The 139,605-nt window shown below is 43.1% G+C and overlaps 2 protein-coding genes and 1 non-coding gene across 12 annotated transcripts; all 3 read right to left on the bottom strand.

Moving 5' to 3' along the window:
• Positions 1-33,847: 33,847 nt before the first annotated feature.
• On the bottom strand, positions 33,848-99,682 carry LOC111521552 (putative RNA-binding protein Luc7-like 2). 10 transcript variants are annotated; one of them, XM_026456379.1, is made up of 14 exons: positions 99,255-99,392; positions 96,123-96,399; positions 93,213-94,332; positions 87,952-88,028; positions 84,944-85,014; positions 83,263-83,357; positions 59,419-59,517; positions 55,655-55,765; positions 52,131-52,274; positions 50,325-50,501; positions 47,716-47,807; positions 45,133-45,162; positions 39,851-40,042; positions 34,133-35,425 (listed from the first exon to the last, which is right to left on the bottom strand). In XM_026456379.1, the coding sequence occupies exons 5-14, from the start codon at positions 84,999-85,001 to the stop codon at positions 35,248-35,250; spliced, it is 1,176 nt and encodes a 391-aa protein (XP_026312164.1). In that variant the 5' UTR covers positions 85,002-85,014; positions 87,952-88,028; positions 93,213-94,332; positions 96,123-96,399; positions 99,255-99,392; the 3' UTR covers positions 34,133-35,247. The 10 variants fall into 10 exon arrangements, with proteins under 10 accessions (XP_026312165.1, XP_026312170.1, XP_026312169.1 ...); XM_026456380.1 differs by lacking the exon at positions 99,255-99,392 and having other exon boundaries at positions 33,848-35,425; positions 93,213-94,335; positions 96,123-96,253; XM_026456381.1 differs by lacking the exon at positions 93,213-94,332.
• A 13,352-nt stretch (positions 99,683-113,034) lies between these two features.
• FMC1 (formation of mitochondrial complex V assembly factor 1 homolog) lies at positions 113,035-117,713 on the bottom strand. The gene is made up of 2 exons (XM_023184975.2): positions 117,318-117,713; positions 113,035-113,329 (listed from the first exon to the last, which is right to left on the bottom strand). The coding sequence occupies exons 1-2, from the start codon at positions 117,453-117,455 to the stop codon at positions 113,126-113,128; spliced, it is 342 nt and encodes a 113-aa protein (XP_023040743.2). The 5' UTR covers positions 117,456-117,713; the 3' UTR covers positions 113,035-113,125.
• A 364-nt stretch (positions 117,714-118,077) lies between these two features.
• TRNAR-CCU lies at positions 118,078-118,150 on the bottom strand. The gene has a single exon. It is a non-coding gene; the product is annotated as a tRNA-Arg (tRNA).
• Between the last annotated feature and the right edge of the window lie 21,455 nt (positions 118,151-139,605).

Here is a 139,605-nt window from a genome sequence, read left to right as displayed (position 1 = left end):
AGCAGCCATGCCTGGCCATGAATCTTTTATCACAATTTTTAAAAAAGAAATGTATGAAGGCATAGGAAATAATTTTCTATAATTTTGAGATGTAAAAGATGAGATTTTCAGTCCATTCTGCTCAGGATCACATTCCTTCTCCCCATATTAGTGGCAAAGTTGGAGAATCCACAGTTTAAGGAGGCCTCAGGATCTTTTGCACACAGCAGTCCTTTTAGCTACAAATTACTTAGTAGTTCCTGGAGTTTATTTATAACTCTGAACAACACCTTCCCCACACCACCATTTTTGCTAACAGTGAGATCAAGAGTCTCAACTGCAAGGAAAAGAAGAATGGAATGGAGTGGGTGGGTCTAGGCGGGGTTGGGGCTGGGGGAGGCCTTCAGCTCCTGTCACCAGGAGGCCCAGAGGGGAAGGGAGAGAGGCAGATGGCTTGGGGCTCTGACAGAAGGCCAGGGTCCTCTTGAGGTTGCTGTAAGCATTAGAGGGGCTCGTGCGTCGGAGGCAGGTCACAAGCTTTGCCCACCACACGTCAGAGGCAAGAGGACATGGGATGAGTATGTACTAGGTGGCCCTGGCTTTATGTTAGTATCTCAAGCCTCATCACAAGCATCCTCATTTTACAGAGGACCACACAGCGGCTCTGAAAGGTTGGGTAACTTGTCTAAGGTCACGTGGCTCACAAGTCATGGAGCCAGAATTTGCATATGGGGTAGCCTGGCCCCATCTCAGCCCTGGAGAGGCACTGAGCCCTGGTGTGCCTTCCCAAACAGGCAGCTGAGTGCTCCCAGGAAGACGGTGTTGGGCCGCTCAGCCCTCTGACTCCCACCTCAGAGCAGCTTGGGGCCCTCCCATCCTCTCTAGGGTTCCCCGCCCAGCCCCATCCTGGGCCCCAGTGTGTCCTCAAAGCACCAGCCAAGGAACAGCTGCCCAGTGTACCTTCTCTGTTCTGCCCACTCACCACTCTCCATTTTCCTGTGTGCTCTTTAGGATTCAAGAAGGGTAAGATTAGCGACCTTCAGCCTGGAAGTTGCCCCTGGTTTCTCTCTGGGCTGCTGACTGACTGGTACTAACCTTGAGGGGCAGAAGATGGGTTTTCCGTGACACTTCTGGGACACGCAGTGGCCTGATGGCCTGGGTTCACTGTGGCTCTTGCTGATTCTTGGCAGTGAGCATGGGGAGGCAGTTTCACTGAGCTGACCTACTGTGTGCTGGGCTATCATAGTGCGATGTTGAGTAAGACAAGCTCCTGGCCTGCACCAGGTTCACCATCTAATACAGGAGAGCGACAAGGAGGCAAGCCATTAGGAGGTAGCACATGAGTGCTGGCACGTACCAGCAGTCCCAGCTACTTTGGAGGCTGAGGTGGGAGCATCACTTGAGCCCAGGGATTCAAGGCCAGCTCGGACAACGTAGTGAGATCCTGTCTCTTAAAAAATAAAAAAGAGAGGCTGGGTGCAGTGGCTCATGCCTGTAATCCTAGCACTTTGGGAGGCCGAGGTGGGTGGATCATCTGAGGTCAGGAGTTCAAGACCATCCTGGTCAACATGGTGAATCCCCATCGCTACTAAAATGGGCATCACGGCAGGTGCCTGTAATCCCAGCTACTCAGGAGGCTGAGACGGGAGAATTCCTTGAACCTGGGAGACGGTGGTTGCAGTGAGCCAAGATTGTGGCACTGCACTCCAGCCTGGGCAGCTGAGCAAGACTCCGTCTCAAAAATAAAAATTAAAACAAATTAAAAAGAGGCAACTTTATTCTATGAAAGTTGTGGAAACCAAGGGGAGAGAGGAGCACCTAGTTCACCTTGGAGAGGGTCAGCCCAGTGTCCGTAAGAAAAGCAACCTTTAGCTCAGATCTGAAGGATGGAGGAGGTGGCAGCAACGGGACAATCATCACTCCAGTGCTTGCTTTCTGATTCCCAGGGCTTGTCTTTGTTGACCTACACCATTTTCTCAGGGAAGAAGAATTCAGCATACGCGAAATTCATCTACACTACTCTGCTCCTAACCTGCCTCAGCGTGAACATGTGCTTCTTGACATTGTTGTGAGCGATATGTACTTTCTAGTGTAGTCTTTTTTTTTTTTTACTTGGCATGATTTCATATTTACATTTTCCTGCATAATGACATTTTCTATACACTTGTCATTTTTAATAGCACTATAATTTTCCATCACGTCGACATCCTATAATTTACCTCATTATTTCTCAGTTGCTGAGCGTTTGGGGAGTTTCCGGTTTTTCTTCACAAATGGCACTGTGTTATCTTTAGATAAGTTCATTTTTCCCTTTACATTCTCGGATTTATTTCCTAGTGAAATCACCCATTGGAGCAGGAGCGGTGGTGCTGCTCTTGTTACATAGCGCCAAACGACATTTCACAAAGAACAAGCTGATGCAGGCTGTGCTGGCATCGCTGCCCCTCCACCACATCCCCACCCCTCCACCACATCCCCACCCTGGGACTTGAAATATTTAAACTTCTTTTTCCAAGTTAAAAAATCTTGGCCCGGTGCAGTGGCTCACACCACTAATTCTACACTTTGGGAGGCTGAAGTGGATGGATACTTGAGGCCAGGAACTCCAGACCAGCCTGGGCCAACATGGCAAAACCCGTCCCTACTAACAATATGAAAATTACCTGTGCCTGTAGTTCCAGCTTCTCAGTAGCCTGAGGCAGCAGAATCGCTTGAACCTGGGAGGCGGAGGCTGCAGTGAGCCAGGATCGTGCCACTGCACTCCAGCCGGGGTGACAGAGCAAGGCTCCGTCTCAATAAAAAGAAAAAAAAGAAAAAATCTTAAATATATACTTTAAAACATTGTCTCTTTTGCTTTAATTCATTGTTAAAAATAATGTGACACTGAGGGCAAATATTTAAAAGAAAAAAGTCTCTTCTAGTACCTCTCCAACATACTTTGGTTTTTGTTGTTCCTGCACGTCTGCATGCACTATTATTATTATTATTATTATTATTATTATTATTATTATTATTATTTTGAGATGGAGTTTCCTTCTTGTCAGCCCAGGCTGGAGTGCAGTGGCGCAATCTTGGCTTATTGCAACCTCTGCCTCCTGGGCTCAAGCGATTCTCCTGTTTCAGCCTCCCAAGTAGCTGGGATTATAGGCACCTGCCACTGTGCCCAGCTTTTTTTTTTTTTTTTTAAATAGAAACGGGGTGTCATTATGTTGGACAGGCTGGTCTCGAACTCCTGGCCTCAGGTAATCCACCAGCCTCGGCCTCCCAATGTGCTGGGGTTACAGGCATGAGCCACCGTGCCTGACCACCTCTCTAGCTTTCTGAGCTTCCTTGTTTCTTTGCCCATTCAACGCCCATTGAGCATCGCTTAGTAGTGTTTGGCGTTCACATCCCTTTGGCTGAGACAGGGTCACCCTCATTCTGGCCCCCAGCCCTGAGCACAGCGCCTGGCACCCAGCAGGCATCCAATCCAGCTTTCAAGGTGGTTTTGTTCTGCAAGCACTGGCTTGAGCGGATCCTTCTGGATTGGCCAGGTGGGACCCTGTGGAACCCATACACCCCAGGTGAGCCACGCCAGCGTCCAGAGGAGTGACCAGCTTACTTTTCTCCCTCAGGACTTCCTGGGCAGATACCCAGTCTCCAGGCACTCCTGGGTGGGGGCCTGGCGAGGCCCCCAGGGCTGGCACTGGATCGACGAGGCCCCTCTGCCGCCCCAGCTGTGAGTGACCATGGGCTTTTCTCCCTCCTCTGCTGTTCTGGATCCTCCATTTGTCCCAGGGTCCACCTCCTTGCTGCTCCCCTAACCTGGAATGCCACTCGGAAAGCAACCCACGTCCATGCTCGCGGCCTGGTGCCTGATTAGTCCCTGTCACTTCACTTCTTATTTGGGTTCCCAGCACGTTCACCCAAGCAGGGTTGTCACCCCGTTTTACAGATGCGGGTTCAGCTGCCCAGGGAGGTTTGGGGATTCATCCAGTGTCACGTGGCTGACCAGTGCGGTGACTCACTCAGTGCGCAGGCCGGTAGAGGTGACAGGCACACAGGCTAGAGGGTCTGTCTGGGAAGCGAGGCCCCGGCACCCTAAACACCTCTCCTCTTTCCCCTCCCACCCTTCCCCAGACTCCCTGAGGACGGCAAGGACAACCTGGATATCAACTGCGGAGCCCTGGAGGAAGGCACTCTGGTGGCTGCAAACTGCAGCACTCCAAGACCCTGGGTCTGTGCCAAGGGGACCCAGTGATCTGGGCTCTGCCTGTCCTCAGCCTGCCAGGCGGATGCAGCACCCCTACAGGGGAGGCCAGCTGAGAGCTTGGGCAGCCTCTTCCTGGACCCAGGCATCCAGGTCTCCCTGCTCTGTTCAACGGGGCACACACGAGCGAGTCTAGGAGCTGGACTTCAACCCAGGAAGATGCATCCGAGAAAGGAGATTTTCTGTGGCCTCAGGCCTGAGTGCCAATATTAGTCTCCAGCTTCTGTGGATGATTGGTTTGATGACATTGGGATGGTTGTTTAGCATTTCTGTGCCTTGGTTTCATTAAAATGACAATTTCTCCGTAGAGGAAAAAGACAGGGTTAGCAACCACAGCTGATTCCAATCTGGGTTCTCATTCCGACTCATGGAAATGAGTCTGCTGTTGTTCGGTGGCAGCGGGACTTGGCAGGGATAACGTCATTGCTGTGAATTCTGTTCCGGGCAGCTGGGCGTACGTCGGACACAGCCTACCGGCAGCCTCTGTGGAAAATTAACCAAGGACAAGGAGCGGTCAGCCCTGGGAGGAGGGGAGACAGAGGTTTTCCTTCCCCGCCCTGAGAGTTGGCAAAGGGTTGGCAGACAGGAAGGTTCTGGGTGGAGATCCCGCATGTGGGCTGGCCAGCCCCTGGCAAGCTGATGCCCAAGGGTGAGACAAGACAGAGAGGACAGGGCCACCTGTCAGGAGAAGCCAGAAGAGCACCCAGCTTGGTACGTGGACGCTGAGAAGTCTGGGTGAGAAAGGAAATCAGAGAAATGCGGGCAGGTTCCAGGCAGCTCTTCCACCCACAGCTGCACAGATGACCAGCCTGAAGATGTCTCTATGCTGGGGTGCGGTGAAGACCTTCAGGCTGGAGGAAGTGGCTGGCAGAGTTGTGTAGTCCCTTGAGTCCAGCTAGACCTCCAAACAGCAGGAGCCTGGGCCTGCGTCTTAGCTTGATGCTGAGCACGCACTCAACTGGCCCTTGCAAGCCAGCCTTCCCTCTAAAGTCAGACCACGCACCCAGATCCCTCCTAAACAGAAATCCTTATTGGTGTATTTGAGCCAGTAATGGGCTGTGTGGGAGAATGGGATGGAGAGTCCTAGATGGAAGAAATTTCTCACACTCTTTTTTTAAATTAGTATTATTATACTTTAAGTTCTGGGGTACATGTGCAGAACGTGCAGATTTGTTACATAGGCATATACGTACCATGGTGATTTGCTGCACCCGTTAACCTGTCATCTACATTAGAAATTTTTCCTAATGCTGTCCGTCCCCCAGCCCTGCACTTCTCACACTCTTGAGACGTAACAACAAAAAGGGAAATGGAGGCCAGGTGCGGTGGCTCACGCCTGTAATCCCAGCACTTTGGGAGGCTGAGGTGGATGAATCACAAGGCCAAGAGTTCGAGACCAGCCTGGCCAACATGGTGAAACCCCATCTCTACTAAAAACACAAAAAATTAGCTGGGCATGGTGGTGGGTGCCTCTAATCCCAGCTACTCAGAAGGCGGGGACAGGAAAATTGCTTGAACCCAGGAGGCAGAGGTTGCAGTGAGCCAAGATTGCGCCACTGCACTCCAGCCTGGGCAACAGTGCAAGACTCTGTCTCAAAAACAAAAAAAAGGGGGGGGAAATGGAAATTCCCTGGCTGGAGGTGAAATGGGTGGCTCGGATGGGGCAGACGCCAATCAAAATACATCCTGTGTGGGCAGGAAGCTGTGTATGTTACCGCTCCCACCCCCTGCCATGTGTTCCCAGGGTCTGTGCCTGGAGAAATGACACATCTGTAGGTTATGAGTATACAAAACCTTATCTAGCTTTCTCAGTACCTTTTAGAGAAGGGAAGTGTTGTACTTAAAGTCACCCAGCTAGAAAGTGCAAGGTCTAGAATGAAACCCACTTGCTGTCTGACTCCAAAGGCCACACTCTTTCTATCACAGCACACAGTAGAGGAATCTAGAAAGGTATTAGTAGCAGCCGAGTGGGAAGCCATCAGGTGCAGTGAGGGAGAAAGGAGGTACTAAGTTATTTCACACTTGTGATAATCCACACCCTCGGTTATCTGTTGCTTTATAACAATTTTTTTTTTTTTTTTTGAGACAGAGCCTTGCTCTGATGCCCAGGCTGGAGTGCAGTGTCATAATCTCAGCTCACTGCAACCTCTGCCTCCCGGGTTCAAGTGATTCTCCTGCCTCAACCTCCTGAGTAGCTGGGACTATAGGCATCCACCACCATGCCCAGCTAATTTTTGTATTTTTAGTAGAGATGGGGTTTCGCCAGGTTGGCCAGGCTGGTCTCAACTCCTGACCTCAGGTGATCTGCCCGCCTTGGCCTCCCGAAGTGCTGGGATTACAGGAGTGAGCCACAGTGCATGGCCTGCTTTATAACAAATTGTCCCCAAACCTAGCAACAACTATTTGCCCCAGATGACTATTTTCCTCCCCCTCATTCTGTGGATTGACCACAGTTCTGCTTTAGATGGTATTGGATGGAGCCCTGGAATGGCTGGAAAGTCCAAAATGGCCTCACTTGCTCAGCCAGCAATGTGGTGCAGGCTCCTAGCTGGGGGCCTTAGTTCTCCTGCACGTGCGGCTCTCCACGTGGCTGCTTGGGCTTCCTCATAGCATGGCAGATGGATTACAAGAAGGAGCATTCCCAAATAAAGGACAGCATATGCTGAATCTCTGGAGGGCCAGCATCAGAAGTCACCCAGTGTCACATGGGCCACATTTTATTGGTTACAGGGCCAGCCAGTTTGAAGGGGAAGAGAAATATGTCTTTATGCTGTATCCCGTGCTAGCCTTTGCTACCTGCTCTCCCAGCCCCAGTGCTCAGGGCAGCACTAGCAGAACCGAAGTACTTACGGAGTTAAAAACAGCAACATCCAAGAAAATCATTAACTTTTAAAACTGTCTCCCATTCCAGTAGGTATAGCTTTAAAAGTAATAATAAAAATAAAACTGATTGTGTCTGAAATATTTCACAATTTAAAAATGGCTTCGTAAACCTGTGGGACTTCTGAATTCATCAAAATAATTGTTAATATGGCTGGGCACAGTGGCTGACACCTGTAATCCCAGCACTTTGGGAGGCCAAGGTGGGCAGATCATGAGGTCAAGTGTTTGAGACCAGCCTGACCAACATGGTGAAACCCCATCTCTACTAAAAATACAAAAATTAGCCGGGCATGGTAGCGTGCGCCTGTAATCCCAGCTACTCAGGAGGCCAAGGCAGGAGAATCACTTGAACCCGGGAGGTGGAGGTTGCAGTGAGGCAAAATCACACCACTGCACTCCAGCCTAAGTGACGGAGTGAGTCTCCATTTCAAAAAAAAAAAAAAATTGTTAATAGAAAAAAGCCAAGAATAAGGATATAAAGAAAATATTTTTGTACAGGTGTATAATATTTGCGTTTTAAGCTAAGTGTTATTACAAAAACGTCAAAAAGTTAAAAAATTATGAAGTTACAGTAAGCTAAGATTTATTATTGAAAGAAAATTACTTTTCACAAATTTAGTATAGCCTAAGTGTGCAGTGTTTATAAAGTCTCCAACAGTGTGTAATGTCCTAAACCTTCACAGTCACTCCCTACTCACCCAGAACAACTTCCAGTCCTATAAGTACCCCATACAAGTGTACCGTTTTTAATTTTTTTTTTTTTTTTTTTTTTTTTGAGGTGGAGCCTCACTCTGTCCCCCAGGCTGGAGTGCAGTGGCACAATCTCCGCTCACTGCAACCTCCGCCTCCCAGGTTCAAGTGATTCGCCTGCCTCAGCCTCCGAGTAGCTGGAATTATAGACGCCTGCCAACATGCCGGGCTAATTTCTGTATTTTTAGTAGAGACAGGGTTTCACCATGTTGGCCAGGCTGGTCTTGAACTCCTGACCTCAGATGATCCACCCACCTCTGCCTCCCAAGGTGCTGGGATTACAGGCGTGAGTCACCACACCCAGCAATTTTTGTTTTTGCTTTTTTTTTTTTGAGATGGAGCCTTCCTTCTGTCGCCCAGTCTGGAAGGCAGTGATGCCATCTTGGCTCACTGCAACCTCCACCTCCTGGGTTCAAGCAATTCTCTGCCTCAGCTTCCCGAGTAGCTAGGATTACAGGTGCTCACCACCATGCCTGGATAATTTTTATATTTTTAGTAGAGATGGGGTTTCACCATCTTGACCAAGCTGGTCTTGAACTCCTGACCTTGTGATCCACTCGCCTCAGCCTCCCAAAGTGCTGGTATTACAGGCGTGAGCCACTGTGCCCAATTTTTTTTAATTTAGTTTTTAAACAGCGGCCATGCTAATCTCTGCATTGTTCCAATTTTAGTATGTGCGCTACTGAAGCAAGCACTATTTCTCTTTTATTAAAATTCATTTTATTTTATTTTATTTTATTTTATTTTACTTTATTATTTTTTTGAGAAGGAGTCTTGCTCTGTCACCCAGGCTGGAGTACAGTGGCGCAATCTCGGTTCACTGCAACCTCCGCCTCCCGGGTTCAAGCAATCCTCCTGCCTCAGCCTTGAGTAGCTGGGATTACAGGCGTGAGCCACTGTGCCCAGACTATTTCTCTTTTACACCATATTTTACTGTACTTTTTCTATGTTTAGATACACAAAACCATTGTGTTACAGCTGCCAACAGTATTCAGTGCAGTATATTGAAGTCAAAATTAAAATATAGAGATGAATCCCTAAATTTCTCATGTTATTTGGGATACCAGAATTGCAACTTCAGGCATACAAACAGACTGACTGGTCTTCAGTATGTCCAAAGAACAAAGAGGAGGTTTTATAAAAAGGAGAAATGTTGGCCAGGTGTGGTGGCTCACACCTGTAATCACAGGACTTTGGGAGGCAGAGGCAGGAGGATCGCTTGTGCCCAGGAGTTTGAGACCAGCCTGGACAACATGGTGAGACCCCATCTCTACAAAAAAATAAAAACCAAGCTGGGTGTGGTGGCCCCCAGCCTGTAGTCCAGCTGCTTGGAAGGCTGAAGATGGAGGATCGCTTGAGCCTAGGAGGTTGAGGCTGCAGTGAGCCATGATTGTACCCCTGCACTCCAGCCTGGGTAACAGAGCCAGACCTGTCTGTCTGACAAGAAGAGAAAGGAGAAATGCTATGCATTGTTTTTCCAGAAAGTCCATTAGCACTAGCAGAGTGTTGGGTAGCTGGCACACTCTGATCGGTAAGTGGCTTCAGTAGGTAAAACTAGATTTCGAGTGGTAGCAGGATGTTTCAGAAGCCATTAGGTAAAACTGGTTTCAGGTGAGAGGAGGCCGTTTTGGCCGCCAGGCTTGCAGAGAATTGCATTCTTGGAGCTGTGTTATGTGCTCTAAGTGCTTTTCCCCCTAGCTTCTCAACTGCTTTAATTGGGTCCGACAAGAATGACCCAATTCGAAAGGCCAGGCGCGATGGCTCACGCCTGTAGTCCCAACACTTTGGGAGGCCAAGGTGGGCAGATCACTTGAGGTCAGGAGTTCGAGACCAGCCTGGCCAACATGGTGAAACCCCCCCCCCCCCCCCCGCCCAAGTCTCTACTAAAAATACAAAAATTAGCAGGGTGCGGAGGTGGGCGGCTGTAATCCCAGCTACTTGGGAGGCTGAGGCACGAGAATGGCTTAAACCCAGGAGGTGAAGGCTGCAGTGAGCTGAGATCGTACCACTGCACTCCAGCCTGGGTGACAGAGCGAGACTCTGTCTCAAAAAAAAAAAAAGAATGACCCAAGTCATATAATCAACTTTCACAAGTAACATGCTGTACAGGTTTGTGGCCTAGGAGTAATAGGCCATACCATAGAGCCCAGGTGGGTAGAAGGCTCTACCCTATAGGTTTGTGTAATTAAATGATATTTGCACAATGATAAAATCGCCTAACAACAAATTTCTTAGACATTTCCCTGTTGTTAAGTGACACATGACTATGTAAAATGTATTTGATCTGAAGCTATCTCTTTCGAATGCTATTTTATTGGATTTTAATGTTATGCTGACTTCATTAAAAGAATAAGGACTTTCTGTCATCTAAGCTCTGGAGGAAACACCACTGATGTGTTTGGCAGGGTAGGCAAGGAAGTGCTCAGAGTCTACCAGGTCCTGTCAAAAGAACCGAGGACAAACCTGAAGAGGCTTTCACTGACCAAAGGCAGTTTTTTTTTTTTTTTTTTTTTGAGACAGAGTCTCTCTCTGTCACCCAGGCTGAAGTGCAGTGGCCGGATCTCAGCTCACTGCAAGCTCCGTCTCCCGGGTTTACGCCATTCTCCTGCCTCAGCCTCCCGAGTAGCTGGGACTACAGGCGCCCGCTACCTCGCCCGGCTAGTTTTTTGTATTTTTTTTAGTAGAGACGGGGTTTCACCGTGTTAGCCAGGATGGTCTCGATCTCCTGACCTCGTGATCCACCCGCCTCGGCCTCCCAAAGTGCTGGGATTACAGGCTTGAGCCACCGCGCCCAGCGGCAGTTGTCTTTTTAAATTAATTCATTTTTGCTTTAAAAAATCTTTTTTCTTAGGATTACTGTGATTAAATTAAGGGTCTTCAGATGACAGGAGCCTGGGTTACCCAGGTGTACCCAGTGTAATCACAAGCGTCCTTATAAAAGGGAGGCAGGCAGGTCAGAGGGCGCTGGAGGAGGAGACTGGATGTCAGAAGCCGGGTCGGAGCGGGAGGAGGGGGGACTCAAAGATGCTACAGTCTAGCTTTGAAGGAGGGGACCAGGAGCTATGGACTGCAGGAAGATTCCAGAAGCTGAAAAAGAGGCTGGGCGCAGTGGCTCACGCCTGTAATCCCAGCACTTTGGGAGGCCAAGGACAGCGGATCACTTGAGGTCAGGAATTCATAGACCAGCCTGGCCAACATGGCGAAGCTCCGTCACTATTAAAAATACAAAAAATTAGCCGGGCATGGTGGCAGTCACCTGTAATCCCTGCTACTCAAGAGGCTGAGGCACAAGAATCGCTTGAACCCAGGAGGTGGAGGTTGCAGTGAGCCAATATTGCGCCACTGCACTCCAGCCTGGGCAACAGAGGGAGACTCTGTCTCAAAAAAAAAAAAAAAAAGCCTGGAAAACTCAAAGAATGGATTCTCCCCTCAAGCCTCCAGGGGCAACGCGGCTCTGCCGACACCCTGATTTTGGCTCAGTCAGACTGCAGACTTCTGGCCTCCCCAGAGGTAAGGTACAAATTTTGCATTCTTTTGAGCCTCTAAGTTTGTAGCAACACTATCAACTGTATCACAACTTTAAAAGTATTTTAGACCGGCCATAGTGGCTCACACCTGTAATCCCAGCACTTTGGGAGGCCGAGGCAGGCGGATCACCTGAGGTCAGGAGTTCGAGACCAGCCTGGCTAACACGGAAACCTCATTTCTACTAAAAATACAAAACATTAGCTGGGTGTGGTGGTGCACGCCTGTAATCCCAGCTACTCAGGAGGCTGAGGCAGGAGAATTGCTTGAACCCTGGAGGCGGAGGTTGCAGTGAACCGAGATCGTGCCATTGCACTCCAGTTTGGGCAACAAGAGCCAAATTCCGTCTCAAAAAAAAAAAAAAACTTAAAGAGCAAAACTGTCTTAAAAAACATATATTAAGGGTCTTCAGATGAGAGGAGCCTGGGTTACCCAGGTGTACACAGTGTAATCACAAGCGTCCTTATAGGAGGGAGGCAGGCAGGTCAGAGGGCGCTGGAGGAGGAGGAGGAGACTGGATGTCAGAAGCCGGGGTCGGAGGAAGGACTCTATAGGCAGATTACCAAAGGGGTCCGTGAAACCAAAAAAGGTTAAAAACCCGTGATCCATCTGCCCCCTGTGATTTCACCCTGTCTCATGGCATTAAATACCATCAATAAGCTGATGACATCTGTAGGCTGTGCCGCTCTTCTGAATGTCAGATCTGGTCCCCTGCCGCCTGTCAGGCCTCATGTCCCGTCTTCCCTGGGCTCGCTCCCCTCCAGCTGTTTCTCAAGCCCGCCTGTCACTTCTCCTTCCCTCTTCATCTCCTTCCGTGGCTGAAAGCACTTGCTTGAAATCATCTGTGTGCTTGATTATGCGTAAGCTCCACGAGGACAGGATTTGTCTATGCATGAATCCAACCTTGGTGCTTAGAATGATGCCAGCCCAGCCTCACGCCTGTAATCCCAGCACTTTGGGAGGTCGAGGCAGGCGGATCACCTGAGGTCAGGGGTTCAAGACCAGCCTGGCCAACGTGGGGAAACCCCGTCTCTACTGAAAATACAAAACATTAGCCCAGCACAGTGGTGGGCACCTGTAATTCCAGCTACTCGGGAGGCTGAGGCAGGAGGATCACTTGAACATGGGAGGCAGAGATTGCAGTGAGCTGAGATCATACCACTGCACTCCAGCCTGGGTGAAAGAGTGAGAGACTCCAACTCAAAAAGAAAAAGAAAAAAGGAAATAGTGCCAGCCCATAGGAAATGCCTAATTCCCCTTAGTGGAAAAGAGGAAGGGATGAACCTTCCTGAATCTCTTTGTGTTTGGGTGAATCTCGTCTCTTATCCACAGTTTATGATGGTTTTGCTTCATTATTCAATCTAAGACTTCATAGGAAGATTAGTCCATTTTTATACTTATGGATAGAAGAAAATATGTTTGGTTTTAGCGCTGTCTGCATATTTATGTTCAAAATATCTCACTGTTTAATCTGTTTGCTCTGTAGGGTGTGTATCTTATAGTTTGGGAGTTTTGTGTCATTGTGCCAGTGACTATTTTTATGTTGCATTGGCTGCTCATGGTGCCATAACAATATACCATAGACTGGGTGCAAGGTAAACATAAACCACAGAAATGTATTTTCTTCCAGTTTTGGAAGCTGGAAGTCTGAGATCAGGGTGTCCACAGGGTCTGTTCCTGGTGAGGGCTCTCCTCTTGCCTTGCAGATGGCCACCCTCTCACTGTGTCCTCATGTGGCACAGAGAGAAGGAGCAAGCTCTTTAGTGTCTCTTATAAGGTCCCTAATTCCATTATAGGGGCTCCTCTTCTTGACCTCATCTAAACCAAGTTGCCGGCTGGGTGCGGTGGCTCACGCCTGTAATACCAGCACTTTGGGAGACCGAGGTGGGTGGATCACCTGAGTTCAAGAGTTCGAGACCAGCCTGGCCAACATGGTGAAACCCCATCTCTACTAAAAATACAAAAATTAGCCAGGCCTGGTGGTGGGCGCCTGTAATCCCAGTTACAGTTAATATTGAATGTCAACTTGATTGGATTGAAGGATGCAAAGTACTGTTCCTGGGTGTGTCTGTGAGGGTGTTGCTAAAGGAGATTAATGTTTGAGTCAGTGGACTGGGAGAGGCAGACCCACCCTCAGTATGGGTAGATACCCTCTAATCAGCCTCCAGCATGGCTAGGATAAAAGCAGGCAGAAGAAGTTGGAAACAGCAGACTTGCTGAAGCTCCTGGTCTTCATCTTTTTCCCGTGCTGGGTGCTTCCTGCACTTGAACATCAGACTCCAAGTTCTTCAGCTTTTGGACTCTTGGACTTACACCAGTGGTTTGCCAGAGGCTCTCAGGCTTTTGGCCACAGACTGAAGGCTGTACTGTCGGCTTCCCTACTTTTGAGGTTTTGGCACTTGGACTGAGCCACTACTGGCTTCCTTGCTCCTCTGTTTGCAGACAGCCTATCGTGGGACTTAACCTAGTGATAGTACAAGTCAATTCTCAGTAAACTCCCTCTCAGGCTGTGGCGGGCGTATCACAAGATTGGGAGTTTGAGACCAGCCTGTCCAACATGGTGAAACCCCGCCTCTACTAAAAATACAAACATTAGCCAGGCGTGGTGGCACACACCTGTAATCCCAGCTACTTGAGAGGCTGAGGCAGGAGAATCGTTTGAACCCGGGAGGTGGAGGTTGCAGTGAGCTGAGATCATGCCACTGCACTCCAGCCTGGGTGGCAGGGCGAGACTCCATCTCAAAAAATAAATAAACTCCCTCTCATCTATACATACATCCTCTAAACATCTAGTTCTGTCCCTCTAGAGAACCCTGACTAATACACTGGTCATACTGTTTCATTTTTTCCTAGGGCTTGGTATATACCTTATCAGTATGTTGATCCAAGTCATTTTATTTTTAGAAAGCCCTCTTGGCTTATTTTATTTCTTTAAATATCTTCCCTGGCCAGGTGCCAGTGGCTCACTCCTGTAATCCCAACACTTTGGGAGGCCAAGGCGGGTGGATCACTTGAGATCAGGAGTTTGAGACCAGCCTGGCCAACATGGTGAAACTCTGTCTCTACTAAAAATACAAAAATTAGCCCGGCATGGTGACATGCCTGTAGTCCCAGCTACTCAGGAAGTTAAGGCAGGAGAATCCCTTGAACCTGGGAGGCAGAGGTTGCAGTGAGCCAAGATCACACCACTGCACTCCAGCCTGGCAACAGAGCAAGACTTCACCTCAAAAAAAAAAAAAAAAAAAGGTTTTTTTCCTGTTCTATTATTTTTGTTTTTGCCTCCAGGAATATTAACTAAATGTATATAGTACTTCTTGGATCTTCATGTCTATCATTTTCTGTGTATTCATTTTAAACTTTTGTCTATTCTACTTTGTTCTTTACTATTTTTCTCAATCCCAATGTATTGGGTTTTTTCTTGCTCTTTTTATGATTTCAGGATTACTTCTTTTCAGTTGTGCTGCATCCACTGTACCTGCCTGTCTGTGATGGCTTTTGTTTTGTTTTGAGGTGGAGTCTCACTCTGTCACCCAGACTGGAGTATAGTGGCATGATATTGACTCACTGTGACTTTCGCCTCCTGGGCTCCCTCGATCCTCCTGCCTCAGCCTCCTCAGTATGTAACTACAGGTGTGTGTGCCACAATGCCTGGCTAATTTTTGTATTTTTTGTAGAGACAAAGTTTTGCCATGTTGCCCAGGCTGGTCTTGAACTTTGGAGCTCAACTGATCCGCCCACCATGGCCTCCCAAAGTGCTGGGATTGCAGGCATGAGCCATCACGCCCAGCTAAGTTTTGTATTTTTTGTAGACATGAGGTCTCACTCTGTAGCCCAGACTGGTCTTGAACTCTTGGACTCAAGCCATCCTCCCACCTCAGCCTCCCAAAGTGCTGGGACTACAGGTGTGAGCCACCGTGCTTGGCCTATCAGTCATCTTTGAATGAGGCAGCTCTAGACCACCAGATGTCAGGAGTTGAAGGGCCTGGGCTATGCTCTAGGAGAGCAGCATCCGCATGAGTGGATAACCTTCACTCCTCCTGTCCGCCGAGCTCATTGGATGCAGGCTCATGGTGGACGGCTGCTCCTCTCTGCCCAACCTCACCTGCAGATTCCTTCCTTCAAACAAGGCTGTCTGTGTGACTCCGCATTCAGCCTCACCTCCTGTGTTCACTCCAGCTCCCTGCCTGGGTCTGGGCAAGTCCCCACCTGAGCATCCTGTCATGCTTCACTCCCTGGCATGTCACTGACTTTGGAGAATTATGCTCAGATGGCTGCCTCCAGGACGCATCCCTCTCCTTGCACCCGTTTAACATTCAGGGCACTTGGCATCCCTTCCTCAGACTTTCGTGGCTGAGGGTTTCAGATGTCTCCCAGTTTTCTTAGTGCCAAGGTCTGGATTTCTGCTGCTTGTTCTCCTTGCTGCTTTGGGGTAGATTTGGAGAGAAGCAGCAGCATTCTGACATTTTTAAACAGGAAGTCTTCTGCTGTGTGCTGCAGCCTGTCTAAACAGCCAGCCTTGGTTCAGAGCGTGGCAGCCAGAGGAGAGGGATTCAATAGATGATCCCATCTATTGAATAGGGATTCAATAGATGAATCGAGAGATTCAATACACTCATTTTTGCTCTGTTGCCCAGGCTGGAGTGCAATGGCACGATCTTGACTCACTCCAACCTCCACCTCCCTGGGCTCAAGGGATCCTCCTGCCCCAGCCTCCCAAGTAGCTGGGACCACAGGTGTGCACCCCCATGCCCAGCTATTTTTATTTTTATTTTTTTTGAGACAGAGTCTCACTCTGTTGCCCGGGCTGGAGTGCAGTGGTGTGGTCTTGGCTCACTGCAAGCTCTGCCTCCTGGGTTCATGCCATTCTCCTGCCTCAGCCTCCCGAGTAGCTGGGAAAACAGGTGCCCACCACCATGCCCGGCTAATTTTTTGTACTTTTAGTAGAGACGGGGTTTAACCATGTTCGCCAGGATGGTCTCGATCTCCTGACCTCGTGATCCACCTGCCTGGGGCTCCCAAAGTGCTGGGATTGCAGGCATAAGCCACTGCGCCTGGCCTATTTTTTTTTTTTTTTTTTTAATACTTTAAGTTCTGGAGTACATGTGCACAACGTGCAGGTTTGTTACATAGGTTTATGTGTGCCATGTTGGTTTGTTGCACCCATCAACTCATCATTCACATTAGGTATTTCTCTTAATGCTGTCCCTCCCCCAGTCCCCTACCCCCCCGCTGACAGGCCCCAGTGTGTGATGTTCCCCTCCCTGTGTCCATGTGTTTTCATTGTTCAACTTCCATTTATGAGAACATGCGGTGTTTGGTTTTCTGTCCTTGTGTTAGTTTGCTGAGAATGGTGGTTTCCAGCTTCATCCATGTCCATGCAAAGGACATGAACTCATCCTTTTTTATGGCTGCATAGTATTCCATGGTGTATATGTGCCACATTTTCTTTATCCAGTCTATTACTGATGGACATTTGCATTGGTTCCAAGTCTGCTATTATGAATAGTGCCACAATAAACAAGAGTGTGCATGTGTCTTTATAGTAGCATGATTTATAATCCTTTGTGTATATACCCAGTAATGGGATTGACGCCTAGCTATTTTTTGTATTTTTTGGTAGAGACAGTGTTTTGCCATGATGACCTGGCTGGTCTTGAACCCCTGACCTCAGGTGATCTGCCCACCTTGGCCTCCCAAATTGCTGGGATTACAGGCATGGGCCACCATGGCCGGCCTCAAGACACTTATAAAAGAAATATAATCTGCACAGCTGATGGTTGTCAGTTGAAGCTGACAGACTGCTAGATGAAGGTCATATAAATAAATAAAATTAAAATAGAGCCTGCTGTTATAGATTGTGTCCCCCAAAATGTTAAGTCCTAATTCCCAATACTTATGAATGTGACCTTATTTGGAAACAGGGTCTTTTAAGATGAGGTCGTGCCAGGCACTGTGGTGCATGCCTGTAGTCCCAGCTACTAGGGAGGCCAGAGGGGAAGGATCACTTGAGCCCTCGGGTCTGAGACCAGCCTGGACAACATAGTGAGATCATATCTGTATTTAAAAAATAGATGAGATCATTAAGTTGGGCCGTAATCCAATTTGACTAGTGTTTTTATAAAACACACAAATTAAGTCAGCTATGGTGGCTCACACCTGTAATCCCAACACTTTTGGGAGGCTGAGGTGGGAGGCTCACAGGAGTTCGAGATCAGCCTGGGCAACATAGGGAGATCCAGTCTCTACTAAAAATACAAAAAAATTAGCCAGGCGTGGTGGCACACGCCTGTAATTCCAGCTACTCAGGAGGCTGAGGCACAAGAATCGCTCGAACCCGGGAGACAGAGGCTGCCGTGAGCTGAGATCATGCCACTGCACTCCAGTCTGGGCAACAGAGCAAGACTGTCTTTAAAAAAAAACACAAATTTGGACACAGAGGTAGACATGCCCATAGAGAGCACATCATGTAAAAAGACACAGGGAGAAGACAGCCAAGGGAGGCCTGACGCTACCAGTAGCCAGCCAGGAGATAGGTCTAGAAACAGATCCTTCCTCGGCACCATCAGAGGGGGCACAGGCCCTGCTCGTGCCTTGGTTTTGGACTCTGACCTCCAGAACTGTGAGAGAATAAATTTCTGGGTTTTTGTTTTTTAAAATTATTTATTATTATTATTTTTTTAAATTTTTTTTTAGATGGAGTCTCGCTCTGTCGCCCAGGCTGGAGTGCAGTGGCACGATCTCGGCTCACTGCAAGCTCCGCCTCCTGGGTTTACGCCATTTTCCTGCCTCAGCCTCCTGAGTAGCTGGGACTACAGGTGCCCGCCACCGCGCCCGGCTAATTTTTTGTATTTTTAGTAGAGACGGGGTTTCACCATGGTCTCGATCTCCTGACCTTGTGATCCGCCCGCCTCGGCCTCCCAAAGTGCTGGGATTACAGGTGTGAGCCACCGCGCCCGGCCCTTAATTATTTTTTAAACAAAAGCATCAGGTTGGTGAAAAAAGATTTCTGTTGTTTAAGCCACCCAGTCTGTGATACTTTGTTACCATAGCCCTGGGAAACCAACCCACCACCTTTGTATCTGCTATTCCCAACCAACATCCGCATCCCCTCCTGTGCCAAGGCGGGGGTCCAGGAGGTTTATGTTACCCCGCAGGTTTTAATGTTTCCAGAGTATCACGTGCTGGAAGTTGGGGAGGAAGCAGGGAACTACTAAGTGTCTTGAGGGATGGCAGCTTGGGCAAAAAGAGGAAGACTGAGTCTCTGGCCCAGCCTGGAACCCCCATGAGTGTCGGCCGCTGTGCTCGGGATAACAGCCGAATCAGATCATGTGCGCAAGGCTCTTGCTGCTTGGCCTCGCCCACCTTTCAAACCTCTAACTGCACGCCCTGGTCTCTCCCTGCTCCAACCATCTGAACTGTTTCCCCTTAACAGCACCCCAGAAAGCTCCCTCAAGGCCCTTCCCCGTGCCCCCCACACCCACTCCAGAGACAAATACTGTCCTGATGTGTTCCACCACATCCATCTTCCCTGTTGTAGAGTTCGTAGAAGTGGAGCCACAGAGCATGTGTGTTGCATGCGGCACAATGCTTCTGGAAATTCACCTTGCACTTACCAGCAGCTCATTCTGTTGCATGAATACACAGTACTACAATGTGTTTATCCATTCACCAGTTGATAGATATTAGTCTTGTCTCCAGTCAGGGGTGGTTATGAATTAAGCTGTTATGAACAGGTCAGTACATGTATGGAAGTGTTTTCATTTCTCCAGGATTCCTGGGGATTGGATCACTGGGTCATACGCTAAGTACATAGTTCACCTTTTAAGAAATTGCCAAGCTAGGCATGGTGGCTCACATCTGTAATCCCAGCACTTTGGGAGGCCGAGGCTGGGGGATGGGGGGGATTATCTGAGGTCAGGAGTTTGAGACCAGCCTGACCAACGTGGAGAAACCCCATCTCTATTAAAAATACAAAATTAGCTGGGTGTGGTGGCACGTGCCTGTAATCCCAGCTATTCAGGAGGTTGAGGCAAGAGAATCACTTGAACCTGGGAGGCGGAGGGTGCAGTGGGCCAAGATCGTGCCATTGCACTCCAGCCTGGGCAACAAGAGCGAAACTCTGGGTGGGGGGGGGGGGGGGGGGGGTGGAAATGGCCAAAATGTTTCCCAAAGAAGGTGTATCATGTTCTGTTTCCACCAACAATGCATGAAAGTCCAGGTGCTACAAGTCCTCACCAACACTTGGTGTTGACTTTTTACTTTGAGCCCTACTGATAGGTGTATAGTGGTAGCTCATTTAAAATTGCATTTCTGGTCCAGTGTAGTGGCTCACGCCTCTAATTCCAATACTTTAGGAGGCCAAGGCAGGAGGATCTCTTGGACTCAGGAGATCTGGACCAGCCTGGGCAACAAAGCAAGACCCTGTCTGTACCAAAGGAAATAGGGCATGGTGGCACATGTCTGTGGCCCCAGCTACTCAGATCCTCAGGGAGGATCACTTGAGTCCAGGAGTTCAAGGCTGTAGTGAGCTACAATGACACCACTGCACTCCAGCCTGGGTGACAAAGTGAGACCCCTCCATCTCAAATAAAAATAAATAAAATTGCACTTCTGAGGCCGGGCACGGTGGCTCATGCCTGTAATCCCAGCACTTTGGGAGGCTGAGGCGGGCGGATCACAAGGTCAGGAAATCGAGACCACGGTGAAACCCAGTCTCTACTAAAAATACAAAAAATTAGCCGGACGCGGTGGCGGGCGCCTGTAGTCCCAGCTACTCGAGAGGCTGAGGCAGGAGAATGGCATGAACCCAGAAGGTGGAGCTTGCAGTGAGCCAAGATCGCGCCACTGCACTCCAGCCTGGTGGATAGAGCGAGACTCCATCTCAGAAAAAAAAGAAAAAAAAAATTGCACTTCTGAATAGTACACGTTTATTTGGCTGGCTCCACCAATCTCAGCTGGGCTCCCCTGCATCTGCAGGTTGACTTGGGTGGGGTGGCCCTGTTCTGTGTATCCTTCATTGTCCTCCAGCTACGGGGATGGGGGGCATAGTCTTGTGACAATGGCAAGAGAGCCAAAAGAAACACGCAAGGCCTTTTGCGGCCTAGGTCAGAACTGACACACCATCCTTTACCTAACAGGCCACTGGCTAGAGCCATGGAAACAGCCAAACTCAGCAGGCAGGGGTCGGGGGGGGGCCAGCTGGTTCTGGAGTAGACGGAGATGCAGGCTCAGGTGGAAAGGGCATGGATGCGGGGAGAGGCAAAGAACTGGACCAGAGATGATCTCAAACACACAATCCTTTCTGCGAATGTTTCACAATTTATGCCTAATAACTTGTAGAAAAATGACTAATGATGGCCGGGTGCGGTGGCTCATGCCTGTAATCCCAGCACTTTGGGAGGCCTAAGCAGGCGGCTCACCTGAGGTCAGGAGTTGGAGACCAGCATGGCCAATGTGGCAAAACTCCATCTGTACTGAAAATACAAAAAATTAGCCAGGTGTGGTGGTACATGCCTGTAATTCCAGCTACTCAGGAGGCTGAGGCATGAGAATTGCTTGAACCTGGAAGATGGTGGTTGCAGTAAGCTGAGATCATGCCACTGCACTCCAGCCTGGGCAACAGAGCTAGACTCTGTCTCAAACAAACAAAACACTAATGATGAATCTTTTTTTTTTTTTTTTTGGACTGAGTCTCCCTCAGCTGTCCAGGCTGGAGTGCAGTAGTGTAATCTTGGTTCACTGCAACCACCGTCTCCCAGGTTCAAGTGATTCTCCCATCTCAGCCTCCCGAGTAGCTGGGATTACAGGCACCAGCCATCACACCTGGCTAATGTTTGTATTTTAGTAGAGATGGGTTTCGCCATGTTGACCAGACTGGTCTTGAACTCCTGACCTCAGGTGATCCACCCGCCTCAGCCTCCCAAAGGGCTAGGATTACAGGCGTGAGCCACTGCGCCCAGCCGAATCATTCATTTCTTGAATGTAGGAAGAGTCTAGAGGCTGGGTCGGTCAGTTCTGCACAGTGGCGTCTTCCTCACAGATGGCATTTCCCACTTCACAGAGTCTTAAGTTGTTCTTTGTCCCCTGTCAAGTCAAGCTCCGGCCTTGCCTCAAACCCCTAAGGTCTTTGCACACACGGTCCTGGTGAGGCTGTGGCTATCCAAGGACACCGAGTGAAGTGAGGGCGGCAGGACCCAGTGCCTGGTCATTCTAGCTGGGATCGTCTGCCTGGCAGTGTCGTCACCACCATCTGTGACGGCTCTGCCATGCCGCAGGTAGTGTGCGTGAGCAGTTGATGTACAGAGTGCGTGGAATTCCCACAATGACCCAGTACATTAGTGGGTTAGTTTGGACTCTTTGGGCTTTTAGTGACAAAAACCCAATTTCAAGCTGCCTAAGCAAGAAAGAGAAATGATTAGAAGACTCGGGAGGGCCTCAGAGAGGCCAAGAGTAGGGATACAACTGGGCCTGGGACTGGCTGGAGCCGGGCTCCTTGCGTCTTGCCTCGACCTCCTTGCGTCTTGCCTCGAACTCCTTGCGTCTTGCCTCGACCTCTCTTCCTGTGCCTGGGTCACTCTCTTCTGCAGCGGCCAGCTTTATCTGCTCCTGGAGAACATGGCGGCACATGGCCACTAACAGCTTTCAACTTCCACGACGTCCTCAGTTCAAGAGAACAGCCAGTCCAAGTTAGAAACTAGTCCCAAGGAAGGAATGGGATTGTTTTAAACAGGCTCAGGCACCCGCCTCTGGACCACTAAGCTGTCACTGTTACCAGTGTGGAAACGTCGACATTGACTAAAACATTCGTGTGACTGCAGAGGTGTGTGTGTGGGGGGGGGGGTTTCCCCAGACAGTGGGGGAAGGGCAGATGGAACACCAGCAGTCTTCTTTCGCGCTTGCGTTTTTATTTTCACTTAATAGATGAGACTCAAGGAAAACGCACAGATAGAGTGTGCTGGTTGAGTACAGACCTGGTCAGGCACAATGGCTCACGCTTGTAATCCCACCACTTTGGGAGCCTGAGGTGTGTGGATCACCTGAAGTCAGGAGTTTGAGACCAGCCTGGCCAATATGGTGAAACTCCATCTGTACTAAAAAATACAAAAATTAGCGGAGTGTGGTGGTGCGCACCTGTAATCCCAGCTACTTGGGAGGCTGAGACAGAAGAATCACTTGTACACGGGAGGTGGAGATTGCAATGAGCCAAGATTGCACCATTGCACTCCAGCCTGGGCGACAGAGCAAGACCCTATGTCTCAAAAAAAGAAAAAAAAAAAAGATTACAGACCTTATATAAGATCTGAATAGACACTTCACCAAAAAGATATACAAAAAGCAAATAAACACATAACGGTAAGTGGATAAGCGGCGAGACACCCTTATAATGGATTCTACTCAACATGAAAAGGTGGGATGTGCTGATGCACACAGCCTGGGTGAGTCTCAGCAGTATCATGTTAAGGGAAGGAAGCCGGCACGAAAGTCTGTATGTCAATAACTCCATTTATATAAAGTTCTACAGAAGATAAAGCTCATGCTAGAGAGATCAGTGATTGCCAGGGCCAGAGGTTTGTGGAGAGGATTGGGAGAGGCCGGGAGAGAATTTGTGGGGAGATGGAACTATTCTATATCATGATTGCAGTGGTAGGATACACTTGTCAACTTAACATATGCTTAAAACTGGTGATTTTTTTTTTTTTTTTTGAGATGGAGTCTCGCTCTGTCACCCAGGCTGGAGTACAGTGGCGCGATCTTGGCTCACTGCAACCTCCACCTCCAGGGTTCAAGCGATTCTCCTGCCTCAGCCTCCCAGAGTAGCTAGGATTACAGGCGCCTGCCACCATGCCGGCTAATTTTTTGTATTTTTAGTAGAGATGGAGTTTCACCATGTTGGCCAGGCTGGTCTCGAACTCCTGACCTCAAGTGATCCACTCCCCTCGGCCTCCCAAAGTGCTGGGATTACAGGCTTGAGCCACCGCGCCCGGCCCCTTTTTGACTTTTTAAGCCTCAGCAATCTCATCTGTAAGTCTGGAGATGACAACTTCTAGCTCATATATTTACTGTTGTGAAGGATGAAGAGATGAGGTGGATAACTCCTCAGCGCTGGGGTTATCTAGTCTAACTTGGGTAAATATATTATTATTGCTGCCCAAGGGCACACAGCTTCTAAGCGGCAGATTCAGGGCTCAAACCGAAGTCTGTTTCCAAACCCTAGCTCCTGGCCGTCCGCGCCGCACCGCCTCACTAGCGCCCTCTTGTGCTAGTTCTATGCTCCCAAGCACACTTTGGATTTTTCGACTTCCCCTCTAAGAACACAGCGTGCTGATCAACAAACGAGCATCTGCTTCTACTTATAACTCTAACTAGAAAACTGACATTCAGCTTTTATAAATACTTTTAAAAAACAGGAACAGGCTGCAAGTCTTTTGATTTGGAAACTCTGAGTAGCAAGGAGAGGCCTCAGAAGGCCACAGGGAATCCATACGGCTTAGGGAGGGAGGGCGGGCAGACTTTGGCCCCAGCAACTCATCAAGATGACCGCCGTGTAAAGACTATTGATGCCCCCGGCCAAGGAAGGAAGGTAGGTGGCCGGTGCCTCCAGCTCTAAGCAGAAGCCCGGGTGTCACTGGCTGGGAGTAAGAGAAGGAGAATGAGAACAAACCATGATGATAAATTGGTTCTAATTATGACCAGGCAAAGGGTGGGAGAACTGTGGCCACATTTGAGCTCTGATAAGAGCAAAGCTGGAATCTTAAATATTTAGATACGGAGCCTTAAAGGATGTACTTGACAAGCAATAAAAATCTTAGAAACACTTTAGTGATTCTCATTGCTTGTTGCTGATTTCAACTGCAAATCAACCTGGCAGTCTGAGAACATATTCGATTTTAACTTTCAAGCTCCTCTCAGCAAACATCCTGTGTCTGGGACATCAGGAGCCTTTCAGCTCCTCTCAGCCTCAGGGCCAAGTACTGCAGGCTCAGGGCTCTCCAGGGCCAGGTGCCGGCTGGAATCGCCTGTGAGGTTAAAAAACGCAGGTGATGCTGGGTGGGGGGGGGGGGGGGGGGGGGAGTAATCAACCTGAGATCACCTGAGGTCAGGAGTTCGAGACCAGCCTTGCCAACATGGTTGAAACCCTGTCTCTACTAAAAATGCAAAAATTAGCCGGGTGTAGTGGCAGGCACCTGTAATCCCGCTACTCAGGAGGCTGAGGCAGGAGAATCACTTGAACCCGGGAGGTGGAGGTTTCAGTGAGCCAAGATCGTGTCACTCACTCCAACCTGGGCAACAGAGCAAGACTCTGTCTCAAAAAAAAAAAATTGGGTGCAGCGGCTAACGCCTGTAATCCCAGCACTTTGTGAGGCCAAGGCAGGCTGATCACCTGAGGTCGGGAGTTCGAGACCAGCCTGACCAACATGGAGAAACCCCGTCTCTACTAAAAATATAAAATTAGCCAGGTGTGGTGGCACATGCCTGTAATCCCAGCTACTCAGGAGACTGAGGCAGGAGAATTGCTTGAACTCTGGTGGTGAAGGTTGTGGTGAGCCGAGATTGCGCCATTGTATCCAGCCTGTGCAACAAGAGCGAAACCACATCTCTTAAAAAAACAAACAAAAAAAACCCCGCAGGTACCCAGACTCCTCCCAGGTGCAGGATTCAATCTGAGTAAGCCGAGGTGGTGGTAGGAGTGATCCCAGGGCCTGTAAATCTGGAATGTTTTTGCTTTACTTGGTGAGGATGGAGACTGAAAGTCTGGTCTGCTGTTCGAGAAAGTTACTATTGTCCCAAGTTGGCAAGCCAAGAAACAGCAGTATAAACGTTATTTAGAACTATGAAAACAAATACAGGGGAACTGCAGAAAGCACCTAAAGTGGTTCTAACCAGTGGTGTCCGAAGTTAGAATAGCGATCATCTTGAGAAGCGGGGACTATTAGCTTGGAAGGAGCATCAGGGAACTTTCTAGGTGCTGGAAGTGGTCTGTATCTTGATCTGGGTGGGAGTTGGGTGTTGGCCCTCCCTATCCATGGATTCTACATCAGTGAATTCAACCAACCTTGGGTTTAAAGTATTTGGGAAAAAAGCATTTAAAAAAATACAAATAATACACAAAAAAATGTAACAACTGTTTACGTAGCATTTACATTACATTAGGTGTTATAAGTAATGTAGAGGTGACTTAAAGTATACAGAGGGTATGCATAGGTTATGTGCAAATACGACACCATTTTATGAGAGACTTGTGCACCCTCAGATTTGGTGCTTGAACCCAGGAAGCAGAAGCGGAGGCTGCAGTGAACCAAGATCGCACCATTGCACTCAGACCTGAGGAACAGTTAGATTCCATCTCAAAAAAATGGGGGATCCTTCAATCAATCCCCCATAGATACTGAGGAATGACTTATACATATATAAAAACCCATCAAGCTGTACTCTCAAGATTGTGTATTTCGCCTACATATAATTTAAAATTTTTAAATGTCTCCCTCCAAAGAGGAATCAGTTCACAGAGAGACTAGGCTGCAGGCAGACTTTTTTTTTCCCTATGTTTTCAAAGACAGTCCCTCTCTGTTGACTGGGCTGGAGTGCAGCAGTGTGATCACAGCTCAATGCAGTCTCAACTCCTGGGTGCCAGTGATCCTCCTGCCTCAGCCTCCCAAGTAGCTGGGAGTACGGGCACAGGCCACTGTGCCTGGCTAGATTTTAAATATTTTGTAGAGACAGGATCTCTCTCTGTTGCCTGTGTTGGGCTCGAACTCCTGGGCTCAAGCAATCCTCCTGCCTTAGCCTCTCAAAGTGCTGGGATTACAAGCGTGAAGCACCGTGCCTGGTCAGGACTGATTTTTTTTTTTTTTTAAACATACATTTACAAACTTAAAACCATATCCACCTTTTTAAAAAACACCATATTCATGTCTCCTTTGATAAAAACAGAAATTAGATGTTTTAAAAGGTCCACAAGAGTCTGGTGTACAGCCTGGGTTGAGAAGTTCTGACTTCAGAAATGCTTCTTGCAATTGCTTTTTAAAAATAGCTTCTAACCCTTTCTTTCACCAAGGTAAATTCTCACGAGTTTCAACCTTACTTTAGAGCGTATCTTTCGCTTTCTACAAGCAGAAGTTTAAAGAGAAGAGCTACACAGCAGGTTGGTCTGCATGGAATTCCTCTACTAGTCTCTTTCCGCCACGCACTGCCAGCTATTGTTTGAAACTGACACTCAACATGACCACCAGCCCCAGCTTAGGTAGTGGAGCTTTTGAGGTCCGGCTCTGACTCAGGATCTCTGGCCACAGAAGAGCTGCTCTGGATATTTGGTTTTTCAGTAGCTCAGGTGTGGGATGGGGGGTCCCCAAACAAGATCTTTCCCAGTTTTCCTGGCAATTCTGATGCTGGTTGGTGGTCCAGAAGCCATTATTTTGAGCTACCTTGCCTAAAAGAGTCCATACTGCCAACAGGGGGAAAAAAAAAAGTGTATATATTTTCAATCAGATTTACTGAGGCATAATGAAGAAAGTGTACCCATTTCAAGACTGCCTTTTGACAAATGTAGACACCCATGGAACCACTGCCAATCAAAATATGGAAGATTTCCAACACGCAAGCAAGTTCCCTTGTATCCCTCTGCCGTCAATCCTTGGTCCTCCCTGAGCTCTGGCCCCAAGCAAACCTTTCTGTCCCTAGAAACCAGTTTTGCCTGTTCTAGGATTTCACATAAAGAGAACTGATTGTACAGTATGTGTACTCTTTTGTGTCTCATTCCTTTAGCTCAGCTTTTGATTTATTAGCTCCGCTTGTTGTAAAGGTATTCATGTTGCTGCTTGTGTCAGTAATCCCTTCCTTTGTAGGGATATATCACAATTTATCTTTTTTTTTTTTTCATGAGGCAGGGTCTCACTCTATCACCCAGGCTGGAGTATAATGGTGCAATCTCGGCTCACTGCTGCAACCTCCACCCCCCAGGTTCAAGCGATTCTTCTGCCTCGGTCTCCCAAGTAGCTGGGATTATAGGCACCTGCCACCATGCCTAGCTAATTTTTGTATTTTTAGTAGAGACGGGGTTTCACCACGTTGACCAGGCTGATTTCGAACTCCTGACCTCAAGTAATCCACCCGCTTCGGCCTCCCAAAGTGCTGGGATTAGAGGGGTGAGCCATCACGCCTGGCCTGTTTTATCTGCTTTCTAATTGATGGATATTTCTGCTCTTATGAATACAGCTGCTATGAATGTTCAAATACAAGTGTTTGGACGTAAGTCTTCATTTCTCTTGGGCACCAATGAGGATTGTTGGGCCATATGGTAAGGATATGCTTATTTGCAAGAAGCTGCCTGTTTTCCAAAATAGCTATACCATGTAACACGACCACTAGCAAATGTGAGTTCCAGTTGCTCCACATCTTCATTCACACTTAGTGCTGTCAGTCTTTTTACTTTTGGTCATTCCAGTGGATGTATAATGGGATCTCATAGTTTTAACTTTTTTTTTTTTTTTTTTTTGAGATGGAGTTTCGCTTTTATTGTCCAGGCTGGAGTGCAATGACATGATCCTGGCTCACCGCAACCTCCGCCTCCCGGGTTCAAGTGATTCTCCTGCCTCAGCCTCCCAAGTACCTGGGATTACAGGCATGCACCACCACACCTGGCTAATTTTGTACTTTTAGTAGAGTAGGGTTTTTCCATGTTGGTCAGGCTGGTCTCGAACTCCCAACCTCAAGTGATCTGCTCACCTCAGCCTCCCAAAGTGCTGGGATTACAGGAATTAGCCATCACGCCTGGCAGTTTTAACTTTCATTTCATAATGACTGATGATGTTGATTCTTCTTTGATGTGCTCATTGGCCATTTGAATATTTTTTTTTTGGTGTTTCTGATTCAGAATGTTTAGAGATCGTATTTTGAGGAACCCTGCCTTAAAAACACCCATATATATGGCCTCCAGAAAATAACGATATAAAGTGATGATTTATTTACTTATTTTTTGAGACAGGGTCTTGCTCTGTCACCCAGGCTGAAGTGCAGTGGCAAAATCTCAGCCCACTGCGACTTCCACTTCCAGGATTAAAGCAATTCTTGTGCCTCAGCCTCCTGAGTAGCTGCAACTACAGGTGTGCACCACCACACCTGGCTAATTTTTGTATTTTTAGTAGCAATGGGGTTTCACCATGTTGGCCCGGCCGGTCTTGAACTCCTGAGCTCAGGTGATCCACCCACCTCAGCCTGGGATTACAGGCGTGAGCCACCACGCCTGGTCTAAAGTGATTATTTAAATGGAAAATCTAAGAGTTCCTCCCCCCAACTTGGTGAAAATTTTCAAAAATACACAAAAGTTGAAAAACCAATGATCTACTTAGATCTAACAGTGAACAATTTGTTATACTTGCTCTTCATATGTGTTTAGCAAATTGTTGAACCATTTGAAAGCCACAGACATCCAGATGCTTCATCCTTAAATACTTCAGCGCTTATCTCCTAAGAGTATTCTTCTATGTAATTGCAATTCCACCATTATACCTAATAAAATTAATAAATTCATATTCAATCATATCCTAATTTCTCCAGTTGTTCCAGCCTTTTAAACAAACATCCAATCAGAGTTCAAGCCCTTTTACTGATTATCATCTCTTCAGTCTCCTTTATATTTCATTACCCAGTAGATTTTTGTACTGATTTCAAGCAATTTGTATCAAACTTTGTGAACAAAAATTTCAGGAAATCAAAAAATGTAACTGGCCAGGCAGGGTGGCTCATGCCTATACTCCCAGCACTTTGGGAGGCCAAGGTGGGAGGATCACTTGAGCTCAGGGGTTTGAGACCAGCCTGGGAAACATGGCGTGGTCCCATCTCTGCAAAAAAAATTTAAAAATTAAAAAAAAAATTAGCTGAGTGGGAGGGTGGTGGGTGGGGCTGGGGCTATTCAGGAGGCTGAGGCAGGAGGATTACTTGAGCCCAGGAGGTCAAAACTATAGTAAGCCATGTGCACCACTGCACCCCAGCCTGGGCAACATGGTGAGATCCTATCTCAAAACAAAAAACAAAAAATGGTAACTCCTATATACCATGTTATTTGGATAACTATGGGTTTATCTGTTACAATCAGCTTGAGATACTATGAGACTAGAATAAAAGGTGCTGGAAATAGGACAGTACTTGCAGTTATCATCCTGCTTCATGCATTTCAGTCCTTTTTGTGATGGACATTTCTGTTGCTCCCTTCTTGCCACTCTCAGCTGAGACCTACCTATCACAAGACTTTATGCCAGGAAGAGCCTTGGACTTAGAATCAAAAAGCTGTCCGCTGACTCTGTCGTATTAGTCACTCAGCATGGCTCAGCTTCCTACTCTGGAAAACAGGCATGATGGTGATAGAATATGGTCCCTTCGAGTAACCACAGGATTGCTGTACAAATCAAATGAGATCGTGTGGGTTAACGTATGTTGGACACAATAAGGCACTTCATTAATTCATTCCACATTCATTGAGCATCGTCTACGTAGGTCTCGGTGCCAGGGACAGAGATGTGAGAAGAAGGCTGCGAGAGGTTCTGGGAAAAGTTGCCCTGCCTCTTTTTTTTTTTTTTTTTCTGAGACGGAGTCTCGCTCTGTCGTCCAGGCTGGAGTGCAGTAGCCGGATCTCAGCTCACTGCAAGCTCCGCCTCCTGGGTTTACGCCATTCTCCTGCCTCAGCCTCCCGAGTAGCTGAGACTACAGGTGCCCGCCACCTTGCCCGGCTAGTTTTTGTATTTTTTTTTTTTTTTTTTAGTAGAGACGGGGTTTCACCGGGCTAGCCAGGATGGTCTCAATCTCCTGACCTCGTGATCCCCCCGTCTCAGCCTCCCAAAGTGCTGGGATTACAGGCTTGAGCCACCGCGCCCGGCCTGCCCTGCTCTTAAGAGACACAAGATGGAATGGTTTCTCTTCATATGGATATAGGGCTCAGGTGCTAGTCCAAGATATGGAGCTGGCATGCAACTCAATCACATGAGCTGCTAAGATCCCTTCAGAGTTTAAGCCCATTTGAGTGTATTTTCTTTTACAGGTGGGCAACAGAGATAGGTGTGAACAACATTTGAGACTTGAAGAATCAGCCTCCCAAAGGATCGTCAGAGCAGATTTTGATGCTGGCACCAGCCTTTGACTTCTGCTTGGCTGGCCCCATCTCTTGGATCCTTGCTTGACTGACAGCCCAATTCTGTGAGTCTCAATGCCTTGCTTCAGCCTAAACCCTCCAATGCTGGCCATTAGCTTGTTCTGATCCCCAGATATGCCTACAGACCCCAAACCTCTAACATCCTAATGTTTCGGCTGCTACCTGGAGAACATGCAGGTGTGCTCCTGCTGACCCTAGAGCCTCCAAGGCCCCACTCACGCATGGCCCCAGTACTACTCTGCTGACAGAACCCTGCCTGCTCTCCCCTACTTAGCCTCTGCCTAGGGAAACCCTGTCCTCTCAGTTCTCTAACCTTTCCTAACTTCCCTGAGGGAGAAAATGCTTTTTCAAATAACAGGCAGTACAGAGAAAAGGACTGAGAAAGGGCAACTTTGTATTGCCTTATTTATACCCCAGGAAATTTTAATTATCAATTGTCAAGATATAATAAAATCATGATGTAGGCTGAGGCAGACAGATCGCTGGGGCTCAGGAGTTGGAGATGAGCTTTGCCAACACGATGAAACCCTGTCTCTACTACTAGCCAGGCATGGTGGTACACGCCTGTTGTCCCAGCTACTCAGGGGCCTGAGGTGAAAAGATCGCCTGAGCCCAGCATGTTGATGAGACTGTAGTGAGCTGAGCTTACGCCACTGCACACCAGCCTGGGCAACAGAGCGAGACCTTATCTTAAAAAACAAAAAAGAAAAACAAACCCTACAACATTTATTTGAAAAAAACTTAAAAGGTAGATAACCATTACCTAAAAACCATTTTTGAAAGAAAATCAGTATTACATCAAATAGCTTCTGCTTTTTCAGATACAAAACAGACAAGAATGTGTTTGAAAATATTTAAGTCAGTATAGCATGTGGTAGTGAACTAATGCTGGAGGTTCCTGGCTGTGCTTGCTGGTCTTGCGTTGGGGGGCAGGCACTCAACTAGCCCAGGGCAGCAGGTAATTTACCAGTTGAAAGGACATGTTTCAATGGTTTCACAACTGGGATAGCCGTAACAGCTGAATACCCACATTAGGTATGTGTGGTCTTTTTTTTAGATATGTAGTATTTGCTTAGAATTTTAAAGCTAAAAAATCAATAAATGGGCTGAATGTGGTGGCTCATGCCTGTATCAGCACCTTGGGAGGCTGAGGTGGGAGAATTGCTTGAGCCCAGGAGTTGGAGACCAGCCTGGGCAATAAAGCAAGACTCCATCTCTACAATTTTTTTTTTTTTTTTTTTAGATGGGAGTTTTACTCTTATCGTCCAGGCTGGAGTGCAGTGGCGCCATCTCAGCTCACTGCAACCTCTGCCTCCAGGGTTCAAGTGATTCTCCTGCCTCAGTCTCTGGAGTAGCTGGGATCACAGGCATGTGCCACCATGCCCAGCTAATTTTTTGTTTTGTTTTGTTTTGTTTTTGAGACGAAGTCTCACTCTGTTGCCCAGGCTGGAGTGTGATCTCGGCTCACTGCAGCCTCTGCCTCTGCCTCTTGGGTTAAAATGATTCTCGTGCCTTAAGCCTCCCAAATAGCTGAGACTACAGGTGTGTGCTACCACCCCTGGCTTTTTTTTTTTTTTAGTAGAGATGGGGTTTCACCATGTTGGCCAGGCTGGTCTTGAACTCCTGATCTCAAGTTATCCGCCTGCCTCGAACTCCTGACCTCAAGTTATCCGCCTGCCTCGGCCTCCCAAAATGCTGATATTACAGACATGAATCACCACACCCGGCCTGTACAAATATTTTTCTTTTCTGATTAGCTGGGCATGGTGGTACGTGCCTATAATCCCAGCACATTGGGAGGGTGAAGTGGGAAGATCACTTGTGCCCAGGACATTGAGGTTGCAGTGAGCTAAGATCATGCCACTGTGCTCTAGCTTGGTGACATAGCAAGACCTTGTATTAAAAAAAAAAAAAAAACCATAAACATTTAACAATTATAACCAGCATTTATTTGGAAAAATTTAAATGATATACATAACCATTACCTAAAAACCATTTTGAAAGAATTTACTACATCAAATGGGAAGTGTTTGTGGAAACTGTAATGCATACTTGGTGATGGCTCAAAAGGCCAATGTTGAAAGTCATCACTAAAAATAGATTCTTGAAATGTAACATGGAGGGGAAAGTGGGAACTTGAAAAAGATAAAGGTATACTGGTTTTAGGTCTAATAATCACAGGTAAAGTCTTTGTTTAAAAAACAAGCCTGGCAGGGGTAGGGTGGGGAGGGTTGCTCATGCCTTATATTCTCAGCAGTTTGGGAGGCCGAGGTGGGCAGATCACCTGAGGCCAGGAGTTTGAGACCAGCCTGGGCAACATGGTGAAACCCTGTCTCTACTAAAAATACAAAAATTAGCCAGGTGTGGTGGTGCACGCCTGTAATCCTAGCTACTTGGGAGGCTGAGGCAGGAGAACTGCTTGAACCCAGGAGGCAGAGGTTGCAGTGAGCTGAGATTGCACCATTGCACTCCAGCCTGGGCAACAACAGTGAAACTCCACCTCAAAAAAAATAAAATAAATTTAAAAACGTACCTATTAAAGGAGGCTTTTTTCCTTAGTTTTAGTTGGTGTTGATAAGCTCAGCAAAGGAGCTTTAGGGTAATACTTGATGACAGCAAAATGAAGGAAACCTTACTGAAGGTAAAAACCTAGCAAAACACTCCCCAGAGGAACAAGTTTTTTGCAAATACGATATACTTAGTTATGCTTTCTACCAGTCACCAACACAGAAAGACCAAAAATTGTGTATGAGAAAGTGATACGAAGATCTGAGATTTTATTCTAATTCAGTGGCATCAATCACGTAAAGAGCCATGCAGTTGAAGTGGTCCGGTGTGGCATGCAGCCCCACAGTGACGGTGCACTTCATGCCCTGTTCGTGCTGGGGCAGCCTGTACCACCTAGAAACCACAACTGCAGTAACCATTGATACATAGACCTGTGTTACTTCTACAAGTGTTCCATTCCAACTGTATATATGCTTTCGAGTTCAAAATCTAAGTCCAGATACACTATTATAATGGGCCAGGTCCCAGACATTCTTCCTCACACCAACCAGTTAGTCCTTTTGATTTTACTCCAAACCCCAATGTATGAAATCCGAAGTGCTTGTAAGGATTTAGAACAGCACAGACGACCAGGAACAAAGCAGATACAAAACATTTCTCAGCAACCAAAAATAAAAGAAGGGAAATGGGCCACTGAGACAGATGGGTCTCTCAGATTAAATGTCATATAAATTGCATGTGTGGAACCAAATCCAGTAGAAAACCCTCAGTTAATGAGGCATAGCTTGGTAAATTGGGAACTTGATGAGGTGTTTTTTTTTTTTTTTTAAGGTAATCTGGTATCACTTAGAATGGCCTTAGTTTCCCATTCTCTCACCACCTTCACACAGGCCCACATGCCTGTGACATCAAATCTGTCAAACTTGGGGACGAAGGACATTAACAGTTCTTGAAAGGTGACCTTACCCACAGATATTAATTTCATTACTTAAGGAATTTTTCTTCCTCAGAATTTCTAGAATCACAAGTGATACCTGCCAATTACAGTTTAAGTTACTAGTGGATATACACCTCTTCAATGCAGAAACTTAGTCTCATTATGTTGGTTACATATACTGTTTTTATTTGGGTTTGTTGAATGAGAATAAAAACACCCCGGTTTCTTCTGCAGGTCCAGTCCTTCTCTCTAATGGTCATTACAAACAACCCTGAAGTGGCTGGAATATAGTCAGCAAGGGGCCCACGTGAACAGCTCATCTGGAATCTTTGCAAGTACATATTTATGTCCTTTGGTGCCTTGCACAGTAAGGCACTGTTAATGACGTAACAGAATAGAGGAAATGCCCACAGCAAATAGTTCTAGTGACAATTTACTAGACAAGTTACAGTTTAATAATGGTGGTGGTGATTGTTTCTTTCATTTTATTATTATTTTTTACAATAAGGGTGTAGCCTTTATACTCCACACACACAAAATAAAACAAGTGCTTATTACGAAAAGAGTCCCTGCCCCCACCCCCCAAGAACATCCTGAACATAGCAATTCAACAGAACAGAAAAATCAAGACAAGTTTGATTTCAAAATTTCAATAAAAAAGCAAAAGTATGTAATGCAACAGCTGTTCAACTTCCAACTCTAAATAGGCACCATTAAACAAACCCCAGTATTTTAAATTTCTCCGGCATACATTCCAGGATCAATTCTCTGAACTGTAATCAGCTGGTAATTCATGACAGGAATACAGCCTTAGAATGGAAGCTATATTGCTTCCCTGCCCCCTTTCTCTTACAATTGGAGAGTGTAGGTATTAAGGGATACAAAGTCAGAGGAAGAAGAATTAAAAAGAAAAATGCCCAAAGCTGCAGCTGTTTGGACTAGGAAGACAGCATTTTACAAACGTTCAAAAAATCCCAAGGCAAGTAACACAATTTGTTCACTATCACTCTTACTTGAAAGAATAAAGAGATCAGCATCTTATTATATAAAACTGTACTTTCAGAACTGTATTACAGGTTCACCAGAAACTATGGATGTAGTTTTAGGCATCATCAAGGAAAACAGGTTCAGTTCAGATAAAGTTAGATACTGTACATCTAGCCTAGCTGGATCTGGTGTCTGGATCTGCTCACTGTCGCCCTGAACAGCTGTGAACTAAACAATAGTACGTAACTCCATAGGAAGCTTAAGGATTGAAGAAATATACACAGCTAGTTAGATCTCCCCTGCTTCGCGCTCTTCAGAGCTCCTCCTGTCTTCTGATCTGCCATTAGCACTCTCATAGGACCGCTTCTTATCTTTCCGATCTCTGTCACGAGGTGATCTGTCTCTTGAACTCCTGTCTCTGTCACATGATGCTAAGTCTTGGTCTCTGAATCTTTCTTTTGAGGATCTGAAAAATATTAATTTGAGGAGCAAAATATGTTGGGTAACCCAAAAACCCAAATTAAAGAATAGGATAAATATTAAGCTCTTGATAGCTGAAGATATATAGAAGAATATACCCATGACAGAGGAGTCAGTTTTCTGACCAAATACTGAGCACTACCATAGCTGATAAGGGCATTAAAACAAGAAGACAGGTGAAAAACAAATAGCTGAGGGTCAGAAGGCTAAAATAATTTCTTACAGGCTACTCTCATTATCTCAGAGACAACAGAGCTTCTCCAATTCATAAAAGGTATTTCAATATAAAAACTAATACATAGATAATAGCTTTAAAAAGTGAAAGAAAGGTATTGTCTAAATTTTAAAATGGCTTAGAATAGGGGCCAGATGGTGACTATCTGGGGTGCCGCAGGTCCATGCAATCTTTGTGGCAGTGTTCTTTTCTTTTTAGAATGTAAAAACCATCCATAGCTTGCTGGTTGTACAGGCTGCCGGCCAGATCTGGCCTATCGGCAACAGTTTGCCAACACCTGACTTAGATAAGAGAACTACTCAATTATTAATATGAATTTAAATAACCACTTTTAAAAATCGACTCATACTGAGTTAGCTTATTCAACCAACAAGGGGAAATAAAAAAAGACAAAGATGCTCACACTAATAAATCTTGATTAGCCGTAACTGTTTACTACCTTCTCCATTCCCATACCCAACTTCAATAAGAAAGGTAAATAACAACAATCAGAAGAAAAACCAAACATATTATGGAATCAGAATAAACATGGAATCTTCTATACTTCCAACATCTAAAATCCAACAAATTACATTTATTTGGTTCTTTACAGGTGACATAGTACTTTTACATAATTATCTCACTCAACCCATATTCAAAATTAGGATCTGAGGCACTACCAAGAAGCTGAATAATTAATACTTTCAGGAAAATAAAAAATATGACTGTTCAGTTTTAGAAATATAGTTGAGGGTTAAACAAAAAAAGATTCTAAAATAATGTAAACTTTGAACATTCTACTTAATGTTTTAATAAACTTAATTTTAAAATGATATAAAAAGACTGGGCACGGTGGCTCACACTTGTAATCCCAGCACTTTGGGAGGTCAAGGTGGGCTGATCACTTGAGGTCAGGAGTTCGAGACCAGCCTAGCCAACATAGTGAAACCCCGCCTCTACTTAAAATACAAAAAATTAGCTGGGTGTGGTGGTGCGCACCTGTAGTCCCAGTTACTCGGGAGGCTGAGGCAGGAGAATCACTTGAACCTGGGAGGCGGAGGCTGCAGTGAGTGAGCACAGATCACATCACGGCACTCCAGCCTGGATGACAGGGCGACACTCCATCTCAAAAAAAAAAAAAAAAAAAATCACAGTGCCAAGTCTAGTGATTCCACGTCTACATTAGTCCTATCCATAGCCTTTGTTGGAATAAAATATGAAAAGAGACGGTAAAAATGATACCTAAAAAGACACTAGCTGCTAAACAGTCCCAGAGATCAGTAATAACAACTGAAAAACAATGATTATCAACTACTATGTCCCACACATAAGCGGTTTCCATATACTATTTTATTCAAACTACCAATAATCTTAAAGCAGGTATTCTTACTATCTCCACTTAGTAGATGGGGAAAGACAAGTGAGATAATTAAATTACTTAGCCAAGGCAGGACATGGTGGCTCACACCTGTAATCCCAGCACTTTGGGAGGCCAAGGCGGGTGGATCACCTGAGGTTGGGAGTTCGAGACCAGCCTGGCCAACATGGTGAAACCCTGTCTTTACTAAAAATACAAAAATTAGCCAGGTGTGGTGGCCTGGGCCTGTAATCCCAGCTACTTGGGAGGCTGAGGCAGGAGAATCGCTTGAACCCGGGAGGTAGAGGTTGCAATGAGCCAAGATCGCGCCACTGCCCTCCAGCCTGGGTGACAGAGAGAGACTCTCGTCTCAAAAAAATAAATTACTTAGCCTAAACCAATGAACCCAAGTAATCTGACTTTGGAGTCTGCACTAAACATGTTTGAACACAGCAAAAAGAAAGATGCAAATGGTCCTCATTTACACGGGGTACTATTGCCAGGAACAGGTCACAAAGACAATCTACTTATATCAGAGACCAGTATTCTACAGTAGGGAAAGGAGAACAGCAAAACATAAAAGGCTTTCAATAAGAACTTTTACCTTGAAAAATTAAACCCAAATATGTAGCGATAACTTGATGTTGTATGAAATACCAAGTAGGTTTTAACAATAATTATCTGATAATTTTTAGTAAAAACAAAGAATGATGCTTTAGAAGAGAATAATTTCAATTCAAAGATGAGAAAGTGCTCGAGAAAAGCAAAACTTTTAATAATTTTACAAAAATAATCCTCCTTATGAACATGCTGACATCTTAGATATGATCATGTATCATGTATGGTGGAAAAATTCCTATACAACTTCATAAACGCAGGAAGCATTAGGGACTAAAATAACACAATCTCAGATGAGGGGACTTCACACCCATCCTTCCCATACCCACCACCAATAAAGACATTTAAGAGTTCAGCAACAACAATGACAATTGGGCAGATTGACACAAGAAAATGTCTAAACCTTCCATCACCTAGCAGGATAATTCTGAAAATTCATTGTGCAGATAAGACAGGTAACTTCTTTAAAAATGCTTATTTCTGAACACTGCACTGAGGGTAGACCCCCAAAATCAGTTTCAAGAGCGTGAGATAAGAGGCCTACAAATCACTCTGTCCTTTACAAACTCCCTGCTCATTCTCTGCATTTGCCTAGGATATTCACTCTATATGGAGTATCTTTTTCCTAGCTGATTCTACCTGTTCAAATTTTATCAACTACCTGAAGCCATTTTTGATTACTTTGCTATTTGCCTCATCTGAACTCTCAGATCATTTACTCTTATGATATGCAGTTCAGCACTTTATAACACGTGGCAGTCTTATGCCAGTCTAATTATTGTCAAAGATGTAGATCCTGTGTTCTAACTCACATAGGAAACCTTTTTTTTTTTTTTTTTTTTTTTGAGAGACGGAGTCTCGCTCTGTCACCCAGGCTGGAGTGCAGTGGTGCGATCCTGGCTCACTGCAACCTCCACCTTCAGGTTCAAGCGATTCTCCTTCCTCAGCCTCCTGAGTAGCTGGGATTACAGGCATGCACCACCATGCCCAGCTAATGTCTGTATTTTAATAGAGACGGGGTTGGTTGGCCAGGCTGGTCTTGAGCTCCTGATCTCAAGTGATATGCCCATCTCGGTCTCCCAAAGTGCTGGGATTATAAACGTGAGCCACTGTGCCCGGCCTCACATAGGAAACTTCTTAGAGCAACTTAAAGTTGTTCAACTATGTTAGATGTCTTTCTTATGTTTTACTAAGTCTACTACGGTAAAACATATATAATTATTATTAAAATCACCTTAAGGACTACTAAAAACAAGGCCAGAATATAAGAAATAAAATATTGAGAGCCTATTAACAAACTCAGCTAGTGGGTGCTTTCAGGGAATGGAAAGTTGAGTCAAAAAAAGGAAAGATTTTGACAGCTTTCTGCGGATTTTATTATAGATTTTATGTGGAGTAATCCACAGAATATGTAAGACTAGTAGGTACTAGGCACTCAAAAAATGTTTATCATACATATACTTTTGAATAGTTGTCAAGAAAAAAGCAATTTTAAACATGGCTTACATTACACAGAAATTACCTGGTTTAAGGGCCATCATGTGACCTGAGAAGTTTTGAGAGCTTGATCTATACAGACTGAATGCTAAACTCTTCTACCACATTATAATCCTTTGTCTATTCTTAATAGATATTCAAGTCCTCAAACATACCTTACCCTATGCCTGCACCTTTTGAATGTTCTCATTAAACCAAGGAAGTCTTAGAACTTCCTTAAGATTATGAGTCTGCCATGCCAAGCTAAAGGTATGTAACAATACATATCTATAGTGCAGATAAAACCAGAATATACTAGAATGTGTCTGCTCTGAAAAAGCATCCCAGCTCAAATAAGTTTAGAAAACAATAAATCAAAGCTAAACAACTCTTTTAATGAAAGGACTTCTCAGAGCCCCTAATTTGCTGATCCATACTAAGGGCATTGGTATTTAAAATTATTTACCTGTAAAGAACTTTTTTCCAAGACACACTAAGCAGAGAAAAGCAATAACCTCTGCATGTATTGGTTCCAATTTCTTGCTCTGGCTCGTAAGTATATTCTTTCAAAACTACCCATATAATCACAGAAAAATGTTGTACACCCACACACAAATGTGTACATATTACCAGATGCAAAAGTTTCAAACCAATAATCTGAACTCTAAACATAAGTAACATAAGTAAACATAAACAACTCTAAAACATTAAGGGAGCTCCATATCCTCTGACTGACACATCAATACCTCCTCTTGGATCGTTCTCTGCTCCTATCTCTAGAACTGTGCCGACTTCTCTGGTGGCTACGGCTGCGGCTACGGCTGCTGGAGCGGGACCTGTGGCGATGGCGTTTCTCCCGAGATTTGGATCGAGTTCTCCTCTTGCGTTCACGTGACATGGAGCGAGATCGATGTCTGCGATGCTCTCTGGACCTGGATCTACCAGACAAGATTAGATTTTGTTTTTACCTTTGTAATTGCTACATTTCTCATTTATTAAAGCCTTTTCTTTAAAGAGAAACTTTTTTTCAGTAGTCTTAATGTCAATTATATTCCAAGTCAGCTAAATCTACACTAAATTGCTGGTGTGTTAATAACTACATATTAGAATTCAACATAAAACTTAATTCTCAGCCAGGCACCGTGGCTCACATCTGTAATCCCAACCCTTTGGGAGTCTGAGGCAGGAGGATCGCTTGAGCTCAGGATTTTGAGACCAGCCTAGGCAACACGGCAAAACTCTGTCTCTATAAAACATACAAAAATTAGCTGGGCAGAGAGGCACGTGCCTGTAGTTCCAGCTACTCAGGAAGCTGAGGTGTGAGGATCACTTGAGCCAGGGATGTCAAGGCTGCTGCAATGACCTGTGATCATACTGCTGCAGTCCAGCCTGGGCATCAGGATATTCACTCTATATGGAGTATCTTTTTCCTAGCTGATTCTACCTGTTCAAATTTTATCAACTACCTGAAGCCATTTTTGATTACTTTGCTATTTGCCTCATCTGAACTCTCAGATCATTTACTCTTATGATATGCAGTTCAGCACTTCATAACACGTGGCAGTCTTATGCCAGTCTAATTATTGTCAAAGATGTAGATCCTGTGTTCTAACTCACATAGGAAACCTTTTTTTTTTTTTTTTTGAGACAGAGTGAAATTCTGTCTCAAAAACAAAAACAAGACACTGATAATTCTCAGAGATCAATCAGTAATGTATAAATTTATATCAGAAATAGTTTTTCAAGTGAAAGCAACTTTCGAACCACTACTATATGCCAGGGACTATATTATCTAGATGCGTTATGAATTTAATTGCACTTAAATATCCTGAACATTTTTTGTATTCTCTAGAAATTAAATATGTACCTGACAGACCTGGATAGAAGGGAAGAGAAGAGATGACGAAGCATACGTCAGGATAAATTACTCTCTCTCAGTTAGAAAGGTGAGATAACCACAGAAATACGTTTTTAATGCCCACAATATGCATGCCTAGTCACAGTGTAATCAAAACAGAGTAAGGGCCAGGGGTGGTAGCTCACGCCTTTAATCCCAGCACTTTGGGAGGCTAAGGCAGGATGATCACCCAAGCTTGGGAAGTCAAGGCTACAGTGAGCTGTGTTCACACCACTGCATTCCAGCCTGGGCAATAGAGAGTAAGACAATACACAGTAAGACAGTTTTCTATTCAAGGAGCAAAGAGTTTGGGAGAAAGAAAACTTGTGATAATCATTTTTGAAAACTTGACTCAGACTGCAATAACAAAATGTATTTCTAATGAATATACAGAAATAGAGAAACGAAAAACATTCTGAAAACCCAGAAGATCTACAATCAAGGTGCTGGCAAAATAAAAACATTTTTTGAAAAGAAACCCACAAGGTAAGACACTTTTATAGCCTCCACCAGGTCACAAACTAACTTGTGGGGTCGGTGGGGGTGCGTGGTGAGGGTGGAAATGGCATGCAGAGGACATAAACATTTGACAGAAAACAAGGGGAAACAAAGGCATGCAACTTTGTTAGAAGAGTCACTTTATGATGGAAATGTTCTCAACTGGATTATGGTGATAGTGCATAGCTTTCAATTTGCTAAAAATCACTGACTTCAGAGTAAATCATTTTTAATACCTCAATAAAACTGTTAAATTTAAGTCACTTTAAGAATGTGAGGTTTGCTCATAATTTGATACAGCAAGTTCAAAATCATATTATACATATGAGATAGTTTACAAATACAGTTTATGTTCAACTGATTGTCATAAACAATGCTTAAACGCATTCAGCTTATATCAACATTATAGTCAAACAAAAGTACATGACATGGATGTAGTTTTAGCCACTCTTAAAAGGAGTATTTCTGGCTGGGTACAGTAGCTTGTGTCTGTAATCCCAGCACTTTGGGAGACCACAATGGGAGGATTGCTTAATCCTTAAACGGAAGGAGTTCAAGACCAGCCTGGGCAACATAGGGAGACTCCATAGCTACAATAAATTTTTAAAAATTAGCTGGACATGGTGGCACATGCCTGTGGTCCCAGCTAGTCAGGACAGAGTGAGACCCTGTCTCAAAAACAAAACAAAACTAAAACAAAAACAAAACGTATTTCCACAGCTGAAATAATTCCAAAAGGAAGCAGAGGGAAAAGATATAAAACTCTTTCAATATAAGTTTTATCAAATTATATGTCGTTTAACCACTCATTTTGAGTTATTATGAATGCTTTTTCTTCCAATGTGTAACTTTATTCATCTTTTAAAAAATTCTAGGTAATTTTTTCATCCAAAAAATATTCACTAGGTATTTTTGCCTGTTCTAGGTACTACGGGAGGTTGAGAAGCAAAATAAAGTTATTGAACTAAACTTAGTGCTTATACTATAGAAAGGGATATACAGGTTTGTAGGCAGTAAATAAAGGTATGTCAGGTGGCTACAAAAAAAAAAAAAAAAAAAGATCTATTGCTGGACACGGTGACTCATGCCTGTAATCCCAGCACTTTGGAAGGCTGAGGCAGGCAGATCACTTGAGGTCAGGAGTTCAAGACCAGCCTGGTCAACATGGTGAAACTCCCTCTCTACTAAAAATCAAAAAAAAAAAAAAAAAAAACCTTAACAGGGCATGGTGGTGCGTGCCTGTAATCCTAGCTACTAGGGAGCCTAAGGCAGGAGAATCACTTGAACCTGGGAGGCGGAGGTTGCAGTGAGCTGGCATCGCACCACTGCACTTCAGCCTGGGTGACAGAGCAAGACTCCATCTCAAAAAAAATTAAAAGAGGTATTACGTTGGGTGGAGAAAGAGAAAAGAGTGGAACTATTTATACAGAATAAGCAGGGAAGGCTTTTCTGATAGGGTGGCACTGAAGCAAAGCTGAAAGAAAGGCAACAAGTGAATCAGCCATCTCAGAGAGGAGTGCTTCAGGCTGAGGGAACACAGATGCAAAGTCCCTGAGGTGGGAAAAAGCTCAGCATGTCGAAGGAAAAGACCAGTGTGGCTGGAATGAAGTGAGCAAAAGGAAGTAACATCAGGGTCTTATAGGCAGGATGACCAGATACTTCATCATTCAAACCAGAAGGCTCTGAATAAGTTACTGAGTGTAATGAGAAGCTATTAATACATATTCTGAGATAAAAGACATAAACCAGAACTATCCCAGGGCAGTTTGGGCTATGCCAAGCTTGTCCAACCTGCAGCCTCTAAGCCGCATGCTGCCCAGGATGGCTTTGAATACAGCCCAACACAAATTTGTAAACTTTCTTAAAATATTATGAGATTTCTTTGCAATTTTTTTTTTCAGCTCATCAGTTATCATTAGTGTATCTGATGTGTGGCCCAGGGAAGCCAAAAGATTAGACACCCCAGACCACACCGTCACCCTATGTAAAAGCTTTGGTAAAGATGTTAACTTCTCTTATGAATGAGATGAAAAACCTTTGGAGAGTCAGAGGGCTGACGTGACGTATTTCATTTTTTTAAAGGGCTTATCCTGGCTGATGTGTGAAAAATAGAATGAGGTGAAAAAGGGGAGTGGGCAAGCACAGAGAAGTAAGGAGCCCAGTTACAAGGCAAACGTACTATCTAAGTAACAGGACTAGAGGAGTAGAAATTAAATATCTGGCCCAAATATCTAAAGATGTTCTATGTGCAATACTTTATGTTTTCAACAAAGGGACCAGCTTCTATTAATCAAACAGTAAACAAGAACAGTATCACAGTTCAATGTTTCTACTTATGCTAGATCAGAGAAATTCACCAATAATAGAAATTAACGGACACAACAGGCCCCACTTACTAATGTTCTTTAGTTTTTCAGTGTTTTAGGCAGAAACACCATTGAAAGATTTAGCTAACAGAACCATAAGTTTTTTTTCTTTTCTTTTTTTGAGACAGTCTCACTGTCACCCAGGCTGGAATGCAGTGGCACAATCTCGGCTTACAGTAACCCCCACCTCCTGGGTTCAAATGATTCTCTTGCCTCAGCCTCCCAAGTAGCTGGGATTACAGGGACCTGCCACCACATCCGGCTAATTTCTGTATTTTTAGTAGAGGTAGAGTTTCGCCATGTTGGCCAGGCTGGTCTCAAACTCTTCACTTTAGGCGATCTGCCTGCCTCAGCCTCCCAAAGTGCTGGGATTATAAGCGTGAGACACTGCGCTCAGCCAGGTTTTTCCTTCATAACAACAAATTCTCTACTTTTTAGGGAAAAGTTCTTGGGAAATAGTCTCTAGAGCTGAGAACTCAGAAGATTTCTAAAAGAAGATGTGATCTGAACAAGAGGAATAGTAGAATTTGGAAAAGACTGAGAAAGGGCATTCTAGGTGGGATTGGATCCATGAAGAAAAGCTCAACGACTAGAATGAGAGAGGCAAGTGAAGAATTGAGAAAGAATGAAGTACAACGCATTTCCCTGCCTTTCTCAGACAAAAAAAAATGTATCACCAACTAGCAAAAACGATAAAGAAAGGTTTCAAACCCCAAATATTAATGCTGAAAGTCAAAATATTGTCTTGCTCTTTAAGGCTGCAAATGCCTCTGAAAGCTTTCTGTGATCACTGTATAAAGGAATGGGTAATAAACTCACATAAAGTCAAGACTGCAGGGTATACTAAACATTTTGGTTTTACTTAACCTATCAATCAAAATTTTCTCCAACTATTAACCTATTTATGTTTTCAACAGCTACAACCTCTTAGAACATGTTTCCTAAATGTACCACCCAAATCGATTTTTAAAAAATTAATCCTTTTACATCTCTACTCTGAGCATCTAAACGATTTAAATTTTTTTTTTTTTTTTTTTTTTTAAGAGTCCCGCTGTTGCCCAGGCTGGACAATCTTGGCTCACTGCAATCTCTGCCACCCGGCTTCAAGCAATTCTCCTGCCTCAGCCTCCTGAGTAGCTGGGATTACAATCGTGCATCACCGTGCCCTGCCAAAAAGAAATTTTTTTAAAGGACCATTTAATCTGTAAAAACTACCTTTGAAAAAGAGAACTTCACTACTTATACTTGTCTTATGTAATACACCTACCTTTTCGGGTTCTTGCTGTGTGATCGGGACCTAAAAAAAGAGTATGTATTTTTAGAAAAGTGACTATAAATAAGAAAACAGTACAATGTTACATTATATTCTTCCTGATTTCTAATGTTTACATTAATTTTATAAATACAAGGCATGTACCTATGCACATAAAATTTCCCAAAATACACCACAAACTCGGCAGATTTCTTCACCTTGCAGGGTTTGCTTAACTCAGAATACTTGGCTCTTAAAGAATATGCTCCTAGGAGATTAAAACACAGTACAGGTTGAGTACTCCTCTGAAATGCTAAGGATCAGAAGTATTTCGGATTTTTTCCGTATTTTTAAAATTTTTACATTTTTTGTTGCCCAGGGTGGTCTTGAACTCCTGGATGCAAATGATCCTACCACCTTGGCCTTCCAAAGTGGTGGGATTACAGGCGGCCGATTTTTTCTCAAAATTTGAAGTGTCTGCATTATAATTCACTAGTTCAGCATCCCTAAATCCAGAAACCAAAACCTGAAATGCTCTAATAAGCACCTCCTTTAAATGCTGTCAGCACTCAAGAAGTTTCGGATTTTGAGGCTCACTGGATTTGATTTTTTGGATTTGGGATGCTCAACCTATATATCACAACTTGCTAACTTTTCAGAAACCACTTAAGTGCTTGGAAAAAAATATATTATATCTGTCATTTCTTTTTTTCCCTTCTGGGAAGAGTGAAATTCTATGGTCTGAGATCTACATACTCTTGGAGCTACAGCCTCATACTATAATCTATAGAACACCTAGTTCAATTTTACAACATGTTTCTTCAAATGAAATGAGACACTCTACATAAGGCACTTGTCACATTTCCTAGCACACAGTTAACAATTAAAATGTAAAGTGAATATTATGGTTAGTACAACACCACAGGGATTATTTTTTTTGGATGATACATAGCATTGTTGAAAACACGGCTTTGAGATCAGCCAGATTTGAGTTTTATTTCTGGTTCTACAATTCACTGTCTGTGTGACCTGAGTAAGTTATATATCCTCTCTCAGCTTACTCTCTGTCACTAGCAAAAGAGGGATACTAATACAAATTTTACCGGGGTGAAGTGGGGGTGGGGTTTATAAAGATTAGATGAATATGGATAAATTCCTTACTACAGTGCCTGGCATACAATAAGCACCCAGTAAATGATTATGATTTTTTTCGTTTATCCCATCTTGTATAATTTTATACTAGTTTCTAATTTCCTCATCTTCCATACTTCCATATTTCTTTAAGCTCACAGATTCAACAACTTACTTTAACATTTCTGAAATTTGCATTGTATAATCACTGTCAAAAGAAACTTGCCATTTGGCAAACAAAGGAGTAAGATGTGATATACTTTTTCATCATCTACAAATGTGAAAATGTAGTCCTGCAAAGAAATTTTGTTCCATGTTACTGTCACCTCAATTGAATCTTAAAATGAGATTCCCAATATTACTGAAAATTCCACTTATATATTAGAATAGTGGGCAACATTCCCATAAGGACTCAGTGTACACAAAAGAACAAGTAGATAAAAGCTCTGAGGTAAACTTTATGGTAATTAAGAACTCTCTCTCTCTTAATAGAGGACTGACATCACTTCCCTTGAAAAGGGACCATATAGACATGTAGTTTTGTTTCATTGTCATTATGGTGCAAAAAGATTACCTGATTATAAGCCATGTAACATAAATTCTGTTTAAACTTCTTGAAATATACTGAGTATTATATGCTCAAAGATTGAAGGAAGTGAGCATAACCTAGTACTACAAAGGGTTTTAATTAGCTTAAGCACATCTACTAACTCTGAAGAGAAGGTATTTAACTTTCAGACATTTAAATGTAATATGATTCAGGGAACACTATAAATTAGGACTACAGGCAAATCCTTTGTGATATAACTGTGCATCCTAAAGCTGCTGAAAAAGTTATAAAAATGAGTTACAAAAAAATGTTGCCACCATGATGCTATGTGACTTTAGCTGCCAATGGGTAAAAGTGACTCAGAAGAATGTTTAGACATTCCAAATACTAAGAATTATAAGATTTTATCAATTAATGAATACCAATGTAAGAGGAATTATATACGTTGAGGTATTACTAATAGACTTTTTAACAGTTTATGGCTCCTAGAATTGAGGAAATAACGAACCAAATATCAATGTAAAAAAAACCCTTCAATGAAACAACCACCCTTAAACCTTTTATTCACAAAATACATCATAAAAAAATAATTCTATGCTAACCTGGTGCAAATCTAGCCCAATATGAAAAATCAAAGGGCTAGAAAAGGATTTTGTTATAAATCTTACAAGATATGAAGCATTCTTTATTCACTCTTCCACACATTTTAAAGGAAACCACATGCCGTTAAATGGCCAAGAGTTATGATACTTGTATAACTAAACATTTATATAATTCGCACAGTAATATTTTTTAAAGTAAGCAGAAGTTTCCCGCATCCCATAACAGATTTATCACCATCTAAAATTTAAAATCAATTATATCTCTTTTATCGAACCAGAGATTCAACTTCAATTACTTGGCCCATTACTCCATACCTCCTCAGCTTCTCCCTTTCTTCTCTCTCTCTTTCTTCTCTTCGTTTCAGCCGTTCCTGGTTTCTTTTCTCCTGCTTCTCAGCTACGACTCTCTTAAAAATGGTAATAAATGAGAAGCATATTTACTGAGTCCATTCTTAATCAGCTTTATCCTAAACTTTACATTATCTGGTTTCTAATATAGTACAACTGCTGTCAAAATCTGTTTAATAACAATTTGAATTACTGCCAGAAATAATCATTAGGCTTACAAGTCTTCTTTCCATCATCTTTCCCCACTTCGTGGAAAATGTGTAAAATTTCACTTTTCTCCATGATTTCTATTTTTTTTTTTTTTTTTTAATGAAAACAAATTTTAAAATAGAGACAAAATCTGGCTATGTTGCCCAGATTGGTCTACAACTCCTGGGCTCAAGTGATCCTCCCACCTCAGCCTCCTAAAGTGCTGGAATTAACAGGTGCGAGCCACTGAGACCGGCCTATGATCTTACTATTATTTTTTTAGAGACAGAGTCTTACTCTGTTGCTCAGACTGGAGTGCAGTAGCACCATCTCAGCTCACTGCAACCTCCATCTGCCAGCCGCAGCCACCTGAGGAGCTGGGATTACAGGCGTGCATCACCACACCCAGCTAATTTTTGTATTAATATTTTTTAGTGGAGATGGGGTTTCCCATGTTGCCTGGGCTGGTCTCCAACTCCTGGCCTCAAGTGATCCGCACCTTGGCATCCCAAAGTGCTGGGATTACAGGCATGAGCCACCATACCCAGTTCCATGATTTCTTTCTTTCTTTTTTTTTTTTTTTGAGACAGAGTCTCGCTCTGTCACCCAGATTGGAGTGCAGGGGCACAATCCTAGCTCACTGCAACCTGCAACCTCCACCTCCCGAGTTCAAGCGATTCTCCTGCCTCAGCCTCCACAGTAGCTGGGACTACAGGCACACACCACCACACCCAGCTAATTTTTATATTTTTAGTAGAGACGGGATTTCACCATATTGGCCAGGCTGGTCTTGAACTAATGACCTTGTGATCCGCCCACCCTGGCCTCCCCAAGTGCTAGGATTACCGGCGTAAGCCACCGTGCCTGGCCGTTCATGATTTCTTAATGACATTTCCAAGTCACTTCTACAAGATTTTCCTCCTCTGTTTTCTAGTATTATTTTGTATTTTTTAAAAAAACATCAACCATTATAAATCATTACAAGTTCCCATGCCCTGTGATTTCTAATATGGAAATGTTTAGGTCACTTCCAATTACCATCCTGATGCTGCTGCTTTTAAAGATATGAGTAAAATGCCTGAGTTCTGTTGCTAGGTCTGTATGTGCGGACTCCCAAGTAGGAACCACTGGAGTTTTAACTTGGAGCCCAATAACTATTTGCTGTAGTGACTCTTTTTGAAAATTTTTAAAAAATTACTTGAGATCACCCTAGCTACTCAGAATACTGAAAAGAGCCCACTGTTACCTGCAAATCTGGAGATGTCCATAGGCATTTTCTGATTCTATTTTTTTTTTTTTTTTTTTGAGACGGAGTCTCACTCTGTTGCCCAGACTGGAGTGCAGTGGCCGGATCTCAGCTCACTGCAAGCTCCGCCTCCCGGGCTTACGCCATTCTCCTGCCTCAGCCTCCCGAGTAGCTGGGACTACAGGCGCCCGCGACCTCGCCCGGCTAGTTTTTTTTTTTTTTTTTTGTATTTTTTTAGTAGAGACGGGGTTTCACTGTGTTAGCCAGGATGGTCTCGATCTCCTGACCTCGTGATCCACCTGTCTTGGCCTCCCAAAGTGCTGGGATTACAGGCTTGAGCCACCGCGCCCAGCCTACATTATTTTAAATGCTATGGACCTTGAGCTAATTCCAGTGGTAACAGTTACAAAGAAAATGACTATCCCATGTTTCCCATCTGTCAGCTAGTCCTCAATTCATGGAAAAACACTACAGTGCCACAATTCTTAAAAAGCTATCAGCATATTAAAAGGTAAATAGATTATATCCACCAACACTCATCTTTATCACTTCAGAAATACCACCATGCTTTTTGGTGTTTATCCCCTCTAAACAAGAGTAAAAACTGTGTTGTCTTCCTCACAAAAGCCTATATATTTAATAGTGATTGTCCCTTAAAAAAAATATATAAATTTTTTCATAAGTCCTTTCTGAAGTGGAAGCAGGAGCGTAAAATAAAACTAGAGATTCTGCAAGCTTGTTATTTAGTAAAGAACTGCAAAATATTTCAAATTAATATTGGGCTAATTTTCTCAAACTTCTTATACATATTTTATTAATATTACATTCTTATTGACTTTATTGAAAAGAACGATAACAATGAAATTTTACAGGACTCTATTAGAAACTAGTTTGAAAGATTCCTAACTCAGTGTCATATATAATATAAAATGGTAACTCCCAAAATAACAGAATATTTAAGTCTGTTTCTCAGGCAGCATCCATTAAACCAACTTGAATTTCCATCTGTAATCCTACACTGTTTAGTATTCATCATTAGACACTATATTACTGAATCATAGTCAAGAATATTGTACAAAAAGACAACTGATACAGATCAAAAGAACAAGAGGATAAAGTGAGGAATATTTTACCAATGTACCTTTAATTCTTCAAGCTTCTCTCTTATTTCAATAAATCCCAGGTGTAGTTTACCCCCAAAATGATCAGCCAGTCGTCTGTCATTATCATGAAGTCCTAAATAGGCAGAGCAGACTTCACAGACTCGAAGTTTCTGCTGTTGAAAACTGGAAGCTGGCATAGAATTCCGATAAACTTCCTAAACAAAAGTGAGAAAAACAATTGACCATATAAATCTTACTAAAATTCATCCAATTAAATAAAATATACTATGCTTATACCAAAATGTTTTCTAAAGAATACACAAAAGCAGCCAGGCATGGTGGCTCACGCCTGTAATCCCAACACTTTGGGAGGCGAGGAGGGTGGACCACGAGGTCAGGAGTTCAAGACCAGCCTAGCCAACATGGTGAAACCTCATCTCTACTAAAGATACAAAAAATAAGCCAGGCATGGTGTTGTGTGCCTGTAATCCCAGCTACTCAGCAGGCTAAGGCAGGACAATCGCTTGAACCTGGGGAGTGGAGGTTGCAGTGAGCCGAGATCATGCCACTGTACTCTAGCCTAGGTGACAGCGCGAGACTCCAGCTCAAAAAAAAAAAAAAAAAAAAAAAAAAACACAAAAGCATGGCTATTTTGTTATGAAAATTACAGGTTCCCTTTATCTCCATCCTCTATCCCTAATTAGGGCCTCTCTCCACTGGAGTATAAGGAAAGAAATAATAAACATGAACAGAAATCAATGATATAGAAAACAAGAAGAAAACAGTAGATTAGAAGACTGGTTCTTTGAAAAACAAAATAAAACTGGCCAGCTAGATCAATCAAGAAAAGAGAAGACACGAATTGCAAACATTCTACAGATATTAAGAGAGAACATTATGAACAACTTTACAATCAATAAATACAACTTAAGATTTTGTGAAACACAAATTTACCAAAAGTAATTTTAAAAACAACAGCAACAACAACAACAAAAACCAGCCAGGTGCGGTGGCTCACACCTGTAATCCCAGCACTTTGGGAGGCTGAGGTGGACAGATCACTTGAGGTCAGGAGAGCAAGACCAGCCTGGCCAACATGATGAAAGCCTGTCTCTACTAAAAATACAAAAGATTAGCCAGGCAGGGCGGTGCACGCCTGCAGTCCCAGCTACTCGGCAGGCCAAGGCAAGAGAATCGCTTGAACCCGGGAAGCAGAGGTTTCAGTGAACTGAGATCGCACCACTGCGCTCCAGCCTTAGAGAGTGAGACTCTGTCTTTAGGAAAAAAAAAAAAACGGCCTGGCACGGTGGTTCACTCCTGTAATCCTAGCACTTTGGGAGGCCAAGGCAGGTGGATCATCTGAGGTCGGGAGTTCCAAGACCAGCCTGACCAACATGAAGAAACCCTGTCTCTACTAAAAATACAAAAATTAGCCGGGTGTGGTAGTGTGGGCCTGTAATCCCAGCTACTTGGGAGGCTGAGGCAGAAGAATTGCTTGAACCTGGGAGGCAGGGGTTGCGGTGAGCAAAGATTGTGCCATTGCACTCCAGGCTGAGCAACAAGAGCGAAACTCCATCTCAAAAAAAAAAAAGGCTGAACTTGAACTCAACTCAAGCGATTGCCTCAGCCTGTGGAACAGCTGGGACCAAAGGCACACACCACCACAACCAGCTTTTTCTGTGTTTTGTTTTTGTCTTTTAGTTCAACTTCTCTTTAATAACTGTTCAATAATTTCCATTCAAATACATGTTCTTAGAGAGGTATAGATATACAGTTTCATCTACTACTTTTTTTTAAGTCTTACCAAATTAAGCAGAATTCGTCTACTACTATTAAGAATTTACCTCTGCTTCTCTTTTCTTTGCCCGTGCTTTCTCTACTTCATCCATTACTTTCTGGGATTCTTCCACATTCCCTTCAGCTCCTAGTTGTTCCACCTTGGCTAACAATTTACCAATTTCTTCATTTAACTCATGAACACGTTCTGCCTAAAAAGAAATAAAAAAAGGTCATGAATAAACAAGAGAATGAATTTTAAACTTCAAGGTATTTCAGAACTGCTGAGAAGAGACTTGTTATCTAAGGCAATATGAGGTTAAAGAATGCTTTCGGAGCATATCCCAAATGAACTGAGACATCAGGATGTTCTGAGCCTGCCTGCCTTACCTCAATGAAGTCAGGGCTACTACTGGGCCCAATATAACTTTCGGTCCTCTGGCGAGGTGGTGTATTCCTCGTTTAAAATACGGTTTCTTCCATGATCTGGCCCTTTGTACTTTTCTAAACCATCTCTTGCTACTCCTCTACCTCACAACATAATCTATAGTTTCCCAAACTTACCCTGTTGTTTTCTACCTCTGTGACTTTGCATATACTCTTCTTTCTGGGATGGGATCCCTTACCTCTCGTCTGCCTACTGAATGTTCACTCGTTCCAACAAGCTCCAACTCAAGGGTCATTTCTGTAAAGCATTCCTAACATTCACCGCATCCCAGCCCCATTTAAACACATCAGCAAAGATGGCCATACTCTCTCCTTTGTGTCACCTTTGTATCTTTTTTGACAGTTCCTTTAATAAATATCATACTACTTTAAGGACAATTAGCTGTATTTCCCATCTTTGTATCTCCAGTGCTCAGCAAACAGCCTAGGCTCAAATATGAGTTAAAGAAATGAATTGGTGGAGCAAGCTCAGGAGTCCAACAGATCTGACTTATTGCTAAATCAATTACTATTTGTGTAATTTTGGCCACATTACTTATACCTGAATCCATTTCCTCATCTAAGAAGTACAGATAGTACGTATCCCACAAAGTAGTGAGAAATGAGAAAACACGCCTTGTATGGACACTGCATAGCACCTTGCTGATTTTCAGCATACTCGCCTGGCAACTCCACTCTGAGTCCTTAGCTTTCCACTGAGATTAACTCTTGCCTTGGGAAAGAATACGTTCCTCTTCCTTATCACTATCATCATCCTAGCAACTTAGTTTATTCTTACTGTTCTAATGGCACATAAAACATACATATAATCATTATCTTGGGCCACAAAGTCTTTGGTATATGGCCAATTATGTTAGCAAAGAAGGTTTTAATTTTTTGTTGTTGTTATTGTTGTTTTTGAGATGGAGTCTTGCTCTGTCCCCAGGCTGGAGTGCAGTGGCACGATTTCAGTTCACTACAATCTCTGCCTCCTGGGTTCAGGCGATTCTCCTGTCTCAGCCTCCCCCATAGCTGAGATTACAGGCATGCACCACCATGCCTGCTAATTTTGCGGTTTTTGTAGACAAGGTTTCACCATGTTGGCCAGGCTGGTCTCAAACTTATGACCTTAAGTGGTTCACCCACCTTGGCCTAACAAATTGCTGGGATTACAGGTGGTAGCCACTGCACCTGGCCGAAGGTTTTAGTTTGGTATGAGTTTCCTGTCCCAACAAACCAGTTTACTGGTTTAATTAATAATCTTTACTTCTCAAATATCCTTCAACCCAAGATATTTCTTCCCTCAGTGAGAGTCCTAATTCTATTATCACTATCCTCCCTCTCTACCAAATGGTATTTTCCTTTAAATACATCACTGAACGACTAAACTGTTGTCCAAAACTCTTTTTCCCTGTATCCATGTCCTTGACCATGTTAATTGTGTACCATCGTACTCTGACTCTGAATTTGGTCATGAACTTGTTTTGGTTATTGAGATGGTAGCAAACATGACCAAAGGAGAGGCCTGTGTGATGGGGCTTGATGCTTCTGTACCTCTGCCACCACCATGAGAACACGGCCAGGCTAGCCTGTTGGGCATGGCTCTGCATCCTCCAGCGGACGGACTGCAAGGCATGAGAGTAAGCCCAGCTGAAACAAGAATAACTACTCAGTCAAGTTCAGCCTAAATCATCGACTGTGGAGTCACGGGCTAAATAAATACTTACTGTTTTAAGTCACTGAGCTTTGAGGTGGTTTGTTATACAGCATTTCTGTAGTGATGGATAACCAATATAACCAATACAATGCGGGCTCACTTACAGATCTCTTCCAACCATGAGATACTAGATCCTTTGTACTTCAGGATGCCCGTCTTTCCAGTCCCCATCTTCAGAGAACTTTTAAGAAAAGGCTGACTAAAAGCAACCCTTTTCTCAAACGATGGAATCTATTTTCATTTGCATATACGTATCTGAACACCATATTTTAATACTGTCATCTAAACTCCACTGGGTTACTCTTTTTCTCCCATTCTGCATTTTCATAAAACACACTAGATCATACTGAATGGAATATAATTATGTTGTAATAAGTCATCAACAAAACGCAATATCGAAGACCTTGTTTGGATCCTAATAACAAATCGACTCTATACAAGAAAAATAAACATATACTGGATAACATTAAAAAATTACTGTTTATGTATGTATTACTGTGGTTATAATTTACAGGTGAAATATGACATTTAACATTTGCTTTTAAAAGCAAATAAAAATACTGTGGTATATCTGTACAATGGAGAAATAAAAAGGAATGAACTGATACAAACAACTTGAATGAAAGTTATATGGAATGAAAAAGGCCAAATCTCAAAAGAGTACACAGGATTTCATTTATATAACACTCCATGAAATAACATAACTACAGAGACAGAGAATAGGTTAGTGATGGCCAAGGTGAGAGATGTTGGATGAGGGTGAAGATGGATGTAGCTATCAAAGGGGTAACATGAGGCAGCCTTGTGGCAATGCTATAGTTAAGCATCCTAATTGTGGTTATAATTACACATGTGATTAAACTACAGAGAGCTGGCCAGGCGTAGTGGCTCATGCCTATAATCCCAGCACTTTGGGAGGTCAAGGTGGGCAGATCACTTGAGGCCAGAAGTTTGAGATCAGCCTGGCCAACATGGCGAAACTCTGTCTCTGCTAAAAATAAAAAAAATTAGCTAGGAATGGTGACGCACGCCTGTAATCCCACTTACTCAGGAAGCTGGGGCACGAGACTTGCTTAAGCCCAGAAGGCGGAGAATGCAGCAAGCCAAGATTACACCACTGCACTCCAGCCTGGGCAACACAGCAAAACTCTGTCTCAAACAAAAACAAAAACAAAAAAACTGCACAGAGCTATACAAACAGACATGCATACACAAATAAATGAATCCATAACTGGCAAAATCTGAATAAAATATAAGGATTAGACCAATGTCAATTTATTTGGTATTGTACTACATTGTGTAACATGTTAACATTGGGGCAGACAAGACAGTATACAGAATTCCTCGTATATGTCTTTGCAATCTCTTGCAAATCTAATTATTTCAAAATAAAAAGTTAAAAGGAGTCAAAACAATACTTTGTACTAATGAAGTGATTAAAACTCTTACCTTTGCTGCTACTTCAGCACTAATCTCTTCTTGAGTTTCTGCTAATCTTTTCTTGGCCACTTCTGTTCTACGATCACAATCTGCAATGAATGACTGCAGATGATCCATGGCCTACAAAGTTTAATTAAAGACAATTACTGTCAGAAAGTCGACTTTATTCAGAAATATCTTCATACAAAAATCACACTTTGCTTTTTAAAATGCTACCATGATGGGGCACGGTGGCTCACATCAGTAATCCAAGCACTTTAGGAGGCTAAGGCAGGCAGATCACTTGAGGCCAGCCTGGCCAACTTGTCAAAATCCTGCCTCTACTTAGAATACAAAAATCAGCCAGGTGGGTGGTGCATAACTGTAGTCTCAGCTACTCGGGAGGCTGAGGCAGAAGGAACACTTGGGCCCAAAGAGGTTGAGGCTGCAGTGAGCCCTGATGATGCCACTGTACTCCAGTCTGGGTGACAGAGTGAGGTCATTAAAAAAAAAGCAGCAGCAGCTGGGCGCAGTGGGTCTCGCCTGTAATTCCAGCACTCTGGAGTTTGAGACCACGCTGGCCAACATGGTGAAACCCCGTCTCTACTAAAAATACAAAAATTAGCCAGGCATGGTGGTGCGCGCCTGTAATCACAGCTACTCAGGAGGCTGAGGTGGGAGAACCACTTGCACCTGGGAGGTGGAGGTTGCATTGAGCCAAGATCGTACCACTGCATTCTAGCCTGGGTGACAGAATGAGAGTGTGTCTCAAAAAAAATCACTTGAGGACATGGAGAAATGTTCAGGATTCATTTGTGAATAAAAAGCAAATTATAAATGTTATGCAGTAAGATCCCAATTTTGTAAAATAAAGACAGAAAAATCTGCTGCAAGTCTAGATCTGAATGGACAAAAATATGGAAAAAATGGAAAACTATACAAAATGCTAACAATAAGCACTTCTGAACATTTTTACCCTTTTTTCTTTTAATTCTCCAAACTGCTTTATAATTTTTTCTTTTTTGAGACAAGAGTCTCACACATCAGGAAAACTTATCTTTTTTCAGAGAATAAACCATTGAGAATTTTAGCAGTATCTACACTATAAAAATTCAATATTTATATGAACAACATTTGTGAGGCACATATTAATGTCCATAATTAATAGTTCATTTAAAAGTAAACTTTAAGAATTCATTCTCAAGTTTGGACTTCTAAATCTTACTGTACAGAAATATAACTAATTCAAGATACAAATTTTTTTTTTTTTTTTTTTTGAGACGGAGTCTTGCTCTGTCGCCCAGGCTGGAGTGCAGTGGCCGGATCTCAGCTCACTGCAAGCTCCGCCTCCCGGGTTCCCGCCATTCTCCTGCCTCAGCCTCCCCAGCAGCTGGGACCACAGGCGCTCACCACTTTGCCCGGCTAGTTTTTTGTATTTTTTAGTAGAGATGGAGTTTCACCGTGTCAACCAGGATGGTCTCAATCTCCTGACCTCGTGATCCACCCGTCTCGGCCTCCCAAAGTGCTGGGATTACAGGCTTGAGCCACCGCGCCGGGCCAAGATACAAATGTTTAACAAAAATACAAATTTATGGGGCTGGGCGTGGTCTCAAAAAACAAACAGAAAAACCAAATCTATTTCATTAATTCTAAAGGCTTTTATTTTCCTGAGGTGCTAAGAGTTCTCTACCATGGTTTCTTCTGGCATATTTTGACTTCGTTTTATAGACTTTTCGGATTTATTCTGGTTTAAGGAATTGAGACATGGATCTAGTCACCCCCCAACCCGACACAGCTACTTAGTCACCCAACACTATTTGCTAATTAGTCCATCTTTTCTCTCAGTGCTTTGAGATGCCACCTTTATCTTTACGTAAGGAAATTTGAATAGATTTCTGTTGTGATTTAAAAAGTAAATTTCAAATTCATTAACTATTTTTATGTTATCACAGATAAAAGCTTTTTTAAAAATGATCCATATTGCTTTTCACATTGAAGAAATTCTTGGGTTATCCAGCTATTGGTTGGGTTATCCAGTCTTGCTCTGTCCCCCAAGGTGGAGCACAGTGGCACAATCTAGGCTCACTGCAACCTGACTCCCGGGTTCAAGTGATTCTCCTGCCTCAGCCTCCCAAGTGGCTGGGATTACAGGCACCCACCACCATGCCCGGCTAATTTTTGTATTTTTAGTAGAGATGGGGTTTCACCATGTTGGCCAGGCTGGTCTCGAACTCCTGACCTTAGGTGATCCACCCCTGCCTTGGCCTCCCAAAGTGCTGGGATTACAGGCGTATGAGCCACCACGCCTAGCTATAGATGTGTTAAAGATTGATAAATCAAGACAATATAAATATAAAAGTACTCCGTAAGGCCAAAAATCACCAAAAAAGTAGGGAAAATTTGTTGTAAATTGTATTTCCAAAAACAATTTCATTTCCATTAGCAGAAATTTTTGGATATTCAGAAGACAGGAGGACCTGTTTACTGGTTTATCTCCTAAAAACTAAATTTAAAACATCTATTATTTCACTAATAAAACGTATAAGATTATGCACATTAGTATGTTTTATGTAATGCTGATTGTTATGCTTTATATATATGCAAAAAAGGTTTATTTTTATGCAAATGATTTTCATGTAAAAGCAACAATATAAAGTTACATTTCAGGCGCTTTTAGGTATCTAAATGGTGTCTTCCATTGCTTGGTTTTTCATTAAAAACATCGTCCTTGATATCCCCCAAACAGCCGGGTGCGGTGGCTCATGCCTGTAATCCAGCACTTTGGGAGGCCAAGGCGGGCAGATCACGAGGTCAGGAGATCGAGACCCTCCTGGCTAACATGGTGAAACCCCATCTCTACTAAAAACACAAAAAAATTAGCCAGATGTGGTGGTGGGCACCTGTTGTCCCAGCTACTCGAGAGGCTGAGGCAGGAGAATGGCACAAACCTGGGAGGCAGAGCCTGCAGTGAGCCGAGATCGCACCACTGCACTCCAGCCTGGGTGACAGAGTGAGACTCCGACTCCAAAAAAAATAAATAAATAAAATTCCCCCCAAACACCTGTATGCATGTCCCTCACTATCTGTGCGAGATTGGTTCCAGGATACCCAGTGGATACCAAAATCCATGAATGTGCATTTTTTAATATAAAATGGTGTAATATTTGCATATAATCTCCCATTACACAACCCTCTCATATACTTTAAATTGTCTCCAGATTACTTATAATACCTAACACAATGTAAATGCTATGTAAACAGTTATACTGTAATGTTTGGGGAATAACAAGAACAAAATGGCTGTACATGTTCAGTACAGATGCAACAATCCCTTCCTTCTGCTAAATATTTACAATCCCCAGTTGGTTCCTTCTACAGATTCAACGACAGATATGGGGGGCCAACTATACATACATGTATATATATAAGTAGATACAAAAATAAATATGAATGTAAAAACTCAGTATATTACTAAAGATATGTCCTTATATACACTATTAATTAGTTGCTTACATTTGCTTGATATTTCCTTAATCATTACTACTTTGTTGGGAAGAGTATGCTTAATTTTCAAAAGAATTTATGAATCATATGACTTTTACACATTTTCTTAAAATACAGTCTCACCTCATATTTTTAAAAGAGTTGTCAAGAAAGTACATGATCTTACTTGAGTCTTACCCTTCATATAACCACAGAGGATAAAATGCTAAGAGTTTTTCTTATTAAGAGATATTAATCCACATGTTTTACAGCAAAAGATAACAACAAACCATTAAAGCAAAATCACATACGTCAAGTTCAAAGAAAAAATCTTGTTCTTTGGATGCAATTTCATAATCTGCTCTTAAAGCCAGGTCATGGACTTTCAGACATTCTCCAAGATCCATTCTCTGGAAGGGAAAAAAGACATAATATTAAAACAAAAAAACATGTTTTTTTTAAAAAATGCATCAACAACCACAGTTCTTTTCAGAATACGTATTAAGTCATACAAATGCTTTTTTATGTAGGGGCTTCCAAATTACAAAATTTCATAGACAAATATAAAACGTGGTGTCAGAAGAAAAAAATGGCACCAATTCTGTCTACCAACAGATGGGAACAGGGATCACTTGTACTTAACAATAAATGGATATGGAAAAGCTTTTCAGAATCTGAGAAAAGCTTCTAGCTTCTATATCACAACATAGTTCATTTAGCTCCACAACACAAAAAAGATAAAGTTAATTTTAAACCAAACTAAAAGAATATATAAAATTGAATCGTTGCGATGTCAATGTGCTTTGAAGAACATCCTATTTTTCAAATAAAGATGGAGTCCTCAAAAAACAGACTGGTGGCTGGGCATGGTGGCTCATGCCTGTAATCCCAGCACTCTGGAAGGCCAAGGCAGGAGGATCGCTTGAGCCCAGGAGTTTGAGACCAGCCTGGGCAACACACTAAGACCTCTCTCAATTTTTAAAAATAAAAAATAAATTTAAAAAAACCCAAAACAAAACAGACTGGTGACTTTGATAGTCTTGTCTGGGGACAAGACTAATAAACTAGTAAAGAGATGATTTACTAATAATACCCAATATAAGTGCACAGAGAACAAGCATTTAACTCCACTTACAATAAACATGTATCAGGGAAATACTCTTACTGAACCTAGGGTCCTTCTACTTGGAAACTCCAATTAGGTGTTATTTACCAAACCAGAGGCTTTTCTCGTATCTGAGACAAAATATCTAAAAATCTATCCATTTGTACATGTATCTAGGCAACTGATAAGATCTTTCATGAAACTTTTTTGGGGGAAAATATGAGGAGAAAAAATTGGCAAGATGCAAGGATCATTACAGTTATGATTAATCAGTGATCAAAGCAAGGCAGAGATTTTCCAACTGCAGGTGTGACCACTCTTGGAATACCTCAAAATCTCTGGAGGGTTGGTAAAAAGGGAGTACAAGTCATTCTCCTTCCTTTGACTATTAAGGTCCCACTTGTGGCAAGCACTATCTTAGGTGCTAGGGATATAGAGTTAAGTGACAGAGACAGTCTGACTTCATGGAGCTTACATTCTATCTGAGGGGAAACAAATAACAAGAATCATGTCTATGAACAAAGTTAGATGATGTAATAAAATAGCAATGCTTCCCATTATTATGGGGAGCTACTTGGGATGAGCTAGTCAGAGAAGACCTTTCTGAAGAGGATACAATTAAACTGGATCTCAAGAAGGAAAAGCAAATGAATCTTAGGAAAAGGCAAAAAGTAATGTTCCGGGTTGTACAGAAGATTTAGAAGGCAGATCTTTAAAGTGTTTACTTATTTATATGCCACTATTAATCACAGGGAAGTTCATGGTAACAGGGAACAGGAATAGAGTACGGCACACAGGTCTGAGTCTTAGCTTTGTATACAGTATCTAAAAATGAGTCTGCCTATTTAACTTGTCAACAATCTAAATATGTATAAAACAAAAGTATAATTAATTTTGTAAAATATCCCAACTAAAAAGCATAGTTAATTCACGAGATCAAGATTCAAAAGTATTAACAGACCAGATAAAATTTAAAAGAAATAAATATGAAGTCCTATAGTTACATATCCAAGACAATAAATGTACAAATAAGTAGGTATGAGCAGAGAATCAGACAATTTAAAAATTTAAGTAGTCAAGAGTAACGGTTACAGTACGGCAAAACTGAGAAAAACCTATATTGTCTAAAACTAACTCCAAGAGGACACAGTATAAACAAAGTAGGAATTCTCTACTGAAGGCTGGTTTTAAAAGCAAACCACTGCTCTCCAAAACACACATTCTATGTACTAACACATTTCAAAAGGAGTATAAGAAAATTAGACATAAGTATCTCAAAACCAGGCTATACAAAAAAGCCAGAGAACAGAAATAAACAGAGAAGACAAAAATAAGATTGAACCAACTTCAATCAACTGAGGAATTTTTCATTAAGCAGCAGAAATAGATTTGTTTTATTATGGGGCCAAAGGGACTTCAGTGAGTCAGACTTTTAACTCTCTGAATACTTGTTCTTCTTTTTTTGAGACAGAGTCTCACTTTGTCACCTAGGCTGGAGTGCAGTGGCATGATTATGGCTCACTGCAGCCTCCACCTCCCAGCTCAAGCAATCCTCCCATCTAAGCACCCTTCCCTGACAAGTACCTGGGACTACAGTCCCCCGCCACCATTTCCAGCTAATTTTTTTTTTTTTAAGTAGAGACAAAGGGTGCTATCTTGCCCAGGCTGGTCTCAAACTCCTGAGCTTGACTGATCCTCCCACTTCAGCCCCCCAGTGCTGGACTACAGGCATGAGCAACTGCACCTGGTCAAGAAAATATTTTCAATAATCAAAGTTTTCCGAAGGTAGAACAAACATCCTCAGAGTTAGTGAGTTCCCAGATAAGTGAGGTGTTTAAACACTGTTTTGACAACTCTTTTACCAGGATATTAAGGAAAGAATTCAACCATCAGGTAGTTTTTTTCTTCCTTTGGACTCTTAGATGTTGTGACTATTAAAACAACAACAACAACAAAAAAAAAAAACCAACGTTTCTGGCCACAGTGGCTAATGCCCGTAATTCCAGCACTTTGGGGGGACCAAGGTGGGAGGATCGCTTGAGCCCAGGAGTTCCAGACCAGCCTGGGTAACATAAGACGACCCCATCTCTACAAAAAGTAAAAAGGAAAAAAAAAATTATCCAGGCATGGTGGCCCATGCTTATAGTCTCAGCTCCTCAGGAGACAGAGGCAGGGGGATCACTTGAGCTCTGCAGGTCAAAGCTGCAGTAAGCTGTGATCATGCCACGGCATTCCAGCCTGGGTGACAGAGCTAGACCCTGTCTCAAAAGTGAAAACAAACAGAAAATGTTTTTCTATAAAACTCTATTACCTTCGGTTCTTAATTACATAATGGAATTAATGGGAATGTATAAATTCTGCCCCCAAAGTTATCCTTTGGGAAATAATGAGGACTCATCACTGTTATAAAAGTCCTCATCATGCTTAGTGGTATTAAAGTACTGTACTATTACTGAGTATGCTGAGATTTTTCCAGGCTCCAATCCTTACCTCCAATTCATTAGTCTGGTTTAACAAGCTAAGGAGTTTTTCAGTGACAATAAACAAAAAGTAAAGCTTTCTATGGATGTGCAGAAATTCAAATTTAAAAGGTGCTCATTAAACAACAATTATTAAGAAAACGCAGAAAAACTTAAATATTCCTAAGAAAGAATTCCAGAAAACATGGTAGGAATGAAAGAAGCTAATGACAGAAGGAGGCTGTCATTGTCTCTGATATGCCAGGCAGTAGGTTTCTGAAATTAACAATTTCTAAACATCAATCATGACAACAACTTCCTTACTATTTTACTTCCACAGCTATAGCTGTTCACACACTACATTTTATTTCATAAAATGCAAGATGTCACAGTTGGAAAGGCTTTTTGATCCACTGTGGTTCTCAACCTAGACCTGGGGAACTTTTACATAATATTGATGGAAGCTTTTTTTTAAAAAGTCCCAATTTCTACCTCCCAAAGACTGACTGAATTGTAAAAGCCTCCCAGGTACTTTTAATGTGCAGTGTTGAGAACCACTCACTAATCTACTTTTATTCCCATTCTTTGCACAGAAAGAATGACTTGCTCAGGGTGCTTATCAGAAAATCTCGTTAGACTGATTCCTAGTCTAATATTGCTTCCACTTTACCATGCTAGTTCCGGTTATTTTAGTACTAACTTACCTTCCAATATTTTTCAGTAAGTCATTCCCCACAACATCTAAAAAAGCTCACCACAGAGATTCAAAGCAGCTGTCTACTTCCTTTCTTCTGTATCTCCTTTACCTTACTTTCATCAGTTCCCTGATCAACTACATTTCCAATCGTATTCAACAAAAACTTAAAAGTAACACATAAATTTTGCCTGTTTTTAACCTAAACAATCTGTCTCTATTGCAAGAATTCTAGGCTCCCTGCCTCCACATCTTTAAAGTTACATCACACAACCAATCAAAGGAAGAAAAGCAACTATGTAGACCAAGAACAAAATGAACACAAGAAAAGATACAACTTTACCACTATAGCAGAGGTGGACTTCTCAGTGAGAGTAGCCTTTTGGCGAAGGCATGCCATGGGGAAGATTTATGAGAGGGGTAAGATTAACTCACTAAAATGTGACTTCCATAGAGCAAGAATTCTTCTGTTTTATCTACTATGCGCCTGTGCTGAATAAATCAAACTGAAAAAAGGGCAAAGAACATTTGGCACAGGGGGGCTTATTAACAAGCCAGTGTTCAAGATGAATTCCAGATGATCTGAGCTCCTGGAGGGGAGGTTCTCCTTAGCCTCTCCTTGGATTATCTCCTTTGCTTGGACTCCTTACTTCTTAAGTGTTTTGAGCTACTCTTCTTTTTTCCTCCAAGAGGCAGGGCTTGTCACTTTCTGAACTATGAGTCCTTGCGAGTTTATAGTCTAGCCTGCCTCACCACAAGCCCTAGGACAAAGGTCCTAATTATAATAAAGAAGGCTTTTTTGTATGTGGAATATCCTCAGTCGTTATCTCTTCAGGGACCTAGTGGGACAGTAGGTATAGCCAAGGCAGATTTTCAGAGTACGAGGCATCTATGTTCCTCTGTCCATACCATGATGACTACTAAGCATCTGCTCTGGCACTGTGCTATGCACATGAGGAGTATTTAAAATTTAAAACAAGGTCAGATGCAGTGGTTCACTCCTGAAACCTCAGCACTTTGGGAGGCCAAGGCAGGCAGATCACTTGAGGTCAGAAGTTCGAGAACAGCCTGGGCAACATGGTGAAACCCCATCTCTACTAAAAACACACAAAAAAAGCTCGATGTGGTGGCAGGCACCTGTAATCCCATCTACTCAGGAGGATGAGGCACAAGAATCACTTGAACCCAGGAGGCAGAGGTTTGCAGTGAGCCGAGATCGTGCCACTGCACTCCAGCCCGGGAAACAGAGTAAGACTCTGTCACAAAATATATGTGTGTGTGTGTGTGTATATATATATATATATACATGTGTGTGTGTGTATATATATATATATACACATGTGTGTGTATACATATGTATTATTTATTTTTACTTTTTCAGAGACAGGGCCTCACTCTGTCCCCCGGTCTGGAGTACAGTGGCATGATCTCAGCTCACTGCAACCCTGCCTCCCAGGGTCAAGCAATCCTTCTGCTTCAGCCACCTGACACCTGAGTAGCTGGGACCAATAGGCACACATCACCATACCTGGCTAATTTTTTGGAGATGGAGTATCACTCTGTTGCCCAAGCTGGAGTGCAGTGGCGTGATCTCAGCTCACAGCAACCTCTGCCTCCCAGGTTCAAGCGATTCTCCTGCCTCAGCCTCCCCAGTAGCTGGGATTACAGGCATGCACCACCACACCCAGCTAATTTTTGTATTTTTAGTAGAGATCGTGTTTCACCATGTTGACCAGGCTGGTCAAACTCTTGACCTCAGGTGATTCAACCACCTCGGCCTCCCAAAGTTAGGATTACAGGCCTGAGCCACCATACCTGGTCTTAAAACTATTTTTTAATTTAACAAGCAGCTGCTGGGAGCGGTTGCTCACGCCTGTAATTCCAGCACTTTGGGAGGCCGAGGCGGGCAGATCACTTGAGATTAGGAGTTCGAGAACAGCTTGACCCAACATGGAGAAACCTCATCTCTACTAAAATAATACAAAATTAGCCAGGCGTGGTGGTGCATGCCTGTAATCCCAACCAACTACTCGGAAGGCTGAGGCAAGAGAATCGCTTGAACCCAGGGGGCAGAGGTTGCAGTGAACCAAGATCACTCCAGCCTAGGCAACCAGAGCGAAACTCCATCTCAAAAAAAGAAAAACAAAAAACAAAAAAAACCAGGTAGCTTACTTCATAATTAAATTCTTTCCACAAGTTTATTCTTGGTTTTTAATTTTTACATCTAAATGCTTAGATTGTAGTTTTTTTTTTTTTTTTTTTTAATGCTTATTTGTAATTAAGTTCAGCTCTGCATTTTGTCTTCTCCATTCTGAATCCATTACTCCATGAAATGTTGACCAAATAACTATAGCTGATCCTGGTAACTTATAGCCCCACAGCGTTTTATACTGTTTTACCAACAAAGGTAACAAAGCTAAATCGTCAAGAATTTTTAACTTTTCTTTTGAAATTCCAAAAGTGAATGTTGTTTCCCCAAATAAACTCTAAGCTTCATTAGAAAAACCGTCTGTTTCTCTTACTTATCCCTCCAAGAAGACCAAGTTTTGCACAAACCATGACTATTGAATAAACCTGATAATTTGACTAAGGAATTCTATTTCTAAGGAATTAATAGTGAAATAATTATAAAAAGATAAGTGGAGAATAAAGTTTAACAATGTTTTTTGGAAAAAAAGAAACATTTTAGGAGCCTCTCAACAGAAGTTTGGTTGATTCAGCTATGGAACAGCTATACAGTGTCTATTTAGTCTTTAAAAATGATGTTCTTGATATACCAAGTGGAGAAAAGAGAAGCTGACGAAGAAAGACGTTAATAAAATATGTATTTTGGAATTTACAAATCTGTATTACTATGAGGGTTGTTTGAACTTTCTGGTACCGGGTGAATTATAAGCAATGAGCATGTATTATTATTACAATTAGAACAATCAATGAAGCCACACCAGGCGTGGTGGCTCACACCTGTAGTCCCAGCACTATGGAAGCCTGAGGCAGGCAGATCACTAGAGGTCAGGAGTTCGAGACCAGCCTGGCAAACATGGTGAAACCCCATCTCTACCAAAAATATAAAAATTAGCTGGGCATGGTGACATGCCTGCAATCCCAACTACTCGGGAGGCTGAGGCAGAAGAATCACTTGAACCTGGGAGGCAGAGGTTGCAGAGAGCCAAGATCATGTCACTGCCCTCTAGCCTGGGTAACAGACTGAGACCAGACCCTGTCGCCTCCTCCAAAAAAAAGAAGCCAATTTAATGTTAGAGACAAAAAAATTGAGAGGCATGTGAAAACTATACATTAAAATTAATGAATAGAAATATTACGGTAGAGCAAATCAAAAGGTTGATTCATACATTTTGAGTGTACTGCAAGTGTAAATTAATAGTAGTAATATGTTAATATATAAACGATAGAATTTGGCATAGTAATAGCTCCTAGTAATTGTAAATATACCTGCTTTGCTATGTGTTTGAACATTTGTTCAGTTCTATGAACCAGATCGTGAACAAAATTACAGAACAGCATGAGAATATAATTTCTACAACCAAGGAATTTATATTCACAATAGAAATCAAGACATTAAAGCAACAGCTGTAAATGTCTACAAAGATGTACATACAAGGATTGGACTGCCACAGTGTACACCAAAAACAGAAACAAAGACTATAAATACTCACTGCATATAAAGGATAAGAGAACAGTCACACTACAAAATATTATTCAGGCATTTTTAAAAATGCAGACAACTGATACGGAAACCTCTCCAAGACAAGTGAAAAAAAATTCAAACAATAACGCCATCTGTTAAAACACACAACCTTGTGTAAATGCATAGAAAGGAGAGTGAAAGATGTACAGTAAATAGTTGACAAGGTTTAGATCTAAGAAGGAGGGTGAGGTATAATTGGAAACATTCATGTTTTATGCTTTATTCTCTTGTACTTAAAAACTACATTGTCTAAGTAATAAGACAGACTAGGCCAGGCACAGTGGCTCACGTCTGTAATCCCAGCACTTTGGGAGGCCGAGGCAGGTGGATCACTTGAGGTCAGAAGCTTTGAGACCAGCCTGGCCAATATGGCGAAACCCCACCTCTACTAAAAATACAAAAATTAGGCGGGTGTGGTGGCATGTGCCTGTAGTACCAGCTGCTCAAGAGGCTGAGGCAGGAGAACCACTTGAACCCAGGAGGCGGAGGTTGTGAGCCGAGATGACGCCACTGCACTCCAGCCTAGGGGACAGAGTGAGACCCTGGTCTCCAAAAAAAAAAAAAAAAAAAAGAAAAGAAAAAGAGACTGGGAACTGGACCATATCAAAACACCTCCCTTTACCTTGTATTATCCATTTGATCCTGAGAAATTCGCTTAAACTCTGAACTTCCAAGCTAGAGTGCACTGGCACGACCATAGCTCACTGTGGCCTTGAACTCCTAGGCTTAAGTTATCTTCCTGCTTCAGTCTCCTCAGTAGCTAGGACGACATGTGCATGCCACACCGAGTTAATTATTTTTTTTGTTGAGATGGAAGCTTGCTGTGTTGTCCAGGCTGGTAACTCCTGGCGCCTCAAGTGATCCTGCCTGTGCCAGCTGAACTTCTGTTTTCTCAAGTACTTCAGGATTGCTGTTCAGATCAAGTAAGATGTTTCTAAAAGCACTCTGAAGGCAGGCTGTCAACCTAGTTATTTTGCATATTGATTGCAATGGGATATAAGCTCAACGAGGGAGGAACACAGTCTTTCTTGATCATTGTAACAGCCCCAATCAGATAACACTGTTCACCACATAATAGGTACTCAATATTCTGTTATATAATATGACATAATATTATATTACAGCTCAATTATTTGTTCAGTGAAGAACTTATTTCCTTGGCTCATAACTTTACATACTTCTAATGCTTCCATTTTCAAGTGAATTCACAAAAGAGGGCTATCTTTATTAAATATCAGTGTGTATGAGGAAGTTTCTAGGACAAGTGAAGATAATTTACACAGAAGACACAGAACAGAGGGAAAGAGCCAGAGCAAATGCTTCAAGGGAGAATACAATATTTCCTATCAGGAAAATAAAGAGGAACAACTTAACGGGAACGAGATGATTTCTACTAGAAGATAAAGGAAAATGATGGGGGGGAAAGAGGATGTAGGATTATACTGGCCCACAGGCCACTAGTTTACAGCCTCTGACTAGATTGTGAAAGAGTCTGAAAATGAGTCAAAAAAATGTAGAATTTATTCTGTAGGAAAACAATGCTTGACTACTTAGGCAGAAATATGACACAATAAAATCCATGTTTCAGAACAATTAACACTAGACAGATTGACTAGAAGAAAGAGACAAAGGGCAAGAGAAGATATTACAAGAACCTAGGAATAAAGCCACTGGCGTCAAATTAGAACAGAAACGAAAAAGCAGGTGACAGAGATATATCAGACTGCCAAAGAATTAAAAAAACAAACAAACCCCCCCACACACACACACAAACCAACCAACCCACAAACAAAAAAACCATTTAAAAAATGTGAAGTGTCTCTGGAATAATGAATCCCATCACACCTTCTTACAAATGCAGAAATCAAGACTCAGATCAACATTTGCCTAAGATCATAAGCTAATGGCAGCAGAGTAAAAATCTCAACAGGTCTTTAATATAGCTCAATATTCTTTCAATAACACAATCACTTGCAACCTACAGGTATTAGCTAAATGGAAATTAAGTGTGGAAAGAAAGAAAAAGTCAGGCGTCTTTTCAGGGTTTCAAGCATTTCAAACATGAGGAAAATGATGCCACCAAGAGAACTGACTAAATCAAATGGGAAAACTGTTCTATGAGGAAAAATGTCTTGCTCTGGACAAGACGATTTTGATGTTGTAACAGGAAATCTAAGTAGCAGCATCTAGTATGATACAGATATATGACTACATTCACTACGGGCTTTCTTTATTCAAGTTTTCCAGGGTGAAAGTTTTACATATTCCTCCCCAGAGTTACAGCTCAAGCATTTTTCCAGAAGACCCTCTAACAAATTACACAAGAACACAGAGTCTGACCTCCAAGTCAGACTATATACCTTAGACAACTATACCTTAGACATGAGTATAGGGTGAAGAGAAATGGGGCACATTGTGCATATATAACGTTGTTGGTTTTCTACCACTTCCCAATTTCTTAACTGCCTCTTTCCACTTGTATATGTTCCACCTCCAAACCTATGTTTCCCAGAGTAAAGATAAATCATGGTATTTTTCTACTTTTTTATAATTTTTTTAAGAACGAAGGAAATATTTTGTATCCATTTCTGACCCTAGATGTGCAAAGAAAACTAGAAAAAGTTAAAACAAGAGATCTTGTCGCACAAAGACTATGGTGTACTACCTAACTGGAAAGAGAGAAAATGAGACTATATACACAAATGAGATAAATAACACATTTTTTTTCAGTAGTACAGAAAGCAGGTGCCATACTGGGGTTGAGAGGCTAAACTGCTATAGGGTAAGGCAATCACATATAGTAAGCCAGACAGGATTTAAATTTTTAGTGAGGAGAAAGAATATTGCAAGCAGAGGAAAAGTGTATAAACAAAAATGAGAAGCATGCAAGGGAAAGAAAGGAGTGAGACGACAATAAGCAAATCAGTTTGGTCAAACGAGGGAACCAGGCCAGGCACGGTGGCTCACGCCTGCAATCCCAACACTGTGAGGCCAAGAGTTCCAGGCTTCAGTGAGCTATAATGACACTATTGCACTTCAGCCCTGCGTGACAGAGCAAGATTCTGTCTCCAAAAAAAAAAAAAAAAAAAAGGAAAAGAAAAAACAACTTACACTATTTAGTCATTCAAGGGAGAAGTATCCTGGGTAAGTATTTTAGATTTTTCAGTACAGGTATAAACAATAGAGAACTACGACAAGTTTTGCGTAGGAAGAAAATGACAAGTTGATTCCCACTCAGAAATGACTACCTTCTTCTCCACATTCGGATCTCTTCAAATGTCACTTCATCAAAAATTTTCTCCATTAAGAAACAAGAGTTCTCATATAAAAAATAAAATAAAAATTTTCAGCCAGGCGCAGTGGCTCACACCTATAATCCCAGCACTTTGGGAGGCATGGGTCACTTGAGGTCAGGAATTCAAGACCAGCCCGGACAACACGGTAAAACCACGTCTCTACTGAAAATACAAAAATTAGCTGGATGTGGTGGCGCATATCTCTAGTCCCAGCTACTCGGGAGGCTGAGGTAGGAGATCACTTGAGCCCGGGAGGTGGAGGTTGCAGTGAGCCGAGATCGCACCGCTGTACTCCAGCCTGGGAGACAAAGTGAGACTCCGTCTCAAAAAAGAAAGAATTTTATTTTATTTATTTTTTTATTTTTTGAGACGGAGTCTCGCTCTGTCGCCCAGGCTGGAGTGCAGTGGCCAGATCTCAGCTCACTGCAAGCTCCGCCGCCCAGGTTTACGCCATTCTCCTGCCTCAGCCTCCTGAGTAGCTGGGGCTACAGACGCCCACCACCTCTCCCGGCTAGTTTTTTTTTGTATTTTTTAGTAGAGATAGGGTTTCACCGTGTTAGCCAGGAAGGTCTCGATCTCCTGAACTCGTGATCCACCCGTCTCGGCCTCCCAAAGTGCTGGGATTACAGGCTTGAGCCACTGCGCCCGGCCAAAAGAAAGAATTTTAAAAAGTAAATAAAAATTTTCTCCAACAACCCTGCCAGAGTAGCTCCTTGGCCTTGGCCCCCTCTCCCACCCCATTCCCACCCTGAATTACCAAACTATGCTTTTGTGTCATAACACTCATTACTACCTAAAATCACAGTATTTGTTTTCATATTTGGCTGTGTGCCTCCCACATTACAATGTAAACTCCCACCACTGGAAGAGAAACCCAGGTCCACATCTGTATTCCCACCACCTACCATAGCACACATAGTAGGTACTCAAGTATCTGAGTGAGTGAATGAATGACTGCTAACTTCTGCCATCAGCAATACCCTCAGAAAGAGAAAAAAAATTACAAATTACTTCAATGAGTAATTTGAAGTAATTTGTTAAAGTAATTTTTATTAGATTTTAAATGTAAAAGCCAATTTACAATTAGTCTTTATTTGTTAAAGTTACAGTCACATGGGTATCTGTTTATGATGCGACTTCAGAAATTACAAAACAAGTACTGTGAATTATCTTTACTTTCTCTATTCAGACCTTATTAATCTGATTCTTGCTCACCCTTTTCTATTTCTTCCTCTGCTTAATTCCAATTATCACTTAAATTTGATCACTCTAAACATTTTTGTAATAAATATAAGGAGAAAAACACAAAAACTTATCTAATCTCAGAAGTTTTACAAAGTCACCAGGCGTGGTGGCTCATGCCTGTAATCCCAGCATTTTGGGAGGCTGAGATGGGCAGATCACAAGGTCAGGAGATCCAGACCATCCTGGCTAACACAGTGAAACCCTGTCTCTACTAAAAATTCAAAAAAATAGCCGGGCGTGGCGGCGGACACCTGTAGCCCCAGCTACTCGGGAGGCTGAGGAGGTGAATGGTGTGAACCCGGGAGGCGGAGCTTGCAGTGAGCCGAGATTGCACCACTGCACTCCAGCCTGGGCCACAGAGCGAGACTCCATCTCAAAAAAAAAAAGAGTAAGTTTTACAAGTCATATTATCTGAGTAAAATCAACACACATCTTTATTTTTGATCCTGTAAGCCAAAAAAGTTTGAGACCATTTATTCTCAAAATGCTTTGGCCAGGCACAGTGGCTCATGCCTGTAATCCCAGCACTTTGGGAGGCTGAGGTTGGCAGATTACCTGAGGCCAGGAGTCCGAGACCAGCCTGGCCAACATGGTGAAACCGTCTCTACTACAAATACAAAAAATTAGCCGGGCATTGTGGCACGTGCCTGTAATCCAGCTACTTGGGAGGCTGAGGCAGGAGAATCACTTGAACCCAGACGGAGGAGGCTGCAGTGAGCTAAGATTGAGCCATTGCACTCCAGCCTGGGGAACAAGAGCAAAACTCGGTCTCAAAAAAAAAAAAAAATTAATCCTTTAATCCTATACAGGTTAAAGTAAAACACCAATGAGCTTTTAGAAGTTCCCTTAATGAGTAAGAATCAACTAGAAAGCATGTAGGTCCTGCCTAAAGGCAGAACTCATCACATGTTAAAAATATTTCCAGTGACAGAGAATTTGTAATTCTTTGTAAATTTGTTTGATGTTTGTGGTTAATCGCCTATATAAACAATATTTTTAGGCTGGGCACAGTGGTTCAGGCCTGTAATCCCAGCACTTTGAGAGGTCGAGGCAGGTGGATTACTTGAGGCCAGGAGTTAAGACTAGCTTGGCCAACATGGCAAAACTCCATCTCTACTAAAAATACAAAAATTAGCCAGGCGTGGTGGTGGGTGCCTGTAAATCCCAGCTACTCGGGAGGCTGAGGCATGAGAATCACTTGAACCTAGGAGGTGGAGGCTGCAGTAAGCCAAGATTGTGCCATTGCACTCCAGCCTGGGAGACACAGCAAGACTCTGGTCTCAAAAAAAAACTTATCGGTTTCAAGTTTTCATTTCTTACTATTGTGTTCAATGAACTACATCCTCCAAACGATGCATTTATAACTCCATATTCCCTTTTTCAACAAACAGTTTCAGAGAACACGCTTGTTTCCTTAGAAGTGTTAAAATACAGTTAATAAAACTACTTATCTCTAAAAAACATCTGGAGGGTCCAGGAAATACTAAGAGAATAATTCCTGATTCTTAGCTAATAAGCATTTATTGAGACTCATTGTACAAAGAAATCAATGTGATACTGAAATATATTAACCAGTACTAGCCTATGAAAAACAATCTGCTTCAATGACTCCCAGACCTCCTACTTTATTTGGGAATAACTGGTCTTTACTACTCTCTTTAACTTCAAGAGTCATCCTACGGCTGAGTACAGTTGTTCACACCCGTATCCCAACACGTTTGAGAGGCCCAAGCATGAGGATCCTTCAAGGTCAGGAGTTTGAGAAGAGCGTGGACAACATGGCAAGAGTTTGTCTCTACAAAAATTTAAAAATTAACTGGGCATGGTGGCATGAGCCTGCTGTCCTTGCTACTTGGGAGGCTGAGGCAGGAGGATCACTTGAGCCCCAGAGTTCAAGACTGTAGTGGCTATGATTATACCACTGCACTCCAGCCTTGGTGCCCGAGTGAGACCATTTCTTTAACAAAAAAAAAAAAAGTCGTCCTAACTGATAGTTTCAAGACTTTTGAAGATGTACTTCAAAAAAAAAAAAAGCTGCAGGGGGAATATACGTGATTATAAATAAAATACAGTAGTCTGTGTGTAAAATATTTCCTGAAGCTGGCTGATGGGTACATGGAAATTCATTAAATAAACATCAACACAACAGTCCACCATACCCATATGAACATATATCTGTACTTAATCATTAATACAAGTAATACACAAAAGTGCTAACAACCCTCAACTAGAAACAAAGACTAAACCAGAACAAGGTATTACTATACACGGTTTATGGGTCACCGTGGGGAAAAATATTACCTACCTCCATAAGCCTGAATTGTACTATTTTAAATAGTATATAAAATAAATGATCTAAGATTATTCAGACTAGAGCCAGATATGGTGGTGTGCATCTGCAGTAGTCCCAGCTACTTAGGAGGCTGAGTTGGAATGATCACCTGAGCCCAGGAGTTCAAGGCTGTAGGGCACCACGATTGCTCCTATACATAGCCACTGCACTCCAGCCTGGACAACACAGTGAGACCCCCAACTCTTAAAAAAATAATTATTATTCAGAATGACAGAAATGGACTATTTCCAAAGGGCGTAAGTACCACAAGTTGAATATTTGAGTATTCTTGTTCCTATTTGCCAAAAATGCTTTAAACGATTAAAGCCTTGGTTTTAAGATTTAATAGTAAAATTTTAATTATTCACTGACAATCTTTTAAAGTGCTGTTAACTTTCTGGGCACCAAATGCATTTTTTATTTAGACAGTCTCTAGAAACAGTTAAGAGAATGTATATTTTTGTAATAGACTGAGAACAATAAAATACAGCAAATCTGCTTAAAGTAAGAATACAACACACTTCAAATCTAAATTTGGAAATTAGCTGGTCATGGTGGCGCAATCCTGTAATCCCAGCTACTTGGGCGGCTGAGGCAGGAGAATCGCTTGAACCTGAGAGGCAGAGGTTGCAGTGAGCCGTGATCTCGCTACTGCACTCCAGCCAGGAGTATATATGAAATATATATCATATATATATACATAACCAAATATCAAGCCAATAATCAGGGTTAAGGCCAAAAACATCAGACCTCCACATTCAGATCTCTTCAAATTTTAATCTTAGTTAAATAATACTTATACCTTTAAATAATAGCAAGGCAGCCCAAAATAAACTATTTATGGGAAAAGATTTAAACAATTTACAGATTGATTTTTCACACTTGCACAGGTAACCACTGGTATCATATTTTGATAAGAACTCTAGGCCAGGGTCAGGCGAGGTGGCTTACGCCTGTAATCCCAGCGCTTTGGGAGGCCAAGGTGGGTGGATCACTTGAGGTCAGGAGTTCGAAACCAGCCCAGCCAACATGGTAAAATCGTCTCTACTAAAAATACCAAAAAAAAAAAAAAAAAAAAAATTAGCCAGGCATGGTAGCAGGCACCTGCAGCCCCAGCTGCTCGGAAGGCTGAGGCAGGAGAATCACTTGAACCTGGGAGGTGGAGGTTGCAGTGAACTGAGATCACGCCACTGCACTCCAGCCTAGGCGACAGAGAAAGACTCCGTCTCAAAAGAAAAAAAAAGACATCCAGGCCGGGCGTGGTGGCTTGCATCTGTAATCCCTGCCCTTTGGAAGGCCGAGGTGGGTGGATCACCTGAGGTCAGGAGTTCCAAGACCAGCCTGGCTAACATGGTGAAACCCTGTTTCTACTTAAAATACAAAAAATTAGCCAGGCATGGTGGTGCGCAGCACCTGTAATCCCAGCTACTGGGGAGGCCGAGGCAGGAGAACTGCTTGAGTCCGAGAGGCTGAGGTTGAAGTGAGATCCAGCTTGGGCAACAAGAGCAAAACTCCATCTCAACAACAACAAAAAAAGGAAATCCAATAAAACCAAGATACTCTCCAGCTCCGTATCTGTTAAATGGTAATCCCTTTGCCATTAATGATTGTTAATTTTTGAAATTCAAAGTTGGTTTTTGAAATAATTTATGTAGCAGTCTACTTTTGGGTGGACTGATCATTCATCTGATACAATAAATAGACCCTGTTCGAGATGCTTTGGATACAGCAGTAAACAATACAACCAATGTCCCCGCCCTTATGAACTTACTAATTCTAGTGGCTGGTTGAGAAAATTTTGTGCAAGTCTACTTCTCAGCACTTATTCTGTATTTCCATATTCTCATGGCTCTTTTATATGTACTATCAAAGATATCTCAGGGCCAGGAGTGGTGGATCATGCCTGTAATCTCGGCACTTTGGGAGGCCGAGGTGGGCTGATCACCTGAGCTCAGGAGTTTGAGACCAGCCTGGCCAACCAACATGGTGACACCTCACATCTACTAAAAGTACAAAAATTAGCCAGGCATGGTGGCATGCGCCTGTAATCCCACCTACTTGGGAGAGTGAGGAAGCAGAATTGCTTATACCTAGGAGGCGGAGGTTGCAGTGAGCTGCGATCACACCAGTGCGCTCCGACCTGGGCAACAAAGCAACACTCTTTCTCCAAAACAAAAAAAGATACTTCAGCAGTTTTTAAAGTTTGGGTTTGTATGTACCCACGTAGCTGATTTTCAGATCAGGCTTTAAAAGAGAGTCAGGGAAGCAATAAAAAAAGGAGTTTCAAACATAAAAGGTGCACCTGGGATAAAACCTGGAACCACCATAAAATTCGGCTGGAATATCTGACAACCAGTAATCCCATCCAATCACTTCAAATACGCAAATAAATTCCTACTTTAATGACTTTCAGCTGGGCATGATGCCACACTCCTGTAATCTCAGCACTTTGAGAGGCCTAGGCTGGTGGATCCCTAGAGCCCAGGAGTGTGAGACCAGCCAGGACAACATGGTGAAAGTGAAACTTCGTCTCTACAAAAATAACACAAAAATAAGCCGGGTGTGGCTGGGCATAGCTGTTGTTCCAGCTACTTGGGAGACTCAGGCAGGAGACACTTCAACTCAGGAGGCAGAGGTTGCAGTGAGCTAATATAACACCACTGCACTCCAGCCTGGGCGACAGGGAGAGACTGTCTCAATAAATAAATAAATAAGACTGTGACAATATCAAAGTCTCCAATAAAAAATAATATTGACTGTGACAATATCAAAGTCCCTAACCCTATCTGTAAGTATTTTTCAAGATTGGTTCTTTTTAGGAGGCTGAGGCAGGCAGATCACTTGAGGTCAAGAGTTTGAGACCAGCCTGGGCAACATGGTAAAACCCAATCTCTATTAAAAATACAAAAATTAGCCACGGGCGGTGGCTCACGCCTGTAATCCCAGCATTTTGGGAGGCTGAGGTAGGCGGATCATGAGGTCAGGAGATTGAGACCATCCTGGCCAACATGGTGAAACTCCAACTCTACTAAAATACAAAAATACAAAAAATTATCAAGTCCTGGTGGCGCGCGCCCGTGGTCCCAGCTGTTCGGGAAGCTGAGGCAGGGGAATCACTTGAATCTGGGAGGCTGAGGTTGCAGTGAGCCGAGACTGTGCCATTGCACTCCAGCCTGGTGTCAGAGCAAGACTCCACCCCGAAAAAAAAAAATTAGTCCGGGCGCAATGGCTCATGCCTGTAATCCTAGCACTCTCGGAGGGTGAGGCGATCATCTGAGGTCAGCAGTTTGAGACCAGCCTGACCAACATGGCGAAACCCCGTCTCTACGAAAAATACAAAAGTAGGCAGGCATGGTGGTATGTGCCTGTAATCTCAGCCACTTGGGAGGCTGGGGCAGGAAAATCACTTGAACCCGGGAGTGGGAGGTTGCAGTGAGCCGAGATCATACCACTGCACTCCAGCCTGGGCAACACAGCAAGACTCCAGCTCAAAAAAAAAAAAGACTAGCTGAGCCTAGTGGCACACATCTGTAATCATAGCTACTTGGGAGGCTGAGGCAGGAGACTTGCTTGATCCCAGGAGGCAGAGGTTGCAGTGAGCCAAGATGGCATCACTGTATTCCAGCCTGGGCAAGAGTGTGACCTTGTCTCAGTAAAATAAAACAAAATAAGTAAAATTCCAGTTGAAACAGAATGAACTAGCCTACTCCCAAATCCTTAGTGCATGAGATGCCTCCAAGGATGTTTCAGAAACATCTGAAAGTCACTGCCCTAGGTAACTGAATTACCTAAAAAAACTAACAAAAAATTGTTTTAAGTATTTCTAGATTTAAGATTCCTAAATGGCATAGAATACTGTGGTTTTTTTATTGTGAGACATTTAACAGCACAATTTCTCTAAGCCTTAGTTTTTCTCAACTGTAAAATGATGACTTTACACTAGAAGATATGAGGGTCTATCTACGGTAAAGTTACACTATGATGAGGGCTACAATAAAATTAGTGGTGCTGATTTCTGAATTTTGAACAGGCATACTATGAGAGTATACATTTTCCACATCCTCAGATCTTAATTTCAAGTTTCTGTTAACATCTTTGCTTTATATTTAAAGCCTTCTATAAATTATTCGTCATGTATCTTTTTTCAAGATGACAAGGAACTAGATGGAAATATTTTTTAAAGCTATCAATTTCCTTATCTTTCCTCAGGGAAGATATGTACCAGAAGAAATGTGTTGGGGAAAAAAATGACAACTTGGTTTAGGTTTTTCTGTTTTGCCTACATCTGAAAGGGCATACTGCCTACAGTGAATTTAGCAGGGAGAAAGTGGGCCAAAATGAGGAAAAGAGAGAGACTACAATGTGAAAATATTCTAGAAGAATAGAAAAGTAATCCAAGCTTTTTATTTTTTCTTTTATTTATTTTTTTAAACAGAGTCTCACTCTTTTGCTCAGGCTGGAGTGCAGTGGCACAATCTCAGCTCACCGCAACCTCCACCACCGGGGTTCAAGTGATTCTCCTGCCTCAGCCTCCAGAGTAGCTGGAATCACAGGCACCCGCCACCATGCCCGGATAATTTTTTTGTATTTTTAGTAGAGACGGGTTTCAACATGTTAGCCAGGCTGGTCTAGAACTCCTGACCTCAGATGATTCCCCCGGCCTGGCCTCCCAAAGTGCTGGGATTACAGGCATGAGCCACTGCAACCAGCCACAAGCTTTTGAAGTATAGTAACTTTCTGAGATAAAGAAAATATTCATATTTCTTATAAAAATCATTAAACAGCCAGGCGCGGTGGCTCAAGCCTGTAATCCCAGCACTTTGGGAGGCCGAGGCGGATGGATCACGAGGTCAGGAGATCGAGACCATCCTGGTTAACAGGTGAAACCCCGTCTCTACTAAAAATACAAAAAATTAGCCGGGCGTGGTGGCGGGAGCCTGTAGTTCCAGCTACTCGGAGGCTGAGGCGGGAGAATGGCATGAACCCAGGAGGCGGAGCTTGCAGTGAGCCGAGATCTGGCCACTGCACTCCAGCGTGGGCGACACAGCGAGACTCCGTCTCAAAAAAAAAAAAAATCATTAAACATATAATTATTTTGATCCTCTGTTCTGTCTTACTTCCTCTGATTAATTTATTATTTATTTATTTATTTAGAGACAGTCTTGCTCTGTCACCCAGGCTAGAGTGCAGTGGTGTGATCTCGGCTCTCTGCAACCTTTACCTCCAGGGTTCAAGTAATACTCCTGCCTCAGCTTCCTGAGTAGCTGGGATTACAGGTGCAGGCCACTACGCCTGGCTGATTTTTTATATTTTCAGTGGAGATGGGGTTTTACCATATTGGTTGGTCAGGCTGGTCTCAAACTCCTGACCTCAAGTGATCGGCCTCCCAAACTGCTGGGATTACAGGCGTGAACCACCACACCCAGCCCTAATAAATTTATTAGTTTAAGAATTAGTTATGCCAGACCAGGCACGGCGGCTCAGGCCCATAATCCCAGCACTTTGGGAGGCCAAGGCGGGCGGACCACCTGAGGTCAGGAGTTCAAAACCACCCTGGTGAACTGGGTGTGGTGGCACATGCCTGTAATCCCAGCTACTCAGGAGGCTGAGGCAGAAATCGCTTGAACCCAGAGGTGGAGGTTGCAGTGAGCCAAGATTGTGCCATTGCACTCCAGCCTGGCCCAAGAGAGTGAGTCTCTCAAAAAAAAAAAAGCATTAGTTATACTAGAGTAATGAAACGTAAAACGTTTTACGTGCATTTTCATGAAACTCAGTTGCAAAAAATTCCAAACTAACTGTCAGTTATGAAGAGAATTTTTAGAAATCACACTCTCCATTTCTAAGTGCTTGATATAAAGTTCCAACCTCTTTACAATGAAGAAAAGGCAGGAAATGTATTTCTGGATACTTTTTTCCTTTGTGACAGTCTTACTATGTTGTCCAGGCTACATCTGAAATCCTGAGTTCAGGCAATGTTCCCCACCTCAGCCTCCAAAGTAGCTGGGGCTATAGGTATGTACCACCATGCCTGGCTTTTCTGTATTCTTTTTCTAAATAATCTAAAATACTGGTAAATCATATTCTGCTGCAAGTGACAGATCTTAGACACAAGGTCCAGAAAACTAAGGGGCTACCTTTAGTCATACGATCTTTAGGTACACAACAAAGAAAAAGCATCATAAAGTCAACAGTTAAGGCCAGGCACAGTGGCTCCTGCCTGTAACCTTAGTGCTTTGGGAGGCTGAGATGGGAGGATTGCTTGAGTTGTGAACCTTTCAGAATTTAAGCAGAGATTTGAGGACTAGGTAAAGGATGCTGTAAGACTCCAAAAGTGTCATACAATGGTGTACTTAAGGACCTGAAAAACTTAACAGTTCACCCTGTGTACAAATAGCTTATAATTACAGAGCTATGGCTTTGTAGCAGTCATTCCCTATAGAACAAATGCTTTTTGGGACAGAGTGTGATAGTTCACACCTCTTTATGTTCAAGATTCCTATTTCTACTCTGCTGTTCAAATGAAGAATGAAAAACACTGAATTATAACTGTTGATTCTTATTTCCTTTTTTGTTTTGTTTTGGTTTTTTTTTGAGGCAGGGTCTCACTCTGTTGCCCAGGGTAGAATGCAGTGGTGTGATCATAGCTCACTTGGAAGTCTTGAATTCCTGAGCTCAAGCAACCCTCCTGTCTCAGCTTCCCAGACAGTTAGGACTTCAGGAAATACCACCATGCCAGGCTATTTTTTTTTTAAATTCTTTTTATAGAGATGGGGCTTCACTATGTTGACCAGACTAGTCTCAAACTCCTGGCCTCAAGTGGTTTTGTTAATGTTGTTCTCAAAATTTATCTCAAGTGGTAATTTAGCCAGTAAATAAAAATTAAAAGTAAATTTTTAAAATAACTTTAACAGTTAAATTTTATACAATATTAAACATGGAGACTCACAGTATACTACAGACAATCATAGATTTTATAGATTTCAGATGCAGTATAGCATGGTATAAAATAATTATGAAAATGTTAGAAAGTAGACAAGGGAGTTTATTATGGCTGGGTGCTGTGGTTCACGCCTGTAATCCCAGTACTTTCGGAGGCTGAGGCAGGAGGATCACTTGAGGCCAGGAGTTTGAGACAAGCCTGGGCAAAATGGTGAGACCTAGTCTCTACAAAAAATACAAAAATTAGTCGAGCATTGTGGTGCGCGCCTGTAGCTCCAACTACTCAGGAGGTTGAGGTGGGAGAAACTCTTAGAGCCCAGAAAGTGGAGGCTGCAGTGGGCAGTGTTCACAGCCTGGCTGACAGAGCAAGACTCTGTCTCAAAAAAAAAAAAGCCAGGTGCGGTAGCTCACGCCTGTAATTCCAGCACTTTGGGAGGCCAAGGCAGATGGATCAAAGGTCAGGAGTTCAAGACCAGCCTGACCAACATGGTGAAACCCCATCTCTACTAAAAATACAAACATTAGGGCTGGGCACGGTGGCTCATGTCTGTAATCCCAGCACTTTGGGAGGCCAAGACGGGTGAATCATGAGGTCAGGAGTTCAAGACCAGCCTGGCCAACATGACGAAACTTCAGCTCTACTAAAAATACAAAAATTAGCTAGGCATGGTGGCAGGTGCCTATAATCCCAGCTACTTGGGAGGCTGAGGCAGGAGAATCGCTTGAACCCAGGAGGCAGAGGCTGCAATTAAGCCAAGATCATGCCACTGCACTCCAGCTTGGGTGACAAGAGCAAGACTCCATCTCAAAAAAATAAATAAATAAATAAAAATAAAAATACAAAAATTAGCCGGGCATGGTGGCACACGCCTGCAATCCCAGCTACACCAGAGGCTGAGGCAGAAGAATTGCCTGAAGCCAGGCGGTGGAGGTAAGAGTGAGCTGAGATCACACCACTGCACTCCAAGCCTTGGGTGACAGAGCGAGACTGTATCAAAAAAAAAAAAGTTTAGAGTTTATTATATTTATTATCTGCCATAGTCCTTCCAAATTCCTGTTCTCAGAAACTGGATTTCTTGCCTTGTAGTATTATACCTTTTTTTTTTTTTTTTTTTTTTTTTGTGATGGGGTCTCGCTCTGTCGACTAGGTTGGAGTGCAGTGGCGTGATCTTGACTCACTGCAAGTTCCGCCTCCTGGGTTCACACCGTTCTTCCGCCTCAGCCTCCCAAGTAGCTGGGACTACAGGTGCCCGCTACCATGCCCGGCTAATTTTTTTTTTTTTTTTTGTATTTTTAGTCGAGACGAGGTTTCACCGTGTTAGCCAGGATGATCTCGATCTCCTGACCTCGTGATCCACCTGCCTCAGCCTCTCAAAGTGCTAGGAGTAAAGGCGTGAGCCACTGCACCCGGCCAGTATTATACTTTAAAATAAACCTAGGCTCTTTTTTCCCATTAACATAACACAGTTTCAACTCTCTTTCCTACTGGAAAAAGTCAAAGATGTTTCCTGTTGCATAGGCCTTGATATATATCTCTTTGGAGCATGTCCTTAATTTTAACTCTTCCTATCAAAGAAGACACCACTCATTTGGCTAAGAAACTCACTGCTTCTGAAAAGGCAAGTCAGAAATCTTTCTTCATTTCAGTCATTTCTGACAAATGAAAACTAAAGCCAGCTCAAGGTTTAGCCCCTACTAGCTCCCCACCAGCATCAGATGCAGCTATGAAGGGAAGCTACTTGTAATCATTTCAACCAAACCCAAAAGTCAGAGAATCAAATTCTTTGTTCCATATTCCAACAGGTCCATCATTATGCAGTTTATCTTCCAAATTAAAACAATGATACTCTAAGATCAACATCTCTGCAGACATAGAATCAAAATTGAGCTTTACATTATTAGCAGGAGCAATATTTTAAGTGATAATACTCCCAAATTAAGCTGTGTGGATATAAGTATTTAGTAATATATTTCTCCACTGATTCCACAATATAAGTGTGTAAAAATCTTAACAAAAATGTATACTGTACTAGAGAAAAGTCTACTCTGTCTAACAGTAAAAGGAATTACTTTAAAAATAATTTTATTTCTGAACTAACAGTACAAAATGCTATACAACTACCTCTGTATTCCAAATAAAACATGCTTTTAAAAAATTGCTCTAAAGAATGGAAAATATTATAAAACAAAACATAGCAACCACTTTTGTGAGGAAACCCATTACTGAAGATTTAAGTAATCATCCTGAATAAACAAACAATAAACGATGCAAATCCCCCCTCACAAGTCAATTCTTTTGACAGAATTAAAACTTTATCAAGTAGTTCATTACTGCAGCATATCAGTAATCAAACAATACATTTAGTAAATACATACAGTTCCAGAAAGGACATCATGAGGACAACAGTTGAGAAGGTGACTCTTGCATACTCTGTCATCACTGAATTTGATTCGTTGACGAGTAGTATCTCCTGTAATATAGAAGAGTTAATAACATTCAAGGTTAGACAACTGGAAAGTATTATTCTGAGAGCCCTACTATTACTAGCTTTTTATGTGTGGCTCTATACACACATTATAAATCAGCTCAAGAGGGATTAGTTTTTATATACATCCTATAGAAAAACTATTTTAGACAACATGCAGTTGCAGTAAGTGTACTGCATACATAATTCAAATAGTCAAAGTGAGAAAGCAATGCATTCTGTTAAACAGAGTACTTCAGAAAAGCATAGGATTTTAGAGCAGGAATGGACTTTAAAGATTATCGAGTCCAACTCCTTCATACTGCAGATGAGAAAACTGAGGCCCCGAGTGGTTAAGCAACTTGCAGACCCACTAAGAGAGTTTATACTGGTATACAATGTTCCCTTCTTGACACTAAGCATTGATATATTTTTATTTACAGTAATTGAAAAACATAAAAAATAATCTTGCAAACATTGCATACACACTGCGAATCCCCACTGAACCCCAGACGCCATTTCTTCCACTATTTTGTTCCAGCTGAAGTGTCTCCCTTTTGCTGCTGGGAGGAGTTAGAGAGGGTAGAATAACGCGTTTAAGAGCGTACAAACCTGGAAGAAGGACTTACACACCAGTCAAACAAAGGCACATTGCCTAAAGAAACGTTAACTTTAATGTGTCCAAAGGTTCCATACCTTCAAGTTTTATGTAGTCTGAGCTTTTCTATACTGCCAAACTGAGTATATTTAAATTCATTCTGTCTTCATGTAACACAATACACCTACCTCCTAAGCAAAAGAAGCATCCAACCTGCTTATCAAATATGGCTATCTACTCAAAACATTAAAGAATCTAAGAAAAAGAAAGGTAACTAGCTCCAATAACAAAATACAGATGTTAGTTACAATTTTTTTGCTTAGAATCTCTTCGGAAAGACAAAAGAAAAAACTCATAAGGATGTTTCCTTTCTATACAGAATAAGCCCTAAGAAATGTAGGTGTTTTATCTTAGCCTTAAACTGATATACTATCGATGAATGAAAACCTACTGGTGAAATACTGAAGCGAGAACTATTGGTGCCAAAAGAGATATAAATACCTCTGTACTTCACATGATATGCCTGGAGCACTGCAAAAACTTTCGTGTAGGATGTGATTCAATCATTTAGTTTCTGTATTTTCACATGTAAGTAACAAAAAAGATTAAAATTTTACCCCTTTATATGGTCATATACTAAAGAGCTTAACTTAAATTCAACTAAATACTATCATTTTTAGATGGGGTAAGATTTTGTTCAAATTGTTTTAACTTGGTTAAAGATATTTTCAAAACATTCTAATTTGCAACCAGGGTATATAAAATTTTAACTACAGTAATTTATAGTTAAAATGATGGCTTCAGAGCAGTTCAACAATAGGTTTTCTAGAAGCTCGTCTCTAGTAGGTTATTTTTGACACAATTTGGAATATTCAGTTTAGTGTTTACGCCTGCTACTATAATGAAAGTTATTTTGATGGTCCTTTTTCCTTTTAAACACAACTGCTTTTGTTCCACATTCATTAACACATCTGAAAAGTTAGCGATAACTCACGGCTTGGCGAATGCGGGGCCTTTCTGACACTCCCTTGCAGATTGAGGTAGGCAGGCATAGATACATTGAACCTTTACAAATAAAACAAGGGGCCAGATTGTTCATTTTGTATAGAATAAACTCTGCCAGCAATTTCAATACAGCATCTAGAAGTACATGTTGACTGTAAAGATTCTTTTATATAAAAACAAAAGTGAACAAAATCAGGGTGTTTCATTTTTAAAATACTGACTTAACAAGCACAACCCCAGATAACTGTATGACTGACTACAGGTAAAAGTCCAAAGCTGGAGCTCTGGACAATGTCTTTGAACCAAGTGGGGTTTTAAAAAATTATGTCTTTAAAAAGTATGTTTCATCAAGACTTTGGTGAGGACCTCAAGCTCATGTTAGAAAGGTACTATAAGCTCATATCAGAATGTCAATGCTATTTAATTACAGGCGTTTTGCTTCCTACCATTTAAGAAAAAATTTCATTTTAAATCTGTACCCTAATTATATTAAGGAATTTTAAAATGATAAAATTTTAAAGTTGAAACAAAAAACAAAACAAAACAAAAAAACCCTTATGTATCTATTAGTTTTCCTGCTAAAAGTATCTAAATGTTTTGGTAATGCAACAGCAGAATCATTTCAGTGCTCTGTTAAACTAATGGCTCAGGCCTTAGAATAAAATCAGTATTCATGAAGTTTTACTAATCAAACATTTCATCAACTAGAGAAACTGATTTCTGCTTAACAACTTACATTCAAATATTAAATTAATTGTGCCCTGAAGACACAGCTATCAGTTAAAACATGAACAATTCCTAATAGGAATACAGCAAACCAGCAAGTATCCCTAGTGAGTTTTTTCGTGTTTTTTTAAATTTTTATGGATACATAATAATTGTACATATTTTCCCTGGTGAGCTTTTAAAATCAGAATCTGTTTCTATAAATGCCAAAAAGCATTTTAAAGTAACTCCTCACCGCAAATGAATGGGTGCTCCATAAATATTTGATAACTGTAGCAAACACAACAAATACAGCTATCAAACAGCAGCCATTATAGAAATCTTTAAAACAATGATATAATAAAACGCTTAATAATTTGAGATACAGAAATACTCTGAGAAGGAATAGCAACTGACTGTTTAATGATATTTTTAAAGTTCTGCTCAGGGACTTTAATAAAGGTTGACATTTTAAAACAATCTGGCTGCATAACCATGCAGTACTTAACAAATTTATTTGGGCTTATTCCATGGAAGTACAATTCAGCTAAATCAACAATGATTTTTAAAAGAAAAATGCTGGTAATTTGGTTTCTGTCAAGATATCTGGCCCAAACCATGTTTTTCGTAAGAAACTAGGTAAAACAGCGCCTACTTTATAAAAAGAAGAAGAAAGAACTGCAAATAGGAACCAAATCACCTTATAATACAAGAAATTATTTTCAATTTAATGTGTTTTATCTTTGGGTTTTGTGGGCATAAAGTCATATAAAAATAACCTAAATTATGGGGGGAAAAAGTATCCTGTCACACTGACACTGGATCCAAATCACAGAATCAAACCTATCAGTGACCACATCTGCGGTGCTAGGCAATGGAATTACAAAGGGGCATATAAGACAAGCTCTCTCTCCACAAGGAGCCAATGATTTTGCTAAAGAAATAGGACATATTAATTTTTTAAATTTTTTAAATTTTTTTGTAGAGACAGGGTCTCACTACGTTGCCCAGACTGATCTCCAACTCCTGGCCTCAAATGACCCCCCCTCCTCGGCCTCCCAACATGCTGGGATTACAGGCAGGAGCCACTGCACCCGGCCGAGGATATATTAATGGAGTAATAAGTTATAATACAAGATAACATGATCCAAGTATCAAATGTATGTTTCAATTAGGTAGTACTTCAGGAATTCTTAGACTAAAATTACCACCAAGAATGGAGATACTGGGAAAAGCTTCATGCAGTAAGTAGCCAAAATTTGAAGGAAAGACAGGACTTAGATCAAAGGAAAGTAGACAAACAAGCACTACAACCTGGAGTAATAACTTTGACAAAGCTTATAGAAACAAGGTTTGGGGGAACAGTCCTAAGTAAATCGTATTTGGCTTTGGCAAATGGCTTCATGTAGAAGAATTGCAGAGTTGGGATCAGAACAACACTTTTTGAGTAACATTTGATTTCTTACAATTTTCAGTTTTTAATCAAAAATTTTAGTGTATAAACAAAAAAAAAAAATTCAGAAATCAGACGAAGTTACTTCTGTCAACAACAAAAAATATCCCACCTATAAAACCATGGCGATCTCTCTGTTCTATAACCTCTGCAATAGTTAATCAGGCCTTGTATATAACTACACAGCCAAGTTTTTAGAATTAGAAACTTGATTTAGAACTCTAGCAAGTGTTTTTCATTTTAATAGAAACATCAACTTTTCTATTAATTCCTATTTCTACCAAGTTCTCTACCAAGCAACAACTCTCTTACTTCCCTCTTTTGTTCAACCCCTTCATGAGTTTCATGAATTACAATCTTTGAGAACACCTGAGTCACAAGTACACAATAAAAATGAGGATGCATATTATTCATCTCCAGGTCTGTCACCAATGTATCAGGGCCTAAGGTGGTACTGAGGCAGTCAGTTCCACTCAGGGAATATGGACAAGTCACTTTAAAAAGAGGCCTCCTCTCTAAATTTGACTCAAATACTGCTATTCTCAAAATCCCCTTCCGTATGTCAGGAGGGAAAAAAATAAGCCCACTGTAATTCCCAACACTTCCATTCTATGGTCCTGCCTTTTCTGAAACTTATATTAACACTTAAATTTTATTAGTAACATGACAACCTTAGCCTAGGTAGTATCTGACATGATTTTATACGTTGCATGCTATCTTCCCAATATCCACCCCCTCCCCCCAGTACTACCCACCCTCTCCCTCCCATACAAACAAGAAACCAAATCAACTTTCATAGATTTAGGTGCTATTTTAAAAACATCAAAATTTTACTTTACCCATTCTCTCCGATGCTCCCTGTATTTTTTTAAGCTGTGAGTGGATGACCATGCTATGTGATCAACAACTGTGAAGGCTAAGCAAAAGTGAACTGAGTTTAGTATTGTAATTTCAAAAGAACCTTAAAGTTTGTAATATTTGACATATTTAACGGTATGCAGAATCCTATTTTACTGTACATTATCAGGCATTCATGGCAAGCAATTTATAAAAACAATCAGTATTTATTTTGCACAGAATTAGCTTAGAGCTTAACTTAGGAAAAACAAAGAGGGAAGAGAAAATGCAACAGCATACAAAGCAATGGAGACACTCCCATGTCTATAAATGGGGGCAGGGGAAGGGAAGCCCTCCCACATTCTCTAGTGTGGCAACTGAAGCCCTCCCCACAGGTACACTAGTTAAGGGTCACGTGTCACAGTGGGCTTGGGACAGGACAGTTTCCTTCCCTCTGAAATAAGATCCATAACCCTTCAGTGAAAGGAAAGCTAGAGCTCAAGAGGTGTACAACCAAAAGCTTAAAGCTTGTTTTCCTGACCCCCTGAATCCCTAAATGCAGAGAATGTTCCTCCCTCTTTTTCCCTCCAATTTCCTCCCTCCATTTCTTCCAACATAAGCTGCTGAGTTCACATAATAATGTGGGAACTGTATAAAGATCCACGGCCAATTTCTAGTCTAGCCCAGGGCAGGAAGAGATCTAAAGCAGTGCACAAGTAAAACCTTGTGTCACTGGGCACGGTGGCTCATGTCTGTAATCCCAGCACTTTGGGTGGCCAAGGCAGGCAGATCACTTGAGGTCAGGAGTTCAAGGCTAGCCTGGCTAACATGATGAAACCCCGTCGCTACTAAAAATATAAAAATTAGCTGGGTGTAGTGGCACATGTCGGTAATATCAGCTACTCAGGAGGCTGAGGTGGGAGAATCACTTGAACCTGGGAATTGGAGGTTGCAGTGAGCTGAGCGCGCCAATGCACTCCAGCCTGGCCCACAGAGCAAGGCTCTCTCTCTGAAAACAAGCAAACAAAAAACCCTTGTGTCTTCATGTGGAATCAAAGTAAAAGCAATGACTACTGCTGCACAGTAACTATTATACTAAGGAGCCGATCTGATCATTTTTACACCTTCCTCAAACTTTCTCACCCACTCTACCAAATTCTCCCACCTACCTTTGTTGTTCCTTTAGAATTCAGCTCAAAATCCACCTATACAAATCCTTTTGTAATTAACCTTTTAAAAAAACATTACTCCCTTACTACATGTTCCCTTGTTCATACATACACTCAGTTTAACCCACTGTATAATTAAACAGTCCAAAATATAGGGTTCATTTTACAAAAGGACTCATCACCATGTCTTAACATGATAATACAGATGCTTTGAAAACATTTAATATGTCTTGATCTATGTAAAACTTTCCAGGCATATATTTATTACATAAGGGAAGAAAGATTACTATGCCAAAGATGGCAATGGGAAAAAACAATTATGACAGTCTGCCTTCCAAATGTGACATCAAGTAATTTCTAAAACAAAGCAGCTTTCCTTTCCTCCAGAAAACGCAAACACAAGGGTGCCATACAGCTCAGAAAAGCTATCCTTCTTAATCTTCTGGTTCATATGGTCCCACAAGTTTATAATCAGAAATAAGTACTAGTATCACCCCCCACCATAATCCCCACGACAAGCCGAACATTTTAAAAATGCAATGCCCATTATAGAAGAAATTTCCAGAACAAGTTCATTCTTGCTGGATAAGATCAAAGATTAATAACGTTTTTAAAACGTTAAAAATCTGGCCCACTTGTCTGTGAAAATCCGTATCACAAGATTATAAAGAATGAGACTGGGAAACAGCCTTGATAGTAGAAGAAAAAGCTTGTAGGATCTTTTGAAGCTAACCAGAATGGTGATGATGAAAATGTGAGAACAGGAATACTAAAGAATCTCCATTCCAAGGGCTCTATTCCATGCCCTGCACCTATCTTCTCTCACTGTATTAATACAAGCAAAAGGTCTTGGCAGCTGGCAGGGATCAATGCCATCATGTTTTGGGGGGTACCTGCTTTAGGAAATCTATCAGCTTATTTCTCTTCTTAAATTTACAAGAGACATCAGAAAAGCCTGAATAGTTACTTTAAGTCCTAAAATGGGTTATAAAGAATTGAAGATACATAGCATAAAAAGTTGCGGCCTGCTAAATTTTTTATGTTGATACTTACTTGCAGAGCTGCAATTCTGATATAGTAACAACTGCACTCTGGATAGCTGGTGCCTTCTATCATCCAGAACTTTCTATATACAAAATTAGAAGTAATGAAAGCTATCTTTTGGCTACCAAGCAATAGCTGAAAAGATTCAAAGAAAAAGTGACTGACTGATTTATCTATTAAAAAGGACAAGTTCTCATGAGCTGGTGATAGTTACAGAAGCCAACTAGAGCCTCCCCAAATCTAAAAAGAAATAAAAAAGAAAAAAAAAAGATGAGGATATCAAAGGACAGAGGTGATAGACAACCCAATGATAAAGGAAGAAGTTAAAATGAAAAACAGATTACCATGAAGGAGACGTGCGCCTTAAAACTAAACAACACAGCAGAAATACCGCATCACAGTGAATATACAACAAATTTACGAAAAGGGTTGCCTCTGGGGAAAGGACTGAGATCGTGAAGGGGACCACAAAAGACTTTATTTGTAATGCTTTATCCACCTCTTCCTAGTTTTTTTTTTTTTTTTTTTTTTTTTTTTTGTGAGACGGTGTCTCACTCTGTCGCCCAGGCTGGAAGTACATCGGCACCATGTCGGCTCACTGCAACCTCCGTCTCCTGGGTTCAAACAATTCTCCTGCCTCAGCCTCCCGGGTGGCTGGGATTACAGGCACCCACCACCATATCCAGCTAATTTTTTAATTTTTAGTAGAGACGGGGTTTCACCACGTTGGCCAGGCCGGTCTTGAACTCCTGACCTCAGATGATCCACCCGCCTTAGCCTCCCAAAGTGCTGGGATTACAGGCGTGAGTCACAATGCCCGGCCGCTTTATCCACTTTTTAAAATTTGACAGAAATATGCAAAATAACATTTGTTCAATCATATAGATGCTTGTTTGACCTCTGTACTTTTTAAAACTTTTTTTCAAATGCAGACACCTATAATCAGTATCATAGAACTTATTAAACATTCAAGTGTAATTATTCATTCCCATTAGATTTTTAGTCAAAAGATGACAGAAGCAAATTATGTCTATAATTGCTAAGAAAAGGAAATAAAGATATAACTAAAGCAACTCAGGAACCTGGGGATACTATGGAAAGGTAAGAATCTATTGCTATAAATAATTACTATACCCTAAAGCACACCAACCAATAAATATATATAAAACACCATGTGCAGGGAAGCATTCCCTCTAACACAGTGGAGTAAATTAAATTGTAATAGGACTTTTTCAAATATTCATACATGGTGTCCAGACTCAGGTGAATCGACTGCTTAGTCCTAGCAACATGCCCTGCAGCTCTGCTCCCGTCCGTAATGCAGACTCACAGCCACTTCCCCTAGCATTTCTATCAGGCCTCTCTTTGATAAGCAGCTTCTCCCACAGCGGGGCACCTTTTACCATTCCCATTGTGGAACCAGTTGGTGAAATCCTGTGGAACCATCGACCCCTGAGGACCAAAGCACTAAAGGAGAGGTGAGAAATTGAGCTAAATGAGGTAATTTCACCCTGGAGGTCTAGATGGACCTCTCTAGAGATCTCCTAGATCTCTCTGTCTCACAGGCTTGTATTTCTGTCCAGTCATTTCTGCTTACTGGCTTGGGTATATATATAGTTCAAACAGCTTTCCTTTCACATGAATACTCTATGGAACAGTAATTTCCAAAGTATGAGATCTGCACAAAAGATGACTTTAAGTGTTACATGATTTTGCCAACATAACGTTTAAATACCACTCACTTAGAAAATTATTAATCACAAGTCAAGAAAAAAAGTTCCCATTTTGCAACAGTACTTGTTTAATAAATTTAACAACTTCTAATTTTTAGCACAGGAACCCTAAGTGACAAGAGTCTAGTTAACAAAACACAATAATTACTATACTTTAGGGTATAGTAATTATTTTGTTTTCATTGTATTTATTTTTATGGTGGTATAAACTTTCATTTTAAAATTAACTTAACATTTTTAGAAAGTGAGTTGACATAAAGGAAAACATTAAATAAATAGAAAACAGTAAAAAATAAGAAAGGCAAGGCCAGGCATGGTGGCTCATGCCTGTAATCCCAGCACTTTGGGAGGCCAAAGCAGGTATATCACTTGAGGTCAGGGGTTTGAGACCAGCCTGGCCAACATGGCAAAACCTCATCTCTACTAAACATACAAAAATTGGCAGGGCGTAACAGTGCACACCTGTAATCTCAGCTACTCAGGAAGCTAAGGTAATCACCTGAACCCGAGAGGCGGAGGCTGCAGTGAGCAAAGATCAGGCTGTTGCAGTGAGCCAAGATCAGGCTGTTGCAGTGAGCCAAGATCAGGCTACTGCACTTCATGCCTGGGTGACAAGAGACTCTGTCTCAAAAAAAAAAAAAATAAATAATAATAATAATAAAGGCAATAAGTGTGACAAACATTTGGGAAACATTTATCTAGAAGAGGGTTTCTCAAACTTTTAATGTGTATCAGAATCACCTGGAAGGTTTCTAAAAACATAGATTACTGGGGCCTATTCCCAGAATTTCTGACTCAGTAGGAGGATCCAAGAATTTGCATTTCTAACAATACAAGGTGATGCTGCGGTGATGTTGATTTGCTGGCACTTTGAGAATAACTAAACTAGAACAGTGACCAACAAGCTTTTTGTTAAAGAGTCAAATGGTAAATGTTTCAGGTTTGCAGGCCATATGACTCTGTTGCAACCATTCAACTCTGTTGTCATAAGCCAAAGCAGCCACAGACAATATGTATATGAATCAGCACGGCTGTGTTCCAATAAAACTTTATTTACCAAAAGCAGGAGGCCATAGTGCCAGTCCCTGATCTAAAACATACCCTCAAGTAACTTTAACTATTAGTTAAACTATTAGTTAAAAGTTACTTTAAGAGAAGAGTCAACCGTTTAAACAAATAGCAGGGCAGAATACAGAAAAGAACAGCCAGGTAATTACTATAGATACTATCCAATAATTATCAGTTAACTCTTTAAGAAAAAACTGGGGTCTGCAGAAATCTAAGGTATTAAGAAGATTAAAAACAAAAACCATTTACCATATTCAGGAGACAAGATTCAGCAAGGGCAGCTGGTTAAATTCCTTTCATGTTGAGTCAAGTAAGTCAAACATCAGTTGTACATGGTTCACAACTACATTGGAACATATGGGTCAATACTGAGTGCTTTTTGGAAAAGAAGTTTCAAAGATTCTTTTCTATGCTAATAGCAAAATATGACATTTATTCCGTTGAATGGACTTCATGTTACTTTCTGACGGCTTTGACTTCTGACGGCTAAGACTTCTCCTAAGTTATTTAGTTCAAACAAAAACATGGAGCTGCAGATGATTTGTTTTTACAAATTACTTTTCTCTATATCCTCAATAATCTTGCAAAACTGATCTATTTTGGCCCTGCCTCCCAATATCTACTCTAGCTGCTGCTAGTGCATGAGAACCTAAACAAAAAGGAAACAGAACAGCTTTTCTGCAAGTTCTGAATTCACAAGATGCCAGTCAGAAACTTACCCTCATTTACTCCCTCACTCTTTTTCCAGCAAGATGTTCCAACGTCCTTCATCTTCTTCTAGTTTCTTAGTAGACTGATTAGTAGTTATGTCAACTGCTTGTTTCCTCAAGAACTCTACATACTAACAGCAGCAGGCTTTAAGGATTCAGTCCTTTTCAAGCACTTTTCTGGAACTCCATCTTTGGGGAGTACCTGCCTCCTTTAACTAGTCTTGCCCACTTACTGACCTTTAGTTTTAAACCATCTGCCTGTCTTCCCAATCCTCCTGCTTGCTGAACTCACAGCAACTTTAAGCTTCAATGCGTTGTATGAACCACCTGTTACTGAAGATTACCTGATTCACTAAACCTGACCTTGATCCATGACACCTCATGGCCACTGAATTCCTATTGCCCATCTTGAACATGTAGAACACTACCGTCTATCCTTATATGACAACATCCAACCTAAACGAAAATAAAGAATTTACTTGCTCCTTATAGAACTGATGCAGAAATAGACAAAATGATTTTTCTTTGTTTTGCTTATATTTACCTGAAGTAAAAGAATGTCTCAGAAGCATATGCTTACTTGAGGAGAGCTAAACAACTGTAGAGAATCCAGGAACGATGCAATGTTATATGAAGTGATACTTTTATTGTTTTCTGGGCTGCTGTGTAGATAGAAATATTATTCAGAGTTCAAAATGCAAAATGAGGAAAACTTTTATTTTTTCATTGATTCACTATGCAGGTGCTTTCAGTGTTTTGGATATACCTGAAACTCTGATAAAGTTAAACAGTTAACTGAAACTCACAGAAACTACTGTTTAATCCTATAGAATTCCTTATATTAAAGAATTTACAAGCTCTAGACTAAGAAACATCCTGTTATTTCAAAAATGTCTGCTTATACATTAAAGGCTCCGCCTCCTTCACTTAAAATGAACAATCCAAGTGGAATAAAAGAATGGCTTATAACTGACCAAAAAATGAATATGGTTCATTATGTTAATGAGAAAAAATTAAGAGAAAATGTTTTCAATGTTGATGAAAAGTCAAGGAACACAGATTACAGTACAGATGATTTTATAAATAAAATCCATTAAAGAACGCACTACTTCAAACTTTGGTTCAGTAATTTTGCAGAAAGGCACAAATGTCATACTATCCTACAGATTATATGGGTATGTATTACTAATCTTACATTAGCAACAGGTAAATGGCTTTCCTAACTGTATTTTCCTGGGTATGAGGATGAGTGTGAGTACCCTTTCAGTTTTATATCCCACAAACTATAACTACTGTACAACTGATCAGCAAAAACATTATGATTAATATATTAAATGAGGAAGTATATCCTACAATTTAGAAAGATTAACATTTAAAATAGTTAAAATTATTCAAAGTTTTAACTTGCCCAAAACAGTCCCTAACCATAAGGGACAACTAATGATGCTATAAAATTCTATCTAACGTTCCTAGTCTACTTGTTGTTTTGGAGGGCAGGCTCCCATTTCTGGCCTATTTTAATCTTTCAAAGGTGGTCTCTGCTCCCATTTAAAGGTAAAAGCAATTAAGAGATACAGAACCCTCAGAATTACCTTCTGTAACTTACCTAATTTCTAAGCTTAAAATGTAATCTAGGCTGGGAGTGGTGGATCACCTGAGGTCAGGAGTTCGAGACCAGCCTGGCCAACGTGGAGAAACCCCGTCTCTACTAAAAATACAAAAATTAGCCAGGCGTGGTGGTGGCCACCTGTAATCCCAGCTACTCGGGAGGCTGAGGCAGGAGAATCACTCGAACCCTGGAGGTGGAGGTTGCAGCAGTGAGCTGAGATTGTGCCACTGCATTTCAGCCTGGGCGACAGAGACCCTGTCTCAAAAAAAAAAAAACCAAAAAAACAAACAAACAAAAAAATGTAATCTAAATCCACGGCCTCAATTTTATTTAATTCTTATTGCATGCATCTTCCTAGACTTTGCTGGGATCAAGACCAGAGACTTATGACCAAACCATATTCTTTGGCAAAGGGGCTTTAGCTAAGGAACATCCTTGCAATTAATCCAACTAAGCAAAAATGATCCTAATCTGTGTGAGGGGACTGGGTTCTTCCAACCGTCACACAGACAATTCTCAAACTGTTTCTTGGATTTTCCTGTGCACCTCCTTCCTGCTTTCAAATAGAATGAATATGTTTAGGGAAAACAAATTATCCCTCTCCCCTCTGCTAATACTAACAACTAAAACAGAAAGATATTTATAAAATGTAATGAAGCATAAATAAGATAAAATAAGATACCAGTAATTACTATCTACTTACAGCTCCTCCTTTCTAAAAAAACTTAAAATATATTTATTTTTCAACATTTCTGAGTATAACATAGGAAATTATTTGGTTTCCCATATAACAAATTACAGATTTAACTTGAGGCAAAAAAGGTTAAGTAAGTGACTTACCCAAGGTTACAATTAGAGGTACAGCTGGGGCTAGAAACCAGGTCTCCTGAGTCTCAGCCCAGTGCTCTTTTCCTTAGCCCATGATGCCTTATCAGAAAAATCCAAATACAGTCAGACCCCCAGTTATATGGGTATGAGTTACACTGATTCACATATACAAACTTTATATAGTGTGACCAATGTTTCAACTCACGCGGTACCCTGCTTCCATTTATGCAGTATGCCAGGCATCGGCACGATTTTCAGTGGCACACAGGCGGTTGCCACCACCAGGGCCCTAGGCAAAATTGCAAAGAAGGCAGAGTTTGTCTTTGGCCCTCCCACTTCCCTTATGCATTCCTCTCCCACCTCCTGGCAGTCCCCCTGCCCAGCCTCCCGGCACCATCATGCTGCCCTCATATCGTCTAAAGCCCCCAACTTCCACCACTCACCCAGGAATGCCCTTTCTTATAGTGCCCAGTGATCCAAAATTACCTCTCCAATTCTCTGCTAACAAAATTCCTACTCCTAAGGATTCCAGTGAAGTTTCGGTAATCTAAATGATTAACTGCTTTATGTAATTCAAGTTAAGGTATATTTAACAGACTTAAATCTCCAATGAATTTTAAAAGGAACTAATTAAAAATTGCTGGGAAGGGGAAGGGGAAGAAACCTTGAGGGAGTGAGGAGGTAATGTTTTCCCAAAGCCCCAGGACTCTGTGCCACTTCAGATTCCTTCACAGACAGGACACTAAGGGCTGAGGGGGTCACCGCCACCTTGAACCCCACTACCAAAAAAGAGAGTAGCTGCTTTATAGTCTCTGGAATTTTTTTTTAAAAAAAGGACAGAGTTGCCTTAAATACCCTCCTACCTACCTTTTCCATCTCTCTCCCACCTCCTGGATCCCCATTTCCACCTCTTAGTGCCAAAGACACCCAACAGCGTTCCCATAAGCTGTTTGTGTGTCCAATACAAGGCTTCCCATTAAATGGTTTCAAATTACATGGTGTTATTCAGGGGACGTTTCCATGTTCCCCTATCCCTGGGTAACTTGAAGTTGACTGTATGCTAAAAAAGAACAATCCTAATTATTAAAAGTCCTGAATCATAAAATGATATATATAAACTCATTAAATGGTAAGAAAAAAAAAAGTTCTGATTCTTACTTTGCATATATAGGATTTTGATATCTAAAAAAAACTCCACTCAATTATTTTTCCTTGAAAGTAGAATACTTTTTACTTCTGACCCAATACAATAGTGAAAATCCAGTCATTTCAGCTAAACAATACTGTGGACTCGTAAATATGAGTTCAATCATAAATCCTCTAAGTCTGAAGGTCAAAAAAAAAAAAAATTCCAGTAACAGACACATAAAAAAATACACAAAGCGGATTTTAAGAAATCCATGTTTCTGCTGACTACACACACAGAAATATATATATTTAAATTTAGCTTTGCAATACTAGACGGGCTGCCTAATTCAGAAACTTATCAGGAGATGGTTTACCTTGATCCATCTACCCTCCCAGTAAAACTAAGAAATCCAATCCATGAACAAGATCCCAAAAATGGTATCCATCAAGGATTAAAAGGATCATGTAAAGCAAGTCTTAAATAATTTCTTTAATTTTATTACACAGATTAGTTATTCTGTTAGCTAGGATCCAATGAAGCCCGTTCCCAATACCCTCTCTCATGTTGGAAAAGGAGGAACGTTAAGACATGCTGCAGTGATAAAACAACCATTCTTATCTAAACGTGAGAAATGGTAACAGTTAAAAGTTTCTCCAGTGGCATTTTAACTTAATGTTAACTTTCCATACAAAACTAATTTCCTTCCCAATCCTTCCTCTCTACACAACAAGTAGGTTTGCCATCTACACCTATTTGTCCATATGTTCTACAAAGAAAAGTTCCCAATATGGGTTTTTATTAAAACTGAAAATGTGAACACTGAAAAGCCACTCACTCTATGCGCTGCTGAAAGATTTGAATGCAATGAAGTTTTTAAAATCTACTCATATTTTGCTGTAAAGCACTCATGTAAACCAAAAGAGTAACTTAAAAACTAAATTTAAGATGTGCCTTTTCTCTTAAATCAATACACTTAAATAACCTGTCAAGAAAAAAAGCATTTCCTAAGTGGCTAAGAAACTATCTGCCTCAACAAACAACACATAAAAACTACCAAAGATTTTGCTGTGTTAAGAAAGTAATGAACTAGACCTTTCCTACATATTTAAATGGATTTAAGTTGAATTTGAGAGTACATTACTAATTATCATCACCAAAAAAGCAACAGCATTTCATCATTTTATTTAGAAATTCTCTTTATGACAAAGAATAATCCAGCAATTAAGGGCTCTCTATACAGAATCTAAACTAAGCGCCTGAAAGGATCTTTGTTCTCCTCAATTCTACTTCACTGGGTACCAAATTTTCAAAATCGTTCTATTTGGGGCACATGCAAGATTTGTCAATATTTACTGAACAAAGCCTCTATTAAATTGTCTAACAAAATGGAGGTCTCTCGGAAAAACAGGCCATAACATGTTCCTTCTCACAAAATGGGGCCAAACACACCCACTTAAGAAACCATGGTTTGGGTCAGATTTTCCATAAAAATGGTTGTTTCTGTGGGGCTCGAGGGTGCATCTCTGGGACTGGGTTAGTAATAAAGGTTTCCTCCTGACCCAGGAAGAGGAGGAGGGGGAAGCTTCTCTCTAGGTACTCTGGAGGACGGCGGCGAGGGATGATCCCAAAGCTCTGGGTTAAGGAATCAGATCGGGGGTGGAGGCCTTAGCCGTCCGCAGGTACCTAACCAGCGACAAAACTGGCCCCCCACTACGCAAGAGAGACGCGGGCTCTCCCATCCCAGCCAAGTCAACGTTAAAAGCACAAACTCTCCTTTCTGCCTCCAGGCCCCGCCTCACCCCATTGGCAGTAGTTCCCGCCAATCCGCATGGTCACCGCCCCCCATGCCCGCCTGCCAAGCCCTGATTGGATGGGACGGGGGCCGGGGACCTCGTGTTACCAATCTGGGAGCCCCTTACTCAGCCACACGCGCGCGCCCAGGTGCGCCCTCGGAACCCCTTCCATTCGCCGTCCCCGTCCCCTCCCCCACCCCCGGGGCCCTGGCAGAGACTTACCGTCCCGGGAGGTGCCCATCAACTGGTCCAGCATCGCGCGCATCTGGGCCTGCGCCGACATGGCGGCGGCGTAGCGGGCGGACGGGCGGGGGTGGGGCGCAGACCGAGCCCTTTTGGGCGGGGGAAGAAGGGGAAGGGATGGGGGAAGGTGCGCTGCTGTCTCAGTGGCCGCCGCCGCCCCGAGGCGTGCGGAAAGGGAGCCGGAAGGGTTGCGAGAGAGTCCGGACTGCGCTCCTCACGACGACGTGTACGTGGAAGACGACAGCCCCCGACAGCGACCCTCTGCCCTCACTCTCCGTCCGGTTCTTGGGACAGAAGCGACACAGGCCAAACGAGCTCTCGCCTTCAACACCGCCACCCGCCAGAAGCCGTCAACCCCCCCTTCAAGCTCTGACGCTGCTCGCCGCCACCGTCGCCACGACGGGAGCGCGCACGCTCCTCGCGCTTAGTCGTTTCCCGCGGGGTCTCCACCAACTGGCATCCAGCTGTATCGCTCCGCCCGCTCCTCCCGAGTGGAGTTCCACCCTAACGGCTCTGGGCGCGTGCACGCGCGCTCCTCCCGCTCCTTTACCCTGGATCTCGCGATATTCTGGTTCCTTAACTGACTGTCCAAGCCGGATCCGCCCCGAGGCGCCAAACCTTAGGCTCCCTCCGGGCTGTAGGGCTGGCGGCTAAGACTGCGCGGCCCGCGGTGATGGCGATTCAGACCCAAATTAGCAAAATGCGCTAGAGGCTTAGCCTGGGCAGAAAGTAAGTAGAGACCATGCCCATTGCAGACCCGACTGCGGTCAGCCTCCTTGGCGTCTGAGGTGGGCGTGCTCGGGCCGAACGCCCGCCCCGAGTGGCGTGGACGCGTCCTGGTTCTCGTGCGCCTTTGCCGGCCGGGAGCAGCTCTGTCTCGCCGCCGCCGCCGCCGGGGCCGCGTTCCTTCCGTTGCGTGGGGCTTTAAGGCTCCTCGGCTGGAAAGTGTCAACTTCAGGAGAAAGCATCCGAAAGTAGTACCCTAGGGAACAGGCGCGCCGACCCATTCGGATTCATCGTTACCTACAAGGTCGCTAGCGGCTTAGTCTGAATGTGAAACCATCAAAACTCAGCGTATTCTGACCTGGGGAGGCGATCTCGTGGAGCAGGGAGCCAGCGGCGCTGACCGCGGGGAAGCCTGGGTTCTGAAGCCCGGCCCGTGACTGACTGGGGCCTTGGCTTTAGTTCTACCCCTCGTAGGATTCGTGGAGGTGGTCACACGTCTCCTATGGCTTGGCTGTGAGAACAAACTGGAATAAAATACTTAGCCCAGAGCCTTTCCCTGGTGTTTCTAAAATCTGTTTTAGTGAAATATTTATTCCTTGCCGGGCGCGGTGGCTTACGCCTGTAATCCCAGCACTTTGGGAGGCCAAGGGAGGCGGATTGCCTGAGGTCAGGAGTTCAAGATCAGCCTGGCCAACGTGGTGAAACCCTGTCTCTACTAAAAATATAAAAATTAGCCGGGCGTGATGGCGGGCGCCTCCCCAGTTACTCGGGAGGCTGAGGCAGGAGAATCGTTTGAACCTGGGAGACGGAGGTTGCAGTGAGCCGAGATCACGCCACTGCACTGCAGCCTGCGCGACAGAGCAAGACTTCGTCTAAAAAAAAAAAAATTCCTTAAGTAAGACATATAGGTCAGTGTGCAGGAAGAAAAGTTGCTTAAAAAGAAATTTAAAACGGTAAGAAAAATTAATGAGTTAATAAAATCAAATGTTTAAGAAGACAAGCACTTTCTAGATACTTTGAAAAGAAATAATAGAGATTTGTGTTCCGTTAACATTATATATTCATCGCCTTGGAACTGTTATTAGCAGATCAGTAAAAAACATGAATAGTAGTAATAGTCCCAAAATTCCTTTAAATGTATATTGCAGCTGGGAGCGATGGCTTATGCCTGTAATCCCAGCACTTTGGGAGGCAGAGGCGGGCGGATCAGGAGTTCAAGACCAGCCTGACCAACATGGTGAAATTCCATCTCAACTAAAAATACAAAAATTAGCCGGCATGGTGGCGCGCGCCTATAATCCCAGCTACTCCGAGGCTGAGGCAGGAGAATCACTTGGACCCAGGAGGTGGAGGCTGCAGTAAGCCGAGATCATGCCACTGCACTCCAGCTTGGGGATAGAGCAAGACTCTGTCTCAAAAATAAATGCGTATTGGGCCAATAAAAATTTCTGAGGCGAGACGTGGTGGCTCACACCTGTAATCCCAGCACTTTGGGATACCAAGGCGGGTGAATCATGAGGTCGGGAGTTTGAGACCAGCCTGGCCAACATGGTGAAACGCTGTCTCTACTAAAAATAGAAAAAATGAGCTGGGTGTGGTGATGTGCGTCTGTAATCCCAGCTACACGGGAGGCTGAGGCAGGAGAACTGCTTGAACCCAGGAGGTGGAGGTTGCAGTGAGCCAAAATGGCACCACAGCACTCCAGCCCGGGTGTCAGACTCCATCTCAAAAAAAAAAAATTTTTTTAAATCACGTTATCTTTAGTGATAGACAAAATAGCTTCTCTCCAGTTATTCAGAGAACTCTGAATTCCAAACTCCGAATACTAGGATATCCTTTGGGAACTGATTACAATAATAGAAAAATGTGGAAATTAATATGTCTTAGAGGGATGCACTATTATGTACACAATGTGATCTGACCCTGAAAAACAATGTATTTAGGGAAATACACTAAAACGAATAATTATGTTTTGGTGAAGAGATTTGAGTTCCTGTTTATATTTCAGATGTCTCTTATAAATAGCATATAATTGGGGATTAAAAATAGTCTATACAATACGTAATGATCAAAACTGAGGAGTGAAATTGAGGAACGAATTAAGTGATGTTCACTCTTTGAAGCATTATTTATATTCATGTAATTACTCCTGCGTTTGGGTTTAAAACTCTTATTTTTGTCTCTTTGTCTCACCTATTTCTTATTTTTGTCTATTTATCTCACCTATTTCATGTTTTTCTCATCTTTCCTGCCTGATTTTTACTCATTCCAATTTTTTCCACTCTAGTAGTGTGGAAGTTTCATTTTATTATATTTTTGTTCTTTCAGTGATTACCCTAGAAGTTATAATGTGTATCCTTAAGGTATTAAACTCTAATTTAATCAATACTTTTATAGCCCCCTCCCCCAAGAGAGGTAATACAAGAAACCTAGAAAACTAACTCCATTTACTCTCATCCCAAGTTACATGCTCTAGTTATCAGGTCTTATTTTTTAAAACCAAGTTTTATATAATCAGTGTTCTTTATTTACCACTTATTTTGCTCTTCATTCCTTCGTAAATCTCTGGCTGTCCATCTGGGATCATTTCCCTTTTGTCTGAAAGTTTATCCTTTGGCACAGGAGTCAGCAAGCTACGGTCCACAGGCCAAATGCAGCCCACGGCCTATTTTTGTGAATAAAGTTTCATTCGAATACTGCCAGGCTCCTTCATTTACGTATTGTTATGGTTGCTTTTGCCCCACAGTAGAGTTGAGTGGTTTGTGAAGGATCCCATACTGTGTGGCCTACAAGACTCAAATATTTACTATCTGACTCTTTTTTTTTTTTTTTAAGACGGGGTTTCACCATGTTGGCCAGGCTGGTCTCAAACTCCTGACCTTAAGTGATCCACCCGCCTCCGCCTCCCAAAGTGCTGGGGTTACCGGGGTGAACCACTGTGCCCAGCCTGACTATAAAGTTTGCCTCCCTTGCTTCAGGGTTTGCTTTTGTGTTGGTCAGCTAGTTGGGAGAAAGCTCCCATTTTGTTTATCTAAAAATATCTTTATTTTGCTTTAAATTCTAGATGGATATTTTTATCAACTAAATCCGAGGTTGGAGGTTCCTTTTTTTTTTTTTTTTTTTTTTTTTGTGATAAAGTCTTGCTCTGTCACCCAGGCTGGAGTGCAGTGGCGAGATCTTGCCTTGGCTCACTGCAGCCTTGGCTTCCTAGGCTCAAGTGATCCTCCCACCTCAGCCTCCCAAGTAGCTGGGACTGCAGGTATGCACCACCACACTGAGCTAATTTTTAAAATTTTTCTTGTAGAGACAAGGTCTCCCTATGTTGCCCAGGTCAGTCTGGAACTCCTGGGCTCAAGCAATCTGCCCACCTCAGCCTCCTGAAGTGCTGGGATTACAGGTGTGAGCCACCGTGCCCAGTGGTTATTTTCTTTAGGCACATACGTTCTACCTGACCTTTTACCCTCCACTGCTCCTAAGAAGTTAGTTCTATTTTTCACTCTTTTAAAGATAGCTGACTACTTTATCATGCTATGGACTCATTGAACAATGAGCCTTCATTCATTCATTGAGAATCCATCAACTAACATCTTTTGTCAATTTAGGAAATTCTTAGCTCTTACCTCCTCAGATATTGCCTCTCTCATCAACTTCTGGACATTCAAATACATGCATATTAGATAGTTTTCACTGTATCCTCTCTTATCTCTTTACTCTCAGTTTTGCACTTTTACCTTGGTCTTTCAAAGCTGATGCCTTTTTCTGACAAATTTTATAGTTCACTAATCTTATTATAGAGCTGTATCTAATTTGTTAAATCCATCAATTGAATTATTTTTCAGTTCTAGAATTTGTATCAGGTTCTTTATCAAACCTATAATGTCATTTTATAGTTTCTGGTTCCCTGATGAAATTTCCAAGCTTGGCTGCTGCTTTTTTTTTTTTTTTTTTTTGAGACGGACTCTTGCTCTGTCGCCCAGGCTGGAGTGCAGTGGCCGGATCTCAGCTCACTGCCAGCTCCGCCTCCCGGGTTTATGCCATTCTCCTGCCTCAGCCTCCTGAGTAGCTAGGACTACAGGCGCCCGTCACCTTGCCCGGCTAGTTTTTTTTTTGTTTTTGTTTTTGTTTTTTTTTTTAGTAGAGACGGGGTTTCACTGTGTTAGCCAGGATGGTCTCGATCTCCAGACCTCGTGATCCGCCCATCTCGGCCTCCCAAAGTGCTGGGATCACAGGCTTGAGCCACTGCGCCCGGCCTTGGCTGCTTCTTTGACCTTAGTGAACAATTGTTGTGTAATCTGGGTTGGCCAGTTCTAAGGTTTTTTGTGGTCTGTTTAAGGTTTAAGGTTTTGTGGTCTATTGTTCGTGTTGGTTCTCACATATGAAGTCTTTTCTTGTGTGTCTGGTTTTCTTTGTATGCTGAACATGTATTTGTAAAAAAAAAAAAAAAAAAACAGGTATAGAAATAATATAAGCCCTAAGGATATAATCCTTTCTTCCTCCAGAGAGGATTTTTATTTTACTTTGTTAGGTAATTGAAGAGATTACTAGTCAGGAACCACCATAATACAGGTTCAACGCCTCATTTTCTCTTGACCAACAAATGACAAAAATCTGCGCAGAAAGTCTGGCTACGAGGCTGGGTGGGCACCATGGCTCACACCTGTAATCCCCACACTTTGGGAGATCCAGGCAGGAGAATCACTTAAGGCCAGGAGTTTGAGACCAGCCTGGGCAACATGGAGAAACCCTGTCTCTACAAAAAGTAAAAAAAAAATAAAAATTAGCAGAGCATGTTGTGCGCCAGTAATCCCAGCTACTCAGAAGCCTGAGGCAAGAGGCTCTCTTGAGCCCCATGTGGTCAAGACTGCAATGAGTCATGACCTTACCACTGCACTCCAGCCTGGACAACAGAGCAAGACCCTGTCTCAAAAAAAAAAAAAAAAAAGGTCCGGCAAGATTTTTTTGTTTTGTTTTATTTACTTCCAATTCACATTTGGGATTGAATTTCCGGGTCCAAGCTTAAAGTGGGTGTGATTTATTAGAGTCCCTACCTTCGTGAGCCTAAACTGCTTTTTTTCTCTCAGTCCTACAGCCCACTCAAAGTGCAGCTCGGTTTCAATACTGAAGCTATTTCTACTAAATTGACAAATGCTGGCAGAGTGTGGTGGCTCATACCTATAATCCCAGCACTTTGGGAGGCCAAGGCCAGTGGAGAACTTGAGGTCAAGAGTTCGAGACCAGCCTGGCCAACATGGTGAAACCCCATCGCTACTAAAAATAAAAAAAATTAGCCAGTTGTGGTGACGCGTGCCTGTGATCCCATCTACTCCGGAGGCTGAGGCAGGGGAATCGCTTGAACCGGGGAGGCAGAGGTTGCAGTGAGCCAAGATAGTGCCACTGCACTCCAGCCTGGGTGACAGCGAAACTCTGCTTCAAAAATAAATAAATAGACAAATGCCATCCAGCCAACAATGTGTCTTTGTGTGCAACACTACTTGTCTTGGTTGTCTTCTCCTATGTTCTGACCCAGCATTTCACTACTAGTTTTATTAGCTCTTTAATGATTTTAAGAATTTAAAAAAATTTTTGACCTTTTTTGCAGTTGTCTTCAACAGAAGGGTCACTCCAAATTACCTAGACTGCCATTAACAGAATTGGAAGTTTGTTCTCCTGTTTGTACATTTTTTCAATTTTTTATTTTATTTTACTTTTTTGAGACTGAGTCTCTATCGCCCAGGCTGGAGTGCAGTGGCGTGATCTCTGCTCACTGCAACCCCCGCCTCCCAGGTTCAAGTAATTCTCCTGCCTCAGCCTCCCGAGTAGCTGGGGTTACAGGTGCCAGCCACCATGCCCAGCTCATTTTTTGTAATTTTAGTAGAGACGGGGTTTCACCATGTTGCCCAGGCTTGTTTCAAACTCCCGAGCTCAGGCAATCTGCCTGCCCGCCTCGACCTCTCAAAGTGCTGGGATTAAAGGCGTGAGCCACCATGCCTGGCCTTCAATTTTTTTTTTTTTTTTTTTTGAGACAGAGTCTTGCTCTGTCATCAGGCTGGAGTGCAGTAGCGCAATCTAGGCTCACTGCAACCTTCGCCTCCTGGGTTCAAGCAATTCTCCTGCCTCAGCCTCCTGAGTAGCTGGGACTACAAGCACCTGCCACCACGCCCGGCTAATTTTTGTATTTTTAGTAGAGATGGGGTTTCACTATGTTGGCCAGGATGGTCTCTGACCTCGTGATCCACCCGCCTTGGCCTCCCAAAGCAAAATTTTTAAATGTTGTAACTATGTATTCATCTTAGCATCTGAAAAAGAAAAAAAAATCTCTGTATGTCTATGTCTACATTTTAGCAATGATAACCATTCCTCTTCCAGGAACAAGGTCTCAGAGGGAAACAAAATCATATAAAGTAGGGTTGAACTATACATTTAAAACTGGGTAATTAAAACAGAATAGGTACAAGTAACATGTTTTGCTAGCTGTCCACAACAGACAACTCTTCAATTTATTGTAATTTATGAACGAAATATGGTAAATAAAGGCTATTTCATACAAAGTAATATTGCAGTTATATTTGGGACATCAGTACATACAAATTTTATAAACATGGTGCCTATTAATTTTTGAGGCAGAGTCTTGCTCTGTTGCCCAGACTGAAGTACAGTGGTGTGATCTCAGCTCACTGCAACCTCTGCCTCCCAGGTTCAAGCGATTCTCCTGCCTCAGCCTCCCGAGTAGGTGGGATTACAAGTGCCTGTCACCAAGCCCAGCTAATTTTTGTATTTTTAGTAGAGATGGGGTTTCACCATGTTGACCAGGCTGGTCTCGAACTCCTGACCTCAGGTGATCTGCCTACCTCAGCCTCCCACAGTGCTGGGATTACAAGCGTGAGCCACCATGCCCGGCCGGTGCCTATTAATGTAGATTTTAAAGTTCAAATTTTTTGAAAATTACTATCTTTTAGTCAGATTAAATTAATACTTACTTTACAGACTGCCTTGGATTAACCTGCCTTTAGTTCAGAGCAACACAGATTACTTTTCCCACCACATAATCCTAGTATGTGAACATCTTGTTCTTATCACATGTTCATATTTGTATATCTAACACTTAACCAGACAAGGCACTCAATACTTTATAACCAGAAACATCCTGAGTTCTGGTGAAAATGTATTAATATCTGAAGCTTGTAGAGAGGAGAAATGACAAGAGCCAAACCTAAACCAAAAGAACTAGGTAATTGGCTTATTCAAGACAGGGGAATTAAAATCAGTAAGCATACAAACTATATTGCTTGAAAGAAACTTTTTAAAATAATTTATATCTTTGAGATGGGGTCTTGCTCTGTCACCAGGGTGAGTACAGTGGCACAATCATGGCTCACTGCTGCAGTCTCGACCTCCCATCCTCAAGGGATCCTTCCACCTCAGCGTCCTGAGCAGCTAGGATTACAGGCATGCGGCACCATGCCCAGCTAATTTTTTTATTTTTATTTTTGTAGAGAAGGTGTCTACTTATGTTGCCCAGGCTGGTCACAAACTCCTGGCCCCAAGCCATCCTCCTGCCTCAGCCTCCCAAAGTGTTGGGATTAAAGGTGTGGGCCACCATGCCTGGCTTTTTTTCTTCTGTAGAGATGGTCTTTCTCTGTCACCCAGGCTGGAGAGCAGTAGCTATGATCATAGCTCACTGCAGCCTCTAATTCCTGGGCTCAAGTGATCTTCCTACCTCAGCCTCCTGACTATTGGGGCATGCCACCACACCTGGCTAATTTTTACATTTTTTCTAGAGACAGGGTCTCATGTTGCTCAGGCTGGTCTCAAACTTCTGGCCTCAAGCAATCCTCCTATCCAGGCCTCCCACTGTGCTGGGATTACAAACAGGAGCCACCTCCCCACATGTTTGTTTTAAGAGTGAAAAGGTAAGGGTAGCTAAGGTAGTTTCACTCATATAGTAGACATTCATAAATCTTTGTTGAAGAAAAGAGAGAAAGTGAAATTTAACCTGAAATCCTGAAGAATGAATAGGAAAGAGCTACTGAAGGGGAGTATGATTGGAAGAACTTTCTCTGTATAAGGAACAGCAAAATGTTGAAATCAAGACCATGGCTCCCAATAACTGAATTTCTGTATTGAGTTCTAGCTGGACTGTCAAACACAGAGAATAGAGATGAAGCTGAAGAGGTCTGGCAAAGGCCAGGCCCTGGAGGTTCTTGTTAAAGTCTTACTTTGAAGAGTTCTGAGTAGAATGACAAGATCAGATCTGTGTTGCACAGGGGAAAATGGACTTGAAGAGAGCACAATTGGAGGTAAGAGGGACCAATTAGGGAGGGCAGTGGTTAAGGGAAGAGACGTAGGAGGTCTATACTAGGATAGTAGCGACAAAAATTGAAGGCCTTGTTAGGAGGTAAAATCTGATTTAGTGATTGTTTAACTGAAGATATGAAGGAGAGAAAGCAGTAAAGAATAACTTAGATTTCTGGCTTCAGGGACTGAGTGAAGGTGTCATTGAACTGATAGGGAGGGAATACCAGGAGAGATTTGTAGGGGAAGACGAGGAGGTTCCATTTTGGACACACTGAATTCGAGATATCTGAGTTACCTAAGTGGTGTCATCTGCCAGGTCATTGGACATCCAGGTCTTCACCATGCCAGAGGAGCCTGAACTGGAGTTATCAGCATTTTGAGAATAACTGAAGTCATGAAAGTGGAGGTGATCGCTCAGGGGAAACCATGTAGAGTGTGACATAAGGACCTTGGTCAGGACCCTGAGGAATACCCAACATGTAAGGGATACAGAGAACATGACTGAAAAATGACTAGAGTAAGAAAAAATACAGAAGAATATGGGCCGGGCACAGTGGCTCACACCTATAATCTCAGCACTTTGGGAGGCCAAGGTGGGCGAATCACAAGGTCAGGAGTTGGGAGACCAGCCTGACCAACATGGTGAAACCCAATCTCTACTAAAAATACAAAAATTAGCCAGGTGTGGTGGTGGGCACCTGTAATCCCAGCTACTCAGGAGGCTGAGGCAGGAAAATCACTTGAACCCAGAAGGGGGGAGGTTGCAGAGCCAAGATCGCACCACTGTACTCCAGCCTGGTGACAGGGCGAGACTCCATCTCAAAAAAAAAAACAAAAGAAGAATGTGGTGTCATCAAAGCCAAGGGAAAAGCAGGGAATTGCCCATAGTGTCAAATGCTCCCTAGACAACAAACAAGATAAAAAATAAATAGGATCCACAGGATTTGGTGTCCTGAAGGTCATCTGTACCGCTGGGGGGCAGTTTTGATGGTAGTAGAGGGGTGGAAACCAGACTACAGTGCATTGAGGATGAGTAAGTGGTGAAAAATGGATACAGAACAACAACATGGATTACTAACAAGATAAAGTGGCCAGGCGTGGTGGCTCACACCTATAATCCCAGCACTTCGGGAGGCCGAGGCGGGCAGATCACAAGGTCAGGAGATTGAGACCATCCTGGCTAACACAGTGAAACCCCGTCTCTACAAAAAATTACAAAAAATTAGCCAGGTGAGGTGGCGGGCGCCTGTAGTCCCAGCTACTCAGAAGGTTGAGGGAGGAGAATGGCGTGAACCCGGGAGGCAGAGCTTGCAGTGAGCCGAGATCACGCCACTGCACTCCAGCCTGGGTGGCAGAGCAAGACTCCGTCTCAAAAAAAAAAAAAAGGTTAAGGCTCAAAATCAGTATGCTCAACAAAAGAAGCTGCCTCAAAAAAGTGCATACTGTATGGCTGCATTTGGATAAAATACTAGAACAGCCAAATCTACAGTGACAACAAGCAGGTTGGTGGTTGCTGAGACCAGGTGTGGGGAAGGGGAATTGACTGCAAAGGGGCACAAGATAACTTTTGGGGGTGATGAAAACGTTACATTGCTTTACTGGGATGTTTATGACACAGGTGTATGCATTTGTCAAAATTCATTGACCTGTACACCTAAAATGGGTATATTTGTTATATGTAAATTTACCTCGATACAACTTATTTTAGAAGTTTCAAAAATATAGTAAGTGAATATAATTCATTCAAGTCTTTGAATAAATTCATTCATTTGTGAAGAGGAACAGTGGGTAGTAGCTGAAAAAGCATTTGAGATAGAGGCAGAGTACTTTTTAGAAGGAAAAGCCTTAAGCATATTTAAGTACTATTAAAGGAAAATCCAGAGAGGGGGAGCAGCTGACATTAAAGGAGGTGAGCAAGAGACAACAAAATGAAGAAATGCAGTAAAGTACTTACCACTAGTGCTTTATCACTTATCACTAGACTAGTAACCAAACCTCAGGATTCCCAGGCTGGGACCTTCCAGTATACAAAGTTTACTGCCAATACAGTTTGTGTTCTAGAATCAATTCTAATACTGAGTTCAGCTGATTATTGATGGTGCACCTATGAATAGGAGGTACAGGTTGGTTATAATGTGAACAGAAATGGCCTGAGAAAATTATTTAAACCATAACAACATAATATGTATATACTTCTGAAGACTGGTGGCAGTAGGGCTTAGAAAAGGGTTCATGATAAAAGGAATGAGAGTAAAGTAAAAAGATGAAAACAGTAAGATTTTCTTTTTGTTGAATACTCATTATGCACCATGCAAGTGTTTGACTTTTTTGTTTGCTTGGTTTGTTTCCAAGACAGTCTTGCTTTGTCGCCCAGGCTGGAGTGCAGTGGCGCCATCTCAGCTCACTGCAACCTCCGCCTCCTGGATTCAAACAATTCTTGTGCCTCAGCCTCCAAAGTAGCTGGGATTACTTGCATATGCTACCACATCTGGCTAGTTTTTTTTTTTTTTGGTGGTTGTTTTTTTTGAGATGGAGTCTCGCTCTGTCACCCAGGCTGGAGTGCAGTGGCGTGATCTCGGCTCACTGCAAGATCCGCCTCCCAGGTTCACGCCATTCTCCTGCCTCAGCCTCCCAAGTAGCTGGGACCACAGGCGCCCGGTACCACACCTGGCTAGTTTTTTTGTATTTTTGGTAGAGACGGGGTTTCACTATGTTGACCAGGATGGTCTCAATCTCCTGACCTCAAGTGATCCACCTGCCTCAGCCTCCCAAAAGTGCTGGGATCACAAGCGTGAGCCACCAGGCCCAGCCCTAAGTGTTTTATATAAACATTATTCTCATTTATTACAACCACCTTTTTGGCCTTCCCATTTAATATAAGAGGGGAAAAGCACAGGTCAACTAAACTGCCCACGATCATACATCTGGTAAATTATAAAAGAAGAATCACAATGTAAATATTTCTTTTTTTCTTTTTTTGAGAGACAGTCTCACTCTGTCACCAGGCTGGAGTGCAGTGGTGCGATCTTGGCTCACTGCAACTTCTGCCTCCCGGGTTCAAGTGATTCTCCTGCCTCAGCCTCCTGAGTAGCTGGGATTACAGGCATGCACCACCACGCCCAGCTAATTCTGTATCTTTAGTAGAGATGAGGCTTCTCCATGTTGGTCAGGCTGGTCTCGAACTCCCAACCTCAGGTGATCCGCCCACTTCAGCTTCCCAAAGTCCTGGGATTACAGGCATGAGCCACCACACCCGGCTTGAACTGCTTTATGAATAGTTCTGTTGCGATTGCACCTCTCCGAGTGGAGCTAAGTTATGTATTCAAAAACATTTAATACATGCAATGTGTAAGTCACTGTGGAAGGTGCTTTGGAAACTGCAAAGATCATGAAGGAGACATAGTCCAGGAGAAAAGAGGTTATCTATCTACCAGAAGAAACTGACATATACCATAAAGGAGCCAAAGGTAAGTAAGTGTTGGAAATTCACAGAAACAGAATGATTTTTGAGGAAATAAGGATATAAGAAGCAAAGGGACTCTTTAGGAGACTATTTTATTGGTTCAGCCAAAAGATTCTCAGTGCTTGAATTAGGACAGAGGCAGTGGACACAGAGGGGGAGAAGGTTATTAGAGCTATTGCAGAAGCTGAAATTGCTGAATAATTGTGAAAAATAAGGGGAGAGGGGAATACCAAATGAAGCCCAAGTTTCTGTCTTGGTTAGCAAGTGCATGGTGGAGCTATTTGCCCAGATAGGGAGTTCAAGAGGAGGAACAATTTGACAAGATTAGGAGACAGAAAGAGATGTCAATGTACTAATCCATCCCCCTCTGTGGATTATAGCTGAGCTGTGGCCATGTTCCTCAACCCAAGGGCCTGCACTGGTCAGGCCTGGGGAGGTGAGAACTCTCCACTAGAGAGTCTCTCTTTACCTATTCTGGTTTGGGCCCTGCCCAATTAAAACTAAAAGATAAAAAGACCTCTCTACCACTGAGAACCCCTAAGAGCTTCACCATCTCGACCTTAATTCGCCCACACCTTTATGTATCCCTTTAACTCTTCTCAATGGCCCTATTTGAGTGTGCCACCTATTTCCTGCCAGGACTGTAACACATCATATTTATGTATTTTTAAATGAAGTTATGTATGTATGACTGTGTATGTATAGGAAAGATCTGGAAAGACGCACATCAAACTGTTAGTAATAGTGACCGCCTGGTAATGGGGACAAGGGAGGAGGAACAAAGGAAAAGAGGGCTTCTCTTATTTTATAACATTTGAATTCCTTAAACAAAAGGCTTGTACTACTTTTTTGTTGTTGCCCAGGCTGGAGTGCCAAGGTGCGATCTCGGCTCATCGCAACCTCCGCTTCCTGGGTTCAAGCGATTCTCCTGTCCCAGCCTCCTGAGTAGTTGGGATTACAGACATGTGCCACCACGCCCAACTAATTTTGTATTTTTAGTAGAGACGGGGTTTTTCCATGTTGCTCAGGCTGGTCTCGAACTCCCGACTTAAGGTGATCCACCTGCCTCGGCCTCCCAAAGTGCTGGGATTACAGGCGTGAGCCACCGTGCCTGGCCAAGGCTTGTACTACTTTTTAAATTAAAAAAAAAAAAAAATTTAAGTAGAAAAACAACATTAGTCTAGTACAAAAAGTTCAGTAAATTCACTGAGAGTAAAGATGAAACCTCCACTTAATTCCCGTAAGAACTAGTAAACAAAATTACAAAGAAAAATCTTAAACTTAAAAAAAATTTAATGGTAAATACATATTGATAGAAATTATTCAGTTCTCCTATGAATGTAGCATCCGAGGATACTCTCCACGTTCACGGCTCCCAGCCCTTCCCTCCAGGCTGACAGGGCAACGTGAGACCCACCAAGCCAGCAGACTCCTCCACTGAGCGCTCACCCTTGCCATGAAATTCCTGATGTAAGGTCACATGTTCCCGGATGCTACGCAGGAGGCAGAGATAGGTGGCAGCTTGGAAATGAAGCTCATGTTGGGCTCTGCACAACTTTTCACTGGTGACCTAGAGAAGCAGCAAGTCAGAAACTCTTCACCCAGCTACAGATACAGGTCCACAGAGACAGATTTAATAAATAAGCATTCACTAGAGTGAAAGTAAATTGCACAGAGGAAATACAGACATGTATGTATATACACATATACTTAATACATCTATAAAGGCACTCTATAATTATTAGTAAAGCTGACCTCTACTACATCTATAAAGGCACTCCATAATTATTAGTAAAGCTGACCTCTACTTCGGATTTTTAAAAGGAGTTGCATTGAATGTTCCTGTATTCAGTCAGTACTGCAAGAAGTCATCTAGTTTCAATTCCTTCATTTTACAGATGAGGAAACTAAAGCCCAGAGATGCTCAGAGGTTGGTTAATGGTAGATATGGAAATTATAATTAGGTCACTGATCATTAATGTCACCTAAATAATATAATGTAGAACTTTCTCCCTTTCAAGCAAATAAAGGACTGCTTTATTTATATTTGTGACTTTAATTAATGTGGCATATACCTTTCATTACAATGAAAATTGAAAACTTGGCCGGGCGTGGTGGCTCACGCCTGTAATCCCAGCACTTTGGGAGGCCGACGCGGGCAGATCACGAGGTCAGGGGATCGAGACCATCCTGGCTAATACAGTGACAACCCCGTCTCTACTAAAAATACAAAAAAAAAACCCAAAAAAACAAAATTAGCTGGGGGTGGTGGCAGGTGCCTGTAGTCCCAAATACTTGGAAGGCTGAGGCAGGAGAATGATGTGAACCCAGGAGGCAGATCTTGCAGTGAGCCAAGATCAGGCCACTGCACTCCAGTCTGGGCGACAAAGCGAGACTCCATCTCAACAACAACAACAACAAAAAGAAAATTGAAAACTTACTTTGTCTGAAAAATGATAGCTTTGTGCTAAATAGTAACAAATGAAGGTTTTATGTATAAAAGTAGTATGCTTATGTTCATATTACTTATTACAACTGGCCCTCCATATCCATGGATTCTGCATCTTTGGATTCAATCAACTTCTGATCAAAAATACTCAGAAAAAAATAAAAGGATGATCATGTCTTACCAAACATGTTTTATCATTATTCCCTAAACAATGTAGTATAACAACTACTTACATAGCGTTTACATTGCACAAGGTATTATAATCTAGAGATAACAAAGTATACAGGAGGATGTGCATAGGTTATATTGCAAACACTACAGCATTTTATCTCAGGGACTTGAGCATCTGTGGATTTTGGTATCCCTGAGCGGGGCTGGGGGGTGTCCTGGAACCAATCCCCAGAGTTACTGAGAAATGGTTGTTCTTGCTCTCACCATTTGCTTATCCATCTGAAAAATCTGGACTCATGACTTTAAGAAGCTAGAAATTCCATATCCATTCCAAAGTCCCCAAATGACTCCAAACCTTTTTTCTTCATCATACTTATGAGATTCACTGCACTCTCTTTGACTAGCTCTGTATTCAAGGCTGTGAGAAAGGGGCAGGAAAAGTGAGATGGGGATGTGTACATAACTCTGAGTGACTAAAGGAGCCATGTCCAAGTGTGGATTAATCTGGGCACCACTGCCTACATAATCCCCTCCCCCACCTTTTTTTTTCTTAAGACAGAGTCTCACTTTGTTGCCCAGGCTAGAGTGCAATGGCGTGAACATGGCTGTTGATCTCCCCAGCTCAAGTGATCCTCCTGCCTCAGCCCCGCAGGTAGCTGGGACTACAGATGCGTGCCACCATATCCGGCCATTTTTTATGAAAACAGGGTTTTACCATGTTGCCAGGCTGGTCTTGAACTCCTGGGCACAAGCGATCCACCCACCACCTCCTCCCAGACTGCTGGGATTACAGGCGTGAGCCACCGCTACTGGCCTAATCCCCTTTCTCTATTTGAATATCTAGTGTTAGAATCTGAAAACTAGAATGTGTGTGGCTTCTTGGTTTTTGAGACAGAGTCTCGCTCTGTGGCCTATGCTGGAGAGCAGTGGTATGAACATGGCTCACTGCAGCCTTGATTGACTTCTTGGGCCCAAGTGATCCTCCCACCTCAGCTTCCCAATTAGCTGGAACTAGAGGATGGGACACCACGCCTGGATAATTTTCAAATTTTTTGGAGAGGAGGTCTCACTACACTATATTGCCCATGCTGTTAGAATGTGGGTTTTAGGATCTGCAGATCATGTTGAAAGCAACATTTGTTAGCTGCTTAAAAACATTATTAATCTGCTTTAATACAAATTTAACTTTTTAGTAATTAAAATTTTATGAGAAATCAACACCAATATCAAGCATTAACAAATCATAGCATCCATTTCTATTAATATATAAGCCTAAATGTGTGGAATTTGACATGGGAATTCTAGGTTAACGTAGGATAGAATACTGCCCTTGATTTGGTTGAGCCTGAATCATGAGGACAGAAGAGTCAGCAATAGACAGGAAACAGTAAATAGATCACAAGAACATAAAAGAGATCAAATGAAATAGAACACTGCATTTTCCCTATGAAGGGAGGTTTCTCCCTAATAGAATCCCTTCTCCAGAGGGAAAGGATAGAGAAAATGGGATGGTTGAGTTAGCTCTGAGCCTGAAGGAAATAGAAACCATATCCTCTATGCTCAAGTGCATTCCAGAGTGGTATTTCCGGAATGTACCATAAATTTCAGAACCATTACCAAGTCTCTCTCAAGGGTAATGTTATCCCCATAAGGTACAACTATAATCATGTCATCTCCTTAAAAATCTTAGAATGGGGCCGGGTTCGGTAGCTCACGCCTGTAATCACAACACTTTGGGAGGCTGAGGCAGGCGGATCACCTGAGGTCGGGAGTTCAAGACCAGCCTGACCAACATGGAGAAACCCGTCTCCAAGAAAAATAAAATTAGCTGGGCATGGTGTCGCATGCGTGTACTACTTGGGAGGCTGAGGCAGGAGAATCGCTTGAACCTGGGAAGCGGAGGTTGCGCTGAGCTGAGATCGCAATCTTAGAATGGCTTCCCATTACACTTACAAAAAAGTTTAAATTCTTGTTCAGCCTGCCACCTCATCTACCTCCACTTCAGCCACCACACCCCAGGGCTAAACCACTCTCAATTGGCAATTGTTCTCCCCTTTGGCTTTCAATTGTTTAGCTTTTAAATCTGGACCCTAACCCCAATTTACTTGCTAACTCCAAATTAGCCTTCAGGTCCCTGATGAATTTCCTCCGGAAAACCTTCCCTAACTACCCCTTCTTTATACCCCAGCCCCTGTTGTCTACACCTTGAGCACTTATTTATCCTAAGTGCTTTACTGTATGGCTCCTCAGGTGGGGAGCAAGCTTCTTAAAGGACAGGACCCATGTGCATCTGATTCTTCCTATTTAGACTAGGTTCCTAGCACAGCCCCTAAGTTGTCACCTTTTAAAAACTAGGTGAATTTGAGTTCTAAGAGTTTACATTCTGACGTCCATGGCTCAGAAATTCGACAGTTGATCGTTCTCCCTTTCCCAACATTGCTCAAGGGCAGCAAGTTTCCTTCCCTAAAGCCCAGTTTTTCTTTTCCGTCTCAAAAAGAAATGCTTCTTGGAATAACTTTTCTAGGGGACGGATGAGGAGATTGTTGGCCAGATGCTGTGGCTTTAAATCTAGTGACAGTACACCCTTCAAGTCCATCTTCATTCTTTAACCCCCAGCATTTCCTCTATTCCACTTTCCTGACTTTACCCTCCACAAAGGCAACAGACCAGCCAATGAAATCCTTCGGGACGGGTCCGCCCCTCTGCAAGACAGACTGACGTCCCCAGAGCGGCTCTGCGCCCCCGCCGGTCCTTTGGTCCCCGAGTTTATGCCAGAGCATGGAGCCTAGGGCCTGGGTTGGTTTGGTCAGAACCAGGGCTCCGTGGGAGGGTTGGCTTCAGAAATGCAGGAATTAGACACCGTGCTCCCCAGCCCAGCCCAGACCCGACTCTTCCTCCCTCCCCAGCACGTGGAGAACCTGGGACATGGCTCCCGTACCCGATGTGCACGGAAAGCCTTCACAAGGTACCGATAGGCCGCAGTGTCGCGATAGGGTCGGCCGGTGGCCGCGCTCAGGTAGCGCAACTCCCGCAGAAGTCCTCGCAAAGTGCGCGCCGGGGACCCTAAGGCCGCCATTTTCCTGTCCTTCTCCAAGCCTGGTGCCCGACAGCGTCCTACGACCCTGCAAAACCCCTCCTCCCGCCCAGGCGCCTAATGGTACGGTCGGACAGACTACAGGCTCCTCCTATCGACTGACTAGCAGTGAAACCGCTCACTTGTCCGTTGTATCAAGCCTTATTAATCGAAGGCCGAGGGGCGCCCTAACAAGAAAAGCAAACGAAACCCGAGCGTTAACTGACGCTACCAGGTCCTCTAACCCAGAACAAGGATTTGGGGAAATAGGGGCCTTTCTTCACAGCGTCATTTAAGATGCCCGTTAGCCGACCAACCGCTGAGTCGCAGGAGGAGCGGGCCCGGCGCGGGGTGTGGGTGTGGATTTGATACGGAACACGCTGAGAAGACATTTTAAAATGATTTATAGAAGGGGTATCAAAAGTCAACGTATTGACGTTTCCCCAAATCCCAGGGCACCTGCGGCTCAGAGAAAGGACGTGGGAGTGTGCAGATTCTCGAAAACTGCAGCTAGTAAAAACACAAACACACGCGCTTCCCATGTAAAAAAAAAAAAGTAAAGTTGGCATATTTCGCTTTGTTTAGAAAGGGAAAAAAGTATTTTAAAGGTCAAAAAACTTCAGGCCACCCCAGATGGGACTCGAACCCACAATCCCTGGCTTAGGAGGCCAATGCCTTATCCATTAGGCCACTGGGGCTTCTGTGAGCGACGCCCTCAAACAACATATTCAATTATTTTCGTCTTTGGTACGTCATCGTCATTTCACTTTTGCCTTACCCTATCCCACGAAACCACACCTAGCGCCCACGTGAGAGGTGACGTATGCTGGGACTTGTAGTTACAGAACAAAAGTCCACATTACTGTGCCAAACGCTTTACCCTCGAAACTGCACCGATGCTCCGGACGTTGAACGGGAGCACGCACGCGTCTGCCTACGCGCTTGCCTGTGCAGTAGTCCCCGCGCCTGCGCAAAAGCAGGCATGCGTCGTCGCGGAGCACAGCGCGCTGGGCAAATTGGCCGGATATTCGAGACTCGCCCTCTGAACGTCATCTCTGTTGGGTTTTTACCGGAAACAGACGGACCTTTTCCGGTGTTGCGACTTTCCGGGTGGAATTTGCTCCAGCGGCCGTTAGGTGGTGCCTGCCGCGGTCAGTTTCTGCTTCCGGTTGAAACGTTGAGGCCATTTCCGCAGGCGGAGCGCGGTGGTTTACGCCTGTAATCCCAGCATTTTGGGAGGCTGAGGCGGGTGGATCAGCCTCGGATCATCTTAGGTCTGGAGTGTGAAACCAGCCTGACCAACACGGAGAAACCCTGTCTCTGCCAAAAATACAAAATTAGTCGGGCGTGGTGGCGCATGCTTGTAATCCCAGCTACTCAGGAGGCTGAGGCAGGAGAATTGCTTGAACCCTGGAGGCGGAGGTTGCAGTGAGCCGAGATCGCGCCATTGCACTCCAGCCCGGGCAACAAGAGCGAAACAACGTCTCAGAAAAAAAAAAAAAAGGAAACATGTGCCGTGTCCTTTGAATTGGTGGGTCAGCGATAAACATGGGACAGCGGGGAAGTAATAGTACATTGATTAGGAATTAATTTTTTAAATTAGCAGTTCAATTTTTGGTTCCGTTCCTAATTGTATAACTTGAACAAATCACTTCAGAGTCCCAGTAAACTTACCCTTACTTACAGTATCACAGGGGCTTCCCATTGTCCGTACGTTCAGACGACATAAATTGATCCTCGCTTATATCTTAATCTTCTTCTCTCACTTCGCTTCTTGTCACCCTCTGCTCCAGGTATCTCCACTTTCATTGTCTCTTCCCCACCACACACCTTACATGTTACTCCCTCTGCCTGAAACTTAACCATTTCTGTTAATATGCCTCTTTACCCTTTGGGCTTCAGTTTACTCCAGAAGTCTAGGTTAGACGCATCTCTAGGCCCTTGAGGTCAATATGGCGAGGTGAAAATTACTCGTTTCACCTCCTCTGGTCCCCTGTTGCTCCCTTTATTTACTCATCATAAATAACTCTTAATGTAGGTCCATGGCCACCACTCCGTGCTGTAGTTGTCAGTCTCCTCCATCAGACTGGGAAATTGTTCAGCTCCGAAAGCCCTGTGCCTAACAGAAAAGCCTGTTTCTTCACCAGGCTTTACTCCTTGGTAGGATAGTCATAACAACTTAGTCTGAAGCTCCTAAAGGAGTTGGCACTGTCTGGCCCCAATGGCTAGGAGACATAAGCTTCTGAGCAGGAATGACAAACAAATGGAACATCAATTGTTCATTAATGAGGAAAGCTGACTTGGTTGGAAATCTGGTGAACTGGACAGCACCTAGCCCACCTGTCCAGGGGCCAGCCATTACTCACCTCCACTGATTGTTGCCATTTTAGGAAAGCAAATCCTTTAAAAAAATTATTTTTCAGGAAACTCTGGAAATCTGTTTTAATGCTATAGCTTTCCTTCTAAATATTGACTACTAATGAATACTTTAAAAGTACTACATGCCGCTGGGCACGGTAGCTCACGCCTGTAATCCCAGCACTTTGGGAGGCCGAGGTGGGCGGATCACCTGAGGTCAGGCGTTCAAGACCAGCCTGGCCAACATGGAGAAACCCCATCTCTACTAAAAATAAAAAATTAGCTGGGTGTGATGGCGTATGTCTGTAATCCCAGCTGCTTGGGAGGATGAGGTAGGATAATTGCTTGAACCCAGGAGGCGGAGGTTGTGGTGAGCCAAGATCTCGCCACTACACTCTAGCCTGGGCAACAAGAGCAAAACTCTGGCTCAAAAAAAAAAAAAAGTACTGCATGCCAAACAGAACAGCCCCACAGACTTCTAGTCTGTAAAGAAAGAAGGAAGAAAAAAAAGGGCGGTAGGATTCAACGTTAAGAAAAGGTAAAAACTTGGTGTGCCTACTTTGTGGGAAAAAAAGCTGCTTTGATGATTCTGCCTTTTTATTTTTTCTTTTTAGAAAAATTTTTAAAACTTTATTGTCTTTGTAAGTTTTTAGATGATTTTCTTCTTTCCTGTCATCTCCTTAGCCTGATACCCTGCTTTATCTTTAGGAAAAAAATGCTCCTGATAATAAATACAAAATGTAGTAAACTCATTTGTATTAACATGTAAGATTCTGTTCAAAACCCAGTCTCATTATAGGTCACTCTTCAGCACCCTCAGCTGATTACCACACTGGCTAAATTAAGGAACTTTAACATCTTAAACAGCTTTCTCAAGATTACCATTTTAAATGTTCCCCACTCTTGGCCGGGTGCTGTGGCTCATGCCTGTAATCCCAGCACTTTGGGAAGCCAAGGTAGGCGGATCACTTGAGGCCAGGAGTTCAAGAGCAGCCTGACCAACATGACAAAAATACATTCTCCACTAAAAATACAAGAATTAGCTGGGCGTGGCGGTGCGTGCTTGTAGTCCCAGCTGCTCTGGAAGCTGAGGCAGGAGAATTGCTTGAACCTGGGAGGCAGAGGTTGCACTCCAGCCTAGGTGACACAGCGAGCGCAAACCTGTCTTAAAAAAAAAAAAGTTCCCCGCTCTTACGTATTTTCAGATACTCAGGGTTTTCGGATAGTACTTTTTGGCTAGACACACCAACTAATTATTTAACTGAGTGTACAGTGATAGCCAGCAGCCTGGGCAACAAAGCAAGACCCCATCTTAACAAAAAAATAGATCGCTGTATATATGGTGGTGCATGACTGTAGTTCTAGCTACGTGGTAGTTTGAGGATCACTTGAGCCCAGAAGTTCCAGGCTGCACTCAACTATTATCTCTCCACTGCATGGCACGCTAGATGACAGCGAAACCCTATCTCTAAAATAATAATAATTGTTATTATTATTATAACAATAATCCCAGCACTTTGGGAGGCTGTATTCCCAGCCTGTAATCCCAGCACTTTGGGAGGCTGTAATCCCAGCCTGTAATCCCAGCACTTTGGGAGGCTGAGGCAGACGGATTGCTTGAGCTCAGAAGTTTGAGACCAGCCTGGGCAACAGCGAAAACCCACTTCTACAAAAAAAAAAAAAAAAACTTAGCCAGGTGTGGTGGTGTGTGTCTGTATTCCCAGCTACTTGGGAGGCTGAGGTGAGAGAATTGCTTGAGCCTGTGGTGAGCCTTGATCACACCACTACACTCCAGCGTGGGTATCAGTGGGACCCTGTCTCAAAAAAAATTTTTTTTTCTTTTTGTGAAGGTTTTTCTGTTTTGTTTTGTTTTGTTTGAGATGGAGTCTCACTCTGTCACCCAGGCTGGAGTGCAGTGGCACGATCTCAGCTCACTGCAACCTCCACCTCCTGGGTTCAAGTGATTCTCCTGCCTTAGCCTCCCGAGTAGCTGGGACTATAGGCGCATGCTATCATGCCCAGATAATTTTGTTTTGTTTTGTTTTTTGAGACGGAGTCTCGCTCTGTCGCCCAGGCTGGGGTGCAGTGGTACAATCTCGGCTCACTGCAAGCTCCGCCTCCCACGTTCATGCCATTCTCCGGCCTCAGCCTCCCAAGTAGCTGGGACTATAGGCGCCCCACCACCAAGCTCGGCTAATTTTTTGTGTTTTTAGTAGAAACGGGGTTTCACCTTGTTAGCCAGGATGGTAATTTTGTGTTTTTAATAGGGATGGGGTTTCACTATGTTGGCCAAACTGGTCTTGAACTCCTGACCTCAAGTGATACACCGGCCTTGGCCTCCCAAAGTGCTAGGATTACAGGCGTGAGCCATCACACCATTTTGTTTTTTCTTTCTGAAGTGGTTTATTTATTTATTTTTGAGACAGAATCTCTCTCTGTCACCCAGGTTGAGTGCAGTGGCGCAATCTCAGCTTCACTGCAATATCCGCCTCCCAGGTTCAAGTGATTCTCCTGCCTCAGCCTCCGGAGTAGCTGGGATTACAGGCGTGCACCACCACACGCGACGAATTTTTGTATTTTTAGTAAAGATGGGGTTTCACCATGTTGGCCAGGCTGGTCTCGAACTCTTGACCTTAAGTAATCTGCTCACCTTGGCTTCCCAAAGTGCTGGGATCACAGGCATGAGCCACTGTGCCAAGCCAGAAGGTTTTAAAAGAGTAAAAACATTAAAACATAATAAAATAATAATTAAAACAAATGAATTAAATTAAAGCTATCACCCAGAGAGTTTGGTACCTATCTGGGTCATGATGATGATGTAATATAGCTCCCATGTGGAGCTATGTTCTTTGGGGCTGGCCCTGGAATAGTTGATCTCCACGATAGAACCTGCAAAGTGCTGTTAGCTTTGTTTGCAGATGGTCCACCATTATGGAATATGTCGTACCTGAGTGATGATATCTTGAGACAGCTCTCTCAGTTGCCATCATTTTTCCAGTAATTGTCAAATAGAGATGGCATAGAACCTCCAGGGGGACAGTTTTTCTGAGACTCTTAGAAATGCTGGGCACGGTGGCTCATGCCTGCAATCCCAGCACTTTGGGAGGCTAAGGCAGGCCGATCACCTGAGGTCGGGAGTTCAGGACTAGCCTGACCGACTGACATGGAGAAACCCTGCCTCTATGAAAAAAATAAAAAATTAGCCAGGCGTGGTGGTGCATGACTGTAATCCAGCTACTCGGGAGGCTGAGGCAGGAGAATCGCTTGAACCCAGGGGCAGAGGTAGTGGTGAGCCGAGATCGCGCCATTGCACTCTGGCCTGGGCAACAAGAGTGAAACTCCGTCTCAAAGAAAAAAAAAAAGAAAAGAAAGAAAGAAACCTAAACAGTTTACTTCTTTAGTTCCTATTTGCTATGCTGTTTGTAATAAGAAGACTTGAGGGAAAGTATATGATTTACTGAGGTGAAACCTGACTATCAGGTTGAATGCACCTAGCATGATGAATTTAATGACAATCATTTGGTACAGTCACAATTCTGAATTGATTCAAATGACGTAGAAGTGACCTTGGAATTCATTTAGGTGCTACTTTTATTTTATGTGAGAAATCTTAAGCTCAGTGAATTACACAAATTCATCCTGCTAGTCATTTTTTAGTGCATTTTTGTTGTTATGGCATGTGACTTAAGATATCATAATGGAAGCCAGGTGCAGTGGCTCACACCTGTAATCCCTGCACTTTGGGAGGCTGAGGTGGGTGGATCACCTGAGGTCAAGAGTTCGAAACCAGTCTGACCAACATGATGAAACCCCATCTCTGCTAAAAATACAAAAAAATTAGCTGGACGTGGTGGCGGGCACCTGTAATCCCAGCTACTCAGGAGGCTGAGGCAGGAGAATCACTTGAACCCGGGAGGTGGAGGTTGCGGTGAGCTGAGATAATGCCACTGCACTCCGGTCTGGGCAATAAGAGCGAAACTCCATCTCCAAAAAAAAAAAAAAGGTGTCATTATGGTATAAGATGAGTGTAGGAATGGTCTGCCACGGCATCTTGGCAACCGTGCATGTCTCCATGTAGGCCACATATATTGCAGTTAGGCAGCCCCAAAATCTACTTCCCCACTTTTCAGCAGAAAGCCCTGTGATTGCTCCTGATGCAAAAAGGGGATATGCCTGGTAAGGAGCTACTGTAAGGCAGTTTCTCATCCCTATTTTTTGGGAGACTGCTACAGGGCCATTTCTCATCAACTTCTCTAATGTCAGTTAAACACAGAACTTTCCACTTTATTCTAACTTATGGTACAGCTGCAGACTTCTGCATAAGTTTATAAAATGCCTTGGCTGCAGCTGGATTGGCTCCATGGCAGAGCAATCCACCACTTAAGCTATCATTTGCTTTCTGTGATTCATCATCATCCTGCTGGACTGGGGACATGGGAGCAGACACCATCTTGCTTTTGCTGTCTGTGTAAATAATAAACTATCTGAACCTATTGGACTCATTGTCTCCTTCTTGACTGGGTCTGTGGAAGTTTAGCAAGTCAGTCTAGAAACTGCTGCAGTGTTAGGCACTGAGCTGTCGCTTAGCGACTGCTTGACCACTTGAAAATGAGGTGAATATAAAAGAAATGACATCACATTTGGAGTCATACTCAATGTGTGAATAACAAACTCATTAAAATGTCCATCAACAGGGATGGATAAATAAAATGTAGCATATCTGCAGTGGAATACTACTCAGCAATAAAAAGGGACAAATTACTGATGCATAACACGGATGAATCTAAAGTCATTATCCTGAGCAAAACCAGACACAAAGCCTGCATACTATATGATCCATTCATATGAAATGCAAATCAATCTATAGTGACAGAAATCTCATTTGGGGTAGTGGTTTCAGTTATATAAAAAACCATTAAATTGTATACTTTAGCCGGACATGGTGACTCACGCCTGTAATCCCAGCACTTTGGGAGGCCGAATCAGGCGGATCACTTGAGGTCAGGAGTTTGAAACCAGCCTGGCCAACATGACGAAACCCCGTCTCTACTAAAAATACAAAAACTAGTCGGGCTTGCTGGCGCATACCTGTGATCCCAGCTACTTGGGAGTCTGAGGCACAAAAATCACTTGAATCCAGGAGGCGGAGGTTGCAATGAGCTGAGATTGCACCATTGCACTCCAGCCTGGGTAACAGAGCAGACTCTGTATCAAAAAAAAAAAAAAAAAAGAAAGAAAGAAAAGAAAAAAGGCCAGGAGCAGTGGCTCACGCCTATGATCCCAGCACTTTGGGAGTCCGAGGCGGGTGGATCTGGAGTTCAAGACCAGGCTGGCCAACATTGTGAAACCTCGTCTCTACTAAAAATACAAAACTTTGCCGGGCGTGGTGGTGGACACCTGTAATCCCAGCTACTTAGGAGGCTGAGGCAGGAGAATCACTTGAACTGGGAGCCAGAGGTTGCAGTGAGCCAAGATCGCACCATTGCATTCTGGCCTGGGCAAGAAGAGCAAAACTCCATCTCAAAAAAAATAAATAAATAAAAATTGTATACTTTAAGCAGATGAAGTCAGGTCAGAACACTCTGTGTATATCAGTTGTCTTCTCTTTCTGAACTGATTTCCTATATGTATTAATTATAGGCTAAACTGCTATAACAAAGAGACCTCAAACACAGTAGCTTAAATTAAAAATTAAATAAAAAATATTTATGTTGCATAACAGTCTAGAAGTGGTCATTCCAGGTTAGTAGGGCAGCTCTGCTCTAAAAAGTCATCTAGGGACTGAGCTTCCTTTTGTAGCCGTGGGACAAGCTCAAGCTGATTAACCATTGTTTAAGTTGTGACAGGTGACATGGAGCCAAAATTGTCCAGGCATATGCAATAGAAAGGGCTGTAACCTCCTAATTGTTACCACCACTAGCCTGGCAGACCAGCTGCATTGGTATCACCTCGGACGAGATGGCCAGGCCATAAAAGCTGGACACACCTGCAGACTGGAGAGACAACCTTGGCTGCTGCCTCCCTCCTATCTCCTTGCCAGTTGACTTGTGATAATAAAGCTTTTTTTTTCCCTCAAAAACCAGTGCCATAATATTGGCTTCTATGCAGCATTCCCCAGCACATTATGGGCTTTTTCAAACCATTGTAGTTTCACTCTGTGCCGATTCAGTAGTTCCCCCTTATCCGAAGGCTGTACGTTCCAAGACCCTCAGTGGATGCCTGAAACTGCAGATAGTACTGAATCCTATATAGACTGTTTTTTCCTATACACACATACCTATGACAAGGTTTAATTTATAAATTAGATACAGTAAGAGACTAATGACTAATAAAATATAACAATTATAACAGTATACTATAATAAAGTTTATGTGAATGTGGTCTCTCAGAACATCTAACTGTACTGTACTCACCCATTTTCAGACATCGGTTGATAGCAGTAACAAGCTGAAGGTGAAACCTCAGTGAAGGAAAAACTGTATTCCATTAGATCCACTTTTCTTTTCTTTCTTTTTTTTTTTTTTGAGACAGAGTCTCACTCTGCTGCCTAGGCGGGAGTGCTGTGGCACCATCTCAGCTCACTGCAACCTCTGCCTCCTGGGTTCAAGAAGCAATTCTCCTGCCTCAGCCTCCCAAGTAGCTGGGATTACAGGCATATGCCACTGCACCCAGGTAAATTTTGTATTTTTTGGTAGAGACGAGATTTCGCCATGTTGGCCATTGAGGTCTTGAACTCCTAACCTCAAGTGATCCACCCACCTTGGCCTCCCAAAGTGCTGTGTTTACAGTCATGAGCCACCATGTCCAGAAGATTCACTTTTATTTATTATTTGTTTGTTTGTTTGTTTATTTTTGAGATGGAGTCTTGCTCTGTCACTCAGGCTGGAGTGCAGTGGCACCATCTCCGCTCACTGCAAGCTCTGCTTCCCGGGTTCACACCATTCTCCTGCCTCAGCCTCCCGAGTAGCTGGGACTACAGGGGCCCGCCATCACACCTGGCTAATTTTTTTGTATTTTTAGTAGAGATGGGGTTTCAGCATGTTAACCAGGATGGTCTCAATCTCCTGACCTCGTGATCCGCCTGCCTCGGCCTCCCAAAGTGCTGGGATTACAGCCGTGAGCCACCGCGCCTGGCCCAGATCCACTTTTCAACAGAGTAGCTCACTCACAAAAAACCCTCTCATCCTTTCTCCACAACCCTCCTAATTGCCTGCCCTGGTTTGAGTGGAGGGGAAATACTTTCTCTTCCTGAAAGCCATGCCTCTGTTGGGAGAGGAGAGAGGTTAGATTGAGTCCATCAGCAATGGCCAATGGTTAAATCAGTCAGGCCTACATATGACTGTGTATGAAACTGCCACTAAAATTTCTATACCACAGGGTTTTGGGAGCTTCGGGGTTGGTAATGCATTGAAGTGCTAGTAGGGTGGTATACCCAGAGAGGGCACAGAAGCTCCACTTATCCCGTCCCCATACTTTGCTCTATGCATTTCTTCCATTTGGCTGTTCCTAAGTTGTATCCTTTATAATAACCTGACGACAGTTAGTAATGCACTTTCCTGGGTCCTGTGAGTCATTCTAGCAAATTATCAAATCTGGGAGGACTGTGGGAACCCCTGAATTTATAGTTATGTCAGACAGAAGTGTAGGTAAGTTGGGGACCCAATGCTAGAGACTGGCCCAGGTCGTATAAGTGAAGGCAGTCTTGTGAGACTGAATGCTTCAACCTGTGAGTCTTATAGTAACTCTGGGTAGTTACTGTCAAAACGGAATTGAATGGTAGGATTCTCGGTTGGTGTCTGGAGAGTTGGAGAATAGGTTGGTGTCAGGAAGGGAAAGAAACAACTACCCTCAATTGGTGTTGAAGAGGTGTGAGAAAAACCCAACAGTGGTATTGTAAAATGGTGCAACCGCTATGGAAAACTGTATGGCAGTTCTTCAAAAAATTAAAAATAGAACTACCATAAGATTCAACAGCCCCGGCCGGGCACGGTGGCTCAAGCCTATAATCCCAGCACTTTGGGAGGCCGAGACGGGCAGATCACAAGGTCAGGAGAGCAAGACCATCCTGGCGAACACGGTGAAATCCCACCTCTACTAAAAAATACAAAAAACTAGTCGGGCGAGGTGGCGGGCGCCTGTAGTCCCAGCTACTCAGGAGGCTGAGGCAGGAGAATGGTGTGAACCCAGGAGGCGGAGCTTGCAGTGAGCTGAGATCCGGCCACTGCACTCCAGTTTGGGTGACAGAGCGAGACTCCATCTCAAAAAAAAAAAAAAAAAAAAAAAAGATTCAACAGCCCCACTTCTGGGTATATATCCAAAAGAATTGAAAGTAGAAACAGATATTTATACACCCACATTCATTCATGGCAGCATTATTCGCAATAGCCAAGAGGTGAAAACAACCCACGTGTCCATCAATGGATGAATGGATAAATAAAATGTGGTCTATCCATAGCATGTAATATTCAGCCTTACAGAGGAAGCAAATCCTGTCACATGACAAACAACATGACTAACCTTGAAGACATTACACTAAGTGACATAAGCCAGTCACAGAAGGACAAATACTACATGATTTCACTTACATGAGGTATCTACAGTTGTCAGTGTCATAGATAAAGAGAGTTGAATGGTGGTTACCAGGAGCTGGAGGTAAGAGGCAAAAAGGAGTTCTTTAATGAGTACACAGTTTCAGTTCTACAAGGATCTGGAGATCTATTTTACAACAATGAAAATATACTTAACACTTAAAACATAATTAAGAATGATAAATGTTATGAATTTCTCATACACTTAAAAATTGAAAAATTTCTCTGACACTTAAAAAACTGATTTTGTTTGATTTTTGGCCTCTATAGATACCCCAAACTTGCATTAATTGAGGTCATCTAAGGTGATGTACATTTGAAGCAAATAGTTATTTTTCCAAGTAAAGTAATTGAGAGGGCACCCTATAATATGAGAGGTGTTATAAGGGCTTGACTACAAGACAACTCTTTTCTGGGGATTTTTGGTGGTGGGGGAGTTGGGGACTTCAGGCTCATATGGTACCTTGCCCAGAGTGCACAACTTGTGGGCCTTGTGGAGCCAGCATGAGAACCCAGGACTATCTGACCCCAAAGCTAGAGTTCTTAATCATTGCACCTTGGTACCTTTGCAGCCATGGCCACAGCTATTTGGTGAATTAATTGAACAGGATTTGGGAGAATGTTTTTCTGCTTTTCCTTTCCAGTTATGTTAGTGGCCCCAATCCTCTGATCCATTCTCAGTTTGTGGGTGCTAAATCCTGGTCTGGGGGCAGCCAACCAGCCTAGAGCAAAGTTGGATTCCAAAGAAGGGTTTGGCCCTCATTTTGAATAGCTGTACAAGTAGAAACATCCTGGGACAAGATATTCTGAGACTTCCTGGAGCTCCTACTCCATCGCCCATGTAAGGATGCTCTCCTGCCGGTTCCTGTGGGTTTGGAGCTGTGATAACTAAAAACTCCTATGGCTTAGAATGGAACACCCTTCTCTTCTCTGTAGTGGATTAGTTCTGTTTCAGTGGGAATGAAAATGTCAGGCCAGTGGGGCTCAATACTGAATATACATTAGAATTACCCAGGGAAACTTTCAAAAACACCAGTGACTGGGACCCACTCCCAGAAATTCTGATTCACAAGTTGGGCTAGGGTCCAGGCAACAGTAATTTTCTTTTTTTCAAGCTTAATGTGTAGCTGGGGTCAAGAACTGCTGTCTCAGCAGATGAGCAACTGGAACAGTGGTTGACTGGGGGAATCACAAGAGTATCCCAATTTCTCCTTTACCCTTCTTGTCAGGGTCCAAATTGTTCAGAGACATCTCTGAGGCAAGGCCCCTGTAAGAAAAGAAGAAACAAGTCTTATTTTTGGAAAAAAAAAAAAATTTGCCACAGCAACTGGCCATACTGACCTCTAAATCATTCCCTGGCTTTATTTCACACTAATTTCTGCCTTTGGCCTTGAAGTTTATAATTACAAAAAAAAAAAAAAAAAAAAATAGAGATTGGATCTTGCTATGTTTCCCAGGTCAGTCTCAAATGCCTGGGCTCAAGTAATCCTCCCATCTCAGCCTCCCAACATGCTGGGATTACAGGTGTGAGCCACCACGGCCTGCCTGAAGTTCATTATTTTTAAATTGCTGCTAAAAACCTCTGCGTTTGAGTTTAATCTTTAGTTTCTATTGACAGGTTTCTAATTTCTTTTCCTTTTTTTTTTTTTTTTTTCTTGAGACAGGGTCTCAGTCTGTTGTGGAATGCAGTGGTATGATCATAGTTCACTGCAGCCTCGACCGCCCCAGCTCAAGCAATCCTCCTGCCTCAGCCTCCTGAATAGCAGGGACTACAGACATGTGCCACCATACCTGACTATCTGATTTCTGATTTAACATGGTTTTGTGAGTTTCATAATGCTGATGCTGGTTCATCTTTGGTGTGAGTCATGATTCATCCTAATTTTCCCTGGACTCTTTCCCAGTACAAGCTAGATGACCTATGTCTCATCTTCCACGTGAGCCAGGATGCAACTGCTCAGAGTCAGGACTTCTCACTCTAGCAGCTCTTCTGTCCTAGGTCCCTGTCAGGGTCCACTGGCTCTAGCTGTGGCCCCTGATATGGTTTGGCTCTGTGTCCCTACCAAAATCTCATGTCAAATGGTAATCCCCACATGCCAAGGGAAGGGCCTTGTGGAAGGTGATTGGATCATGGGAGTGGATTTCCCCCTTGCTATTCTCATGATAGTGATTTCTTACTAGAGCTGATGGTTTTAAAGTGTGGCATTTCCCCTTTTACTCTCTCCCCTGACACCATGTAAGCTGTGCCTTGCTTCCTCTTCACCTTCCATCATGATTGTAAGTTTCCTAAGGCCTCCCCAGCCATGTGGAACTGTGAATCAATTAAAGCTCTTTTCTTTATACATTACCCAGTCTCAGGCAGTTCTTTATAGCAGGGTGAAAATAGACGAATATAGCCCCTTTTGATATAATCTTTCAAACCCTAGCTGGAATCCTGACACTTCCAGAGTCAACAGAAGAGGAAACTATATAACTTAAGGATAATGAATTAACCTGTCCCACTCACACTCATGTTTATCAACCTCTAGTTCACAAGTATACGGTTTTAAAGGGCAAATACACAGGAGGGATTAGGGGGAATTCTATCAGTTATTCTCCTTGTGATAGAAATTTAAGCAGTTTTCTAAGATGCAGCAGATTTTAGCCAGCCCTGAAGAAATGGGATAATTTTCTGGAAATAAGTCTTCAATAACTGTTGTGGTAATGAGTGATAAGAATTCTGGATTTACTGAACTGCCAGAAGACTCTTACCTTCCATTCTATGCTATTAGTTCATTCAGGCAGAGTGCTATGGTTTTAATGTATCCCCCAAAGTTCATATGTTGGTAACTAGGTTCCTAGTGCAAGTGTTGGGAGGTGAGGCCTAATAGGTGATTAGGTCATGAGGACAGAGTGCATTACTACTGTTATTGCAGAGTGTTCGTTGTCACTAGAGTGGGCTTGTTATAAAAGTGAGTTTGGGCCCCTTTTGCTTTCTTGTCCTTCTGCCTTCTGACATAACACAAAGGCCCTCACCAGATGCCAGCACCTTGATATTGGACTTCCCAGCCCCCAGAATTATGATAAATAAATTTTCTTTATAAATTACCTAGTCTGCGGTATTCTCTGATAGTAACACAAAATAGACTAATACACAGAGTAAATAATAAAATGTTGGCTCTGGGCTGGGTACGGTGGCTCCCGCCTGTAATCCCAGCACTTTGGGAGGCTGAGGTGGGTGGATCACCTGAGGGCGGGAGTTTGAGACCAGCCTGACCAACATGGAGAAACCCCGTCTCTACTAAAAATACAAAATTAGCTGGGTGTGGTGGCGCATGCCTGTAATTCTAGCTACTCAGGAGGCCGAGGCAGGATAATCGCTTGAACCTGGGAGGCAGAGGTTGCAGTGAGCTGAGATAGCGCCATTGCACTCCAGCCTGGGCAACAAAAGTGAAACTCCGTCTCAAAAACAATAAACAAAATAAAATAAAAAGTAAAGAAGAAGAAGAAAATACGTTTATTAAAAGGATGCAGGGTGCTTCTCACAATTTTATGGTAAGGCTAGAGACCAGGCTTGGGAGTGACATAGCCAACAACCTCACCCAAAATCCTGCCACAGATCTGGTCCAGTGAAAACATCCCCAGGCGCAGTCACCACAGTTTGCAATGCTGACACAGTGGCCCTGGGCCGGACCTGGACACCTGCACCAAAGCTACTGCTGCAGCACACTGGCAGTGGCTGGCTTCTCTGCTCCCACGTGTGCCAGGATGAGTCTAAGTCATCATCTGGGTCATGTTCTCAAGTGGGTGGTTCTAATTGGCATGGCCTGGGTGATGTGCCCATGTCTTGGCTTCAAGGAAGCCTGGGAAGGCAAATATTTTATCATTCAATGAATTTTACTGCACACCTGCTATGAGTTAGGCACTCTTTTAGGTGCTAAGGAAATCAGAGCAAGCAAAACAGGTAAAAGTTCCTATCCTCACAAAACTTCTGTTCGAGAGAGGGGCAGATAATGATAAATAACAAGTAAAACAAAGTTTGTCAAAGCGTGATGTGTGCTATGGGGAAAAATAAAGCCAGGGCTGGGGACTGGACCTGCTGCTTTGTAATGTGTTTTGGAGGTCCTTCCTGAGAAGGTGATATTTGAGCTGAGAGGCAAATGATAGGAGGGTTCTGCCATTTTCAACATGTGTGTGTACATATGCTGTATGGGGCAATGCCCATTTTTTGTTTGTTTGTTTTGAGACAGAGTCTGGCTCTGTTGCCCAGGCAGATCTTGGTTCACTGCAAACTCTGCCTCTTGGGTTCAAGCGATTCTCCTGCCTCAGCCTCCCGAGTAGCTGGGACTACAGGTACATGCCACCATGCCCGGCTAATTTTTGTATTCCTAGTAGAGATGGAGTTTCTCCATGTTGACCAGTCTGGTCATCAAACCAGCTAATTTTTGTACTTTTAGTAGAGATGGAGTTGCTCCATGTTGACCAGGCTGGTCTCAAACCCCCGGCCTCAAGTGATCCACCCCACTTAGCCTCCCAAAGTGCTGGGATTACAGGCATGAGCCACCGCGCCGGGTGCAATGCCCATGTTTTTAACTAGAGAAACCCTACCTTCACTCCCCAGCCATTGTCAGGTCTCCTCCATCCTGTCCTTCAAGCTTTGTGTGAAGGTAAAGGAGTTCTGGGACAACAGTTTACTATGCCCAGTGAAACTGGGACAACAGTTTACTATGTCCTGGGGACAGACTCCAAGGGCCCAATCTTTACTCTTCAACTACAGCAAGGACTGGCAACCTGGATGTGCTACCATAATTGGGGGCAGATTTTGGTGGGCAAGTGTCAGGACTGATGAAAATGAGTATACATCAGAGTATATGTGTGTGCATGCATTTCTGTTGAGTGTGATGTTATAGATGTTGTGTCTGAAAGCAGTGATTTTGGCCAGGCACGGTGGCTCATGCCTCAAATCCCAGCACTTTGGGAGGCCGAGGTGGGTGGATCGCTTGAGGTCAAGAGTTCGAGACTAGCCTGGCCAACATGGTGAAACCCCATCTCTATTAAAAATACAAAACATTAGCTGGGTGTGGTGGCGGGCACCTGTAATCCCAGCTACTCAGGAGGCTGAGGCAGGAGAATCACTTGAACCCAGGAGGCAGAGGTTGTAGTGAGCCAAGATCGCGCCATTGCACTCCAGCCTGAGTGACAGAGCAAGACTGTCTCAAAAAAAAAAAAAAAAGATTTCTAAACTTTTAAATTATGTACTCATATCAGTAAAAGTCTTCTCCCTCCCCTGTAAGCCTTTGTATTTATTTTTAAATTATATACATTTACTACTGAAGCATTTTAAAATATGAAAACATGGAAATATTTTAAAAACACTTATTTTGAAAGTATTTTTATCAACACTAAAAAAAGTCCTAATTTCTCTCAGAAAAGAAAGATTATGATTGTGTATTTTACTGACAACAACGTAATTCAGCATGTTTCATTGTTCTGAAAAATCTTGTTTATTTATTTTTTTGAGACATAGTCTCACTCTGAGGCCCAGGCTGGAGTGCAATGGCGCAATCTCGGCTCGCTGCAACTTCTGCCTCCCAGGTTCAAGTGATTCTCCTGCCTGTGCCTGGCTAATTTTTGTATGTTTAGTAGAGACAGGGTTTCGCCATATTGGCCAGGCTGGTTTCGAACTTCTGACCTGAGGAGATCTGCCTGCCTGAGCCTCCCAAAGTGCTGGGACTACAGGCGTGAGCCACTGCAGCCAGCCATATTCTGAAAAATCTTTAGCACATTATTTCAGGCAACAAAATTGCACAGTGATAAACATTTCTAAACATTCATTTTTCAGATTTCTCTCTTCATAGTATACGTTTCTTTTACAATTGGCAGTTAATGTCTAATTAAACCTTAAAAAAATTTTTAACTTAAAGAGACCCATTAAGGATCTCCATTTTTTCCCAAGTATCAGCTAGGCATCCATATTAGTCAGGGTTTAGCAAGAAAAAGGGAACCACTGTAGGCCTTTCAAGCAGACAGGAATTGAGTGCAGGGTATTTAAATGCTTATGACATCACAAGAACAGCAGCGGGAATTAGGAGCTAGGGGAAGCCTGCCACGACAGTGCTTCAGAGTACGGGAGGTTGGTTGTTTCTATCACCCACGTCAGGAAAATGCAGGAAACCTCTGTTGATGGCAGAGGCCCCAAAGCACTGAGATGGGGCTAATGGATCACTTGGAGGCTACTGTGGGATTTTAGGTCTACCATGGCCTCCAAAATAATAATACCACTTTTTCCTTGCACCTATGAGAACTTGCATGAGTACAAAAAAATCACATCTATTCAAGACCAGCCTGGCCAACATGGTGAAACCCCATCTCTACCAAAAATACCAAAATTAGCCAGGCGTGGTGGCCGCACCTGTAATCCCAGCTACTCAGGAGGCTGAGGCAGGAGAATGACTTGAATCTGGGAGGCGGAGGTTGCAGTGAGCCGAGATCGCGCCACTGAACTCCAGCCTGGGCGATAAGAGTGAGACACTGTCTCAAAAAAAAAAAAAAAAAAAAAAAAATCAGTCCAGAAGCTTGCAGGCAAGAGAAATTAAGAAATGCAGTTTCCATAATTCTAGTCCCTGTAATACAGAGAGTAGCATATAAAAATTTGGGAATGAAGCCTGATTGCCAAAAATATGCTGTGAACCTCAGGGCAGCACACTCCTGACAGCCTCTTGTCATCAAAGGAGAGGTCAGTATATGAGAAATGCTTGACTCTTTTGTAAAAGAAAACTAGGTGATTAATTTTGACATTTGACACCCAGCTGATTTTTGTATTTTTTGGTAGAGATGAGGTTTCACCATGTAGGCCAGGCTGATCTTGAACTCCTGACCTCAAGTGATCTGCCCACCTTGGCCTCCTAAAGTGCTGGGATTACAGGTATGAACCACTGCACCTGGCCAACAATTCTTGTATATGAGATGTTCATGGCTTCTTTCCATTACATAGTAGTTTCTGTTATTTGAAGGTCTTGCTTTTAATCAAGTTAACCCACTCATGACATCCTGCAGCATAGAAACTGCAGTACATGATCATACTCAGAATATTATGAAACCCGTGACAGGCAAGTTGGACTTGCTGGATGCAAGGAGAGAGCGAGTGATTCCTTCTCATCACTGCCACTGGTCAGCAAGTGACTGGTTTCTGTCCTGTGTGACTTCTTCCTGTCCTGTGTGAAACTGGGGGTGGTTTACACAGCCCTTCCAGGAAATAGCAGGATAATCTTCCTCTTTGGTTTTTAAAAAAAATCCAGCCGAGCGCGGTGGCTCACACCTGTAATCCCAGCACCTAGGGAGGCCAAGGCGGGCAGATCATGAGGTCAGGAGATCAAGATCGAGACCATCCTGGCCAACATGGTGAAACCCTGTCTATACTAAAAATACAAAAATTTGCTGGGTGTAGTGGGACGCCACAGCACTCCAGCCTGGCGACAGAGTCAGACTCCGTCTCAAAAAAAAACAAAAGTCCAGATGGTATAACATGAAAACTCCAAAGTTCCAATGAAACATCTTCCCATTGCTGGCTTAGACTGCCCTGGCCCGGAAGTGGGCCAAGAGGGCCGGGGGACGTGGCCCACCTGTTTCCCTGACCTGTCCTTCTACACTCCCATGCAGCCTTTTGCTGAAGGAGCTAAGGTATGAACAAAAAACAACTTTGCTTTCTCAGGAGTGCCCCTACAAATCAGTTGTAATGATATGTTCTTTCCTAGGCCTGGATGACATTTATAGTTTTTCCAGCCTCTTTTGGGTAAGAAACAGGTTAAAGAGTTTCTTGTTTTGTTTTGTTTTTGTTTTCTCAAAAAATAGTCTTGGCTGGGTGCGGTGGCTCATGCCTGTAATCCCAGCACTTTGGGAGGCTGAGGTGGGTGGATCACCTGAGGTCAGGAGTTCAAGACCAGCCTGGCTAACATGATGAAACCCCATCTCTACTAAAAATACACAAATTAGCCAGGCGTAGTGGCACGTGTCTATAGTCCCAGCTACTCCAGAGGCTGAGGCAGGAGTATCACTTGAACCTGGGAGGGAGAGGTTGCAGTGAGCCGAGATTGCACCACTGCACTCCAGCCTGGGTGACACAAGATTCTGTCTCAAAAACAAAAAAAGAAAAAAAAGAAAAAAAGAAAAGTCTCTTTTTCTAGGTATTAGTCAGTCTTATCCAGTGTCACCTCAAAACTTCAAATGTCATTGACTTGAAAGCCTCTCTCCTTCTCCAGCCTGGAGTCTGTGGGGTCACAGTCAGTGTCATTCCTCTTTCTCATACTACCTCCTCCGGCCTCGCTGGCTGCTGTCCCTGGCCTGCTGCTGTCCTGGGGAAGCAGGGGAAGAAGGTCAGGTTTCACTCCATGAGTTGAGTCTGGGAGTGACAGATTCCAAATGGTGCTTCTTTTCTCCTAGGTGTCTTCTCATGGGTTCTGGAGTCTCCACCCCCAGGCCACCTGCTGTCCCCCAGAGGCTACACCTTCTCCAGCTGGACACTAGGATACCTGCCCAGCCCCTTAGGCTCCAGAAGTCCTCCCCTCCGTTGAGGTTATCCCATCCCTCCGGTGTTCCCTTTGGCTGGAACAAGGCTACCTCCCTTTCTAGAAAACTACGGCAGGCCTGCAGGAACTCTGAGAGTGCAAACCATGCCAAAGGCGGCCATCTCCAGGGGCTAGCCACCGACAGGGAGTCAAATCCCAGTCCACGTGTCCCTCAAACCCCAGAAGACATGTCACACTTTCCAAAAGGTCCTCTTGAAGTGCTCCATTATTTAGCATGAGCTGAAGATGAGGCACCCACCCCCTCCTGCCTAGGGAAAAGGGCCATGTCCAGCACACAGACAACTGCTCCAAAGCAATCCTCTCACATTCTGCCAAGGCCGGGATGTGGATGCCACGCTAATCCTTCCCAATGTGGAGCTAATGGTTTTACAATCTCAGCATGAGCTGCGAAGGTGATCTAGCTCCTCCTGCCTTTAGAATGTGGAAGTACTTGGCACCTACTGTTTTCTTCTCAGACTTTGGGGTCTCTGGTGAAACTGACACAGAAAGAGTCCCATTTGAGTAAAAGAAATTATCATTATAAAAAGTAACCCCTTCCTCACGCCAGGATACCTGATGTGCTGCAGGTGCCTCGTGACAGCCTGACTTAGGAAGCGGGCTGTGTGAAGGCATAGCTAATACAGAATTATTACATATTTATATATTACATCCTTATGTTAATATGACTTTTTATACAAAATATATAGAGGATGTTTTTCTTTTCTTTTTCTTTCTTTTTTTTTTTTTTTGAGATGGGAGTCTCACCCTGTCGCCCAAGCTGGAGTGCAGTGGCATGATCTTGGCTCACTGCAACCTCCGCCTCCCGGCTTCAAGTGATCCTCCTGCCTCAGCCTCCTGAGTAGCTCGGATTAAAGGTGCACACTAACACACCTGGCTAATTTCTGTATTTTTAGTAGAGATGGGGTTTCACCATGTTGGCCAGGCTGGTCTCTAACATCTGACCTCAAGTGATCCGCCCACTTCAGCCTCCCTAAGTGTTGGGATTATAGGCATGAGCCACTGTGACTAAAATCCCAGCACTTTGCCAGAATTTTTGTTTTTGACATTATGGATAATTAGATGTGCAGATAAATCTCTGTCAATATAGGCTACCTTAAAGTGTTGGGTGAAATTTTGTTTTGCTTTTGAGACAGAGTCTCTGTGGCCCAGGCTGGAGTGCAGTATTGTCATCTCGCCTCACTGCAACCTCCGCCTCCCAGTTCAAGCGATTCTCCTGCCTCAGCCTCCTGAGTAGCTGGGATTACAGGCACCCGCCACCACGCCCGGCCAATGTTTGTATTTTTTTTTTGTGTTATTTTTTTTTTTTGAGACAGAGTCTGGCTCTGCCGCCCAGGCTGGAGTGCAGTGGCTGGATCTCAGCTCACTGCAAGCTCTGCCTCCCGGGTTTACGCCATTCTCCTGCCTCAGCCTCCCGAGTAGCTGGGACTACAGGCGCCTGCCACCTCGCCCGGCTAGTTTTTTGTATTTTTTAGTAGAGACGGGGTTTCTTTTTTTTTTTTTTTTGAGACGGAGTCTTGCTCTGTCGCCCGGGCTGGAGTGGTGCAGTGGCCGGATCTCAGCTCACTGCAAGCTCGCCTCCGGAGTAGCTGGGACTACAGGCGTCCGCCACCTTGCCCGGCTAGTTTTTTTTGTATGTTTAGTAGAGACGGGGTTTCACCATGTTAGCCAGGATGGTCTCGATCTCCTGACCTCGTGATCCGCCCGTCTCAGCCTCCCAAAGTGCTGGGATTACAGGCTTGAGCCACCGTGCCCGGCTGAGACGGGGTTTCACCATGTTCGCCAGGATGGTCTCGATCTCCTGACCTCGTGATCCGCCCGCCTCGGCCTCCCAAAGTGCTGGGATTACAGGCTTGAGCCACCGCGCCCGGCTAATGTTTGTATTTTTTAGTAGAGACTGGGTTTCACCATGTTGGCTAGGTTGGTCTCAAACTCCTGACCTCAGGTGATCTGCCCGCCTCGGCCTCCCAAACTGCTGGGATTATAGACATGAGCCATCGCGCCTGGTCAGAATTTTTGTTTTTGAAATTATGGATAATGGCCGGGCGCGGTGGCTCAAGCCTGTAATCCCAGCACTTTGGGAGGCCGAGACGGGTGGATCACGAGGTCAGGAGATTGAGACCATCCTGGCTAACACGGTGAAACCCCGTCTCTACTAAAAAATACAAAAAGGAAAAAACTAGCCGGGCGAGGTGGCGGGCGCCTGTAGTCCCAGCTACTCCGGAGGCTGAGGCAGGAGAATGGCGTAAACCCGGGAGGCAGAGCTTGCAGTGAGCTGAGATCCAGCCACTGCACTCCAGCCTGGGCAGCAGAGCCAGACTCTGTCTCAAAAAAAAAAAAAAAAGAAAGAAATTATGGATAATTAGGCCGGGCGCGGTGGCTCAAGCCTGTAATCCCAGCACTTTGGGAGGCCGAGACGGGCGGATCACCAGGTCAGGAGATCGAGACCCTCCTGGCTAACACGGTGAAACCCCGTCTCTACTAAAAATACAAAAAATTAGCCGGGCGAGGTGGTGGGCGCCTGTGGTCCCAGCCACTCGGGAGGCTGAGGCAGGAGAATGGCGTGAACCCAGGAGGCAGAGGTTGCGGTGAGCTGAGATCCGGCCACTGCACTCTAGCCTGGGCGACAGAGCAAGACTCCGTCTC

This window comes from Piliocolobus tephrosceles, chromosome 8, assembly GCF_002776525.5.
Source record: "Piliocolobus tephrosceles isolate RC106 chromosome 8, ASM277652v3, whole genome shotgun sequence".
Taxonomy (NCBI): Eukaryota; Metazoa; Chordata; class Mammalia; order Primates; family Cercopithecidae; genus Piliocolobus; species Piliocolobus tephrosceles.
Note: the sequence above shows the minus strand (reverse complement) of the source record. Positions and strands in the feature narration are given on the sequence as shown.

Excerpts from the sequence above, each read along its gene's own strand:
- LOC111521552 (XM_026456378.2), bottom strand. The coding sequence starts at position 99,315 with ATGTCGGCGCAGGCCCAGATGCGCGCGATGCTGGACCAGTTGATGGGC. Across the intron at positions 83,358-99,254 it reads GATGGGCACCTCCCGGGACG|GAGATACTACTCGTCAACGA; the intron begins GTAAGTCTCTGC and ends TCTATATTACAG. Across the intron at positions 50,502-52,130 it reads CAAAGAAAAGAGAAGCAGAG|GAAGTTTATCGGAATTCTAT; the intron begins GTAAATTCTTAA and ends ACTTTTGTTTAG.
- FMC1 (XM_023184975.2), bottom strand. The coding sequence starts at position 117,455 with ATGGCGGCCTTAGGGTCCCCGGCGCGCACTTTGCGAGGACTTCTGCGG. Across the intron at positions 113,330-117,317 it reads AGGCTTTCCGTGCACATCGG|GTCACCAGTGAAAAGTTGTG; the intron begins GTACGGGAGCCA and ends CTGCTTCTCTAG.